Genomic DNA, 144,179 nt, shown 5'->3' on the forward strand with positions numbered 1-144,179 from the left:
CCAAACTGCACAGTTTTCACCCTGTTAACTGTCGTCATGTAAAGTTTCAGCTACCACAGCCTGGCCAAGTCCCCGTCTCAGGTAGTTCCCAGATGGCACGTCCAAGCTCCAATTTTTCTTCCATTAACGAACGACCACCACAAGCATCTCTACTACTGGACCAGCTCCTCCAGCATGGCAAAGCCCAGCCAGAGCAGCAGCTGTGGGTGCAGCAGAGGACATTGCTGCTCCTTCCTTGCCTGCTGCACATCACATACCTCCGAGCTCCCCCGTTCACCTCTTGGACTTAGAAGCCACTAGCCCCCTTGGGGCCATCAAGGTCTCCTTAATCCTTGGTTTCTCTGCAGAAGCAAGCCTCTCTGCCTTGCCCTTGTGTCTGAGACAAGGGATCAACTGGGACTTGTACATTGGGGGTTTCAGTTCTCTTTTGTAGTTATCACTCCAGAGCAGTAAAAAATCTCCTCAGGTCAGATGCAAACAATGTGTGGCTACAACTACCTATAAACCAAATTCTACTGAAAAGTCATGGGAAGCTCAAATATTCCTGGGTCTAGAAAGTCTAGAAAGAGAAAGCAGTTATTTATTCCTGCAGCTACACCAAGTGAGAGCTGAAAACGTGTTACATTGCTGCCAGCTTAGCTACACATTCAAAAATAAATCTGTTTTCTTGGTGGTGGTGAGAGAGTGCAAGTCACCAGGGAAAGCAAAATCAGAATGGAAAGTTGGCAAGGAAGAGATATTTATTCAGACTATGGCTGTCAGAAGGGTCTATTCCAATTAAAGGCTGCACTACTGCCCATGGGCCACCTGGGACACATGAGATGCCTTGCCTGCAACTCACAGGGGCACTTGAAAAAGGAGAGGTACTCCTCACTGTGGGTCAGGCGAAGTAGCCATGCAGTGACAGCTCATTTTTGGCACACATGGGATACCCAGGCATGAACCTCCATCACCACCTGTGCAACTCAGCAACACAGAGCAACACTTGCTAGCAGCCTCAGCAAAAGGCAAGGGCTGTGTCTGAGCTCCCGATGAGCAGTTTGCTGTGTAATTATGAGAGAACAAGCAGCAATTTCACTGGAGTCCTCTTGAGTTTAATCAATCGAGCCTTCAGTAGATAAATGAAGTGGTTTCAACCACCCTGCCACAGTGCCACTACTGTTGTATTGCTACTCTGGGGGAAAGCGCTACAGAGGGGACAGCTAATCACTTGGGGACACAAGAGGAGGATGTTTCCAGAGGGAAAGGATCAGGCCTCATTGCACTGCTCAGAAACTGAAGCCATCCCTAGCACAGGGATCAAGTTTAAGGCAAGGCAGAACAGTCAGATGAATTTACAGGCTGACTCAAATTGCCATCTCTGGAAACAGTAAAGAGGTATTTTAAACCAGTGTTTTAGTGTGACTAGTTGTATGGATAAGAATCATATCATTAGAATCAGGACACGAGTATATCCCATTCCCCTGCCCAAGGTTTGGTTTTGGAGTTTTTTTCCCCTTTTTGTTTTCTTTTTCTTAGCATTATTGCTAAGAAAATTAGAACCTGAACTTACCAAAATGGAGAGAAAACAGTAACCCATAAGAGACAGGAGGAAAGAAGGAGCTTAATTGTTCCTGGACAATGCAAAAAGCCAGAGCAAAGGCACAGAACAGACTACACTGTGCATTTCAGCTCACTGGGGCAGCATGCAGGAGATAAATATGCGGCCAATGAAGGCCAATGGAGCAGAAGTGTTTCTTTTCTGCAAGGCTGTAGCAGCCTTATAAAGGAAAAAAATTGATGTCATCTTTTCAAGCTCTGCTGCGCATTCAAGTCAAAAGGCAAATCTCAGGACAACAGGGGAGGAAGACGAGGATCAATCAATCTGCTGCTAGTAACTCCTGCAACATTGATGAAAGCTTTCCAGAGGACAGTGGGGTTGGGCTTCATTCTCTCCTCCTGCCCAGCTGGAAGCAGGAGTTTGAAAGATGCAGGGTGGGACCAGGCTGAAAGCAACTGCAGAAGTAGCGGGAGTTTAACAGAACCAAGCCACCACTGCCATAAGCTCTCACGCATTGCTTGTGCAAGCTGGAAGAGCTTTGGAAATAAGATGCATGCTCTGAGATGATGCCAGCTCAGTTGTACAGCTACCAAACACACTTGATTGGCATGTGGCAGAATGCAAGACGAAGCACGAGGCTTTGTATATGGTTCAGTAGAAAAGCTGCCATAAACAGGCTTCAGCGGAGTGCATGCCCTTCAGCAATTTTGGGGTAGCAACGTATAAGTTGCATTGCAGCTCACACTGGTGTAGTGCGGCCAAAACTGAGGCACCCTGGTTTTCTTCTCACAGCAATGAATGTACCAAAGAAGTGGTGTGTGCTGGATCTTGCCCCAGCATCATGGGTCCACAAGTTCACCCCCCAGTCTTGGCACATCCCAGACATCATTTGCCAAGAGAATGCCTTAAAACATTCCAGACACGCTCAAACTCCAGTTTTCTGTATGCGTGTCCTCTAAAGATGGAAGAAGATTTATGGGAACTATTCCTAGTGGCTCAAACCTGAAGAGATGTTACATTTTCAAAAGAATCTGATGTGAAGAGCTTTAACATAAAAGGGAAAAAGAGGAGCTAAAACTGAATGTTTTGTTTCTTATTTTTATGGCCACTTTCTCTTTAAAAGCTCTTTGAAGGGCTATTAATGAAAAGCAATCACTACTATACAAGTGGAATAGGATTTCTTTGTACCATTTACCACATCCCATATAGTTCATCCCACTGTTCCCTAGTGCAGACAGGCTTGGTGAATTGCTGTGCCTGCATTATAGTTGAGGAAGGGAAAGCAAGGACTAGAATGCATGACCACCACCTCCAAAATAAATAAAAGCCTTCCTACACAGTATTCTTAGTGAGAAGGAAATTATCTTGTTCCAGCACTATAGAGGCATCAGCTGCTGCCCTCTGACTCCACTGGAGATCAAGCAGAGACTGATTTTAATGCAGGAGTAGACCCTGAAACAGGCAATACTGGGCATAAGGTATCCATATGAGCTTTGACATTCTCTGTTTATAGAGATACCATTATAGACATGTGTTAAACCCTCTCTGTTTCTACAGCCAAAACTAGTTACACCAAAAAGCCAATGCATATTCACAAAGATCTCCTAGGCTAACTTGGACAGGCTAGAGACTTCTGTAGCCACACACAGTTTTGCAGGGCTGCATCTCCAGTAGAGTCCTGCAGATACACAACCAGCACATCTGAGGCCATGCAGAAACACAAGCATTGCAGCAACCCATGCAGGTACAACTCCATTTTCTCAACATGCCCACAGTCATCAAGGGCTGATGAGAAACCAGCTGCAGATGTCAGAGAAAGAAGAAAGGAGTTTGGAGGGGAGACAAGTGCAAATACTTAAACCAAAACAAACTACATTATTTCACACAAAAAATAGCTCCATTTGCCAACACAGGAATCCAGTTAAAAAAATCTCACTGGAGAAAATGTAAGACTAATTGCAGCCCAATATTTCAGTCTCTCCAACAGAGCCCTGAGGCTGGACCTCACCAGGGAAGCATCAGCAAAAGGTGATGCTTTAGCAGTGTCTACCATAGGAAAAAACCAAAACAAAACACCCCAAAAAACAACCACCCTTCAGATCTTCAGCAAGAAACAGAATATTAGATGGCAATAGAGCTCCCTCTTCTTCAGTCTCTGTATAAATCAGAATGAGACAGAGTATATCCAACCTCATCGTAACCCGCAAAGTGGGATGCTCATGAACATGAAGCCAAGATTTAGAGCAAACCCAAAAGCAGAACCTTTAATTCATCACAGTTTTAATTGGTTTCAGTCCCAAAAGAAATACTTCAGCAAACGTGAACTGAACCTGGCAGCCACACAGGGATAGAAGAATGGCACACAGTAATTCTGGAGAGAGATCTTTAAACCACAAAACTAAGCCTTGGACACTTGAATTGGTTTCTGTGGAAAAGCAGTAATGAAATTTTATGGCCCTTTTACAGCCACAATAGGACTGGTTGAATTTGAGGAACCTTCAGTGAAAAACATACATAAAACAACCCCTTTTTTTTCCTTTTTAAAGGAAAAAGCTTTCTACTTTAAAAATGAGTCAGGGAGGAGATGTTAAAGAGAAACTGGAAAAAATGCCCCCCCCCCCTTTTTTTTTTTTAAATCAAAGGGTTTTTTCCTCCCTTGAGGCACCAGAAAGTAAAGATAATCATGAAAAAGCTGAATGAAGCAAAAGTTTTGTGGAGGTTCACATGTGGATTTGACCTAGATACAGTTAACTTTCTTGTGATTAATTCATAGGTTATAATTTTATACTAGAGTACTCAAACTCTAAAACAAATTGGACAGTGTCATATTACTCTCATACCCCTTGATAGATCACTAAATACCTGCGTATTTTAATTACTTGAAACAGACCACAATTCATTATTTTCCCTTTGAATCCTGCTACGAAGCTGGGTTTTCTTTCATGCTCTGCAAACTGCATTAGACTATAAAGGGACAGGGATACTAAAGGAGTACTAAATCTTTTGCCAACATGTGAAAATCTGCGGGAGGCACCAGGTGCTTATGCCCACACCACACATTCCACTCCACCTGAAAGACTGTTTAAAGCTCTTAAAGCTAAAAAAGCAGGTGAACAGGGATTATTAAAAAAAAAAAAAAAAGGCAGGTGAATAAGGATATCACTTCTTGAGATCTTCAGACCCATGGGTTTTGCTTGTCCCAAACAGGATGTCAAAGTCTTAAAAAAAAACAAACCTCCAAAAGGTCACCAAGTCCTGAATCCATGTTACTTTTCCACTTCTGCTCCCATCCAGAGCTGGGTTTCTTATTTTCAGTGGGCAGCTTCTAGTCTGTCACCCCTTTCCTATGCCACCTCAGATGCCTCCAGGACCTTCCACCCATGAGAAGGCAGCTCCTGGGTGTCCCTGTCCTGGCCTGACCCCACCTCAGCTCACTGGTAAATGGATGTTACAGCATTTAAGTGATCACGTATGGCTTCATAGCATTGGTTGGCATGTGCACCCACACAGGACACATCCCAGCACCTGAATTTATTTGGCTCCTAACACAACTACACAAAATAGCATAGCCAGCTTCTCTTACCAACAGGACCGGCAGCAGGCCAAAGAGAAACATTTGCAGGAGATACAGTAGGGAAGAAGTAGTTTCTATTAGAAAAGTTGAGCCTCCTTAGACTTATATTAATTTCCTACAAGACATAGTCTCCAAGATCTGAAAGCAGGGAAAATGCTCTGCCCTCCCCAGTAGGTCCCTGGGTGATATGTCCTTGCCACACTTAAGGCAACCATCTCGCTCAATTAGATGAAAAATAAATTATAACATCTCTGCCAGGGCAGAGCTAATCTGAAAGCTGGTTTGAAGATTAAAACCCTGCTCTGACTTGACAGATGTGAGCACCTAATGACACCGTGGTTCTTAACTCTCCTCGAGCTGACTGCTGAGGTTTCCTTCGTTTTCACCAGTTAAACTTTCCCAGCTCACTTTTTCTCAGCTTCGATCATTTCATGAATATTCTCCTGGTTACCTGAGCAGCCAGAGCTAATATATAAAGTTTTGCATATTTCTGCTAGCAATTAATCCATTGATGCCAGCCTGAACAATCAAGACAGCCAAAGCCCGGACAGCCCTATGTGACAGACTCAGCCAGTTCCCTGCAGTAAATAACTGGCTCTACTGCTCAACCTCCAAACACACTCGCTCACACAGATCACTGAACCTGTCAGCAAGGAAAGAACCCTCTACCAAAGCGCTGTCTGCAAAGGGGTCTCCCTTGACACATCAGTTATTCTGGCAGCCTTAAGTTTGATAAAGCTCAAGGTTCTCCCTTGCTAGCCCAGCCATTTTAGTGGGCTGGGCCACCTGCACTAGTGCTAGCAGAAGCAGAAAAAAAACCAAACCAAAACCCCCAAAACAACAGACACTAGACTCACAAGCATCTCCCTCCTCTTCCCCCAGTGTCCCTATGACCCCTTTGTGAATGCAGACTCTTTTTCTCCCACTGGCAAAAATGACGCTGCTTCTGTACCGTGAGAAATATGGCAGGCGACTTCACCTTGCAGTTACCTCTTGACTGGTGAGGAGCAAGCAGCTGTAGACAGGGCTCAGCCCTAATCTTCTAGTGGAAGACAAGAGGGAGAAAAGCCCTAAAAAAATTAATTTTATGTTAATCACCTTATTGGCTCTGGTTCAGTTACTAGTCTCACCCTCCAAGTTTGCACATTGCTGCCCGATCTCAGTGCAATCTCACATGGTCTTATCTGCTCTGCCATCATACAGCCTAAGCCTTCTTTGTTGCCATTTCAAAGCCGAGAGATTATTTTACTTGTGCTATGAAGTGTGAGCCAAACAAGGGAAATCCAGACTTTTACAGGGTGAAGCAGTAACACAGAGCTCTCCATGGACTCATGAGCTTTGCACCAGTGTTTGAGTTTGCCTTTTCCAAGATGCTGCATGGGACTCTCCTCAGAAAACACAGTACAAGAAATTTAGCCAAGCTTCTGGCAAGCACCTGCTACCTCAGAGAGTGCCATTCCATGTTAAGCTGCCTGTAAAAAGACTCGAACACCAGAGTGTTCACAGATTCATTTCAAAATCCCTCTTTCTCAGCCCAAGAGTTTTCTCATGGCCATTTGTGGGGACAAAATAAGGTTGCTTTAGGGAGAAGGAGACAAGACAGCATCATAGCAACAGGCAAGGTACAAGAACACCTATACAAATATCTCTATCATCTCCCAAGTGCTTTGCAGGACCAGCTAGTACTGCTTAAAAGCAACACAACCACCACCTTTGGCCATTTCTTCAGCTGTTGTCACTGACAAAACAAGACAGGACTCATTGCTACCACTGTCTGAAGCTTGTCAGTTTTCCTGTATGACCTGATTATTTGGTCAACCTCAGATAGGAGAAGTTCCTCAGCAAGAAATGCCAAAGAAAGCCCATAAGGCCAGGGAAGACTTTGTTCTGCAGTTATCAGCTTCAATTACCAAGGCACTCATTGCAAGACACAGCAGAAAGAGGAGAGGTGATGTTCTCCGCTGCTGATTCCAGCACTGCTTGGCTTTCCTTCTTTAGGTCAACAGCCTGGTATTGCTGTGGCTATCTCCCCCAAGGCTCTAATGGTGAAGATTCTTCAAACCTACTCTCCCCTTTTCCATGTGGAGCTCAAAGCCTTTCTAATCCTCGTAGTCCACCACTTGCAGTGCTATCTGGCTGGGAAAGCGATGACTCCAGGCAAGCTACAGCAAAGGTCTGTAGATATTTCCTGCAGGAGAGAAGAAAGCAATGGGAGGGAGACACTGATCTCAAAGATGACAGCCAGCTCCAATAGGCACCGCCATCCATTGCATGCTTTAGGTATTCACCCAATATGAATTTGTCTTGCCCTACAGACAGCATTTTAGCTAGAATAGAGGAGAAAGTTTTTCTTCTTACTACTTTGTGCCCAGAAGGCCAAAACCAACATATCCCTGAAAACAGACTGGGACAGGTACTAAACAGCTGAAGAATGTACTTTCCCCTAGGCTATATATGTCTAAATGACATTTGATTCTACTAATGGCAGACCCATTAGTATTTAGAAGAGCAAGTGTGGCAAGCGAGCTTATTTTGAACAGAATCAGCATTGTGGTAGCCAAAGCTCATTAATTATGAATTTTATCAACTGCTCACTGTTCTGCTAGCACAGTGTAATTGCCTGCAAAAGTGATGCTATGGAATGAAGAAATACCGTGCTACAAAATAACCCACATCCTTCCTTTTCCAGTAGATATCCCATGTTTGTTCCAGAACCATTACAGCGCTGCAAGAATCCTTAAGGTTCTTTAACATCTTATCAGAGTAATCATTGCAACAAGTAGTACTGAAGGGCATAATTTGGTGAAACATGCACGCAAAGAACTGGAATGAGCTTTCCTGGTTGCACATTAGCGCTGCACAGATGTACCGCACACAGACACCGTGGAGAGCTGGGGTCCCGGCAGGCTGCTCCACATGTCCCACTCAAACAGAGCACTCCACCAAGAAAATTGTTACTAAGCCTTCCCAGATTTTAAGCAGGAATTATATTTTCTGCTATTCTGCCACAGCTGGGCTTTGCTATGAGGGCTATATGCAATACCACCCTATATTCCCCTGGGCTGTAGACAGTGAGTTAGCCACCCCTCAAACATGGTGTTACACTTGCTCTTAAGGCTCCTGTTTAAGTGCTGAATTAACAGAAAACATCAGCCAAAAACTCTGCAGGGCACAGGCAGCATTTAACATTAGAATTATTTATAGACACTGATTTTAATCAGCAAGTAAATCCTCTCTGCTTAATTTCACTTTACATGCACACACAGAGGCATATACATACACGCAGACCTACCTTTACAAAAGGAGATCAGCATTTTACTAGCTACAAAAAGGATCGTCCTCAACAGAACAGCACCTTTACACAAGGTACTTTGTCAACATGCAAGCATAGAGCTTACACATACGCTCTCTTTGGGTAGTTTTATTTGAACAAGTTACCAGCCAGTTTAACCAGCACCTAGAAATTCTGCACTAAAGCTGTTTCACTGAGAGCTTGTTCCCTACACAGAGGCTGCTAATACTAGCTTTTCAGCCCAATTACTCCCCACCTTTTCTCTCCACTCCTTACCACTCTCTAGTGTGTTTGCCTTTGTTTAAATACCATTTTCCCAGAGGTACCCCACCTGTGGCTGATGGACTGGGCTGTGCCCTGGGGTGGGTCCATTGGAGACAGCTGGGTCCTTCACAGAGACCCCCCTGCAGCCCCCCCTGCCAGCTCCTGGGCACCAGCACACCTGCACCCAGTAAAAATCACTTATCACAAAGGGACTAATAAAGGATTCATCTGTATTCAAAGAGCAGTTGTTGGGCTAAAACAAACTACTTCCATCTCGGAAGTAATAAAGGATATAAAATGTTATCCCAGCAGGTGCTAGGGAATTAAAACTAGCCTGGGTAATGATGTTGTGGGAGTCCTGGAGGAGTTGGCTGAAATCTTCATTGTCCACTTATGGTCTTAATACCAGGAAAGCTCTAAGTGTCTGGCTGATGGGATAGCACCATTCAAATTAGGCAACTGAGATGATGACCTTCACAGTTACATATTCCGTTAGACAGAGACACCAAAAATGTGCTGTGAGGTTTGACTTGCCTCCTTTGTTGCCCTGATGAAAGCAGTATGTCCTGGTTTCAGCTGGGATAGAGTTAACTGTCTTCCTAGTAGCTGGTACAGTGCTATGTTTTGAGTTCAGTATGCGAAGAATGTTGATAACACTGATGTTTTCAGTTGTTGTTCAGTAGTGTTTAGACTAATGTCAAGGATTTTTCAGCTTCTCATGCCCAGCCAGCGAGAAAGCTGGAGGGGCACAAGAAGTTGGCACAGGACACAGCCAGGGCACCTGACCCAAACTGGCCAACAGGGTATTCCATACCATGGGACGTCCCATCTAGTTTAGGAACGGGGAAGTGGGGGCGGGGGAATCGCCGCTCGGGGACTGGCTGGGTGTCGGTCGGTGGGTGGTGAGCAATTGCACTGCGCATCATTTGTACATTCCAATCCTTTCATTATTACTGTTGTCATTTTATTAGTGTCATCATTATCATTATTAGTTTCTTCTTTTTCTGTTCTATTAAACCGTTCTTATCTCAACCCACGGGTTTTGCTTCTTTTCCCGATTTTCTCCCCCATCCCACTGGGTGGGGGGGAGTGAGTGAGCGGCTGCGTGGTGCTTAGTTGCTGGCTGGGGTTAAACCACGACACAGTAACACAGCTGATTATTAGAGAGGTCTCAGTCAGGTATGTTAATGACCATGTAAAGCATTTCTGTTAATCAGTTGTCAATGAACAATGATATTTCTAGGATCATTTCCAGATGCAAAGCTGTTAAAGAATATTTTCATCGATGATCTGCATTACATTTCCTCCTAATCAAGTTCCCAGTGATATTTTGATTGGGATGAAAGGAGATAGAGAAGTATTACTTAAGCTGAAAGAGATCTATTTCTCTCGTTAAGTGGAGCCCCTTCAAATAAAAGACATTTAAATGGCATGAAATGCTGGCCACAAGGACACATATCCTGCCCCAAAATGGGAGAGAAGTGCAGTGGGGAATCAAATTTGAGCCGCCAGTTCCGTGTCACTATAGAGGACAACTATGGCGGTCCTCGCCTGGAGAGAGCATAAGACATAAAATGTGCTAAAACAAGATAGATTCACAAAATACCACCAAGCTACAAATAATGGCAAGTTCATACTTGAAGGAAGCGACTGCAGAATGGGCAGCCATCTGTGCTTGGCTTCAAATACCCAGCCTGCCAAAGACTGTGATTAACGCTGTCCAGACAGATCTTCTCCTGTCTGCTGTCAGCAGCGCTGTCTGTTCCAGAGCCTGCCCGTGGCACTAACAACAGATGTCCCTAGCAGTTCAAAAGATTGCACGAAGCTCTGAGTTTGCATTTCAATTTCTACGGTGCAAGCTGTATCACTGGAAGATATGGGAAAGGTGCATTGAAAAAAAAAATATAAATCCTCTTCCTAGCATTTTAATAAATAAGCTAAAAATGTCCAATTGGCATCTTCTCTACACTGGAGGAAACCTCAGCAGAGTTACCACCAGGTGGGACACTGAAGAAAGCAGCACAGAAAGGCAGGCATGGCTAGAGCTGAGCTGTCAACTTGAAGCAAGGATCTGACATGCATTGGATCCTCCCTCAGAGACAGCTCTCAGCAATGCTCCCTACTGCTATTTTGGAAAGATTACAAAGGTTGTGCCTCTTGTTTTCAATCTAGGATTTCTTGCAGTTATTCCTATAAGGTACCATACATCCCATTGGCATTGCTGTTAAAATATAGGAAAGATCCTGAAAAATCTCCCAGGATATATTTTACTAATTACAGTGCTTTCAATTAGTGCTTTTCAGTTTGTTGACACAGCACCGTATTTGTTGACACAGCACCGTATTTGTTGACACAGCTTCAAGCCCAGCCAGGTTAGATGACTTGTTCAAGCCCATATATCAAGCCAGTGATGAGCAGAATTAAGATTCAGCTGTGCTCTCCACTTGCACTTCTCCAGTGAGAATTTCACAACCCCCCAAATACATAAAAAAGAGAACAAAGAAAAAATCCACCACAAACCAGACAGTTGAGTAGGAAATAAATGGTCCAGAAGTACAGCAATAGTTTATGCATATTTGAAATACCCGACAGCTGCAGGGTCTAAGCCGTGTGAACAGATCTTGGTAAGACCTTCGGGGAACACTCTCAGTCGTATTAGCTCAGAGGAGCAATCATCGCAGAAGCGTGACAACAAACATTCATATGAAAAAGCCTCTACAAAGCCACTGATAGCTGTCAAGTTTGAAAGAAAGCAGCAGGAAAGCCAGGGGCAAGCTAGAGCTGATGTAAAAGTTGAGAGTTCCTGGAAAGTATTTTGTTATTGGGCAAAATAATTATCTTAGAGTGCAATTGGTTATTGCTGTTAATTTATAAGTAGTGTACTTAATACAAAGCTCTAATTTGAGTAGCAAGTCAGAGCATTAAACAATAATTTGGCAAGTGGAAAAGCATCCCTAGCTACATGCATTACAGAGAAGTCATTCTCCAGGTAAACAGGTAGGTGGCCAGGTTAGTCTCATCCCACCTAGGTCCTCAGGAGACAATATCATTTCGGTGCTAAATTAATTTGAAAGGACACAAAGAGCACCAGGGATGCTGAGTTTTGCTCCTTCCTTAGCGATGTCTCAGAAACCTGCTGCAAACCATATCAAAACCCTGGTTACTGTCTGCCAAAGCACCCACAGGACACACAAAACATCTTCCTACCATTTGCAAGACACCACATTAGAAGACAACTGTAGGAGGCAAAGGTCTCAATATTGAATTAAATGAAGGAAAGAGCAAGGATGTCCAAAAATCTTGCTAAAAACTGTGGGAAAGACTGGAGTTAGGCATGTCGTCCAGTGGCTTCTACTCAGCAAGTGCTTTTTCTAGATGGGAAAGTATTGTGGACCATGAGTTGACTTTGTTCAAAGCTCTTTGGGGATCTGTACCTTAAGCACACAATTCCCAGTGGCACTTTTTACAGCCTACACAAGGTGGCAAGGGCATCCAGCATCCTGCCTGCTTACCAAGCTCCTCTTGGAAAAACTGCTGATGTCTCAGGCAGATTTTACAACCTTTCATGTAGAAGGAGCCCTAGCATATCAAAGGTGATTTCAAGACATCTTGCAGGCTGCTCAGCATTCAGGTCCTGCAGAATCCAAGTTCCCACAATTATGGCTGCAAAGAAAGCTTTTGAAATTCAAGTGCATTTTATCACCTTGGCTGAAAAGTGACAGACAGCAAAGCTGACCTGGATTTTGGAACTACTAGTTGAGTTTGAAGCATAAAACTTTAGGTTGGCTTTTTTTCCACTTTTCTGTGACTTACTGGAAAATCAGCATGCAGCCACATAACCCAAAATAGAGAGTTTACGTGTGACACAAAGTGGTTTTCTTCCAGAAAGCTGAAGTGGAATTGGGACTGTAAGTGTAACAGGATATTTGACAGTCACTCCTCAGCGCCATTTCCAGATAAGAGTAATGATAGGTATTACAGCTTGTTAGAGCTTGGCTTGACTCATTCTTCACAGTCAGACATGAGCCAGAAATGTCAGCACAGGATGGTGTTGCGTTTGTCCATGGGAATCAGCATCTCTACCATCACAACAGCATTACTAACTTGCATTCAAAAGTCCTAGCATTTCTTGGTTTACATACAGGGAAACAAGTTTGGTTTTGCGAAGCTGAATTTTAACTGGTACATTACTGTGTAGTAAAAGCACTGCTGGAAACCGAGCTAATTAATGGGCCAAAGAGGAATTACCAGGAATTTGTGTATGCATGGTCACCCTCCATACGATCTCGACACTTTACAGAAAGGCTCTTGCCAGGAGGACAGCGAGCCCTGGCAAGGGGCACTTTCTCCTATTTCCCAACATAACTGAAGTGTATAGAGGGACCGGTTGATGCAAGTGATGTTTTGCCCCATTTGACAGCCACTCCTACTGGCCTTATTAGGAGATGACTGAAGGCAAAGAGCAATGACTCAGATTTTGTGGGTTTGCTTGCCTTTTTAAGGACACAACTGATTCATACTACAAGATAAAAATTTATCTTGGGGCAGAAAAATCCTGAAGGCTGCTGAAGACAGACAACCTGTATACTTGATAGCTCTAGTGGTATTTTTGCATTGAGCCCAACTCTGTCCCATTTATTTACTGAAGTCACCCTGTTTACAGCAGCCTCTATCATCCACCCCCAAAAGTCTGAGACATGACCACTATTTAAACGGACTGCTAATGCTATGAAGAATTTGGAGAAAATTAACTACTGCAGGAAAATTCTGGGGGCTGTACTAGGTCAGACCCAAGACCATCCATCGCTGCATGCATTGGGTGTGAAAAGGCTAGAAATAAGAGAAGCTGTTACTGTGCAGTTGGAGACCAGCAACTGATGCTTACTGCCATCTGCCCCTCATTCTCACCGAGATGGTGAGAGCATCTCCAAAGCCATATCCCACACCCATGTGCAAGCAAGGTCAGCCAGTCCTGCTGAAGGGTAAAGATGCCCTACGCATAGCCCAACTCCTCCTGCGAGCACAGCAAACCCTTTCTCATGTCACGGCCTGGTAAGAACTAAATATTGGAGAAAGTGACTCCTAGCAGCTCTGGTTGGCAATGCAGTAATAGATGCCAATGTTCACACTGTTACAATTATGGTCTGTCATTGATGGTTAAGGAAGGATGAGGGGAAGAGAGGTTCTTTTTCTCCACTTCTGACTCAAGCAATCAACAAAATTTCTGCTTTCACGTAGAGAATGTTCAGCTTTTAACACTAATGAATGCAGAGAAAGTTAAAAATATACATTTAGGCTCACCTACTTCTCAAGTTTCTGAGCCATGGGTCAAATTTTAGTGTCTGCTTAAGTCATTCTCAGGGTAAGGAAACAGGAACCTTTTCTGGGTGTGCAGGAGTGGCAACACAGCAGCAGTTGGTCCTGCTACAGACGGACATTGATTGCTCCAGGGGAGCAAATGGGGAAAGGCTGTGGCAAGGATGTGGACAGCCTTGGACTTTCACTTTTCCACCCCATGTCTTTGTATCAGGTTAGGATCAAAGCCATTTTAAGGAGCCACCACAGCTCCCCCAGCCCTCTCCCTCTACCTTCTTCCAAGCACAGGTCTCGCTCTTGTTTAATAAGCTGCTATTCCATTCAGCCTGAATAATTTAAAATCAGAGAACACAATTGGCAGCAAACACACACGTGAGACAGGATACACGCTTCAAGCCTCTCTAATTCAGCAAAGGCTTTGCAAGCGTGCTCACAAGATAAGGTGGGAGCTGTTTCTGAAACCATCACCTCACCTCAACCTTCACCTGCTTCCCATCCCCGCTCAGCGATCTGCTCTGGATCAGTGGCGTTCTTGCATGCCGCTTCAATTTCAGCATCTCATTAGCTTATTCGTTTCTGCTTTTTAGTTGGATGCCAGTGATACAGAGTGTTCACATTTACATTTGGCATGACTAAAGGGTATTCTTTGTTTTCATTCTCCACATTCCTCCAACTGCTGGCTTCACCTTCTCTTGTCTCACTCTGCCCTCACTGTCTGAACTCCAGGAGCCTCCAGGGCACTGCCAATTCACAGCAGCTGTTACCATCCTCTTAACTCATTAGCAGGGAGCATTTTCCTATAGAAATCCTAAGAAATCTCCTTCATCACAGCTGGTGCAAAGTGTAAGTGTCAAGTTTCCACATGGCAAAAAAAACCCCAAACGACCTTGAAGAGTATAAAATCTGATATTGGCTCAGTCAGATTATTTTAAGGTCAAGATTAAGCTAGTGTCTCCAAAAATAGAAGGACTGGTTTTAAAAGAGCTCTCCGAAAGATTTTTCAAAGGTGGGAAAATTGTCAGAAAAGAAGATTGCAAATGGTTTCTATCAGTGGTGTTTTTCTGACTGGGCACCTGCTGTTTCCTAGAAACAAGCTAGGAACAAGAAGAGTTTAAGGAATTTGCCTTACAGTAAGGAAAGTACCTATACATTCACATCGATAGACCAAATACAAGTGTTTACTGCAGATTTTAGAACAACCTAGATAAGGCTAGATACCTCAATAGCAATGCCGCGTAATAAAAGATAACAGGGACAAGGGGCAACAGAGGACCATATACTTCTAAAGCTCATGGCCAGGTAGTCAGGGATTTGGGGAAGAAGTTCTCTAAGATTTAGAAACTAGATTACAAAGGCAATCTCAGGACAATTACAGATGAGAAAATCTGCATAAACAGGAGCTCAACATCCATGCCATAACAAAGGTCCTTTTTCATCATCTTCTGGCAGGCAGAAAGTATCTCAAGCTCCATGAGACAGACCTGCATCACTGTTTCGATAAGAGCTTCTTTTGGACTCTGGCTATGAAAACTGCCAGTTCATTTTGTCTCCAGCATTTTCCTGGTCTTCTACTCTCCGTTATTTCAGCAGCACTACTGTCAAATGGAGCACTCTGCTGTGTCATCCAGACACCATCAAGAATTAATTACAAATTGTTTTTTCTGCTATCTAATACGCTTTTGAAGCCCTTGTGCAATATCAGATGCTTGGAGTGTGCATCTTGTATTGCACACATCTGGTTTTTGCTCTATGCATTTTCTGATTTTAAATCAGGGCACTGCGGTTACTCTAGATGTTTACAAATCTTTTGGAAAAGGAACCTCAGCCAGTTCTGACCGGCATAACCAAAAAACTCCTTCCAAACAAAAAGCTAGGTCTACATCCAAGATATTGCAGACTATGTTCTTAAAACACATTTTCCTGAGAAAACATGGCTGATGGCTCATCAGGGCAAACAAAACCAGGAGGAGGGTAAAAAGGTTCTTTACTCCATATACCCAGGTGATGTACTGGCAAGATCCAGAGACTTGGAGGTTTTGTTCAATAAGCCATCCAGCTCAACTTGGTATGATATGACTTGGGGGCCTTTAGCACAGATGATGAATTGGGCCCAGATTTTCTGTTCTGGAACAAGATCTCAGCTGCCTGGACTGAAGAAGCAGCTCTTACAGCTAAGGCCCACAAGCAGCTGTTACTGCTGTAGTAGCTGCCAGAAAAGAAGTGGGAGGACCACAGACTTTAGTTTGCTTCAGATATGCTAGTCTGGCTGAACAAGCAGCAGCCTATTTTTACCAGCATGGAGAACATTCCTGCCCACTCCACAGGAAAATCAACACTTGCAATCTACCCCCAATCCTGCTTTCGGTTGCTGGGTTAGCCAAGAAGCTAGAACTTCTGCGGTGGCTTCGGGTTAAGTGCCAAAATCATGAATGCAGTTATGCAAATGCTAAAATAACATAAACTTGAAGTGACAACCTATTAAACTGTCTTTAATTCTCGGTGTTGTAAAGGATTTATTAAACACTACATTGCAAGGCCAGAACGAACAGGGAAATAGGAATTTTAAATAACTTAGCAATGTCACCACACCCTCAATTAGGACAGTTATCAATTGAACCCCAAATATTTCACAAGAGAAGGTCAATGTTGTTTCCTGCGTTGGACTTAGAAAGTAAAACCCCAAGGACAAATTCATTTGCCCACAGTCCAGATTTCTGATGTCTCAAACCACGTTCTCCACTGTTATAGCTACTCTGTTGCCTCTGCCCAGTACGAAGGAGATGCTGGGTGCAGAGTGCAATTGTAAAAGCATGTTGCTTGCATCAACAAAGCAACAGAGGCTGATGAGCAAAAACATTTCTGTGAGGCTGAGAGGCCGCCACTGATGCAGGTGCAATGGGGAATCTTGCATTGAAGTGATTATTGAAGATATTGGGTTTAAATAGCAAGGCATTTCCCACCGCCGGACACAGCTGAGCCCATCGGCAAAGCTGGTGGTGCCTCGGGGATAACATATTTAAGAATGGGCAAAAAATGTCAGAGAGTAGTGAGGAGTGAGTTAAAAAAAGCATGTGAACACCAGGGCCAGAGGTGCAGCCCATGGAGAGACCACAAAAGAGCACGTATTTCCCTGCAGACCGTGGTGGAGAGGACCACGGTGGAGCAGATGTCCACACTGCAGCCCATGGAGGACCCCATGCCGGAGCAGTTGGATATTTCCTGAAGGAACTGAAGCCCATGGAGAGTCCATGCAGAGGCAATTTTATCCTGAAGGACAGTAGCCTGTGGGAAGGACCAATGCTGGAGCAGGGGAAAAGTGTGAGGAGGAAGGAGCGGCAGAGAGGAGCTGGTATGGGCTCACCACAACCATACCCAGTCCCTCAGGGGACAGGGGAGGTAGAGGAGTCAGGAATGAAGGAGTGACGTTGAGCTTGGGAAAAGGGGGATGGGGAGAAGGCGGTGTTTTCATTTTTGTCTTTGTTTCTCACTATTCAAATCTATTTTAATTGGCAATTGCAGTGGGTTGACCCTGGCTGGATGCTAGGTGCCCACCAAAGCCGTTCTATCACTCCCTCTCCCTCAGCTGGACAGGGGAGAGAAAATATAACAAAGGGCTTATGGGTCAAGATAAGGACAGAAGAGATCACTCACCAATTACCGTCACGGGCAAAACAGACTCAACTTGGGGAAAATTAACTCTATTTATTACCAGTCAACCAGAGTAGGGTAATGAGAAATAAAACCAAATCTCAAAACACCTTCCCTCCTCCCCTCCCTTCTTCCCGGGCACAACTTCACTCCCAGATTCTCTACCTACACCCCCCCAGTGGCACAGGGGGACGGGGAATGGGGTTTATGGTCAGTTCATCACACGTTATCTCTGCTGCTTCATCCTCTTCAGGGACAGGACTCGTCACACTCTTCCTCTGCTCCAGCGTGGGGTCCCTCCCACGGGAGACAGTCCTCCACAAACTTCTCCAACGTGGGTCCTTCCCACAGGCTGCAGTTCTTCATGAACTGCTCCAGCGTGGGTCCCTTCCACAGTGTGCGGTCCTTCAGGAGCACACTGCTCCAGCATGGGTCCCCCATGGGGTCACAAGTCCTGCCAGAAAACCTGCTCCGTGGGCTCCTCTCTCCACAGATCCTCAGGTCCTGCCAGGAGCCTGCTCCAGCGTGGGCTTCCCATGGGGTCACAGCCTACTTCGGGCACCCACCTGCTCCGGCGTGGGGTCCTCCACGGGCTGCAGGTGGATATCTGTTCCACCGTGGACCTCCATGGACTGCAGGGGGACAGCCTGCCTCACCATGGTCTTCACCACGGGCTGCAGGGGAATCTCTGCTCCGGCGCCTGGAGCATCTCCTCCCCCTCCTTCTTCACTGACCTTGGGGTCTGCAGGGTTGTCTCTCCTACATGTTCTCACTCCTCTCTCCGGCTGCTATTTCTGTGTGCCCCACAACTTTTTTTTCCATCTTAAATATGTTATCCCAGAGGTGCTACCACTATCGCTGATTGGCTCGGCCTGGGCCGGCGGCAGGTCCGTCTTAGAGCCGGCTGGTATTGGCTCTGTCGGACACAGGGGAAGCTTCCAGCAGCTTCTCACAGAAGCCACCTCTATAACCCTCCCACTACCAAAACCTTGCCACACAAACCCAATACAGCAATAAATTAAATTAATTTCCCCCAAGGCAAGTCTGTTTTGCCCATGACAGTAACTGGTAAACGATCTCCCTGTCTTTATCTTGATCCGTGAGCTTTTCCATCTTATTTTCTCCCTCTGTCCTGCCAACGAGGAGCATTGAGAGAGCATCCAGGAGGGTGTCTAGCAGCTGGCCAAGGTCAACCCACCACATGCAGAGAGAAAGGGCCCTCTTGATCAGATAACTGCTTTCAGAGGTAGACCTACTTTTGGCTTGGAGTTCAGTTCTTGCCTGTCCTATCCTCTCCCCACCCCTGGCATATTATTTCATGTTAAGGTGAAAGGAATGACAGCTGATTTTTCAAGTCTTGAGATACTCTTCTGACGTTTGCACAATGCCTTTTAGCTGGGAATCTGCAGGCAGCAGAACTGGCTTGTTCACTGCCACTTTCAGTGGAGCAGTCATCACTGCCTTTCACTTAAACCAAGAGAAGACAAGGTGCAGCATGCTGCACTGAAGATACCTTTCACTTGGAAAAGATTTTTTTTTTTTTTGATAAAAAAAATATATGCTTACTATGAGGGCAAGCAGCTGATCAAACCACCTTGCCAATCTCTTTCAGTATGCCATTTTATTTTGCTCTGCACCATTTTCTTCTTACAAACCATCTTTTTAAAAAAATGATTTTTTTTTCATCCTTCACTTCACTCAAAGAAATCTCAAATCATAAGTACAGTCTGGCTTCTGAAACTGGATTTAGCAACTGCCAGGATTTCCAGTGCCCTGAGATGTTTGTGTCATATCCAGCAGAGCGGAAGAAGGACAGGCAGGGAAAAGAGCATGAAGAGCAGCTGAGCATTACCCTCTGTATTCCCAGCATCCCAGTAAGCCTGCAAGATGTGCCCTTGCAGAAGCCAAGGAATGGTTGCAGAGGAGTCTGAGAGCAAGAAATCGGGCTACAGCATTTCTCCTAAGGCTTCTCAGCTCTCAAGACCTCACAGGAAAGCAGTCTTGTAGGAAAACAAGAAAGATGGCTTCCTTGTGCCACAAAACCTTTACCAGTACCATCCAAGAAGAGACCAGTCCACTTGGCTTCTGCACAGCTCTTCTTTCTCTCTTTGTCTCATGATGATGACACATCTTAGAGGTCTTTGGTCTCAAGGGCTTTCCAGCCTACGCAGCAGCAATCCAACATTAGATGGGTGGTCTTGATGACATGACACTTGGTAGCTTTCCATGCCCTGGAGTTTTCCATGGAAGGCAATTACCTAGTTATTTCAGCAAGGGACACCTTTGCAGCAAAGGAAAGGCTGCAAGGTCTGGCTTTTCTGAGGACCAAAGGAAGTCACACAACTCCTCTGCAGCATCAAGGACAGCACAGATTACATGGAGTGATCACATGGAGATCTCATTTCTGCCTCCTTGTTTTAATCCCTTCATTAAAAAAGATTTAGATTGTGTACATGGGAAAAAATTTGACATTTGGATGCATGCCTCTTGGTGTTCAGCCAGAAAAGAGGCATAGTTGCAGTGCCCCACTGGCATTTAACCATAACATAGCCCAAGCGCGTGGCAGGAGTCAGAGCAAGTTTCCTCAGAGGCAAACCATTATGGGTAATTGTTCACAAAAGTCCCACAAAGTTTTGTAAAGGAGCCACCCTAACAGCCTTGTTGTCAGCAGGAGCGAGAGGAGGGAACGGCTCTTGTGTAACACCTCAATGGTTTCAGAAGAGGTCCTTATCTCCTGATGTCAGTGCCTTGCAGAAGGTCAGCCAAATTCACTAGCTCATTACTTTGTGCTCAGGACTTTGTGCTCACCAAATTAACAAGTACCTGAAATCCACCTCAGCATTTAAACGGTGATGTCATCCAGCCCAAGAGTCCCATCCAAGCCTTCGAAAGAGCATGCACTCCCCAAAACGTGGTCTTGCTGTTAAGAAGAAGAAAAGAATGAGCAAAGGACAGACACACAGAAATATGGGGTTTTTTTCTTAACCCTTCTCCAAGACCAGAGCTTACATCTAGCGTAGCGAGTAACCAACACTACAAGCTCTCCACCCGCACAGTTACAAAAGACTGAGCATACCCCATTTCTATAGCACAGCTACCCAGGACTAAATTCAGGACTGCTTAAAAATCCAACTTTTAGTTCTTTGACAATCCATGCCATGTAAGTTTATTGCCCCTGGGGAAATACGCAACCTTCATACAGAGCTGGTTTTCCCTGTGCAGCTCTTAGAGGCAATACAGGGCTGCAAAGCTAGCTGCCTCTCTCTATTTACCAGCAAAAGCAGGAACAGAGCCCACATGGTGTTGCTCAGAATATCACCTCAGCTACCAGGCCACGCTGAAGAGGTCACTCATGTCAGAAAGGAAAAGGTGAAGAAATCTGCCATTTCTATACTGTATGGTTTCTATACAACAGTGTCCTCCTAATCAATGACAGCTGAAGAACTGCAGAGCAAAGGGGGAGAAGAAAATCTTCTAGATATTAAAGACAAACATATTTATATCTGTATTTACATACATGTGTCTGTGTGTAAATGCACATACATATTTAGCCTCCAGCCATCCCAGCATTAAATAACCAGAAGGTGCTCAATTTCTGGGAGAAACAGCATCTTCCTGGTGCGGCTTTTGCTATAAGATTGTACAGTAGGAGGTAGCCACTTGTTAGGACACGCTAGCCATGGAAAGCCAATGTGTGTGTCTGCAGTTCTGGAAATAAAGAAGTCATCTGATGGGCCCAAAGAGACTGGTTCTTCAAGCTAACTCCTAATGAACAAGAGTTTGATTGGCAGTATTTTGCACTGTAAACATTTGGACCTGAGCAACAGTGATGTATTTGTGTTTTTAATGGCAAAAAAAACCCCTTGAGGGCATAGTTATATCATTCCAAAGTCTGAATCTATTAATCTAACAGCAGATGCAACGAGTTCCCACAAGCCACTCTCCAAGTTCTGAAATCTTTCCTCTCCAAGAGTTGGCGGGGGGTGTAAACATAGATCGATCTCTTATTTAGACTGCACTGACACAACTATCAGCATGACAGATTAGCTGTTATCTGAACAACTCACACCAACATTCTGCTTTCCTGAAATAAGTATCTGCCAGGAAAAAGCAGAATGAGATCTGAACCCCCAAGGCTGCTACTGCCCCTATACAGAAAGCCAATGGAAGCCCAGGAGACCCAATATTCCTGATACACCAAAAAACCTGCTCTGCCCAGGTGTTCAGTGGATGGCAGCGAAGGTAAGAGCAAATACCAATGCGTGAAATGAAATGCCTTCTTTTTGAGCTGCCTAAACAGAGAAAGGGTAGCTGTGCAGATGGTAAATCCCGATACCAAATGATGAGTCAATCCTCTGAACAGCGTAGTAGTGAGGGGCATATTTTAGACCCGGTGGGGTGCAATAAAGCCAACATGAGGTTGACTTGAGGGATTTACTTGCCTTCTGGGAGATGCTGCTCTTGCACTCTTTCCTCTTCATCATTCACACCCACATGGCTCCTCTCAGTTTCTGTCTTTGGGATCCAAACAGTAATGCAATCCCATGATAGGCTAATCACACCATTTCATTAATCATTTATTTCATCAATCATTTCAAGCCATTTCCCTAGGGCCACACAGCCTTGCCTACAGCTGCCAAATTTCAGGCTCGTTTCATCTCTAACCTAGTTTCAGAGCTGCCTTGTCTCCCTGCCTTTCATGTTTTCAGCTCGCATTTTACTTGCACATTTGAACTGGCTGTCCCTGATCAGTGAAGAGCAGGATGAGGGGGTACAAAAGAGGGGAGCCAGACTTTTATTATTGTTTTTGCTAAACTCAGTGTCTTGGAACCAGATGGTGGCTGACTTGTTTAATTCTACTCTAAAAGTGGACTCAAAAGAGCAAGTAACTTCAAACTGGGCAGCACTCCACGCTAGCAAGTATGTACGAGTCTCTAATAATTGCGAAGCATTTGTTCACTGTATCTTCATGCAACAGCATGTCCTGTGGTTACGTTAATTGGGATGAGTGCAAGAGAAACTGGCCAAGAGTATTGGCCCACACTAGGCTCAGCCACTCAGAACATCATTTGCCAACTCTGTAACGAGCAGTTGCAATATTTTTTAACACATTAATGGCTGGAGAGGTGTATTTTCAGGACTCCAGCAGCACAGCAGTCACATCATACTCTGCACTCACAGGGACAGCAAGTAAGAGAGAAGACATTTGGAGAAGGACAAAAGAAAGTGCTTACAAGACTTTCAGCTGAGCCTTCACTGAACTCTGCCATCTATCATGGGCTGCTACAGGGTAAATTTCCCACTCTTGGCAAATCACACATATGGGCAAAGAAAACCTTCATGCCTCCCTTTAGTTGGGATCTGAAAAGCAGGTCTTCCATGCAAACACAGATCTTTTCTCTTTCTCCTTCTCTCTAGAAGGAAAGGGGAGGCACAAGCATGAGAAACCCCCTCTTTTGCCAAATCAGCCCTTGGCTCTGACAGCTCCTAGAAGAAACAAGCCCGCTTCCTTCCAGCACTGCACATAGTGGGGCTGTATAAACGGTGGCAGATCTAAGAGTGCTCAGGGTTGGAAGGAAAAACACTCACACACAGATGCCTCATCCTTAAATTAATAGCTCTAGCATCAAGTACCCTAGACAAAGAGATAGTTTTAAAACCCAGACCTGAGTCTTGCAGTTTCTCTGATTGCTCAGAGGTGCACATTGCAGAGATCACACTCCAATCCTACAAGGATTGGGCACATTGGCTTTTGAAGCCCCTGCAAGGCCAAGCCCAGAGCCCTGCAGTTATCATCAGAGCATGGGTACGAATACAAAACAGATAGAGTCTCCTGCACCACCAGCAGCATTCACATTCAAACCGTGGCAGACTCTAGCCTACCAGCATGTCCCTGTAGAACTCCAGCCCTCTGCTCCAAGTCGCTCTTCTCCAGGAGAGCCAACACTGCAAATGTCAATCGATGACAGGCATGAGCACCACGCTGAGTATCTGTGCTTTTGTTCACAGTGGGAGCATGCAACATTTTCAATTAATAGTAAGTTCTCCTAAAAATAGAATTTTTAGGGAAACTAGATTATTGGCAACTTTTTGCAGAGTTGCTTCAGCCAGAGAGAGGCGAGAAATTCAGAAGTGTCAGAACATAGCCTGTTGTGCAACAGCAGATAGCAATGAAATAGTAATTTCATCATGAAATAGTCATAATGAATAGTCATTTTAAAGAAGATTCAGTCATGTAATTGGGGCAGAAAGCCAAGGCCTAATATTTCAGCTTCAGGGTTTATTTCCATCTTCTTTCAGTGAAAGAACTAAATCTGTGACACTCTTTAAACCACAGGCAAACAGCAACAGCACCCAACCATTCACTTCTGGTCTTTCCCCAGACACCCCCACTTCAGTAGGTATATTTGCAGGCTTTGGCACGTAAGGTTTTTGGACAAAAGGCTGTGTTCTGGTTCACTGAACATATTGCAGATGCACAGATCCACTGCTCTGACCCTTTGAAAGAGGCAGGCTTCAAATGCTGCTCCTGTTCTTGTAACATTCTTTCTCGAAGCAATAACCTCATCTATTTTAATCATTTTCTTTCTACTGGGAAAGATGATGTGGGGTCTGGGTTATCTTTTGATACTGCCTGTTCCAGAAAACTCACCATCAGGACCCATGAATCCTTTAAAAGCATTTGGGAGCTCAAGAAGCTAAGAACAATTCCATGGACAAGTGTTTATTTCAGTTCCTTCCAAGATGTTAAAAAGTTTGAAATTAATAAAACAACAGTTTTTAACCAGCTTAGAAAACCAAACAAGTCAAAGGCTCTTGCAATCAGTTCTAGCATTTCCTATAGTCAGTGCTTCTTCCCCTCGAAATACTCTGCAAGACCATTCCACTAAGTAGGAAAGGTACAACAATATTCCTTAGTAGTACCTGCATCAGAGACTGTCCCAGGGGTTTCTGGGTTTTTTCCCCCTCTAGATCTCACAAAGAACCTGGCAAACCTGCTTAACGGAGATTTCTCACTATTGAACTTTCAAATACGAAAGAAAATTAAAGACCTTTAAAACATGCACAGAAGAAATTATCTGGCCCTCGCTGCCCCATCCCAGTAACCCACAGGTGTCATGTAGCCCTTTTCTAGAAGCATGATGCTCATAAGGACATCAACAAAACTATTGAGAGGTTGTCTGCAACAACCAGCTCTGCACCAGCTGCACGTGTCGAGTGCCGTCCACTCACTTTGTAATTTTGTCCATGCCAGTTTTTGAGCTGTGACACTTCTTCATCTTGTATCATGCCTATTTCACTTCTGTAACAGTCTCTTTAGGAAGGCCTGTCAGAAGGCTTTTGGGAAGTCTAGATCAGGCCTCTAGTTTCCTGATCCATCCCAAACACTTCTGAGCTTTCTTCTGCAGAACAGCACTGGCAAGATTTCACTACATTGCTATACTCCAGGTATACTTTCAAGATTATTTCAATTTATATACTCGGTGTGGACATGAGGCTTATTGCTTTAATTGCCAGGTTTAAATGTTTCTGGCCCCCATTCTTCTGCATAGTACCTCTTTTTGATGAGATTATGGGCTTCCTCCCCCCCCCCCATTTAAATCAACAGCCTTCAATTTGGGAGGCTGTTATTTTTTTTCTCCATTATTCATTCCAGATCAGGAGGCTTAGCCAGCAGCAGCACCTCCCCACTGCTCAGAAAAAGATTCAGTCTCCAAAAGCACATAAGATTCTTTTTAAATTCTCATTAATCATGGCCTGTAATCCCTGGGATCCTGCCAGGCTCTGCGGTTTTCCTGGTGGTCTCCTTCTTCAACTCCAAGTCTTAGAGATAGCCAGTGCCCAAAACCAGTTTGGTCTCTGGAGGCCAACAAGAAATCCCAATTTCCTTCTTGGGCTCCATTTCTTCCAGCTTAACCTCCCCCTGACTTAATCTGCAATGAACATCTAGATGAATTCCAGGAGCTTGACTTCCTTGAAAGAGTTAAGATCCATGTTTTAAGCTTCCCTTTCTAGCACCGGGCTAACACTGGCTTTCTAGCACAGACTCCCTGCTTGTCACAGAGAACAAGCAATGCTCATAGACATATTGTCACCACCTTTTCAGAAGCCTTCACCACATGGAGGATTGCCAAATGCATTATCAGCCATCTGACATTACCTGGATTGAAGCTGCAGGAGAAATCCGCTGCTGGTCTTTGCAACAAGTGCCACGCATGTTGACAATCAAGGCAGATATGCACAGACGGATCTGGCTTCAGTACCAGTCCAAAGAACAAACAGTGTTTGGAAGATGGGGAGGGGCACGTGCCTAGGTACTCCATGATCAATGAATCCGACAGGTTCCCCAAGTATTTTAGTGCTTGAGGTGTTAAACAGGATTAGAGCAACCAACTGAAAAAAAAAATATAAAAGCGTTCTCCTAATGCTATTAGCATCACAGCCTCTCGGTAAAGGATTGACTTCTGGTTTGCTTCTTCCTCATGCTAGGAAAAGAGTTTCGTTTGGCTACTGCTGCTAAAGATTCAGACTTACAGCTCAGTTGGGAAGTAGTAACAAAGTCAGGACTGGATTCTTATAAATCACTGCTGGTAATCAAGAATCATCAATCACCAAGAAAGTGACACAGAGACAGTATGAAAAAAAACCCAAAGTAGGTGGGAAAGGAACATCACATTCTGGGAAGAGAAGAACCAGCTAAGGCCAGGACAAGCACATTCAACAAGTCATTCAGTGCTTCCTTCCCTGAGAGATGTTTTGAGCCACCCTTGACTGAGACCATCAGCCAGCAAGGCACGTGAGAACATCATAAAGGAGAATTGAGCTTTCCCTGCCGATGCCACAGGAAGAAAACTACAAAAACACATCACCTTGGCCAATATCAGCTGGGAGACCTTCTAGGGACATTGCATGGCAGCTCTGACTGCTGAACCACCAAAGCCCACCAGCAACATGCGCTGACCCTCATTCAAGAAAACCAGTCTGAAGTTCCAGTGATCCGCTGGTGCTCTGTTTCCTGCAGAGAGTCCCCACTGCACTGTGAGACTGAAGCAACAATTTGTCCTGGGAAGGGGAAAAAAGGAGGATTTTAAAGGCAGCAGAAGGTCTAAAAGGAGAAAATACAATGGCAGCTGTGAAGTGTCAGACAGCAGCAAATTTCTTCCTGGTTGCACAAGCATTAATTAGTGCACCTAATCTTTAGAGCCATTACAATGCCCTTGCTAACATTAACCAGCTGCAGTGAATGAGCTGAGCTCTTGAATAAGAGAAGAGAGGGAGCTAGGAGCAGGGGTGAGGGGAACAGGTAGAAAACTTCAACCATAAAATTAAATCTCTGCAACCAGCTTTTCTCTAGCTTTCCTCTTACCAAAGGCACCTTACAGCCCGTAGTCCAAGGCAAGGGATGGCTGGGAAATCTGATTAAAAGCCATTTTATCAAAAAGGAGAAGTTTGTCATGCAGGAAAGAGAAAACTGTACTGTGCCTAGGAGTAAAAAGCAAAACCATCTTTGTGCCTGGAGCAGAATTTAAGCTCTGGGCTCCAACGTGCAAAACAAGCACTCTAACCTGGCCAGGTTTTTTTGTCTCAGTCATTTCTCCTGCTCCTCCCCTGTTCTCATCATCATTTAAACAATCCTCCTATCCCAAAAGTCATTTTATGGCACAGCAGGCCAGAAATCAGAAGGAAAACAAAAAATCAGAATTATTTGAAAACTGGGATCCTGTCTCCCCTGTGCCAGCCTTGCATTTATTCAATTCTGACACCTAGTGGGCATCACTACCCGTGGGAAGTAGGAGCAGAAGTGGCCAGCCACGCTTACACACAGCCTTAGCATTAATGCTGATGCTCAGCATTAGCTACGGACTCATTCTGTCATGAGGGAGGTGCTCCATCTATAGCACAGCTGTGTCTCCTTAAACCCTCCCAAGCCTCCCTGTTGAACTTGCACTTGCAGACATACTGACAACTGCACATTTTATGGTAGAGTCACGACTGGAAAATGTTCGGGTCCTGCTCCCAGCATCTCACCACTCTGAATCAGGACATGGGCTTGGCAATTAAGGCCTGTCCTTCATTTCAGAGAGATCATCCAGGGGGCAGTCCAGTTTGTCACCCACCTGAGAATAGGTTGCTGACAGCAGAGTGTATGCCAGGAAATCTCCACATTCCTTCAGGATGAGCAATAACCTTCTTTCTAGCATGGGCTAGGCTCCATCCAGCTTTCACTCGAGATGATCTCTGCCCTTTGAGATATTTCTTCAACTAGTTTCCCGTAGCACCGAACCCCTCTTAGTTGCTGGTAATTCTACCCATTCCCAGCTAGGCCAAGTGAACAGAATTGCTCTGGGGCTACCAATGCACCAGCACACTTCCCATGGTGGCACAAACCATACCAGCATCAAGCACTATATGCAGCAATTATCACCAAGCATCTATGCCATGACAGCAAAGAGAGGGTCGGGGATAAGAAATGCTGTGGCACCCTGGACCCCAACTATCGCCGTGTTTCCCCAGGTGTTGACTGAAGGGCAAGAAGGGAACTGAGGCCTGTTTTTCTGCAACACCACTGTATGGTAGTGTCCTTCATCCACACCACACCATGGGAATACCTGCTGAGACCCTGTCAGCATAAATCCTGTTGGGGTGTGCAAAAAAAAAAAAAGAGAAAATGCATATAAAAGGACTGATTCTGCCATAAATGCAGGTTTTACTACCTTTTCATAGAGAGTGAAAAGTCAGCAGTTTCCCTCCTTCCGCAGGGACAAACTGAGGTGCCAGAGGTCTGCATAGGACATGCTTGCTGTGTGCAGGGACAGATCTCCTGACACTGCCCCAGCTGCAGCAGGGAGCTGTGGTTGTTCCTACTCATCCCCCAAATTATTGCACAAGTCCAAATCAACATAACTCCTCACTTCTTTCCTCATCCTACAACTACTGCAGATGCTCTGCATTGAAAGGGTGGCTACATTTCTACTTTCTGCTGAGGCAACACTCAAATGAACTGCCACAAAGTCCCTGTATGGAGCAAGGCCCAGTCTAATACCCCAAGGTTTTCCTGTCTTCCCTTCAGACATAGCTCCCTTTTTTGCTGTCTCAGAGTTTCTGAACAACCTCAAAGTCTACAAGAGGAGAATTTCTACTCTGCACATTCCTACTACTGCAAGTACTGTCTCTAAGCAGTGCGGGGAAAGCTCCCTCCCTGTCCCTGCTGCTGCATAAATCTTCAGTCTCCAAGCAAAATCCAACGACAAAACCAGTGGTCCACTTGTATAGAGTCTGCCTCCTCCTTGGTGTACTTTGCCTCTTGCTATTTGCAACATTCCCCCTTTCTAATGCTGATGTCCCTTGTACAACGTAGAAGGAAGGTGGTATCTTACCTAAGGAACCCCTGGTTCTCACTTAGCCAAGCTACTGTAACTAATAGCTTGGGGAGGGTGGCCATGGAGAACATAACATGCAAATGGACGACGAGTCAAAATATTTCTTGGTGCAGGAGTGCAAAAAGGGCTTGATGATAACGTTTTCCATTTGAGCTTGCTCCCTCCGAGGGAGGCAGTTTTGGAGCCTGTCAGTGTACTTGGAGGCTGGGACTCCACAAATTGAGGACGTGGCTGAACACGAACAGAAGGAGGACCCCAGTGTGATTTCAGGCTTCAGTCACAGCGAGGAGAGATTTGCTCTTGGACATGGTTGTGGTATTTCAGACCAAACTCTCAGACATGGGAATTGGAAGGGAACATCCGTAGCAACTATCATTGGTATGTTGGAGCAACAAGTGCTCGAGTCAGCGATTTGAGGCCACGAAAGACTTGAGTAATGTGGACAAAGAAAATATTACTCCCTAGTGCCAGATAAACATCTGCACAACAGATGCCACATCAGCTTCTAGGTGTGAAGTTATTTGCATACATGCAGCAAGGAACTTAAAGTACCTGTAATCCATTTTGCTGGGGGGGGAGGGTGGGGGGGGTGGTTCTTTGCTTTTTTTTAGAGAAGTGCACATATGATTAGTATATAGGCATCTCATGTATACTGGAGAGGGCTGGCCTTTCACTGATTTCATTACATCTATCAAAAGGAGATGTTGCAGCCCATGCATGTGCTACAATGGTGCCTGCAGACAAGCTCCAGCCCTCGTTCCCAAGGGACATGACCACGAAGTCCTGCCTTCTGAGAAGTTTTTGCTTGTGGGACACCTGTGTTAGCAATGCCAAGAGATCAGAAGACCTTTTCTGTACAAGGGTCATATCTGGATGTCAGAGGCAACCTCAGTTTTCATTCTTTAACAGCAGTAAGATTTTTTTAGCTCAGACAATAACTGTGAATCTATAATCATCTAAATGTCCATGCCTTGCCAGTGAAAATGTACTGGCAGTGTATCCCATGAGTGATGGAAATCACTGTGGGGACAGATCCCTGCCGTTGAACTTCTGACCACAGAGGGCAGGTAAGGTAAATTAATGGTGCTGGAAGTAGGTTCCTGAAGGAAAGTGGTGCTCCACTCTTGTTCGCTCACAGATGGTTATTTCCTCGAACACACTGCACCTGAAAGAGCAAGGGACAGGCTCTGTTCATCACTCCAGCATCAGCTAGCCAGCCCTTAGCTCAAAGACAAGTTTTCTACGCCAGGTCTTGAAAGACCCACTATCAAACTCAGTAGTCTCTTCTGTCTCTTTTCCCTGACATACAGAGCCATGCTACAAGGACTTCGTAGCAAACATGCTCCCCTCCTATTCCACTGATACAGAGGTCTGCCACTACTCTCAATCAGCAAAATATGACTGCTTTTAGGCCAAGAGAAGTGTCTGTTGGGAACTGGGAAAAGCAAGAGTGCAACAGGGAAGAGTACAAGCACAGCTGAAGCTGGCTCATGTATCAATTCACCTCATCCCTTCCAGGAGACAGTCAGGTCTTAGAAGAACAGCCCAGGAAGTTCTGCTCACCCATGACTTTGCCTAGGACAGGAAGGCATACATGTCTACATGAGAAGGCAAAAGGCCACCATCACTTGAGCTCAGGAGTTTCAGAAAGCAGCTAAGGTGTTTCTTTGCACCAGCTTTTAAGTGAAGAGTCATGGTTCTACCTAAAATCAGCACAAAGGTGTGAAGTCACCCCTATTAGGAAAAAGATGCTCAGCAGAAATTACTTGACTGCAGCAGATAAATAGATTATGCAAGGACTCTGGAGCTGTACGTTCACAACGAACAAAGGGGTGATGTTCCCAGTCCTGTTGATGCAGGCAAAGCAAAACCACTATGAGAAAGGAAAACAGTCCTTCCTCTGCTGGAACTCTACACCTTATCAGCACCTTTTGTCCCCTTCTACTCCCTGCTGCTGCTACGGGTAACGATCGAGGGCTCCTCTGACTACACGTTTTCACCCTTATGAGATAGAAATCCCTACAAATCAGGTTACTTTGCTGCAATCAGTAAGGAAAATTAACTGAGAGTCAAACTGGATGGGAGAGTTGCTTTAGAGAGAAAAATCAGTTGATTTTGAAAGGAAGGACAGTTGCATAGCTGATAAGGAGCCAATGATCAATTCTGCAGCTCCCATGACCGTCACTTACAGAGAAAGCCAGCTGAGTACCAGGAACTGCAGCAGCAAAACTGCAAACCAAGCCAGTGTGCTGTGTGGTGGGAGTGAACAGGGATGGAAATAGATCTTAAAACCCAGCTGATACTTTTTCCTAAAGAAGACAGTTTTATTATGTCCACATGTTTTAAAGATTTCTTCGGCACTAAATGGCACTGTTGTATTCCACCAGCTATCCAACTAATCTCACTGTTTCTGTCTCAGAAGATTCACCTGTTATTTTGATCCAGTTTGGCACAAATCCATCATAAGCATGATAGAAAACACCTATCCGGATCTCCAGTGCTCAGGCAACGGGCACCTCCCTCAGAGGCCTCTTCCCCCCCTTACCAGAAAAATGGTGCTGAAAACAGGGAAGGAAAGACATAGAGAAAGACAGGGAGAAAAACACATTCAGTCCCAGAACTGCAAAGTCCTCAACTGGTTTCTTTCCATTGCAGCCAGGAGCAGTGGAAAGCCACACTTCACAGAGTGCTTAGTAAGAGGAAAGCTCCTTCATTGGGATCTCGCCATCAGGTAACATGCAGGGAATCACATCAGCCAAAGAGGTTGACCACAACAAGAGTCCATCCAGTGCACAGTTTGAATCAGGGTCTGCAGCTCAGTTAGGAGAGATTCCCTGCACCGCAGGGCTGCTCAGTCCTTATAATCCTGTTGATCCAGGCACCTGCATGACCAACCCAGCATATAGGTGAACCTTTGCTGTTATCCCAACCACGTGCAAAACACCTCTTCAGTACCTTCACTACATACATGACAGTTTCTGTAGGAACAGCTTCTGTTGCCTATTTGCAGATGCCTTGCGTGTGTCCAGCAGGGTCACATCTGCACTAGGTGAACTAGGTGTGCATAGAAGCACAGCCCTAATACCAGCCTGCACCATAACCAAAGAGCAAACTTGGTGGTAAAGCCTTAAAAAACAAACAAGAAAACCCCAAAACTGCACAGCAACCTTTCCCTTCCGAAAGGGCTGCAGGGTGGGCTCTGTTGTGAGGAGAGAAAGGGACAAGACTGAAAAGACCCGTTTCCCAGGAGAGGAACACATCAAAGGTCTGTGCTAACCTGACCTAGTTCCCAAAGCCGTTAGTGCCTGACAATCACTGTCATTAGCTTCCCTCAGCTCCCCACATTTGTGATCAAGTACCCATTAAAGCTAGATCGCTGGTGGGCTAGAACTCAAGCCTTTGGATCTGTAGCAAGACACCTTGTCCACAGCTGTTGCACCCCAGAGAAAAAGGAATTTAGCACCTTTATTAGTTTGAATGAATCAATAATTAGCTACAAGCATTGCAGAAAATTACAAGCAACCAGAGAGCAACCCAGAACAAACAGATGGAATAATGATCCTTTAATAGCATCATTATGGGATGGTACAACACATACTGGACACAGTTAGCCAGGCTTCTGAGACAGTCCTTCCAGTGAGCTCTAACACATCAGAAGGCGGCTATCGACTGACAAGCACGCACATTTAGCATCTCATGAGTTCATCCAATGGCCATTTGACATTATAGCAGGAAGTGAGTTTAGGGAAAGACTGTCACTTCATTACAGAATAGTTTTTCACGAAAAAGGAAAGGAAATGGCGTCAGGTTAGTTCTTCTTTCTGCTTAGTTGCTGGCTGGGGTTAAACCACTACTGGATCTTCCAATCTTGATTCTTCTCATTCTCCACTCTACTTCAAAAAAAGGGAGGGGGGAGAAATATCATAGCTCAAAATTTGTCTTGTACTTCATAGAACTAACCAAACATCCATGGCCTTGGAAAAAAATGTGTTCAGCTTCACTGAGTTGCTTATTAATTTGTTTAGCGTCAGAATCACACCATGAGGAATCTGTAAAAAGAAACCTGCGTATGCAAAACACTTCATGTGTGCACAAATGTCATGTCAATTGCTAATTAGTGTAAAAAAAAAAGAAAAGAAAAAAAAAAGAACCAGACTGCTAGAAAAATTAAGAACAGTGAAGTAAGTAACAAGGGACACAAATCAACACATATTGTAAAGTCTCAGAGATGGTTGAGGCTATCAGCTGATGTATGGTCTTCTGAGAAATGTGTCTGAATTAAGAGCTACAACATGCAGAAGAAATTTGAGATATGTTTTTCTAAGGAAACACGTGCCTGCTTCTACAGCAGTTTGTAGCCTACACTGTTATCTTCAGCAAGTTTGTCACCATGGCAACCTGAAATTTTTCTGTAAGGCAATTTTGTTAGTAAAATTTTAGGGATAGATTTGTGCCAGAAAGGAGTGTCCACACATGTGGTAGTGATAGATATAGCGACCCTCTGAGAGCAGCTCGTCCAGGAGCGCCTGGGTCCTGCCCAGCCCTGGAGATGGGGGATGCAGGCCAAAGAACCAGGACCAGCCACTACACTCATCAGTGGGGACCAACTGACAAGAGAGAAAACAGGAACAAGTGGGAACATGGGAAATTCCAGCTCAGTTTCAAGAAAAATCTTCCCCCAAGAGTGCTCCGGCACTGAACCTGGAGCCCAGAGAGGATGAGGGATCTATATTCAACCCTCAGCTACACAGCCTCACGAACCTGGCCCTGCTTTGAGCTGGGGTTGGGCTTCCAGAGGTCCTTCCCAACCTGCACGAGTCTTTGAGAAGGTCATTTCCAGTGCTTGCAAAATACAACAGTGAGCACTAGGCTGGAAGACAGCCGAGAGCCCTTTCTATTCCTTCAGTGAAGTCCTCTTGGCTTTTTCCAGGAATTAGATTAAGGGGCTTGCAATCAGGCCTTAAAGACACAGTAAAGACTAAGGAATCATCCAAACTCTGCATCGTCCAGAAGCAGGAACAATTTCCTCAGTGCAGCAGTGGGTTTAATCCTTCAAAACAGATCCAGAAGAGGTGGACAAAGGGCAAGGCAAAAATCACTGCCATTCAGAAGAGCAACAAGAGATTGTCACAGCGATTCTCCTCTCTGCTGTAACACCTCTGCTTCATCCCCGCACCACGATCTGACCTGAGCATCAGGAAAGGTCCTGCCTGGGTCTGCTTCAATTGCAGTTCTTCACCTCTGAACCGATGAAAGTATGCTGTCTTCTCTGCTACAGCATGTCACAGATGCCAGGTGACACCAAGGACTGAGCTATCACAGACAGACTCCAAGGCAGGAGGAATATAATGGTAGCCTGTCATTTCCTCCACGTTGCCTGAGCGGTAAATTGCTCTAGCTCTCACTCTCAAAGCTGATCCGCTACAGACCTCATGCACTGTGCAACAGATCCTATTCTGCAGGGATTTTCCTTCCCTCTGATGCTTCACTTTTTTCCCCAGAAAGCAATAAGCTGCTTTCTGGGAACTTTAGAAAGTGGGGTGGGTGAATGGAGAGGGAAAAACAAAGACAGAATATATGAAGTCATGAGAATACAAAACTGGAACTAAAATCAAGCAGCTTCTTAATGAGGACACTGGGGGTAAAAGCTCTTCTTTCCATGGCGCAGGAGCGTTATGCACCCTGCTCCATTATTATTTTTATAGAAGACAGACAAACAAGCATCCATTTCACTCTGAAGGTTGGATCCTGGATTTCTTCCATGTGAGAAAAGGCCCAATGTTGCCAGTTATTCTTCCATTGAAAAAAAACCCCTAATATTCAAGCCGGTCTATTCACTTCTGCTTCTGCAAGGCTGCTAATCAGCTTGTAACAACTGCCACCACCACATTCCCACCAGCAGTGAGCTATGCCAGGTGACAACTCAGCCAGAAAGTCATTTTAAGAAAAATGTAGAAAACTCGAAGAGGAAATCACAGCTCCTTGGCTTGATGCAGAAGGAATCTGATTGTCTGTTAAAGAACACTTTCCTTGTGTGATTAATGACAGTAAGAAAAGATCAGCATTCACAGTCTACATGTATATAGCAATCAAAGGCAGGAGCTTTCTTCTTAATTTTCCTGCTCAAGGAAATGAAGCATTGCTGGTGAGACTCCAGACATAAGTCATAGGTCAGACTCCACCCTGCACAAAAAAACCTGCCTTAGGCAGTTGATTTTGGAAGAACAGAGCATTGGGGCCCTTTTCTTTTGCTTTCTGGGGTCCAAGGTGTTAGGTGAGTTTGCGCCATTTTTTAGGCTCCTCTTTGCAATTTGCAGCCACAAACACCATTAAGCAGATTCCAGCTTGATGGAACCCATAATTCCTCACACGTGAGCACACTCTAAGAGCCTTTCATAATGTGTGTGTGCTAAACAGCATCCTTTCAGAGCAGGAGTCCCTCCTCCCCAAGAGTTTCAACAGGGGATTGACTGCAGCACTAACTTGTCTTTTGCTGACACTGTGGCAACTGACACAGCTCCAACAAGCTCTGCACATACCTGGCAGGCCAAGCTAACTAATGACCTTAACACTTGTTGCAGGCTAAGGCTGTTAACCAGTGATCAGCTGTTGTAGAGCAGCTGGCTCTCCTGCTGTCACTCGCTCATGTGCCTGAGCTATTTGTTGGAAAGACTGGTCCGCAGCATGACATGTGAATTTTACAGTCTCCCCAGTTCCGGAGATGCACTAGGAAATAAATCCAGAAAATCTGATTAGGACTTGTCACTGAAGTAAGCTCATTAATCATTGATGTCGTTCTTTCATATGCAGTTTGCTAACTCCTGCAGGCACCAGCAGACCGGTGGGTCTGAAAACTGCAGACTTGAAAAAGTTCTTCATTATATAACAATTGCACTGATTTTTTCCTCTTGAATATTTAGCACATTCTAATAAATAAAAAGAGCCACAAAGCACCAGTGAGATCATTTAGCCTAGCTTCTTGCATAGAGTCAGGCACAGGATTCCCCTGAAATAATTCCTGTAGCCAAAAAAGATAAGAAGATCTAGTTCAGAAAATGTAAAATCCAGCAAGAGAAACCCTGTCAGCCACTTGCCTTAGTAATTTCTGCAGCAGTCAGTTACCCATACTGTTGCATAAAAAAAAAAGAATCACATTTCATTTCTCACCTGAACTTGTCTAGCTTTGCCTGTCAACAACAGGTTCTTTGAGTAAGAGATGAAAGTCTTCTATTATTAAATTGCTGTTTCCCCAGCCTCCCCCAAAATACTCTCGGCTAAGCTAAGCCAGCTGAGCTACTGCCATCTTAAAACACAGCACATATTTCCCATGCCCCACCAAACACTGCCATCACAGTATGGCTTGTAATAATGCCAGCCATGATCACACAGGTGCCAAAACACAGGAAAAAAAGCTGTGAATAACTTTCCCTGGCCTCAAACACATGAAATAATTTGGATACCTGTGGTTCTAAATTAAACCCACAGATGAAACCTTCTAATTCTAGATACCAGTGAAATTGAGAAGTAAGACTTCTCTCCAGACTTTACAGCTAATAATAAGTCAAATTGACAAAAACAATAGAAACAAGGACTTTTGAGGGGTTTTGAAATTCTCCCTTAATCTCCTGATGTATCTGCATCTGAGATGTCCAAAATCTAGGAACTGGTATGAAACACAGCTCCATAAATGACACTTGCAACCTATCTTAAAGAACAAGCAGGAAGTATAAAAACTCCAACTGCACAGGATTTCAAGAACCATAAATTTCTCCCCATTCATTTCGTGTTCTCTTTCAAGATGATTTTACAGCTTACTTCTGGTTTAGAGATTTGTTAGACATTAGATAGAGGAACACAAAATATTTATGATTACTGCTTAATGGGGATAGCTCCTCTTGAGAGCCAAAGAACTAATTTAAGATACCTGATATTTTCCAAATGCAAACAAAATGATGTCTCCCCATTTTGAGCACAAAGATCTCCTTCCCCATAACTTTTCTGGAAGATCGGTTGAAGAAAGTTCAACCCCAATTCACCCAGCCAGACTGAGACAGTTTGGTTCTCAGAAGCCAACGATGGTCAGGCATTTACAAAATTTGTCCCTCTCTTCCCTGGAACAGAAAGTCAACCTTATGCTACTCTTCAGTAAGCCTCAGTCTTTCCACACCATCTCCTTGGATTAAAGGTACCCAGAAGGACTCAGAGGGCACACCAGAATGCCACTGCAATATGCTCAAGGAAGTTCAAAGACATTTAGAAAAGTTAGAGACTGCTGTAAGAGGAAAGGTAGTGATTAAAACAGTCTATCACCTTTACTGGCTCATGGATAAACTAAAATAGCACATGGATTTAATGAAATCCTTTTTACAAACACAGACCTGACCTAGCAGAATGACTGGGTTTTCCTTTCATATCTAGTTTCTAGGAGAGTAGGGGGTATGTCTCCTTCAGCACATATAGGTTTACCACAGATATGCTTATGAGTAACATGTGTTAGGTTTTGGTGAGTCATCGGTGCTAAATTACAACTAAAACTGTCTTGTTTCCAATGCAGCAGGCCTGAATTGAGCTCCACGCACATGGAGCATTCAGTTCTGGCACTCTCTACAAGGACAGAGACCTGCTAATGATACGTACCCAAATGAGCCTGCAAAACCTTTTTCATCACAAAGAGATAGTGCTAAGTAATTTCCTCTTCCTTTCCCAACTACTTTAAAAGTGTTTAGCATGCCAAAGAATGATGTCCATTCTGTGTTGCTAAAACTCTTTCAAAACCACTTCCCTTTAGATTAACTCCATCAGATGGCAGGTAAAATATCAACAGCTGCTGATTAGAGCTGCTCCCACATACAGCCTCAGAAGTAGGTCAGCAAAGGTGGTTTGTATAGGATAGGCCTTGCCAGCTCCAATGAATCATGAGTGCCTTTCATTATCATTCCCATTAATTGGGCTCCAAACATCTCCTTCACAGCTTCTCTGCAACAAACACTTGCCCTGGGTAAACTGCATCTTGGTTCTCCCAGATACCTTACTACCGCATTCATTTTTTGTTTGCTGAACTGTGCGGCCTTGGGGCCCTGTTGCATTAGATTCAGCACAAAGACATGGCGATTCCTCCAAGAGTTTGCAGTCTAAACAGACACAACAAGCAATGGCTGGGAGGAGAGCACCAACACAAAGATGGCAGGTGACTTGCTGAAGGACCGTGTCACCCAACAACTCACCTGTGTCTTTGCCAATACACATCCAGAGCATGTTCCGGATCCCACAGCCAAGTCATACACCCCTGCTAAGGGCAACCCGTTTGGATAAGATCCAAAGCATCCACAAAACATTAGACAGAAACATATCTCTGCCAGCCAAGACAGATGGAGGCAAAAAGGCAGAACTCTAGCTCAAGGCTTGGGCCCTATTCTAAACTCAGGCCAGCAGATTGATTTTCTTGCACACCGTTCACACTGCCTGCACACCAGGACACTGGTGTTTGTGTGAGTATATGGAATGGACTACTCAAGAGTGAGCAAAAGCTGTGAGCTCTGTAGTTGGGATGTCTTCCTAAGAGTGAAGCAACGAGAGGGAAATCAAAAACGTCTCTGCTGCCTTGACAACTGGTCAGACCCCTGTTCTGTGAGCCCTTCCATAGGCACCAGAGATTGCCACCCCATCAACATTTGTCGATGGTGCTGATAGTGCTGTTTGTGTCACTGAATTTCCCCATAAGCAAGTCCTACAAATGCCTGGAGTAAAATGGCTTTTAACATGCTAGCAGCCAAGAACCACATTCCCAAAGAGGTCCTTTATCTTGAGCAGTCACTTTCCCATCCTGCTGCAAAACCTGCAGACCTAGGGTGCATAAAAGCTACACTTTGAATTGTACTCACCCAAACCATATTATTCAATCTTGTCAGAGCCAAAATAGCTGGGTTTATGCCAGTCTCCATGGCTGCCGCCTCTTCCCCTTAAAGGGAAGGCTTCAGGAGCCAATACACCTTTTAAAAAAAGAACATGGAGACTTACATGAACATTATATGCTTTCAAACGTGTGTTCATTCAGCATTCTGCACAACGTCAAGACAACCTCAAGGATGCATGCAAGTACGGGTTATGTGAGCACAAATCTGGCAATTCAGAAAATTCACAGAATATACAAACCTCAGCATTGCCCTACTTTGCAGCCTAATGCCCTCACCATTTCCTCAATGAGACACCCCTCTGCAAAGGAAAAAGCAGCTGGCCATGACCTGAGCAAACTGCTGGTCTTCCATATTTTCTTCTCCCTCAGACAGATAACCTTCAGATGGTCCAAACAGATGATCCAAAAGGCAACCATCTGCCAGGATAGTCCAGCATGGCAGAAACGGCTTACCTTCTCTGCGACTGCTGCCCCGCCTGTTGGGGTTCATTATCGGCATATGCATCATCTGTAAATTAAAGATGTTTCTTTAAAAAGCTCATCTGTCGAGAAGTCTGCCTCTCCTTCATTCCCTCGGGTACTATGTGATCACTGAAGTAATTCCAAACTTCATTATTAATTTCTCTGAAAACAATATTACTGCTGATACTATTGCAAAGCAGTGCTGTTGCTAAGGAAGTCTGCAGTTACAGGTAGGCTCTCAGGTCAACATCTTTCGTACTTCATACTTTACCTGACCTTCCTGTAGTGCAGATACAGCCAGAAGAGCAGAGCCTAGAGAGCAGAGTTAGTCAGTTGCAGTCACACAGGGCACCTCTGACTCATTTATCCCGAATTACTCTTTTAAAAGCTCTCTATACTCTTCTTTTGTTGGTCTCTATCCAAGTAATATGATCCCAGCCTCAGCCAATCACAATTCCTTCTCATATTGAAATGCCACCAGCACTACAGGAGCTACACCAACACCATCCACCACAGCTACACCACAGCATCTCAGCCAGGCTGATGTCCCTTGAACTGAGTTACAGCTCTAGAGCAAGAGGTATGGTACACTTGCTACAGCCCTCTGCAGAAAGAAATAGTTTCCTTTTCATGTGCAATAATTCCCTTTGGCATTTATTCCTTATTAACATTGCAGGAAATACATCCCCCAGCAGGAATATTGGCAGCAGTACTGAATTTTAAGCGATGGTTAAAGACGACTGGCAGGAAGATATCTGCTTGTAAAAGCAAGTGTTTGTATTATACTGAGTGCCCTATTAAACAAGACTTATGCTTAACCCACAGAGGACAGACTGACTATCCAAGACTATGTTACATATTTCAGTACTTCACTTGCAGTCTTTCTACTCTGCAAATCAAGACGTCCTGTGGTGCATTCACTAGCTAGCTCTGAATAGAGATTCTGAACAAAAAAAAAAAAATTACAAGCTAATTTGGCAATTCAAACCAAGAGAAGGTGACACAGAAACCTATTTGCTTCAAGTTATTCATTTAGTAACTTGCACTTTCCAAAAATAAAAGCTGTCCATATCCTCTGGCACCTTGCTTGTGAAACTATCTTTGTTCCCTGCATATAATCCTCAAGCACAACACCCACTGTAGACCTGTGTTGTAAGTGCAGGCACCCAGGTTCAAGTGTCGTCAGTTCATGGAAAAAGTGGACACTGGCATGATTTGAAAACAGCTAGCAGGACTTCACAGGTTAGGTCGGCATTTAATCACACCTTAAAAACCAAATAAGAGCTCAAAAAGGGAATACAAATCTCAGTAGAGCAAGTGTTCTTCAACTATACTGTGATTACATACTCAGTTGAGCTGGGTTTGGTAACAGAGCCAGAGCCATCGGTATTTGTTTCTGTCTGTAAGATGTGCCAATCACTGTTCTCCAGGTACATACTCTATATGTCAACGAAGAAAGAGTGTCAGAGTTGGTGGATGTGCCAGACTGCCGCAGAGATTCACACTCTCCCCAGGCATCCATCAAGCAAGGTCAAACCTCTCAGCTGATGAAAAGTGAAGCATTACAGGAGACAGCTGGATTTCAAACCACATTTGGTTTTCTGATCAAAACCTCCAACTGCAACAGGAGTTGCAGTTCACACATATACACCTGACTTCTCCTTAAAAGAGGATGAGCAGAATTTTCGCTCCCCCAGGCAGCAAAAATTGTTTTTCCCCTTCCTTACCTCCTCGCTGCTCATCGATTCGGAGCTGGATGTGCCACGGTGGCACTGCACGATAATGTTTGAGATCAGCTCACCAGAGACTTCCACAACACTTCTGCAGAAAGCAGTTGACTGTAACAGATCAAAATAGAGCAAATCTCATAGAGCGAGCTACTGTGCAAACCCTCTCATGGGAGTTTCACAGGGAGGTGTTGTTGTGTGCAGTAACACAAGTTATTGCATATTAGGTGTATGAAGTCTTGACCCTGCTAGAGGCAGAAGAAAATCTCCAAGTCTTTTTCATGGCTCTAGCATCGCCAATCACAAACAGAAAAGCTGTGCAGGGCTATGCTGATGGCAGCTCCAGGTCTAGAAGTTAAGCTACCTTTAAAGAAGCTGTCTGTCGTGGTTTAACCCCAGCCAGCAACTAAACACCACGCAGCCGCTCACTCACTCCCCCCCACCCAGTGGGATGGGGGAGAAAATCAGGAAAAGAAGCAAAACCCGTGGGTTGAGATAAGAACGGTTTAATAGAACAGAAAAAGAAGAAACTAATAATGATAATGATAACACTAATAAAATGACAACAGAAATAATGAAAGGATTGGAATGTACAAATGATGCGCAGTGCAATTGCTCACCACCCGCCGACCGACACCCAGCCAGTCCCCCGAGCAGCGAAATCCCCGCCCCCACTTCCCAGTTCCTATACTAGATGGGACGTCCCATGGTATGGAATACCCTGTTGGCCAGTTTGGGTCAGGTGCCCTGGCTGTGTCCTGTGCCAACTTCTTGTGCCCCTCCAGCTTTCTCACTGGCTGGGCATGAGAAGCTGAAAAATCCTTGACATTAGTCTAAACACTACTGAGCAACAACTGAAAACATCAGTGTTATCAACATTCTTCACATACTGAACTCAAAACACAGCACTGTACCAGCTACTAGGAAGACAGTTAACTCTATCCCAGCTGAAACCAGGACACTGTCTCTACAATTTGACAGAAGCTCCAGCAAAACCTGCCACCCAAGTCTGGAAAACAGAAATCCTCACACTATCTTTCATACCGTATTGCCCCAAGAAGAAAAGAAGAGCGATGGTGTCTGTTTAGGATACAGTGATAACTTCCCAGCAGCCAACTCTTGTGTCTTTAAAGAAAACCTAGCAACAACCATCAATTCCATGTTGTCCCATCTACATGCACACACAAGCTGCTTAGCTCAAGAGTAGCGATACTTGAAGAGATGTTTATCCCCCTCTTCATGGGGTAAACTACCTCCTGAGGTAGTAGCATGACTCATAAGCTATGAGGAAAACCTTTGGGCCATATGTTCAGTGCCTTCCCAGAATCCCTCCTCTTCCCTAAAGACTGTGCCCAGGAAGGACAGCTAAGTTTGGCAGCCATTCACAGAGGAAAAAGAGGCGAGAAGAGCTCAGCTTGGAGCAGCACAAAGAAGCAGAGATAATCTCTGTGGAATTCTGACGCACAGTATGGCATCATTGTAGAGGGGGACTCAAGAGCTATTCCACATACTTTGTAAGATTTGTGCAAGCAGTTAGGACACAACCACTCAGAAGCTTGCAATGGGAGCCATGTTTTGACAAAAATAACTATGCATGGAGAAGTCCAGATTCAAAAATGATGTATTTACACCAAAGCTGGTCATCTTAGAATCAGAGTAGAGCAAGAGCTATATATATCAAGAGCCTGATCCGTGTTTATTTCAGGCTGAAAAGAGAGCTGAAAATCTGAAAAAGATTAGCACTGTCAGCAAAAGTAGGAATCTGCACTGCATAAGAAGATAAGCCTTTATGTGGTGCCTAGATGCATGATAGACAAAAGCAGGTCAAATGTCAGGTTTTCTACCCTCTTATCTTAGAAAAGAAGCCATACCTTCGTTCCAGGATTTGGCTCCAAAGCACACAGACATTTTTACTACATGCTGCTCCAAGACACGCATCCTCTTTTCAGCTCACAGCAGCTCCTCTATTCCCCACTGACCAGGCAGAAGAGTTTCCCAGCACTGACCCTTCCCACCTAACACCCACTCCATGCTGCAGGTTGTATTGGCTTGGGTTTGATTTTGTTTTCAGAAAGCCAGTCATTCTTCATACTTCAGCACTAATAGTGTTTCAACACGCCCATCCTGCACTGAGGAGGGGGGGGTTTACATTCACCCCAGAGGCACTCACCACGAAAGGCCCAATTTTGAAGTCGCATGTGAATGGGTCTCTCCCTGAGGCTTTTGTGCACACAGTTTCACGAATGCTGAACTGCAGGTCTAGTCTATAGGCATCGCTGTTCCACCAGTCGACCTGGTAAAAGGAAGGTCAACACAACATATAATTAGTGCCTGTCATTCTTCCATGCCCACTATGTGCCAACCTTGCTTCTTTGTCAAGCAGAAGCAAGACATAAGGGCATTTTGGGTCAGTGCCCGATTTAGAGCAGATTACTGTGTGTGAGAAAGGCTATTTTATTGTGCTCAGGAGTTATTCTCTTGGGCAGATTTGGTAACGGCAACACAGAACAGCTTTCCATAGGGGTTTCACTTAAAACCCCACGGCCACTGTGGGATCCTCCTACTGCTCAGAGTCAGTTTGGGGGGCTATAGCTGTCAAAGGTAGATAAGTATAGCATTACCCCTGCATGCTACCCCCTCTTCTGTGGGAACCAGGGAGCTAACAGCTCTGCTTTGGATATCTAGACTGCTGGGAAGTCTATTGCAAACACATGACTTGGAAAGTAAATCACACGACTGCAAGCAATTGAATTACTGCAGTTTATAGAGTTGCTCCTTGTCAAGTCCAACTCCCAAAACAACAACAAAAAAAACCAACAAAAAACAAATCCCCACTGCTTTCAAGTACTACTTTTTTTTTTTTTTTTCCCAAATGAGATCAACCCAAAAATCATCCTGTCATTCATTCCTGCAGAAGAATTGATACATGTCATCTATAGAAACAGAATGGTTCTGAGGATGTTCAGGAACATGGACATGCTAACTTTAAATTAGGAAGTTTTAACTCCTTGACTCTGGGAATCCAATATAATTCTTAGCAACACAAATTAAAACAGATATGGGTTTCCTGCCTGCATTTATACATTAGCAGATTTAAACCAGAATTAGTGTGTAGGGACAGATGACATAAATATATATTGGAGAAGGAATCCTGAATGTGTTTGTGGTGACATATAATTAGCAGTGTGGACATTCAGCTGAGACCTTCAGATGAACCAGATTACTTTAAGCCCAAAGCAAAGCAGCTAGCTGGAGGTATTTAAAAACACTGGTTTTGAACAAAATGTTACAAGACATCCCTCAAAGACTTCTATACTAGGGGTGGAAAATTTGAACTCCTAAAGTATTTTTAATTACAAACCAACATACGAACAATATTTAGGTTCCTAAATCCATCACTTCAGATAATGCCCCAAACCCACCCTCTTCCAAGCAGCATCAGAAAACTCCAACTAAGTCTAGGTTTCCAGGGTTGGGTGAAAAAGAGCTTTCCATCACAGCAAAGTGTATTTCAGGTAAAGGTTCCCCATTGTCTGCGCACTTACTCTTGTGACACGGCTCCTGACAACACCGTACAGGTTTGTCCCCCATGACTGAGAATTGATCCTTGCAATGGAAGCGTTGAGAGCCTCTTCTGTGACAGGGAGTTCATAGTCATACACTGGAAACCCTGAGACAGAGGCACAGTTCCATTAGAAGTTCATCGTGGTCCTGTACTTTTCCTCCCTAAACCACCATAAGAAAGAGGACATGGCTCCATTCTGAGCAACTTACCTGAACACGAGAAAACACCCAGTGTGAGGACAAAAATTAAGATCCTCATAGCGTGCCTTGCAAAATCAGCTGGTCTTTTTCCCTTTTTAAGCAAGGATTTCCAGTGCATATTCCTCTGTCTTTATATAAATGCAGCCTTGATCCTACACCTGACCTTCCTGTGTCCAAGCTCTGCTACAAACATTGCACTTTAAACAGAATTGATCTGAGAGTAAATATTTGCTGCCAGCTTTTCTCCATTTAGCAGTAGTTCTCTGATAAGAGATGGACTGCACTGCCTTTTTCCCAGGACTGCAACTAAAAGGGAGCACTGAATTCCTGGTATCTCCACAGCCAAAGGCAGAATCTAGTTATTTTGTTCACTTTTAGCCATTAGTTATCCATTTAAAGCTGGTGAGTCGACTATTTCCTTAGCACTGGACCCAGCACCTTTGTGTCTCAGCAGCAACTGAGAGCACTTACAAGCTGGAGGGGATGATTCCCCAGCACGGAATGGGAATCCACCTGTGTGGACCTGTCCGACACTACCACCCTGCAGGCCAAAGCATCCAACAGAAGCCTCCCAGGCTCACAGCAGACCCTTGGGACAGCCCAGGTCTGTTTGCCATGCAAGCTCCTGGGATCTCTGGCGTTTGGTATGCACCAGAAGAGCTCCCACGTTGCTTTGACTCATGCCAAGCCTGAGCCCAGCTAACCAAACAAGCAAGTGGCTGTGGACATTTGGTTTCCCCTGTCAGATCCCCCTGAAGCTGAGGCTTCATTTTCAGCACAGAAATTAATGGGCTTTTTGAAAAATTATGGCCTGATTTCAGTACTGAAAACACCATAAGGAATTGCAGGGAGGAGCTAGACATGACACCTCAGCACTCAGCTAACCAGAGCCACTTGCTAGTCTTGGTTTCCAGATACAGGCAACGTATCTTATCACTCTACAACTACCCCACAACAGACCCACTTCTAGTAAAGCTCAGAGATACACCTGGGTTTTAAGTGCTTAAAGGCTGTCCATGGGAGTTGGGAGGGAAACTTGCCTTCAAACAAGCTCACCCATTGCTGACTGTTCACAAGGCAGAGATGTGTCTACCCATATTCATTTTGAAGATCCCATGTGTGAAATTCCTCCATTAACCTTCAAATTGCAGTTCTACTTGAATTATGTGGCACAGGGTCATTTTGAGAACTTCCCAGATGACAAGCACTCAGGGAAAGATATGGGAGCGTGCAAAGCACCAGGGCTTAGATTTAATAAGGAAGAGGATAAAACTGGTTCTGGTTGTTAGGCTGTCAGATTGCAGGACAGCACCCGATCACAAGGTTGCACACTGGGGTTCACACTGACTCTTCAGGTGACAGATGGAGTCGGGTAAGCATCACTCACACTGCAAATACTTTAAGGCAAGGACCCATAAAGGCAATGCACTTCTAAGACACAACAGAAACAACTGCCCAGGTGTGGGCCTTGATGGTCACTGGATTCATTCCCTATTGTTGCTATGAGATACTAGAAAAAGAACCTGTTGAGCCCTGGTGCACCCCAGGAAAGAGTTTGCGTGCCAGTTAGAGCTGCACGCAAACACAGAGACTGTGCTAGGAACAAGCTGTGCCTTCGGGGGACAAGCAGACACGGCGCCAAACAGGAACCTCGCCAGGGCCACATTACGGGCTAGTGTCACACCATGTGTGCGCCATCCCACCCAAGCACTGCTTCGAGAGGGGTGGATGTGGGTGCGTATTCCAAAAAAGGGGTGGGCATTTTTGACCAGCCAACTTAGATTTCAGCATTGGGAACGTGATCAAAAACGCCGATTGAAACTTTGCCCAGTCAAAAGCCAGACCCTCTTCTGTACATCCATTCTGCTTGTTCACTGCAGCTGAAGACGCGCTCTCCCGGCTCTTGGACATGCTCATCCGTAGCAGGGTCTGCCCTTCCTGCTTCCCAGTTCTTAACTGCTGTCTGTGCCATGGGGAGGCCACTAATATTCTTCTGTGGCTACAGCCATGCCAGAGGACCACAATGCAGAGGATTTAAACTGAGCTGGAGATTCTCAGGAACAGAGTCTGTTGTGCTATGCCTAACTTTTCTGCAACCAGAGCCAAGACCATGCTGCCTCAGGTCGAGGAAACCTTCTGATACACTGTTTGACCTACTTCTACAGTGGTTTCTCTGCATTCAATGGTGCTGCTGCTGCTGTAATGAAACACAAGAAACGAGACCGTTCAAACCACTTGAATGGAAAGAACTTGGCATTTGGAGCCCCAAGGTCCTCATTGTTTTCCAGCATGCTTCACCACCAACTCGCTGCGGTAGTTTGGGTAACATCTAGCTTTCGACTTCATCTCTAGAAAAGGAACCATCTGCCTCTTGCATGCTGGGACCAGTTAATATTCCACCAGAACCCGAATATGTAAAACTGCTTCCTAACTGCTGAGCCACAGCATTGTAGCCAGTCCAACAGTAATTTTAATTATTGAAACAACTGCAGAGTTTAAAGATTTTCCTCTTAGACTAGCTACTAGGAAATGCTGCCAGCAGGATTGTAGTAATGTTGAGTGGGGCTTGAAAAGAAAATGGTTTAATGACATGAAAGTTCCTCTGCAGAGCTCTGGCTTTGCTTTGTGGCATCCAGAGAACAGAGATGTTTGCTATTCCACCTCTGAATCCTGGCTCATTAAGTCTGTAATGAAGTTGGTAAATATTTCTCCTATCTCTCCACAGATACATTATACACTCTAGCAGATTCACGTTACAGCAAAATTGGTTTCATCCACTGTCCGCATCAGAGGCGTGTTTGGGTTGAGGGTGCTCAACCCAAACAGAGACAGGAGCTAGGGAAGAGGTAGAAACTAGGGCTGGGCAGGACAGGACAGGAAAGAAGGGAGAATCTGTGGAAAGAACAGGCTCGGGCATGTGCTGGTGGGAGAAAAGGCAAGTCTGAGCAGGGTGCAGCATTGTCCCTACTCACAGGTAATGCATCTCCACAGGTACCACCTGCCTACTGTTAACGGGCCAGGTGCAACCAACAAGAAAAGGACAGTTTATTTCTCTTTGGGGCAGGAGGTTGAAAAAAGCATGCTTGGGAAACCTCTGCTTTCAGTAGATTTAAGCAGTGGAACCAATTCTACATTTTCAGACTCGAAGTGTCCCGAGTTCTAGGTTTCTGAGGAGGTCTGAGGTTTTCACCACATTCTTTGGACTGGAGACTGTAACTGAAGTGTCAGGTTAGGAAATGCCACTAAATTTTAAAGAGCGACTGGAATTCAACCTGAAATTCAATACTTTGCAGAAGGCCTCCAATTTCAAATTACCGAACCCAAGAGACTCTTCAGTTACTGGCATATTCAAAACAGAAAGTTGTTGTTTCATCTGTGCTAAGGAAACAACGGGCATGGCCACGCAGACCAAGGACAACATGCTCTTGAAAGAGCAAAGCATCCTTCCTTTCCTCTAGAGACCAGCTCCTGGCATTTGCTGATAAGGACCCTGCCATGAATTACTAGGTACTACAAGCCATGGTGGTGAGCGGTGCCGTGGCACATGGAGAGGTGACGAAAGGTGAAGCCTTTGCCTCAGACCAAAACCAGGGCAGAACAAAATGGAGAAGGTGTGAAAAATGAGACAGTAAGTGTTTCTGGCGTGTTGCCTGCTACCCTACTGCTGCTGCCTTCCACATCCCCGGGAATTATACAGGCTTTCACGGGAAGACGACCCAGACACCACACAGCACTGGGGAGAAGCCACAGATTTAGTCTGTAGCTCTATGAAAGCTTCTGGTTGCAGCAGCAGCAACGGAGCTCACAATGTCTCTGATCAGGAAAATGGTTTTTTTTCTCCTGATTAACCAGACTGAAGAAGTTTGAGAAGACTTTTAGAGAGGGCTTGCAGAGCAGATAGAAAAAGCATATGGACACATACATATACATCTTTTTAGAAAGGACAAATGTTACAGCTGAACCCCCAAGAATACCTCTTGAAACTTGAGGGGGGGCAAGATGGAGAAGGACTCTTCACAATATAAGGACTAAACTTTGACTTATACTACCAGAAAGTTCCAGATGCCGAGCACCTTGGGGCAGAGGGAGGGGGTTGTATCCAATTTAATCTGCACAGCAAACAGATATGTGCTATTTAAGAAAAGAGGAAATTAAAGAGCTTCTGTTAGATGACTATTTTCAGACCACTTTCACTCCCAGCAATCAAGTCAGTTCTGTTCCCAGACAACTGGGAGAACAACAATTTCTCTTTGAGTGAAATTTTGATAATTACAAGATGCATTTTCATTTAAAATGTAAATCGTCCAGCATCATCACATGCCTGTACGCTGAAAACAGTCTAAACAGCATCCCAGGCACCGAGGAACTATTCCTGATCCCTTGTTTCCTGGACATTCAGAAGACAGAAGAAAGTTAATGATATCCCTTCAGATAAAAGAAAACCGGACTAAATTCAAAGCAGCATGTTCTCCCCAATCCCCTCCCCGACCCAGCTCTCGCAGCATGGCATTGGCAAAACCAAAAGGCTCCCTGAAAGTTCTTCTCCATGGGTAACTTCTTCATCACATATGCAGAAAACTGTTGTATTGACATCAGCTGATAGAGGTAGGAGAAAGGCTTCTAGATTTTGCTCGGACTAACAGAGGCTTTGAGAGCTGATCCATAGCTCATAGACACCAACAGAGACTCAGCTTTGATTCCCTTCAGATCTTGCCTGCATGTCCCTTGAGAAACTAACAAACGATCGTACAGCCAGTGCAGACACTGCCTGTGGGCTGCTGAACGTTCTCCAGCCCTCGACCACCTGAGAAGGAAAGTAAGTCTTTGTTATTCCAATTTCTCTAATTGCTCTCACACTCTCATAAGACGGTACCCTCTGCCACACTAGCTGCATTTGTCAGCCCCACATAGAGCTTTTCACTGTAAAGCACTGGAAGATTTGGTGGTCAAAAGGAAAGTAAAGTGAAGACAAGTGAATATAGTGACACCTCAGCTTCCCATACCTACAGTATTAAGGTTGAAACCAGATGCATTTCATAAGTCTGGAGTTTATACCATGAAAGTTTCATACTCTGCAAGGTTTGCCATTGCTCTGGGAGAACTCACCGAGTTGTTCTATGTCCAGACTGAAAAGCACTGGAACTGATGTCTTAACAGTAATTTTACAAAGATTAAAGGAACCATTTCAGTAAGGGCATAGAGGCAGTACCTAGCCCCTTTAGCACTGCACTTCTGAGGTGCATCATACATGCTGGTTCCATGAACGCAACTGAAACCCACACAGTTTCTACTGCTGTTGCTGGAAGTGGACTTTGAGAGTGAAGCAACAGAAAGCACACATTACAGCAAACAAAACCTCAGTAACACACACACCAGATGACTGTTCTGAAACATCACAGGCTGCAGCAGAATCTCAGAAGTCTCACTTCATTACTTTAAGCCTTTGAAACTTTAAATATTTATATTTCCTCTGCCTGCCAGGTCAGCAGTAATAGCTCTTACGGGGTCACTAGCACAACTTGGTAGCTGGTGCAAGGCAAACATTACCTCCAGACCCAAAGGCTGTTGCCTGAAGAGCCAAAGAGCTATGTCTCTCTCTAATTTTTGTTTTTTCAAGTTTTGCTGACCGTACTGATAATTTTCAAGGTTTTCTCCCTATCCCTAGGGCACGTTCTCAGATAGTTCAGCTGTTACATTCTTTTGCATTCTTAGTGAAAGCTACTTGCAACCACTGGTCAAACCAAGCCCTGGTAAAACTTGAAATCCTAGGTGAAACCAGACAAAACATTCGCCTCCCACTTCTGAAGCCATCAACAGCCGAGTGCAGCCACCAGTGTCATACCCTGTCCCTTGTGAGCCTCATGCTGCCATTTCTTGAAAGTGGCTTGCACTGCTGAAGTAGGCTCAGCATTTCTGGTATTCAGTCACTTTACCAGCATTTCCTTTTAATGTTATTTCAACCTTAGCCCTCAGCATCGCTGTAAGTCAACACACAAAGGGTTGTTTCTGGCTGCAAGTCATGAGAAGGTATACGCACAGAGGAACATGATTTATGAATTTTTAGCATGAATTAATTAAAAAAAGAAGTTATTTCTTCAAGTTACAATCTTTCTCTCTATGAAAATATTTAGAATATTTTCATAATTTCCCACAGGCATTAAGATCCATAACCAGAAAAATCAGAAGTCCAAATTTCAGGGATTCTTAAATACCAAAGCTGTCATTTTCATCTCTGGTTTTTAGAGTCTCTGAGCAGTTACACAAGGTTTTAGACATTAGATAAAAAGCCACTGATGGTGAGCTCAAGCTTTAAATCAGCATATATTTTAGATAATTACTTTAGTTGTGAGCAGCAAACCCAAGAATTAGCCAAACAGGCTATTCCAGGCACTGTTTTGTCTCATGTCCTGCACAGCAGCAGCCGGGCATTTAGCAAGGGATTCAAAAGTCTCAGGGTACACATGAAACCACAAAGACTTTCAGATGCTGAAAGGGACCAATCTGGTGTCTGAGGTTGTACAGAGGTGAGCTCAATATAATGAAGCAAAGAAAAACCCAAGAAATCACTTCTGGTCCTGGTTCAACAGATGGTGCATAGCCACAGTTTCTGTAAAAAAACCACCACCAAAATCAGGGATGCAGGCAGCCCTTATGCTCATTAGAGACACTCCTAGAAACAGCTCACTTGTGATCGCACAAATGAGGCAGAGGCACTGACTGCAGAAAAGAACAAATAAGTGCAAATAGTAGAAGGAGGATTGGAAAAAAAGTACAAGGGCAGAGCATCATAGCACACCAGTCCCTTGGTAAGTGCACACCACATGACAGAGGCCATCTGCAAACCCACCTCTTGAGGGGAAGCCCTCAAACATAAAAATCAAGTACCCAACCCTCCTCCTCCATATATGCACATACCTCCAGGCAACCACTGAGCGCAAGGACAGTTAGGAGTGGACACAAAACTCAGGAACAGCTCGGTAGCTCCTTCTACACTATCTGACCTACTCTGGATCCCACCACCAAGCCTTGTCCTAATCAGCCCTTTCCCCCAACATTGAAAAAAAGACAGACCCTGCTCTCCCAGATTAGACGTGGCATGAGCACCTGTGTTCTCTCTGTGGAAAAGATACAGCACAGTGGTGTATTTTTTTTAAGTAAGACTCATTTAATTACTTGGAGCAATTAGTTTTATGAATTCATTCAAGGGCTGTGCTTGGGCACCTGACAAATGCTTAAATGAAACAGCCAAAAAGGGACTTGTCTTGCACATCTGCTGACACTTTTTTCCCCTATGAATTGCTGAGGGCCATGCAGGTGAATCAACTCTGATTCCAAGCACACTGCTCTCAGAAGAGGTATTATCAGCCCTACCTTATTATTCAAGCCAGGCTAGTTAAGCTCACATTTTACGACCAACAGAATTAAAGCCCAAAGCTAGGAGAAGACCTCTCCTCTCTCAGACACACCCCAAACCCAGACTCCTCAGGAGACAGTCCATGGCTGGTCATGTTCTCCTTACAAAGGTGAATCCCAAGCAGTCTAAAATTTACTTTTCATTTTTACATTACGTTTCCTTCACCAGAAGCACGCCTCAGCTCTGGGAAGTCTTGTTCATTAAGGGATTCCCTATTGCCATCACTACACTCCAGTCCCACCTGCCATCTTCTACCTGCACTACAGCCTCCTTCCTCCTGCCCGCCCATTACTGAGATAGTTAGCCACAGTGGGCAGCAAGTGCCCTGGCTGCTAGCCCGTTGGCAACCAGAGCATAGAGCGCTAATCCTGTGCACTACCTGTGCAAAAGTGACAAGATACAGAGCACTGTATGATGCAGACAGACCACAGTGCTGGCTAGCTGCTTCCCACATCTCATGTCCTCCTTTTTGATAGACTCCCTGGACCACCTGGCCCCAGTGGGCATTGGTCCTTTCTGCAACAAGGATAAGAGTGCTTCTTGGTTACAGCTACAGGAGGAGCTTCAGCTACTTAGCAAGTACAGCAAAGGAAAGCAAGACAAGATATTCTAGAGTCCAAACAACCAGCAGTGATTACCTGCACCCACAAAGAAGAAAGAAATGGTATGAAGAAGAGCTGCTGGACCTCTTCTGCATCTCTCATTGTAGATTTATAGAGCAAATCAGCTCCAGGACCACAGCAGAAAAGGCCTGAGCAGGAAAGCCATGGGGTGCCTACTGCAGCCCTCTATACTATCAGTCTGTCTGAATTCTGTCAGTATCACTCAAGCAAGAGCCATCTAAACTAGACATACGCTGATGTCCTGGGGAGGGGGCACAGATCAGGCTTTCTGTGAGCCCAGGCAGCAGATTCACAGCAACAGGGACCATTCCTCATAAACACCTGTATCCCATGGCCCATCTGGGGACCCAGAGTAGATCCTGGTTGATCATAGCCAGTAGGCACTTTGCTCTATCACTTCTCTTCTGAGGCAGAGACTTGGCAGCACTGTCTTAACTTCTTATAGTTCTACTGTTTTCATCACCCCCCCTTGTATGTGCATGTAAAACCCCACCTCCTGTGGCAGCACCACGGGAACAGAGGTTGAATCTGGGTTCCCTATTGTGCAATACAGCTTTTGTACCCAGTCTGCAAAAGCTAACTGATCCTCCCTGGTTCACAGAGTTACTGCAACACTTCTTCCTCCATTTATGCTTGGAGAAAACCCCTGAAATCCTTGGTTTGATTTCACAATACTCACAAAAGTTGATCTGCAAGCATCCATCAGCATCTTCGAGCATCATTCACCACCCTCTTCAACTCTGCTTCCAGCTGAACTGAGCAACCATTTCCAAGTGAATTCTCTGTTTCATCACTTGCAGTCTCTTCCTAGGTATATAATTATTTTGTCAAGTTTGTTTAAATGTGCAGCTTGCTGTTCCAAATCATAACTTGCTGTACTGGGTTTGGCTGGGATGGAGTTAGTCTTTTTCATAGCAGGCGGCATAGTGCTGCGTTTCAGATTACTGACCAAAAGAGTGTTGGTAACACATAGATGGTTCAGCTATTGCTGAGCAGTGCTTGCACAGTGTCAAGGACTTCTCTGCTTCTTATGCTGCACCCCCAGCAAGTGAGCTGGGGGTGGGCAAGAGACTGGGAAGGGACACAGCCAGGACAGCTGACTCAAACTGACCAAAGGGATGTTCCATGCCATATGATACCTTGCTCAGCAATAAAACTGGGGGCAGTTTTTCCAAAGTAGCCATTGCTCAGGGACTGGCCAGGCTGGTGTTGAGTGATTGCTTTTGCATCCCTGTTTTCCTTTCTTTCTTTTTTACCCCTCACTTATTAAACTGTCTTTATCTCATCCTGGAAGGGGGTTTTTTTGCTTGCTTTTTGCCCTTCCCATTCTCTCCCTCATCCCACTGGGGCAGGGTGAGCAAGTGACTGGGTGGGAGCTTAGCTGCCAGCTGGGGTCAACCTGCCACAGTCACGTTCATTGCAATCCATCACCAACTGTGGGATACTGCCTCTGTTCCTTGAGTGGCTGCATTTAGCAGACAAACCTGATTGCAATAGCCAGCTCGAAGAAAGAAAAAAAAAAAAAACAAAACCAAAAAACAATTACTTTTCCTGATGTACTGAGCACGTGAACAAATATCCTAAGGGCATTCACACTACCAAAATGCAATCACATGGTGCTGGCATGAAAGCACAAAGATATACACTAATGTGGATAAGCCAACTCGAACAGTGACGCAAGTGGTGCTCCTGAAGCATTTTCTGCAGCATTAAGTACTCCCTGATTCAACAGACTAGTAGTGTTGGCGTTTCTCTGCCTCTTGAGGGTTCAGTGCCTGGAACAGCATCAAAGTCATCACTGACACCAGTGATTCTTAGCATTCAAGTATTTGTGCATCAAACCCCAGAAAGCCAAAAGATCATAGAAAATTATAGAATGGGTAAAGACTGTTGTCTTCGGATTTGTGGATTTTATAGTTCACATTTATGTCTCGCTGACCATTTTAAAAGGGCTTACAGCAAGCTTTTGTGTTTTTTCTCGCTTTTGAGCAGAGATTCCCAAACCACAAGAGGCAAGGCCTTAAGGGAAATATCCTGTCACAGGTCTTAGAGCAAAAGCTATCCAAAGCAACTAATTCTATACAAGTACAGTTCCAGCAAGGTAGGAACGCTTCATGTGTTCAAGTTTCCCTGAAGATGACATTTGTGGGAGTCAGCTATGAAGTGTTCCCAATCTAAGCCCATCAGCAAGTATTTACAGAGACTAAGTCTTACAGTTACACTCCGGCATAAGCATCAAGACCCCATCAGCACACATATACAAGCCAAGTACAAAACACTGCACAAACATCCTGAATACTTCATAGCTCAAATTCTACACTAATAGCAGTCACAAAACAAAACAAAAAAACATTTCTAATATCCAAATGAAACCTCTTAGAAATAATGTCTATTTGCTCGCTATTTTGTGAGCAGAAAAGGAAAGATGAAGTTTGTGAATAAGTTATTACAAATTAGCCCTTTCTTTTAGCAACTGGGTGCACTCCAGCCAAAATGGGGCATGCTGTAGAAACCAAGAAACTCTTCACCTCTAGCAGTTCTGCTGCACTCAATAGAGCCACGTGGTTACAACCTCATTCTGCATTTTTGCTCCTACTGAAACCGTCCTGTATTTATGAATCCTAGATTTCACAGAAAGCAAATTTATTGCAATCAAGATTTAATTATGGCCCATGATTAATTTCTATATTACATAAATCCTTTTTCACAATACCTGTGTACCAGCTACCAGCCTAGGCAAGCAGAATGCTTTCAACCTTCACTTACCCATATATCCTTGCTTGAGCCAATATTTTTAACTGTATGTCATTTTAGTGTCTCCCAGACCAAGCCCACATTGCAGATAAAACAGTGTTTTTCAGCTATTTACCATGAAGAGCAAATCTACATCTTTTAAGCAAATACCTCTTTAAAAAAAAAGGCATTTTATATGATCTCGTTAATGTTCCTTTTCACAAGGAAGATTTCCTGATAGCAGAAAATTCATATCATAAATTAACAGGGAGATTATTAGATTTACATATTTCTTAGATGACAGTTTTACAATGTTGTTATTGGAAATACATTAACGTCCTACACAAAAAAAATAATACAAATGGCATAAAGCAAGAGGTACTACCCACTTATACTGGGGCTGCAGGAAAATAACACAAAGTTGCCTTGAGACAGTATCATATCAATGTTTTAAATCAAATTAATAATGGAAAAGCAGGAGACAGCCAGGGGCAAAAACATGTAAGCCACCTTCTCTGTGAGGAAACACAGACTGGCTTATTTACAACACCCAGGCACTGCTCTCATGCCGAGATTCCTACAGCAGGCTCCAGCAGCACATGCGTCCCTCCTGACCAAGGGGCACAGCCACAGGCATTGCCTGCTCCTCCAGCAGCCTCGAATATCAGCAGTGGGCCATGATGCATCCTCCCGTCCCTGCGGTTCTCCAGCCCCTGCCAGGGCCCCCACCCCTGGAGACAGATGTAGGACATTTCTGCAGGAAAACAACTTGTACCACAAGATGTGGAAGGCATCCATCAGGTTAGGGGAGACCCAGCAGGATGGGTATATCCTGAAGGATATCTGAAAGAACATCATTGTGCTTGGCATGTAGGTACCCATGCAAGCTTAAAATAGCTGCCTCAATTTCCAGGACAGCCCAGTCTTGACCAGCATCCACCTGTGGATAGAGGACTGCTAGGAGGTTTTGCTGGGACCCAGGGTGACAGGACTAGCTGTCTAAAGCACAATCTGCGTACACGTAGTACCCCCTCGCATATCCACAACAGTCTAGTGTCATCCTGAAACCAGACACACCCTCATATGTCAACAGAGAAGAGCAAACAACATTCAGGTCCTTTCAGGATGTCCAAGCTGTGCTTGTTTAAGAATGTGCCCCAATTTTAAGGTCTGCTAATGCCCAGCAGTAACAGCTGCCAAAAATGCCTACCTCATTCTCTTCAAGATGCACAGAAAGGGCCAATTAGCAGGAATCTTTGGGAGCCAAACCTTTCAACCCTTTCCTGAGGCCAGGGACACATCAAGATCAGCTGGTGCCATGCAGAGAAGGACTCTCCAAGGTGCATGGCCCATGCATCTCAGCTCTGTGCTGGCTCCAGGCCAGAGCAGCTTCCACCAAGAAAGAGGCTGTGACAAACCCTCCATCTGTCTGCAACCATCTCCATCTGCACAGAAGAGGTGGCACAGGCCTAGAGAGATCAGGCACTAGAATATCAAGACACTAAATTCATGTATCCCCAGTTTAGATTAGCGTGTAATGGAAGTAAAAAGCAGGACAGATCCATCACCTCCTGGGGCACAGCAGCAAAGCCAGGCAAATGCATATTGCCTAAAAAAAAGCCTAAATAGATGTGTGTAAGCATGTGGGTAAAGGCCTTTTAATTCACAGCTCTCACTACTGTACTGAACTGACCATGTCCCAGGAGCTAGACAGCCACCATGACAGTGTATTTAATGTTGAATAATTCACTGACAACAAAGCAGTCATTTCACCCAGCAGGAACCTTTTGGGAAGCAACCCCCATTCCTCCAAAGGGATTGACCCAATCAGGAGTTCACCCTCCCTAATACAGCATAGCCTGCTAATTTCCTTCTGCAGCTCCTCCACCCACTGCCTGAGTGACCCCACCAGAGCACACCTTGCACAGGTGGAGCTTCCACGCTCCTCCACCCACGAGGCCAGGTGCAGTGTCTGCAGTCCTCCACCTGGGCAGCAGCTTCCCAGACGGAAAGGTCTGTCAGGGTGGCCACCTCCACTCACCCCAGGCTATCCTGGCCAGGTAGCCGATTCCTGTCTGCTGCAGAGCACAGCCCTCACCTGGTCTCTACTGCAATGCTTCCAAAAACATTAAAGCACTGCCTAACAAGCCTTTCTAATTCCCTGGAGACCTTAAGCTTCTGGGTAGGCTTGTACAGCCACCAACTTGTGGACACATATTTAGCTAACGGTCGCAAGAGCATTTCAGACGCCTTTAGAAGACCTTGAACAGAATAAACAAGAAGACAAAAAAAGGGAGATGCCAATTAGAAGAACACAGGTGCGCGTTCCACAATAAAGGGAACTTGGCACAAAGAACCTCAATTCAGCAGTTTATCTTGACCAATTAGACTGAGACAAGTTTCGCATGTTTTAGTTGGTATAACCAATTATGTCCTATGTTTATGCGCATGTACAGAGTTAGTATAACCAATTATGTCTTATGTTTATGCGCATGTACAGAGTTGATATAACCAATCATATTTTATGCTTGTGCGCGTGTACAGTGACTTTGCAGAATATGTGATTATAAATATGTGTGTGTTTTAGCAATAAACGTCATCTGCTTTCAACTTTACAGGCGTCCGTTTATTTCTACCTCCTGCACCAACTAGCTGGGGAGCCCGTCGACACCTGCAGAAGAACCTGCTGCATAAGGAAAGATTGAAGGAGTTAGGTCTTTTCTCCTTGGAGAAGAGAAGGGTCGGGGGGACACGCATCATCACAGTACTTAAAGGGTAGCTGCAAAGAAGATACAGGCCCTCTCTTCACAAGGAGCCACATGGAGAAGACAAGGGGCAAAGGGTACAACTTGTATTGGGAGAGGTGGTCCTGCCCTGGGGAGCTGGGGTGGCCACTGCTCAGGGGGAGGTCCTGTCTCCTGAGAATTGTCCTTGGCTGGTGGAGGGGTGGGCAGGAGATGAAATAGTTATTCTCAGCAATGAACACCTAAGAAATATGCAGGGAATAGCAGGAATAAAACTCCACAACTTCCTTCTCCAGTGCCAGCATTCCCTTGCTCAGCACCCTAACCCATCTGCCCCTGTGTGGAGAAGGCCATTCTCCTAAAATCCACTGCCAGCTTTCTCCTCTGCAGTGTTGAGACCTGGGCCAGATGGAGAAAGATCCTCTTGCATCTGTGAAGATGACATGACATTCAGAACAGGGACTGACCCTACTGGAGGACCCTTCTGCTATGAATTGCCCTTGCTCCTCTCCATCTCTGCACATAGCACATGGGGCAAAAGAAAGGCAGGACCAGGGCCTGTGTGCCTCAGGGCCCAAGTTTTGCACCATTTCATTTCCAGAAAGAAAAGACACACAGATAAGGTGAAGAAGCCGGACTGTTTATTCGCAGAAGGCCAAGAGGAGGGATGAGCTGGGAGCAGATGAAGGGGACAGGCAGGGCCTTAGGGCTAGAGCTGTCCCATGGGCAGGGAGAGGCCATGAGCGACCCAGCCTTCCATGCACACTCAGCTGTGCCCAGGATCAGCTCTGCACAGAGCACTAGCAGCACAGAAAGCTGGTGCACGGGAAAGAAGGTCTTCTCATCCTCCATGTCCTCCAGAGCTGTTCTTGGAGCACTGCCAGTCTGAATCTGGAAGACAACTTTCTCTCTGCAGCTCTTAGCAGGAATAGGGTTTGAGACAGAGAGGCTGACGTCTTTTGTCGTGCTTTGAAGGGCTGGGGCAGAGAGGAAGAGAGACGAGGTCAGAACCCGGATCTGCGGGGACCCCAGGAGCGCCTCCTGCCAGGGCCGCCCCAGCCAGCTCTTCCCATGGCCAGGAGGGAGCAGGGGCCAACAGGATCAGCCGGAAGGTGCTGGCCACAAACGCCACGTGCCCCTGAAAGCTCTCTCTGCTCTGCCCACGCTGCCCCTCATCCGCGCAAGGAGCAGAGCTCTCCCCAGCTGGGGCAGGGATCACAGCTCCCGGCCCAGGGTCTTTCCCCCTCCCTGCCAGTCCCCACTGACACCCACCCTGCTGCCCTCACTCACCCTTGTAGATGACCTGGAGCTTCACCTGCTGATGCATCACGTGCCGCCCGGCGAGCCCTAGGAACGCACAGCCCGTCACAAATCCTGCTGGCCCCAGCAGCACTCCTCCCCTTGGCAGGGCTGAGCCCGGGGTCCTCCCAGAGCATGACGCCCGAGGGCAGGGGTGGGAGAGGGCGGCAGGGAGCCCCGTGGGTGCCCTGGCCCTGCATCGGGCAGTCGGGGCTCCACAGCCACAGGGCCAGTTCCTGCTGCCGGTGCAGCAGCCGGGGCTGGGGCCAAGCTGCAGTGGGGCAGGGAGGGACCCCGGGGGAGTTGTGGCTCACCAAGGAACCTGATGGCCGCTGCTCGCATGGATGCCTGTGGGCTCTCCAGGTACAGCAGGGACTGCTGCACGTACTCGTCCACTCTGCTGCTGTACTCTGCCAGCTGGAGAGAGCACAAGGGGATGGAGGGAAGGATTGGTGCAGACTCTGCCCCCAGGTCGGGCGCTCCCTGCACCCCGCCTTTCCTGCCAGGACACCCCTGATGCCCAGCCAGCAGCCGGCTGGTGCCGGGGTTTGGAGGGAGCAGGGGGCTGGGTGCTCCCTGGGGAGCCACGGTGCCACCCTGCTGCCAAAGCCCAGCTGGGCTGGGGCTCCGTCATCAGCACCCGGGGCTCAAGGAGGGAGACGAGCCTGGAGAAGAGTCCACAGGGCCGCATGCCTGAGGGAAGGGAGCGTGTGTGGGGGGCAGGCTGGCGGTGATGGGCTGCAGCAGTGGGCAGGGGCACACTCTGGGATTTTGAGTTTTCAGAACATGGTTCAAAGTTACATTCACTATTTTACAAGAGAACAGATCACTAGAGCTACTGGCAAGTACACTGCAGGTTTTATATATGAAAGGAATCAACTAAAAGCACAATTTTCACATTCAAAGCATACAAATGACATAAAAAATAATTTCTAGAAAGGAAACATCTCATTAATTTATGATGCAAGCTAACTGTCACAGAAGTCAATGAAAGCCTGAGTCCTTTATAAACTTTTTAACAGAGGAACGCAAGTATTTCCATATGTAAACAAGCAACGCTGCTATCGGTAGTGCTATATCCCCCAGATTCATGTAATGCATGGCATACAGTAAAGTTAGGTCATGTGAAGCAGGAAGAAAAAAGCGATAGCCTTTCTGATTTCACCTCATCACAGTTTTCCCTGTAAAACTATTCCATTTTCAGCTACAAAGACAAGCAGAGCAGCAGCTCCAGTAAACGATGCATGCATGTGCTGGCCTCCTCAGTCAGTAAGCTGCACCTCTACCAGCTGCATCCTAAAGTAGAAACATTCCCCATGTACAACAGCACTTCATATCCTTGTACTGAAGCAAACACCAAAACACACAAAAACAGTCTTGTCTTCCCCATATTGGACCAACATGTTTTCACAGCAGACATGGACTGGAACATGCTCTTGTGCACAGAGGCAGGCCTGCACACAGGCTTTGGTTTCTAGCCAGGCAACAGATGGCTGTATTTGCACTGGTCAAGGCGACTCACCTGGGGAGTGTTCTGCTTCAGCAGAAATTCCCTCTTCACCTACCTAACAACTCATCTGGAGACGTCATGTGGCACCCATGTAAGCACCCATATGTTCTGCCTGACAGCCCTCAGACTAACTGCAAGTCATTGTAAAGTGTATGGACTATGATAGCCATTGCCAGGCAAAAGGAAAATACCTAAACCTTCAAAATCAAACATCTTGGGAGATTGTTCCTAGACACAGGGGATGGAGACGGATACAATGCTTTGCAAGGTAAATAAATGCCATTTGTAGTGGTTTCCCTTCAGTTGGTAGTGCACCCAGTTATACCACACAAAATTCAGCTGCTATTTTGGACAGAACGCAGAAAAAGCAACCTCACCATAGCAAGCATCACAATATTTAAAGCTGGCCAACAATCTCTTCTCCATTTCAAAATGCAAACATCTGCAAACAGATGTTTGAAAAAGTTAAATGAATTGCAATGCTCCCAGTATACAAATTATCACTAAAGAAAGAAGCAACGATTGCACACAAGGCCTTTGGAAACACTTTTTAGATGAATTAAGTCTCCCATGCGGGGTTGTAATAGCTGAGCTTCAGCATTGCTGCACAGTTCCAGGTAGAGTGGAAAGAAGTCCACACTGTTCATGCAGGGTCTGAGATGTGGGTGCAGGGTTGGACCAAATGCTGTCTTTCCTCCAGGGGATGATGCTGAAATACATCTTATACTGGCATGCCAGCATTACAGACCTCAGCAGGTCTGACAGACATACCATGCAAGTAACAAGCTCGATCTGGCTACTACACGAAGGAAAGGGAAAGGAGATTGATTCATTAAGACAAGCAATTAGTGGCTAAAGGAAACCCATGAACAGGCCCCTTTGAGTGAAATTGAAAAGCAAAGTGATTTTGGCAGCAGCAGCAGAACTGTTGGAATTAGGAGTGCTTTTTAACAGCAGCTGACAAGGTCTAATTGCTGCCATTGAACATCAGGGGAGATGAGGAAAAAGAAGAGCTTGGGTAACACAGGAGTCCTGCCAGGAGATAAACAGTCATCTTAATGTTTTACCATCATCTTGCAACAAGCAGAAAGGGCTGTTTTATCGAAAAAATAAAAACCGAAAAGAATCCTAGTAACTCCTGCTGAGACATTGACACTCTGGTGGATCAGTTACCGTTTGCTTGGTGGTTACTGCCAGCTCAGAGAAATTACTCTTGATGAATCAGTACCTGTGTGAGCAAAAGAAAAAGGTTTAGTACAGAGCTCCTAGCCTGCCTCAACATTTTGCTTTCATCCTCATGACATTAGCTTGGAAAGTTGGATGTCTTGTGCAACACTTGGGATGAAGGAGTTCTTTGCAGCACCCAGCCAGAACATGGTGTCTTAGCGGAGTAGCAGAGATACTCGTCAGGAAGTGAAAGCAAAAGAGACACCTGCATGCAAAGTACCTGGAATGGCCAATCCGGCATCTCATGTTGAAGACGGTCAGCACAGATACAAGTACTCCCTTTCAGATGAGATAGCATAATGCACACATCTGCATCCTGTGAGACACTAACCTCTCTGTTCACACTATGATGTTAGTACTGTGGACTGCCAAGGCTCAGCCTTAGAGTCAGGACAGCTCACAGGCAAAACCGTTTGATCACAGCTGGGATGTCATCTAGATAGTTTACCAAGCATAAACTGGAAAGGGACTCCATCTTTTCAAGGCACTTATTATCTATAAGGAGAGGCTGTTTCCACAAGCTCCATCATATTTAGGTATCTTCTTTCCCAGGTAGGCTAACCATAATTCATTCACTCCTTTCTACAGATTATTTGTTAAGACTTCCAGTTCCTCGTCACTGTTCTGAACACTCTCCAGCCACTCCGTCATCTTCCTGGAAGGTTAATGCGAACACTGGATGCTGTACCCAACAGAGGATTCACCACACTATAAGCGGCAGGAGGATTATTTCATACGTCTCACAGACAACAAAACACGAGCTATTTAATATTCCATTTCAGACACTTTTCTGCAGAACTGCTGTCTCATCAGATTTTCTGCCATTTTGTGCCTGTGTAGCCAGTAATTCCCAGGTAACTATAAAATTTGCATTTGTTCTTACTGAATTGCAACCTATTTTTCAGCCAAACTGCAGCTACCTTTGATCTGAACCAGTGTTGGTTTGAGTGGGGTTGGCCTAGATGACCTTCAGAGTTCCATTATTCTACAGCCTATTTTCTAGGTGACTTGGAGTTTACTGCATCCAAGAAAATGCCCAGGAACTGGTGATCCTTGTAGATTTTATTAGGTGGTTGCAAGTCATTCATAACTAAACTGAACTTCAGGTCAAGTGAATATGAAGTTGTCCCTGAAAAATGGGGAGACAACTGATTCAGGAACATTTGGCACAAGTATAAGCTACCTTGCAGAAAAACCCTCTATGGGAAAAGAGGCCAGGCTCTAATGTTCAGGCTGATCAAGTTGTTCCAGATTATCCTTGTCAACAGCTACACTTCTTAACCTCCTGTCTTAAAGAATGCATCCATCAATATTCTGTCTGGCTTTCACATCCCACTGGAACCTGTGGCTCCAACCTAGTTCTTCACAGAAGTCGATGAAAATGGACACAAGGCTCATGACCAGATGCTGAACTGCAGCTCTGGAGACTTTGGGTTAACTCTTCACTCTGCAGTTTATCATATAGGACACAGGAAGGCTATAGTGATCTGCCATAATGCCCCACTTTGACAGTGGGAAAATAAACCATATTCCTACCCACAATTCTGTCTTTTCTATTTGGTTTTTATGTTCCTCAGAGTTAAAATGAACCAACTGTAAAGGATCCAGCACAGCAGCTCCTAATTTTCCAGGGGGCCTCCAGCACAAAGACAACTAAAATAACCTTGGGTTATTCACAGTTTTTCAAAGGTGAGGGAGCAAAACAAGATATTTTAAACCGTGCCAAAAATGGAAAATTGTATTTTTCAGAAAAAAACAAACAAGGAAGATAATTTAGCTGTTATTTCTTTTCTAATATTAGACAACATCAATACAAGCATCAATAATTAATACTAACTCTTCTTCCAGAGACATACAGATTTAACATCCCAAATGCTGATAACTTATTCAAGTCAAAGAATGGGTTTAAAGAAGGCTTACCCTGCTCAGGTAGCTGCTCTTGGATTTCAGATGTTCATTTGATTTTGCTGGAAATCTCTTTCAGAAGGCCTTTCAAATCAGAGAGCTTAAAAATTAAAAAAAAAAAAAAGAAAAAGAAAGAAAGAAAGAAAGAAAGAAAAATTGTTTATGTAAAGTCAGTCTAACTCATTCCAACAGATGATCACAGCTTGGGATGAAGGGAAAGGAAAAGAACAAAACAAGCAAGCAGTAGTAAGTACCTTGAAATACCCTAGAACATACATACCCTAGAAAATACCATACAACATCAGCAACAACAGGCATAAAACACATCTGGCCTCCTGCCTCCCTGGCTACCCTGTGGACACCAGCCACTACTTCAAAAGCAATAACTGACTGCTTTTTTCATTCAGTAGTCACACTGTGGTGACAAATGAAGCAGTGTTAATATTGCTTTTCACAGGAAAGCAATAGTAATAAGTAATATGAGTAACGAGTAATTGCCTCTCCAAATATTACACCAAATGCAACAGTGCTTGAAAGGACACTCCCAATTACAGTTTTCATCAATGTAATTAATGCAGTGAGCCCTAATGCCTATGTATTTCACCTAGTTAACAAGCAGGTATCATGACAGCTACAAGCTCCCAACTATAATGCACCTCCTTGTGCTCCTTTAAAGCAGAGACTGCAGATCGCTGGAGTTTTGTGGAGCATTCATTCTGGCACACAGAGCTACCTTCAAACCCTCCCTGTGCCATAACTGAAGGCCATTATTCCTCGGGACATCTGCATCAAGTTTAAAGAAAAGTTTACCCCATGATCAAGGCTCATGCCTAGGACTCAGTTACATCCTCAGACTTGTTTTTAGGACATCATCTGAAGCGAGAGCCAGTGAGATATCTCTGGAGTGCCTTGCTCTCAAGGGCACTACTCCTAAGCACTGGCCTCGGTACGTTTCTGTCACTAAAGCTGAAGGCACGAATAGAGAAAACAGCTTGCTGTGAGGTATTCCCTCACAGAATAAGAGGCACGATTTGGGTATTACTTTTCAGTATAGAATTAAGGTTATCGTATTTCCTTTCAGTTTCACAAGAAGCATCACTAGACACATACTTGGTCACTCACAATTTCCATTTCAGTCTTGAAAGCAAGCTATCATTTTACAATCTACATTATTTGACAGCAATCAAAAGTAGTATTTTGAAGTATATGTGGGCCTTTTCACCCTTGGACTTCTAAAAAGTCTGTTCTTCACATCAAAGCAATACCCCACTTCAGAGGCAAAATACATAATTCAATCAAGCCTCAAAAAATACCCATTGTGAAGGTCTTTTCAGTATCACAGTCATAAAAAGTATACTTGTATGACAATTCTAATAATGATGTGCTCTCTAGTAGGTTGGTAGCTTTGTATTGCTTCAACACAGGATGTTTCTGTGAATCAGATGAGAATTGGTTATTTTAATTGTAATTAAAGGTCTTCCTATCCTGCATTATGTATGGAGCATCCTTTGTTTACCTAGCAGGTGTTGCCTGTGCTATCTGAAGCACCACCAGGCTTGCCACAATGTATGTGAACTGCTACTTCATTTTATAAGCAGAGGTTCAACAACAACAACAACGAAGTAGGATTAATTACTCACGCCTTCAGCACTAGAAGCTAAACTTGACAGAACATGTGTTTGAGAATGGTATACTCTAAGCGTGTAATGCCCCTTCTTCCCATCAGTGTTTCATGGGCCTGTTACACAACACTTCTTCAGTGCTAAGCAAGTATCTTTCTACTTAATTTTCCAACAAAGTATGAAGCTACACATGGAATCAAAGATGCAAAGGAGCACATTAAAAAAGCCCAATTAAAATGGGGTCCCGGCAATAGTAACAAAGACTGCACATGACTCTCAGTGATGCTCATTTTCCTTGTGGACCACTACTTGCTTTACCAGATAGAAGCATATCCCTCAGAGCAGTCTGAAACACAAGTACCTTTGCATCCAGTTGTCTAAATCGATGCACCATCCTGAAAACAGAAAGAAGACACAGAAGAAAGGGCTGAGTCCAGGTATTAGAGAAGCCTTGGCTAACTGCCCTCCCCCCTTTGCAAAACTGGGCAGAACTGCTTTGCAGAAGTCTCTCTGGAGCTCAGAGATGTAGTTCTCATCTTTGGCCAAAGAGCAGAGCTAAGGCAATTAGAGTCTGAAATTGTCCGAAGACTGCCCTCTTTGCATGTAGTCAGAGGGCAGTTACAGATTGTCTGCAGATGCCCCTGCTTGGGAACACCAGTGTTTCATCCTTCCAAGAAGGCAGGGCTGCAGGTGCTTTGGCATTGTTTTTATTACAAGTATATTAACTAACATATGAATTACTGTTAGTGCCGTGCTACTCCATTTTCCCTGTCAACACTCCTGCTTCCAGCATAAAAGCTATTTTGTTTTTATTTGTTTGGCTTCTTATCCATGCTGAGTGCCTCTGGGTAGTCTTAACATAAACACTTACTTGTGGACAGCAATGTCCACAGCAGGGGCAGAGGGGCATGGAAGAGTCTGGTCTTTCCTATCCATTCTTATCAGCTCTTCCCTTACATTTGACTTAGGGAAATACTAAAGCTGCTGGAAGTTAGCTACAAAATTATGCCATCATACAAAGCAGGTTAGTGTTGCTGTTTTCTAGCTTTCTTTATATTTCATTTTCCTTGTATACTATTACTCTGAAAACACTGAGACAGATCCCAAAGATAAAGTGTCATGATCTGGCAGTCAAAGAAGAATAGTCCAAGTCATCAACCTTCAAATACAATAATTCCAAATAGCATCTTCCCCTCTCCAGAGGTCTTTCCTACTTATGCGATAAAGTACAGACCTCTGTATAGATTGATGCCATGGGAATGCTTGATATTCCAGGTCTAACACTAAATACTCTCTGCTAACTGCATAATGTTACAAAACTAGTCAGCTATACAACTGCTTTCCACAGTGAGACCTCAAAACACTATAGGAAGACAACATTTTCTCCTCTGGTGGTAAAATAGAAAGCCTCAAGTACAGAAAGGTGAAATAATTTGAGAAATACTGTGACAGACATTTGGAACAAGTGTGTTTAATACATCTACCCAGCTGTGTGCATAACATGCCATTATAACCCTTGCAATATTGCCATTAGTATTCTACCAGACCAATCAATTATTTCTGAAGACAGCCTGCAGCAGCTGACAAAACCCCCACCATTTTTCTTAGAAAGAAAATGCACATTTATGCTGAGTTTATTTATCTACTCATTAGTTTGTAAACATTTAGAGCTGCTGAAAACTTGCCTTCACTAAAAATATTCAACAGAAAGTTAAGAGAGTGAAGACAAAGAAGGGCAGACGTACTCTTCTGATGAATCATTTGCTTTGGTATTGATTTTGACAAGGTAATTCTCCTTCATGACAGCTTCCCATGCCAGAATTTCATTGTCCTCATTTTTTGAGCCTGGAAAATGTATGTGAAGAAAAACAACACTAGATTCAGTTAATTTGTCTTTCCAATGCTAAGATGCAAAAAGGCTGGGTTAGTGCTAGCATTCAGAGGCTAATGATTCCCTTCTCTGCATCCAGAGCATTCGCAGCCCCACTTTCCACCTGTGACACAGCTCTGATAAATGTGATATTAATGCATTTTACTGTATGCTCCTGGCAACCACAGTTGGTTAAAAAAAGAAAATATGAACAAAAAACCCCTAACAAGCTCCAAAACTCTTTCTGGAATTTTTTGAGCCTTGGTTAACACGAGTGCTTTGTGAAATGGCAGCCGCTTCAACAGGCATAGGACATTCCAGAAAGTTCCTATCTGGGTTTGCACTTTCTATTTGTTTCTACATTATCCCATATTGAATCACTAAGAGTAACACGTATTAAGAACCATGTTGTATGACTTATCATTGAACTAAAACTTTTCAAAATGATGAAGCATTGTCTTCTCTAAAAAACATCTCCTGTTGATGCTGTAAATTAGAAAGTGACACAGAGCAAACCACTTCGAGGCATCAAAGTCCTCCAGGATAATACTTCTGCATTTTATCCTGTTCCAACAGGACAGCACAAACCACATGAGTTCTAATTTTAAAAAGTTAGCTGAGGCAAAAGAAGCCCACAGCTGGCAAATGACTGAAGTCCCATTTCCTCCACCCAGTGCTCCTCTGACCTCACACAGCCTCAGTTGTTCTCCCACATACCAACAAGCATTTAAGCACCCAAATCCCAACCATTTCCATAAGAGTTAAGTGGAGAAGCCAGGATTTTGCAGTAGTCAATACATTAGTGTGCTTTCTCCATGCAGTTCTCAGTTCCTGTCAGCAGCAAAACCATGATGATATTCCAGCTCTAGTTAATCCTTCCATTTGCTTTTAGAACTGCAACATCAACTGTGCATTACTTGGGCAGAAATATCTGCCGTTAAACAACCTTCCCAGCAAGGAAACCAAACAGTGATTTGGACAGCCAAAACAATTTAGTCAACACTAAGGAATTTTATATGCCAAAGCAGGCATCTTTCTGCTGAACTAGTAACAAATCCAGCCTGTGCTGCAGGGCAACTGCAAGGTTGCTGATGGATGGGAGTAAGACTGTCAATTAACTCAACTTATCCTCTCTCGTCTGCTTCTCAATGGGACTTTAAAAAAGAGAAAACACTCCATTTGTTGGGGGGAAAAGCTTGTTAAAACAATTCATATCTGTGTCTTCTGACAGAGTAAATAAGGGGGAAATAGCTAGAGGACTGACTCGGCCACTGCTGCATTTTTGAGGCAATTTGCCCATTTGGCCATGCCCAGAGGGTCAGGAGACTCTCTATTCTCTTTCAGTCACTCACCAGCAGGCAGAAGAGCCTCTGAAGATGATTGTCCTCTACTAGGCTGCCATAGCAGCTACTAGCTGTATTAGCTGGGAAACTGTAACTGGAGGACAAAAAGAAATGCAACTCCAGAAGGTAGAGTGGCAAGCAGAGACTAAGACCACCTCTTGTACTAGTTACCTAAACACTCAGAGCATGCAACATCAGGGATCTCTGCCACTGGGTAACAGTGCAGGAAGGATGTGCTACAAGATGTTAATGACAAATGGGATGGTTTACATTTTTCATGCAGAGCATGAAGATGAATTTCAGCTGCTGCAGGCTCTGGATGAATTTATTCAGTGCTCTAACACAAAAAAAACCCCTTTTAAAGCTAGGAAGAAGCATAGGCAGCCCTAAACTGATAGGATTAATTTGAAGACTTAATTGATTTACATACATGAAGTAATTCTGCCTTGAAATGTCTTGGACAAGAAAGCACTGGATAACTCTGCACAGTACTCAAGTAGACCAGGTCTCAGTAGAACACAAAAGCTCTCTAACCAGACCAAAACGAAAGCTACTGAGGGGCAGGGATCACAATAATGCTCTATTAGAGTTTTAGCATAAGGAGTTAGGAGTATAATTCCCCGTATCCCAGAGAGAGCGCACCTTGAGTACTGAAGGAAGATTATGGCTGAGAAGCAGCGAGGGACTTTGATTCGAATCTTACTGAAGAGATTTCCAGCAATATAGTGGATTTGCATTTGATAGAGAACATGAATGAGCTGCTCCTCTTTTCCACTACAACCACCTCCTCCAAGGTCTACATTGCCCATGAAAATTTCCCACCAAAATACTAGCTGCCTGGTTTAAGCACACCATGCCATGGAAGAGTTGCAATGCACCTGCACCAGAGCTGACTTTTAGGCAGTAAGGAATAATCCAACTCACAACAAATAGATGGCTCTTTACTTTCTTTCTTACAGCAGCATTTGAAACATTTCCTCATCACCATGTATATGTAGGCAAAGATGACGAAAGGGAAGGGGATAGTCAAGCGACTGCAGTATTCCTGGACCAAGAAGTAACGCTGGAACTTCCACACCTGGTCGTTGTTCTCTTGCACTGATCCAACAGTGTAACTAACAGGTAAAGAAAGAGAAAATACATACAGCATTAGTTACTCACTCCATCAGAGCCAAGTAACACAGTGTTTCTCTTTATTATACTAGGGCATGTTTTTGTAAAGTCATCCTGGAGCTGTTACTTTTTACTGATTAGGAGGTTATTGAGTTTGTCCTTTTTAGAGAGAAGTTTGAAAATGAGAAGAACTAAGACAGTAGAAAAAAAACCACCCTGAAGTTACAAATAAACTGGAAAAATGAGGAACAGGGAGAAAATACTCCACATACTTTCACTACCTTAGCTCTAGGCAATTTTCTTCCAGCCTAGACACATGGGAACAGGATGCTTCTTTGCAAGATACTGTCTCATTAATTCATCAGCTAACTTCTTTCTAAGCAAAAAAAAAAAAAAACAAACCTAAAAATAGAACATTTACAAAAAATGAAAAGCTCCTGAGATTTTTAGTGGAGGCATTAAGAATGCTCCAGGCATGGATCAAACCTACTGTACGAACCCAGCAAAGCAACAACCACAAGGGCAAACAGCTCCCAGACTGCCTGACCTTTCATTGCTGACATTAAATGGCAGACAGATGCTTCCAAAATGTCCGTGTTGAGATCCTAACAGACCCTTACATGAGATAAGCTAAAACCTTCACCTGGTGGAAATTATCTATTGTTTTAGAAGATAATACAATCCTGAATATCAGAAGTATCTAAAATGTAATATTCACCCTTTTCAGCTAATGCATACCAGATGCAAAGAAATAGTTGGATTCTCTGTTGTTAAAATTAATATATAATTGTAATTACAACATATAGAGACACTGATTGGACTGGTGTCTAACAGACATCAGCATTTTTAAAGATTGACAGACACTATGTACACACTGGTCATAGGAGGAGTCATCCCAGATTTCACACATTTCCAACTGCATCAAGAAAATAAACATCTGGGATTGCTGTTTGCCCACTGGGCTTCCTGACTTCAGTACAATCCAGCGCTCCTCCTTAAATTGTGCAGTCTGTTGTTAAAATGAACTATGCAAAGCTCTGAGAGTGCCATTACAGAATTCATGTGGGTCCTTCCACAAAATAAGCTGAACTGGCAAAAGCTAGGTTTTTACTGGCATAACTGTATAAACCAGAGCATTTACCATTAGCTGCTGTTAAAATAAGTGTTCTAACAAATATCAAAGGCTTCTAGGGTAGAGTGGCTTACTGCTATACTTTCCTTGATTAATGTGAATTGCTTTCACCCTTTCTAGTGAGTATAAGCATTGTCTTCTGTCCCCTGGTCCTGTGCAGGTTAGGAAAACTAGGTACAATAAATAGATATGCTGCACTGGTCCTAGCTGCCTTGTCAAAAATCACATTACTGACTGCCTTTGGAGTCCAGCTCAGCATGGGAAGAAAGGTTCAGGGCAGAGGGGTGAGCAGATCCCAAAGCTGAGGCGTTCTCAACTCATCACACTAATACATCTCATCTCAGGACAGTAAACATTGGCATTGGCATTCGGAAGGGAGATCTTCTTGAGGCAAACCAAGAGTCCTTAGCAGTTCCTGTAAATACTCTTGTTGCCAAAGCAAATTCCCGCCTAGTCTGTCACTGCCAAAGTACCATCAAACAAACAAAAATAAACATCACAGACCTCAAGAATGATGCCTAGGCGTAAGTATTTTTGTTAGGCTGCAAGGGAGTGCAAAGCAGAGAAGAAGTAGGATTTCTGGAAGAAACTGAGGAAACTTTTCCCTGAGGACCAGTTATGGTTTGCTCTTGTTGGTCCCAATGCAGTCAATATATATTTGATAATGTGCACAACAGCAACCATTTTTATTTGGCAAATCAGTGCTGGCTATGTGATACAGTCAGCAGTTACCAGCACCAAATTTCTGGTGTCTCGTCCATCTGCATGGTGTAATACCTCACAAGATGTCAGAATAGGCCTCCTGACTGGTAGACCCACAGACAAATTACCATATAAAAACCAGAGGTGATGGCATTTTTCAAGACAAAGTCCTTTTATATGTCCCAAGGAGATGCGGCCCATTGCCTGTGCTATAAGTCAGAACGATAAATAGCAGGTTCACCAGAGCAGTAACACACCCATCATTACCACACAGCAGTTCTGGTTAATAAAACCTGAGTGTCACAGAAAGACTGCAATAATAACTTGTTTATTCTGTCTAGCACAGTCAGTTGTGCAGCAACTCACTCTTGGTAAAGCACTGACCCAGCAGCTATCACCCCCTCTGTGAACCACAGGCATTTGTACTAAACCCAGTGTGCAAAGGATGCCTAAAGAAGTAGTAAAAGGACAGGCAGCAAGCCATCCCCAGGACATTGTACCAGTTTTGATTAGGCTGCTGTGAGAAACACTGAATAACCTTGCCTTTGTTCACCTTCCCATGCCACACCCTTCACTTGAGAGGTCTGTTTCAAGTTGGGAACCCCATCCAGACTACTCCCAGCACAGGACACAGGCAGAGTCCAAGGCCTGGCTTCATGCCGTTTTCCAGGACTTCATTCCCTTTCTCCGAGCAATATCGATACAGAGATCACAAGCAAGTGATCGCTCCTTTATTACCTACCCAAACATGGCCACGAGCAGGTTCACAAGGAGGATGTTAGTCGAGAGCATGTAAATGCAGACAAGGGGAATGGTAATCCACTCTGGGAAGCGGGGTTGGTTGTTGGCATCCAGCTCCACGCACAAGGGCTTGGACTCATTGCCAGAAAAGGTGCAGCGGTCAAAGTTATAGGTGGTACCTCAGAGGGTGAGAGAGGAGAACAAATAGTGAGCCTTCTCCCCCTCTTTCTGTTGGGTCCAGCCCCAGGTACTGCCATTGACCCCAATATGTGTGGCCTCCTCCTTCCCCACCTCCCCATCAGACATAAAACCTTGCCTGGCTGCTGCTTGGAGGAAAGGGTTCAACACAGGACTGGACAACCACTGAAAGGACAGAGCCTTCCACCCACCCAGGAGAGCTTCCCACAGAAAACAGGTACCGTCAACATCATCAGGGTACTGGCCAAACATAGCCAGGTATGGCTCGTAGATGACAGATCGAAATATCCACTCCCAGCGGTGCTCATTCTTCCTCAGGATGCCTTGCCTGGCCACGCCAAAGGCCACCATCCACACAGCAAAGAGGAAGAGGAAGAAGAAGACATCTATCATCTAGAAAAGGACAACAAGCAAATGCATCAGTGACCCACCACATGCCTGTCGCAAGCCACACATGGCTTTTTTCTCCCCAGTTTTATATTTGGGAGGAGAACAAATATTAGAAAAGCTACACAGCACCATTTTAATGCAAGTTTTCACATCACTGCTTCCTAAATTTACAGTCACCAACACACACGCATGCAAATAATTAACCATTCCCGCTCAGGGAACTTCAAAAATGTTTACACAACCAGAAAAGCAAGGCATGTTTCAGAATGTAGGATATCCCCCCGGCATCAGGCAGGGTCCACCCACAAAAGCAAGATCCACATATAAAGACTACTTATGCAACAACTGTAGCTTGCAACGCTCCAGCCAAGTGTCAGGTGAAAGCAGCCACCAGTTCTGAAAATGCTACCCTGGATGGCTTCAAACCAGCATTTATAGTCCAGACACTCTGGCAAGCAGTTTCATGAATTTCTGTCTCTTAATAATATACAGATAACTGAAGACTGGCAGTATCCCAGTTGAGCTTTCCCATTTGTTGCAGATCCACCTCCACTAAGGCGTGCCCTTCCACTAGCCCCAAGCATCTTTATTATTACACTTACTCAAAAACTTATCCCTTTTGAAGAAGACTAAACAAGAGAAAGTTGTACAGGAAACAATCCTGTGTTGTTGCTTCCATATCATAAGGCACTCTAGGACTAGGTAATCTCTAGACTTCAGCTTTGCAGCAGTGGTACATGGCAAAATAAAGGCTTTCTGGGTAAGCTGCAGACCACACTGTTACTCCCATTGTCACCACACAGCTGTTTTTTAAATTCCATATACAAGATCGGCTCCAGGTGACATGCACAAATTCAGGCACACTCCAGCTCTCCAATGCTCCTCATTCCCACACCTGCAGTAAAGCCACATCCGTATTATATGGAACGCCACTTTCTTCCTATTACCTTTCCCAGTCTTCTAGCAAACATGCCCTCCAGCTACAAAGGACAGAATTAGCCTGGCCACTCCATAAGAGGCTCTTCACCACTAGCTTCTCCAATTATTTGTGTGATGGATGCAGTGGAAGACAGAAATCCTCCTCCTATACCATTCATCATCACTGTCTTGTTTGGTGAACGCTCATGTGAGCAACAAGAGTGATGGAATATACCACTGAAACATGAGACACGTAAGACAAATCTACCAGGAAACAAATTTCCTCTTCTGTTCTTCAGCCTGATCTTTATTCTCTCCTTGTGCAGAGGGAGAGAAAAAGGCCCTGCTCTTAATTAGGTCCTATTTGAATCTTAATTAATACTGTTTAGCAGATTTAAGAGAAGGAGAGAACTTGCTGCCATCATCAGAACAGTGGTGATTTTCACTCTTGAAGAAAAAAAAAAAAAAAAAGGTGTCACATCATTTATTTAGACTTCCTTGAACAGCTGCCAGAATCTTACCATCCTCTGCAGCATAATAATTTTGGGTCCTAGATTCCTGCTAACTGTGAAAATATGGATCAGCCTCAGAGTAAAAACTATGTAGTCCAAACAGAAAATGACTCTCCCAGCATACCAAGAGCTTTCATCAGATGAGTGAAGCCTGATGGAGACAGTAAAAGAAAATGAAGACAAGCATTGGGTAAAGCATGCAGAAATCAGGTGAAAATACACTGAAACACTGAAATGGGGAGTGGAAAGTGAGTAACTGGGAAACAGAGCACAGCTATCCAGGGCCCCATACCCTCTCCCACCCACCCATACCTGATGACAGGTGGTAGAACTGGTCAATGCACACCTTGTTTACCACCCTTCCTATCTTAGCTACATCATCACTGTGTCTCCTCTTAGCCTCTAAAACTATTAACAGCAAAGAAATCTTGTACTTTTAGCTACTCCCACAGCCCTCCAAAAAGATCACAGTGCAATGACCGCTCTGCTGCACTGAGGCAACAACAACTAAGTTACAGTTGACTGAACAATTACACTGTAAAATGTGTTTCCATCATTTCTTTGTCATGGTTGTTAACTCACCCATTCATGTAAAATAGCTTATGTGAGCTAATGACATTCGGTTAGACTATTGTAGGTACAATTACGGTCCCCTTAAATATAATACACTAAAGCTGAAAGAGTCCAGATTACCATATTAAATAGTCAATAATAGGAGCCAGGGAAAATCCCAAAGAACTTCTGACTCTCCGAAATATTAACCATCTTACCCTGCAACTTTGATATGCTCTATATAGCCAGTCTTGAAGGCGTTCTCATGAAACCTAAGCCTATTTCAATCATCATCTTCTAAACATGCTCATCCAAACCTAAGCATTAAGAAGGGCTGTCCTGGTGGCCCAGAAAGATCTGAGTTTAGGAAAGCCACTTCTGACTCCAAGGATAGACTCAACTTCCATTAAAAAAAAAAAGAGAAAATAATTGCATGCAGATGTTCCCTAATCACTATATTTTATTTCTTTATTTGCTTTTACAGATTTAGAGTCAAGACTTGGCAGTATTTGGGGCCTTCATAAAGAACAGGGAGTTTCATGAACACGTCATTTCCCAAAATCTCATTACAGGTTGTAGTCAAAACCTAGAAAGAAAGCAAAGCCATAACATGGCCACAAGAAAAGATACTACTCACCTGAACACAATCCCTGCTATGAAGTAGAAGATTGCTAGTGTATCCATAACATTCCACAGATCTGAGAAATACTTACTGCCATTCATGTACCACTGGGAAGGAAAAAGAGCAGAAAGTAACCACCACAGAGCACTGAACAGTGACATGGGGAGCTCATCCATCTTCCCCTTCTCTCTCCCCACTGGATGTCCTCATGGGTGAATATTCCACCCACTGCAATAGCGTAAGGATTGTTTCCTTGCCCAATTAATTTTTTGTCACACATAATGGGTATACCAGAGTTCAGATTGCTTTTAATTTCCCCCCAAAAAAGGGGTTTTAATATATCCACCAATGCCAAAAATAACTGGCAACATGTTTTTACTGTAACTTCTAATAGGACTACAGGTCAAGATTTTTTATGTTTAGAGCTCCTTAACACATCTTCTCCTGCAGTTCAGATGTCCTAACCTAATGCTCTTGCACTAGGACCAGTCAAGCACATCAGCAACACAAACACTGCACCACAGTGTGGGTTACTGCGCTCAGAGGACATAACCCAACCACACTGGTGCTTGTGCATGGGGAGAGGAGGGAACAGTCCTGACAAGAGCTGGGACTGATGGACTTAGCGCTCACATGTGTATACACATGCTGCCAGGGGACCTCAGGGTAGATCACGGTATGCTCCAGCAGAACTGCTGCCAAATGGGTCAATGGAGTCTTGGTGTGACACACTAAGAGCAGATGAAACACTGCAGGGAGGCAGGAGGGTCACTGTTTCGGGGCAGTTGAACTATTCCAGCTTCTCTTTCTTCACAGAGCCTTTCAGTAATCTGTCCCTGGCTACACACACATGCTTTTGATCAAATATGCAGGCTTAATTTATTCTTTTAATTACCTGGCGCTCTATTTCTGAATTGCAAGTCTAGTGAGAATCTGCCCATTTCCAGACTGACTGGTACTGCACCCTCGATCCAAAGTTTGTGCAAGAACCAACTTCTGGACCCAATTCAGAGGTGACTCATTAGGACAAGTAGCTTAGCCAGGAGAAACCTCTGCCAGGACTGAAGAAATAGACGAGTCCCTGATCATAATTCTTTTTAATTTTCTTGAAATAATCAAAGCTTAGTACAGTACTGATCAGTGAATCTCTCTATAACTGGCATACCCAAGGAAGGCAATTCTGCTCTCAGTACTTTTATGGGAAACAGAGATTGAAGGGAGTTTTCTTCTAAATGCAGAAGCAGCTATAAGTAGAGACCACCACTTTGCTATTCCAGTTGCACAACTGTTGCATTTTCTTCACATGATGGGACGCATTGCTAAAGATGGACAGTTGTGGCAGCTACCAGGGTATCAGGCTCAAAATATTATCAGACACTATTTCAGCATCTTGGGACCCAAACACACTTTTCTTACTACTTAAGGTACCAAAGGTTGGGCACTGAGTGGGGACAGCATGTCTGACACCTATGACATAGGGCTGCCTCTGTCTAGTAACTCCCTAAATCAAACATAAGTTGTCTTGCTACACATGACAGTGAAGCAGGGGTTTATGTGAATGGCTAGACACACATGGTCCAAATGTCTTTCACAAAGCAATAAGCATATCACTGCACTACAGCTGTATTAAATGCAGCAGGTTTAAGCCTGATGCCTCTTCTATTAAGGGCACAACTGTGGATGGAGGAAAGGAAACAGGTTTTTGTCTAAAGCAGAAACAGAGAGAAAACAGGCAGATGCTTGTAAACAAGTGAGAACAACCGAGACTGCAGTGCAGTTAAGTCCTTCAAATCTCAAGCAGTTCCCACTGCTAAGAGTTAACGTGCATGGAGATTCTGTCCAGATTCCTTCCCCATTTGAGAAAATGGGGCTTTCCTGCACACCCCACAAGTCTACCCACTCACCTGGCTGTAGGCTACATCCATGTGGCTAAGAAGATAGCAGGAAAAAGGCATCTCCGATTTCACTATTGCCATGACAGCTCTAAACAGGATATGAGAAAGTAGCTCTGGCTAGTTAAAAATCTCTAGGACCATCAGAAGTGAAAACAAGGCAGAGCCAGTGGCTTACGGTTCAGATAGAGTTCAGTTCTCCCGAACGGTGAAATAATCTCCTTTAAATTTGGAACAATGTCTAGTAGTTGTCACTGCCACAGACACACCACTCTCTAATCAGAGGGCTGATTTCTCCCCAAAACTAGTTATCTGACTGCAGCAGGTACAGTGGGACCCCAGGCAACATTACTCTTACTTTTCCTTTGATGCGAAAGCAAAATCTGAGACATCCCTCTTTTTTTAAATATTAAGGACACAGATACTATTTTGACTGCAGAGTTAGACCAATGCATGCATAATCTATCTTGGAGGAAGCCAGGGAGAAAGTTTCCTGAGAAGCTTAGAGGTTTGGGACACTGCTCTGCGTTCTGCTCTTTAGCAAAATAGGTTTGAAGCCAGAACACTGGCTTAAGATAACTCTAAATCTTCAATAAAGTCTCTGTTTTAGCTGCCTCCACTCCCACAATCAAATTGGTACAGTCCGGCCACCAGCTATCAATGGGATTACTGGGATATGAAGCTGTTCTACCTGCTCAGGGTAGTGAGAAATAGTGACATTGGTAGGAAAAAAGGTTTCTATCCCTAAGGCTTTCCCCAGGACTTTTGCTGGGTACACACGGGAAGTGCAAGGACAGGTCCAGAGACACCAGAACCTAAATCAGCAGAAACAAACACTCCATTAGTGTTCTCATTGCAACAGAGTCTTTTACTTTTCCCCCATTTTCCTTAGCAAGTAAAGTTGCCTTAAACAGGGTACCACCTTGACTATTAAAAAGGAAAAAAGACCACACAGCAAGTTAAGCACAGTGACATCAACACTCAGCCATGTCATTTGAGCTCATGTAAGAAATGTTATTGCAGGGTGGTCTGATCCAGCAGATCACCCACAAACACTCATGTGGAGACTAATGCCTTACAGGACAATCAAAAAGCAGCACCGCACAGAAACCACACACCCATTTCTCTTCCAATTTCCCCAGCATCTTCCCACTATTCTGAACACTGACTGATAGAAATCAGCTTGCCTGAAAACCAACATGTTTCATATGTGCCCTTACATATGAAGTGAGAAGAATATCAACTATGTGGCTGGCTGTAAAGGCAGTCCCACACACTCTTCCCACACCACACCAGCGCAAGCAGTGTAGGCAGTCCAAAGCTGGCCCTTGGGACTACATGAAACTAGCAAAACCTGTATTTATGATTAAAAGATAAACAGAAATACATAACAATAAGTTGCTCATTGGTCAAAAAAAAAAAAAAGCGGGGGGGGGGGGCAGGATGTGGAGAAGAGAGGCAGGAATCACTTGATCTAGAGATATGCACCCAGATAGATGTGTTAAATCTAACCTCCTGTTCTCAAATGCTTTGGCAATCCAAGCCAAGCATTCCTGAGAAATATCTCCACCAGCATCAGCTTATCCACACAGCCTCAAGGTCAATACGCATTCCTCTTGGTGCATGCTATTGGGGCACAAGTAGGAATTAAATATCAGGGGGGAAAAAAAAAAAAAAATATTCATTGTGCCTTGAGTTGCCTGAACATATCAAAGTGGTTCCCCTGTAACTTAGAAGCTGCCTGCACTATCTTATGCTACTAGCAGGGGAAAAACCACAAGGCTTTTAATCTAGCACTAAACATTTTTGGTTTGCAAGCGCTGCCTACTTGTCTCACTTCATCACAAAGCAGAATGAAGACCAGCACGTAAAGGATCATCTCCAGGATGGTAGGTTCCTTCTGGAAATCCATAAGCAACACGTAGGCGAAGAGCAACAGGAAAGCGATGTAGAAGATGACATTCCAGGAGAAGACCACAAAAGGGGAGGTGAAGAAAGACACATAATACAAGAAGAGTTTCTTACTCTTCTCCACAGGCTTTTTCCTGAGGAATTAAAAGAGGGAAAAGGTCTCAAAGCATAGCTTTTATGCCTGGAAACATTTGTGTTCTTCATCAAAGTGAAAATGAGAAAGGTGCAAAGCCTAGCACAGGACATTACTTTAAAGGTAATGCCATTCTGCATCCACTGACTTCAGGCATGCAAGTAAATTGGCACATCTTAACTCCAGATCAGAGTGAGGACACAATCTGTCAGCTCATTCAGCCATTAAATATCTTTATTTCAGAGTGATTGAGCACTGGAACAGGTTCCCCAGAGTGGCTGTGGAGTCTCCACCTTCGGAGATATTCAAAACCCAACTGGACACAGTCCTGGGCAGCCTGCTCCAGCTGACCCTGCTTTGAGAGGAGGTTGGACTGGATGATCTCCAGAGGTCCCTTCTGGCCTGAATTGTCCTATAATTGACTGACTTGCTTTGCTTTTGCTAATGAGAAGCCAGTTAATTACCTGAATGAGATGAAACCACAGCCTATTAAAGGAAAAAAGAACAGACACAGTATAATCTTCCAGTTCTTAGTATCTCTTGAAATCTCTCCATACCACTGCTTCGAAAGGAAATTCTGCAAGGAAGAAGAAAATATCCTCATTTGTTCTAATAGCAACAAAATAATCTAGGAATGCTATTAGAGGACATTTGATGTAGTAAAAAAAACCCAAAACTTTGAGATTTCAATCAAAATAAGTGGGATTCCTGTTTCAACAATACAGAAAGCTTTCTGCATCAGTAACAGCATGCTGGTTCCTTAGTCCAGCCATCCTCCAGTCTACATGACGAGGAGTTCAAGTCCTCGTCAGCCTCGTGTTGACCTGATTTATAAGGCACTTTACGCTGGGCAGTACATCCATACTGTGCATACACAGGAGCTGTGCCAAGGGAGAAGTCACTTCAGGCAGTCTTTATCATCCAGCTCATCATGATTTACAGCTCTAAATCAAGTCTTCCCCTCCTGACTTAACATTTCTGGGCAAATCAGCCAGTTCCTGTTTCAAGAAGAGGAGCCACACACCCTGTACTCCACCAGCCACAGTCAGTGCTCTCTGGGATGCATTTCACAGCACTGCAGACGCTGGTTCTGCAAGCACGTTGCAGGACATGGCTATGCTGCCGCCCTGCAAAGCTCAGTGTTCACAGGGCTAGGAAACCTTGCCTGGAGGCTCTCACTTCCATGAGGACAGTGTCTGAGCATTACCCTTTCACAGACTGTTCACGCGGATATAGCATTTTCACAGCAAGCATATTCACTTTTTTTTAAGCTACCCAGATCTCAAGAGTTACAGTAATCTGTGCACCTCCTTTTCACTGACATTACCTGCACCCCTGGCTGTGCAATGAACTGCTGGTCTCTAGCTTCCACTGCTAGTTCCAGACAATTGCTCCCTCCCCAGGCTTCACAGGAATAGGTCAGCAGCTGCTCAGCTAGATCCTCATCATTGCTGTAGCACTCGGTGAACAGCTCTGGAGGAAAGAAGCAGCCCCACACTGAGCTCCAACTTCAGACTCAATCTCCCACCAACTTGGGTGCAATTGTCTTCAGTGACTTCCAAAGTATAATATTTGTAATATTAAAGCATGCAGACACAAGAACTCTTTCCACATTTTCAGCATGGTAAAACAACACGTGCATTGCTTTACAACCCCACTTGCATGTATTAAGCTTTCATACAGAATTCACGTCTGAATGGAAAACTGTAATACTAAATCAGTTCACACAGAGATAGCATTAAGTCAAGTTCTGCACTAATTGAGTAAAAAATATGAACTTCTACTCAAATGACTCAGTATATCTGCTTGTTTCATCGTCATTCATTTAGCATTGATCTAATGACTTATAGTCAGTCTCAGTAGTCATATATTAAGAGTAGGGTCGAACAACAAGGGCAGAATCTGATGCTTTTTTACTGGGAACTGCATTGCAAACACAGTTGTTTTAGAAGAGCCATGAGCATCTTATTCTGCCTATAGATTTTTGCCACTAACAATGCACACAGAGTGAAAAATTATTTCTCTTTCCAGCTCTGGACATTTCCCACTCGAAGGCAGTTCTGTTGGTGTATCTGTGACAGAGCATAATTGCCCTGAAGAGCAATCCAGCCTCTTATAAAAAACACCAGCCTTCACTAGAAGCTCTTCTCTCCAAGAGTGCATTTTTCCAGGCATTTCACAAACAGCTGTTACCATAATTGTGAGGATGCACGCATACAGCAATACTTTTGGCTGGTGTTGCCACATACACCGCAACATGGAGAAAGATCTTGATAGACAGACTTCAATGGGACATGTTCACTTCTCAGTGTCCTGCTAAATAGTCAGGCCTGAGGGATGTAGAAACCTTTAAGAAAGCCTGTTTAAGCTGTCTTCACCTTGTGAAGTAGGAGATACTTTCTGGTAAGAAGCAAGGTATTTTCAGTGTGGCCTTGTGCCACTCCTTAGCAGCTAGTGAAATAGCTTTGGTGATATACACACAAATAAAATAAGGCTCAAGTTCAACAGGTCAATCAAGTCTCCATTAGCCTCAGAAAAGGAACAAACATGATCTGCTTTTAGGAGCAATAAAATAATATCCATCTGTGGAGATTTTTAAGATTTAGCTAGAAGAAGCCATGACTGAACTTATTTAGTCCTGGTGGTAACACCACCTCAACGAGAAGACTGGACTAGAGGCCTCCAGAAGCCCTTTCCAGCAACATTTCTATGGTTTCCTATTCAGCCTTCAGGGCTATTACACTTTACCTGTCACTTAATCTGACTTGGTGGTGACATAAAATTGCTGGGCAGCAATGCAGTTAGAGATCCACTGTTTTCTGCGCCAGGCAAGAGAACAAGGCCATAACCCATAATAAAGCCCCAGAGGCAACACTGTGCTGTATCTCCCTCCAAGTTTAGAAACCAAGGTCCTGCACCACAGAGCACACCACAGATAAGCTTGACTTTGTAAGTCGTGGGTGCTACAAATTAATCCCTGCTCTGGTATCTACCAACTGTGCCGGCTTTCATTTGCATGTTTCTCTGAATAATTTGCAGAATAACTAGACACTGAGGAAACATCAGCATTGCTGCTTCAGAAAGGGGAAGTCCTAAAAAAAAAAAGAACATCCCCCTGTTCTCCTGCCACCCATTACCCTCATTAAACAAGAAACTATTAGTCACTCCAGCCCATGAGAGGCAGAGCTCAATTCTGAACCATTCACAATCCCTGCAAATGGAGAAACTGAAGGTCATACAAAAGAAAAAAGAAAAAAAAACCAAGCTAGATTTGCATTCTTAACAAGCGACAGTATTGCTTGTCATCTTAGAATACGGAAGGTATATGATTTTGCAGTTCAGAATTTGGGAATTCAATCCACTTTTTAGTTACAATTTATTCTCACTCCCCAAAAGTACTCCTGCAAATTTGAAGGGTGGCTTTTCTCAACCTGAATATTACCAGCACTCATGCAGAAAGCTTCTCTTACTCTCCTTCCTATTTCTGGGCACCCTTCTTTTTCAGCCTTGCCATTAGAGCTAGGTAGCTTTTCTTCCCAACAAAAGGAATTATCTACCCCCCAAAAATCCCACAACACCCACTTTTGGAGGCAAGCTGTTCAGACAGGGGACACAGTTTCTACTGGGAACAGATGGTGTGGAAGAGATTTCTAAGCAGTAAAAACACATTTTGACATTAAAGGGAAGCATTTAATGTTGGATATCTAGTTTTCTAAATAAAGCTTTCTTTCTACTTCCTTTTGAGATGTCATTTCTCTTCTTTAAAATTCAGGCTGGATTTCTGGGCAGCATTTCAGGCAAATTGAATGAATTATCTTGCCTTGCATTTTGCTGAACAAAACCAGCAGGGTTATCAGTTTTGCTTTGCACAAAATAAAAACATCACTATGCAATCATTGGTGCACACTAGACCTGGAGACCATTAAAACAAGTAATGTTCCAAGAAAGGAAACAATTTACTGATCTCTCACCCCTCCCATTAAATTTCTAAAGGACTTAAAGAAGGCACTTACCTACTGCTCTTGTCTCATACTCATTAGCGAGTTCCTCAGACTCACCAGCAGCATTTATATCATTCTTCACCTTCGCCATGCTTTTCAGGAGCTTACTGGCCCCAAGGGCTGCCAAAGTGCAACCTCTTGTCTATGGAGAGAGAGGTAAGTCATGCAAAGCCCTCTGCGAAGGGAATGTGATACATCCTTTAAAAATTATCCCCCTTTTTTTGCAGCTGCTCAGTTCCCAGTCAGGACTGGCAAATGAAGATCCAGTTCCACAAAACAAACGGTAACCATCAGTGTACTGGTTTGATAACAACTTTGTGACCAGTCTGAAAAGTTCTTGTGTTTAATAGTTAAATATCAGCTTTGCATCTCTGGCTGAAGATTCACTAAAGATGGTCTGCTCTGCCATGAGCTACACTACCATTTTCACTGTCCACCAGTCTGGACCAGTTGGGTGTACCCAGAACTGCCCAGACTACGTTAGTCCATTCCATTCAAATGGAATCTATATGTACAGGGAAGAAGCACTCAGTTTCAGACATGAAGACCAACGTGAACAGGAGCATCCATTAGCTTTGTTTGCATTAGCCTCACATTTACAGCCTGCGAATTATGTATTTTATACAATCATCACTAAATGTACTGTCTAATTAAAATTAGAAATGGATTTCAATCAAATACCTGGGATCAGAACACATCCATATTGTGGAATGGGTGGGAACTCAGCATCCAAGCTTGAACACAGATGAGAACATACAACTATAGGAACATGTTAGTTTGGACTGGCTGACTCACACGTGACATTAGGAAAGGAAAGTATGAAATCCACACCCGAACACAAAATGGGTAATATTAAACCTACTTACTGAATCGCCTAGCAATTATCTCTTGTGGGTTTGTGCTTGAAGATGGATCCAGAGCCTTCAAAGGCCCACAAAACAAAGACAAGGAACACCAATGTACTGTTTGCAGAGAGGAATAAAGGAGAATTCGACTTACTTGCTCCCAAATGACTTTAGACAACTCTTTCTTGTTCTGTAGAACTGACCAAATAAACAGAGCTTGCAACGGGTGCCTTGTGATAGGACACTCATCCTGAACGAAAGAGCAACAACTTCTCAGACCTGAGCTCACCAAACTGTTTTCAACTGGAATAAATCCTAGCCTGCCACTCTCCTGTTTTCATATTTTTTTTTCTTTTACAGCCAACCCACCGATCCTCTCTGTCAGCTACCTGGCACTTGTCACGCACTACTGTAAGTTAGGTTATATTTTATATTTACATTAAAGCCTTATATTTTCCTATTTGATGTGGAAGAATCAGACTCCCTGTTTTTCCTGAAGTTGGCATTAAAGGACATTTGGGTCACAGTCACTTTCTGCCTTAACCCATGTAGTTCAGATAGCCTCATTCACAGCTTGACTTTGTGTTTAGAGAACACAGATTAACATCCTCTAAAAGGAATACTGACTTTATACCAATACGCCCTTTGTGTTTAAGCAAGACCCTGAACTTCACAAAAACTTAAACAAAGAGGAATTGCTATACCACCATCTTTGCATTAGAGTAATTAGCCCTGGCGATGGCAAAGCCATCACAAAATGTCTCCTGAGCAACAAAACTTTTAAGAACCACAAGCTTTGGTGGAAACTCTCAGAGCTAACCAGAATTTTTAAACCAAGCTTCCCCCAAATGTCTCATGTGTTGCATTGCATCTCTGAAGTCTACAACTGATTTCAGAGGTTTCCTATTTGATGCCCAAGCTCCAGTTTTGAAATTCAGATCTGGATCTGATGTTTGGACCTACTGTGCTGTGATAACTATGTCTGGTTCTACCTGACAGTGAAATAAAGTCCAGAAGATGCTTGACACCCTTGCAACAAGCAAGGTTTAAGATACAAGAGTCTGTACCAAAATATAAGAGTCCGAATTCCTCATGCCCAGCTGGCACCTCTGTACCAGACTCTGAATTTATATTGGTATAAATTACAAGCATAACTAGAGCATTGATTGCTCTAATAGAAAATATTTTAACTCACACCCAAACTCACCCATTTTTCTTGTAGTTAAATGACCGTTACATGCATTTGTAAAATGGGGCAATACGTTAATCGTAAAACAAGGCTGAGACTGTTAAAGCAAATCCTGCTATACCAGAAACAAAACTTAATTTTTGTTTTTTCCTTTCAGGGGACACACAGTGGAATCAAACTGTTCAATGCTTACCGAAAGAGGTATCTCCATCTCATCCTTGCTATTTTTGTCATCTCTTTTAAGACCTCTTCGGAAGTCTTCAACCATCTTCCACACAAATGTGAGGAGTGCATCGTTATAGGAGTTTTTTGCAATCTGCAGGTTCTTGAACACCAGGCTGCTGAAGTTGTTTGTGTACAGCTCTCTAAGAACCTCTGTGGTAAGGAACTTCCTCAGATTCAAGCCATTTTCCAGGAAGAGACGGACAAATTTGGGCCTATCTTTCACTAGGGCTGTGAACATGACATCCTGTAGGTCAGCAGACTAGGAAGAAAAGCAAATATTAGGGAGCACGAGACATGTAAAGCTTACCTAAGGGCCTGACACATGTGGCTAAGTGCCACATTTTCAACAGAATCAGTTTTTTCTGTATGCAGTTGCCTTTGTTGGATGGCCTAGAGTCCTACTGGCAGAGGCAGATAACCTTTGCAATCAGTGATGTCAGTGCAAGGAGGACTAGACACTCTTTCTGATCATCACAGGGGTTGGGATACAGAGCTAGTGGCTGCTGTTACAACGTCTCTCTTCCCACTGCTCCCCTGTCCCATGTCACTGTACTCAGACACAAGTGGTCTGTACCTCCCAGTTTCGGTCGTTGGTGAAGATCTCATCACTGGCCAGGTCCAGCTGGTTCCACTCCAGCAGCAGCTTCAGCTGCCCATTCCAGTTATCTCTGTCATGTTCATTGGTGCTGAAAGCTGCAGAGAAGGAACAATCCTCTAGGTAAAAGACCAGAGACAAAAGAGCTTCTTGGCATAGTTATTCATGTCTGCTTTTCACACTCTACCTGACAAGACCCCTATGGAGTGTCTTTCCCCAGACTCATGTGCATATTCCTGATTGAGTTTTAGAGGGTGCTGGAGGCTTAGAGACATATTTATGGTCCAACATAGGCACCAAACAAGATGCTAGGAGCATGTCATCAACCAAAATCAGCACATTTCCTTCAGGTTCCTCAGTGTCCTGCATCCTCTACACAAAACAAATTCTGCAGGATTCCCAATGGGGCCCTACACAAGAAGTGTCATGACAAGCTGTAATGTTCATAAGCTTTCTCTCTGCACAGACAGGAAAATGAGGTCAGCCCAGCAACTTTCACTGAGTACCAGTTCTGCTCTGCTGCAGTAGTAGAGAACCCAGGTTTGAGTTACTCACAGTAGCAAGTCACTGGGATTTGAAGGAGATAGGAAGCAGCCCTGCATATTGATTGTTAATTAACTGGATACTTCTCTCCCTGCTGAATGCCAGTCAAACCTCTTCAATCCACATATATAACAAAAGACACTTGATTTTACATTGCAGGATGCAGAGTAATCCACTTCTGCAGTATAACCAGAAAAGATCCTTTGCTTGGCTTCCTGACTCCCTGTTGTGTTGCATACTTGTGTGCTGCTACTCAGAGATGCTATCCCAGCATCCCCAAAGCTCTGCTAAATGTCTTCTCAATTATCTGGACTGGGTTTCGATCTCACCCACACTAACAGATCCCATAAAGCTGCTGTAGCCTGTCCACACCACTTCAGATGAAGACAAGCTCCACACTGTGGCAGGAGCTTAACTCTAGAGAGATGGCACTGCTCTAAGGAAGGCTGTTCTAGAAAATAAATAGCCATCTTTTCCCATCTATTAAAAAAAACAAAAAAAAACCCCCAACAACAAAAAACAACCAAACAACCAAAAAACCAAAAAACCACCAAAACAGAAAAACAATTACTTGCCTTTGTACAGAGCAAAAGAAATAGCATTGCTCACAATTTCATCTCCAGCTTCTTCTATTTTGATAACTGTCAGTAAATGAGGGTTCTCAAGGACTTCTTTGATCTACAAAAAGGAAAAGTTCCATTTCAAAGCAATCTAGGCTGTTTAGTAGTTGATCTCCTAGAGCACCTTTAAAAGAAATTTCCCATCACATCATAGCAAAACCGCTTCTCATCAGTCCTACTTCCACATACAGTTAAAATTTAATCAAGTCCAGATCGAAGTAGATAATGAGATTTATTTTAAAGCCACCAAGGTACAAGATTAATTATCCTCTGAGCATACAGCAACTAACTGTGATTCCCCTATGCAGAATATCACAACCAAAAAGATATAATCTCAGTAATCAGAAACTACTCAGAAAAAAACAGACTGTGACAGCGCAAGTTTCAACAAATGTCTAGCAGTTCATTAGAGAACAGTTTCTACCTCCCTGTGCTTTGTCAAAACCAGAGATCATTTCTCACATAACCAAGCCTTATAAAGTTACTTTCATTCTAGCACATACAAAACAAATAATCTTAGCCATTCTTGACTGCAGGAGGAGGTACACTCCGAGGCAGCTCAGCAGAAGCTGTGAGGAGTGTGGCCAGGTAACCAAACAGGGAAAACTGCCTTCAGCAGCTCCACACTCCCCAGTGCAGAGCTCCTTCTAGAAACCAGAGGGTCATGGTCTGCTCAGAGGGCAGTTCTTCCTCTTCAGGTTTGGATGTCACAGTCCCCAGGCTCAAAGTGCAAGTTCAGACATGGTTTCTGCAGGACTGTCTCTGCAAAAGACCATGCCCTATTCCTGCCCTTTTTACTGTAAGCTTCTTATTACAGAAGCAGAAAATTGTTGAGGTTGGAAGATAGGCCTGGAGATCCCGCTGCTCAAACAGGGTCAAGTGGAGCAGGTTGCCCAGTGGAACTTGCAGGTTGATCCATGGACTCACTCTGCCAAGCTCCAACCAAGAGATTTGAGTCAGGCCTTGGCAGAAACAATAGCTGCTTAAACTTCACAAGCTTTGCTTGGTTTATATCATAGAAAATACACACAAAAGTTTGAGTGTCTGAATTCCTCTCCGGGGCCTGCAAACAACTTGCAACGGTACATTCATTAAAAAAAATAAAAATAATAATAAAAAAAAAAGTTAAGGGCAGGGCATGGAAAGCTGAGAGAAGAGGCCTTAAGTGTACAGAAAGCAATATAACATTTTCCATCCCCCGTTATGAATTTTGACTGAAGTTTGAATATGCAATCACTCCCCACTCCCTGCTCCCCACTGTGAGCATGGGTAGGAGATAATTAACCAAGAGAGCAAAACAGAATCAGACTCCAGGATAAAGCATTGGGCAGTTAATTGAGAAAGTCAATTAGCTCAAGTTAATGGATTGTTCACTGAGCTGAAGCATTCTTGGAACTAAGACTTCTGAAAAATAACAGAACAGTAAGATTTTTCTGGAGCTCCATTTTTTTCTGTCCCAAATAAGGAGAGCAGAAGTATACCAAAAACAGGTCCACCCAAAGTCAAGTAACCAGAGAGTTACAACAGTTTCCCGAGACTGGCCCAAACAACCCAACCTAAACAATTCTATGATTCTATTGACAGTTGGACTCAATGATCTTAAAGGTCTTTTCCAACCTAAACGATTCTATGATTCTAAGACAGCAGATGCTCTCCTTACTTCTCCAGTTTTCCCAGTCTCCAAAAACCACTCTTGTAATAAACAGTTACATATGGGATCACAATGGTGGCTACATCCTGAAGACTCTACCTCTGGTCAAAGAGGCAAAGAAGACCAAAAGAAGAATTTGCTGGTGTATGTACAGTGTTGTACCTTCAACTGCATCCCATGTACACAGTACTAGTAAGTCAGCACTAACAGAGTCCCAATGGAGATGGTGTAGGGATGCTGCTCTGGCGAAATACTGACCAAGTAAGCCTCTAGTCCTAAATGTCCCCTTCCTAGTCTGTAAGGGAACTCTGTCCTGCCCAATATCTTAAGGGATGCAGGAAGACAGACAATAAGAGAATCCTGAAGTAGAATTGCTGCAGTTTGGAAGTCCGTGGTCGCTACAGCGATAACCCTTTGTCTCTGAGCAATTCAGCAGGATTTAGTAGTGTGAGGCTTGATTCAGCAAATACCCAATTTCTCCACCTTCACAAAGCACGTAAAGGAATTGCAACACCAATCAGCACATCAGCCAAGAGACACATCCAGCAGCCAGTGCTCCAGAGGAATTGCAAGCATCCAGGGAGCAGACAGTTACAAAACATTTGGTCTTAGCTCTCTTATGCCTAGACATGTGCTGCCTTTCCAAAAGATTGCAATCCCCCACTCCTTCTGTTCCAATTCCTCTAAGTTACAAGAGTTTGGAATTTTTCTTTTTTAAATCCCCCCAGATATATCATGGCAAGGAGCCACACACATCCTATAGGTATCACCAGATAGCAAGATCCCTGATTTGGAAGTCACTAGCTGCTCTTGACCTCCCTGCAGTAGCATGCACTTACCCATTTGATCCAGCTTTCAGTCTCCTCTTCTGAGAGCCTTGAAATGGTGCGAGGCAGATACCTGAGCAAGCTCTCCTTGACACATGAAGAAGCAAGAGTGCCTTCTGCCTCCATCAAGCTAGCAATAACATCAGCGATCCGGCCAGAGCCTTCCACCACAACACAGGGAATCTTACTCTTGATGGCCACATTGATAGACTAGGGAGCCAGAGAGGAAGACGTGATCACTTGAAGCATGACTGTGTTATTAGAGCCTACTATTCAGTAAGAAAGCCTAGCGCTTGTAGGTTTGACTTAGGCGAGAAAAACAGAAACCCATGGTCCAGAGCAGTATTTTTATTACTACCCACTGATACCCTTAAATGACAACTCTTTAAAACAGAGGGCTGTGAAGAACCCCATAAAAACTGAGGGACAGAAATCATCATCTGCCAAATTTTAGAGCTGATTAGCAGATCAGGAAAATTGCTGAGTGGAAATGGCATTCAGGACACATTACAACATTGCCTAGCTACAGTCACTGCTGTTTTATGGCGCAGCATTGCTCAAGTAACACCACAGCTGAGTACAAGGGCTCTGGCTTTATTTGCTGGAGATGCAAGCAGCAGTCTTACATAGAGATCACTTCCGTAGCATCATGAGAACACTGAACTCCAATGTTACTGAATGTCTCCAAGTAGCTGCTTATATGATTTCTCAAACAGCAATGTTGTACACAGCTCATCAGCAAGGGGAAAAAAAAAAGGTGTGAAATAATGATGGAAGGACCATTAGACCTCCTGTTGCAAAGACCACAACTGGAGACATTTATTTCATTTGCATCACTACCATTTAGAACACTGTCATCAAATATAAGCTGTCTGCCAGCAAATCGTACAAAAGGAGTCAGTGCAAGTTATCATCAACCACTGGAAAGACAGAACATCTATTAGCTATCTGAAGAGACAGTTTCATGAGAACAAAAAAATCAACTTGGAGTCATCAAAACTGTGAGCATGTTACTCCTGTCAATTGGATAGCAGGTCCATGATAAATGCAAGATGTTTTTTCTTACCAACTAGATCAAAGTGGTTTTCTTAAGAAGGGTCCAGCTAAAGTGTATGTTTTACATCACAGGGAGTTTAAAACAGAAGCTTGAAACAGTTTTACTTCTCCTCTGCTAAAGCTGATTCCTGTCATCATTGACCAGTCACAAGCTGAGAAAGAGGGAGTCTTTCCTGGCCAACACCGCTAAGACCAGGGTATGGCAAGGAGAGACATCCACAGCATGGAACCTGCTGTGTCACTTTGGGCTGATCAGAGACTCAATTTACTCCTTGAGAAAAGGGCTTCACCTACAAATGAGCAAGAAGGCAGACACAGATGTCTCCGTGTACTAGTAACACCGATAAATAGCCAGGAGACTGGCCTGAACCCTTAATTGGACTATCATCCAGTTACTTTTCAGAGGAAGCTCTTGCTAGGAATTATGCATTTGTTTTAACAAGGCTTTTATTCATTCTGATTAGATAGCTAGTAAGTCCGTGTTATGTATCATTTCTTAACAGTGGGTTTTGAGGTCTCTCCATAATATACATGTAACCACAAGGCTGCCCAACTAACTACACTGCATGGCATATAGAAATGGCTTCTTCAGTGATGGCCAAATCCTCTCTTAAATGTTGGCAGTTTGGAGCTAAAAGGAGATGGGCGTATTCAACATGTCCTTTTCAGCAAAGCTTTGTTCTAAAACCTGAATGGATGCTTCATTTCAACTTAAGACCACTGATTAACACATTGAACTCTGCATCTGTATTTTCCCACAATCTATCTGTGGAAAAGCTAAAATTAATCATGTGAATAGAACCAAAACATGCAGGAAACATACAGGGAGGCTGGGATAATGATCTGAAATTTCAGAGTGGTTCAGACTAATTGATTAATGTTAGCAATGAAGTGGTGACAGAGGCTGTGCTTTGAATTCACATTGTTTGTCATCCTGACAAGCAAAATAGTTTGATTAGCCTTAATATTAACAGCATAGCTCTGGTCAGAACAGGTAGTACTAAGATCACCTCTTCAAAAGAAATAATTAGAAATACCACCCTGCTTCAATTTTACTGACTCAAACACTGACACACTCTCTTCATTGCATCCTACCCTCTTGCAAAATCCAGCTCCTTTTCTAGCTCTTTCTCAAGGTCCTTCAGCCCAGGCTACATCAGCTCTTCAGTCAGAACCATCTCTCCTCACTGTTACTGTTCCCCTCCCACACAGCCTGATTGCACATCCCCTCACTTTAATTCCCGGGTGCCAGGTCCCTTTGCTCCCTCAGTCACACCCTCCTCACTCAGGCCTCTCATCTTCATTCTTGCAAGGTGGAGGGGGAAGTAACAACCCTGTTATTTAACACTAAGACAGATCTAGAAGTCATCTCTTTTTTCCCCTTCCCTAAGCGTCATTTAGACATCCTGTTTCAAGAAACTTCTTTCTGCCGCCTTTGTTCTGTTCATCCTCCTCCTACCTGTCATCTATCTGAAGGTGATGCCTGCTCCCTCCCCTTCTAGGCTTAGAAGGGGCAGAGTCAGCTGAGCCCTCCTGCCTTGCTCAGCTGCCTAGATTTAAACTAGGTGCAGCCCACAGTTCTCAGGAGCAGCAATCGCAAGTCAGTTCAAGCAAGCTCTGAGCTGTAGTATCTCCAGCACAGCTGATCTTCCCTGTATATTACAAGAAAGCACTAATCTCCACTGAGCGTGGGCAAGCCAAGTTTTCCCAAACCAAAGTTTAGGCAAATTTGTATAAAAAAGATCAAGAGCTCCATGGTTGACAAAGACTTTTCTGATTGCTGCTCAAATAAACACAAGAAACAAACATTTTTGTGCTGCATTTGTTATGGAGGAACTGAGACAACCGAACTGTCCCAGCCAACAGTTTTCCAGGATGTCAGCCTGAGGTAGAAACTTTGCACAGAAAATTTTAACTGAAATAAACTTCATAAGCTTAAATGCAAGTGCAAGCAACGTCTTTCTATACCAAGTGCTAGGCAAGCTTCAGTAAATAATAGGACTGTATATCAAGTTGTTTGTGGAGTAATCTGTCTTAAATATTAGAGCAATGTCCCTACTATCACTCCTGGAAATAAGCAAAAGAAATAAACTTACTTTCAAAGTCTCTTTCCCTCCACCTTGGGCAAAACACACAATTGGAATCTTCCCACCATAATTAGATTCTGTGAAACATGCCAAAAGAAAAAAAAAGAAAAAGATTCAACCCAATGCAGTTTGAACAACTTATTTTTCACAAGTACAATGAAAGAATTTCCAAGCAGTTCATGCAAACACTCTGATACTAGTTTACTGCTGGTTTTGCCAAATCTATTAACAGCTCTTCCTGTTTTTAATGAAAACTCAGTTTTGCCTAACATTCTGCATATCTGGCTTCAGACACCCTTCTCCAACAGATGCTTTTTTTCCTCCTAATAATCGTAATTTTTACTAGCTCCAAAGTCCCTAAAACCTGATTTTATTGTATTTACCTACTGCTTTGACCATTTTGAGTCTAGGTGCAAGGTTCTTATCACAAGCTGAAGATTCAGAACCTCTGACTTCACATTTTCAATTGTGAAGGAAAGCTAAGAATCCCATAACTCTAGAAGCTAGTGTTTAAGAGACATACCAAGTTTCATAATGACTCTGGGTGCTTCGTCATGACTAACAGCAAGTATGCTTCAGCTGAGATACACAGTAAAAAAAACAACAACAAAAATCCAAAAACTTCTTTAACTAAGAATTTCTTGTCAAGGCTTTTGATTTTTTTCCATTTTGGCAAAGAAGGGGCTGAAAGAAATTATTTAGGAGCAGGTTGCAAATGGATCCATCACCATCACAAAACAATATTTTGGGAAAAGCCTAATTTCAGCTCCTGCGTAGTTGTGCTTCAGCTACCTGGAAATCAGTGCCAGGTGGGAAGTATGTAGAAGGGTCAGCTTCCAACTGATAGCCCATCAGGAAGGGAGGGAAGGGCTGTATGGCTGAAAGGGATCATTTGCTGTGTCCCACAAAGGACTATTGTCACATAAAGAAAGGAAGATGAGAGGAGGGGAATTGCTCTGAAGAGGGCTGGTTGTTCCTGAAAGTGCTCAAGATGCAATGCAGTTAACTCATCCCTTCCAGCTCAGCATCCAAGGGATGCTACCACTAGTCTTTTGTTCCTAAAAAATCACTGTGCATCAGCCCCAAAGCATGCAAGAACTAAGTAAAAGGAGGTCTTCAACCTGGCACCCACACCTACCTGGGATAACCCGCTCCGAAATGTACTTTTCTAATTGAGTTCGTACTTTTGCTTCTATTGTTGGATGCCCATGGGTGCCATTATCAACCAGTAAGAGATGGGTGTGATTATTATCCAGGCAATAGAGGGGGTCTCTCTTGAGATCATCCATGATGTAGTGAGCCAAGTAGTACCCCTAGAAGCACAAGCACAGCGTTTATCAGAGATCCAAGGGCAGAGCATGCACAAGCCTCCAAGGACAAGCCAGTGACAGCTGAACCCCTAGGCACCAACTATTCCTCATTATTTAGGAGTCTGAATTTCCTGACTCAAGACACTGCTCACTGGCAGTCTCAATGGCAGCAGAAGACAGTGAAAGAAATGCCATACAAGAGCACAGCATAAATATTTGCAGATAAAGGGGTTTTTTTTTTACAAGAGCAGCCTGATTTGCAATGATCATCTCATAATTTCACTTCAGCCAATGGAACAGTGGAAGTTATTTGCAACAGTTTAGTTCTTTCAGAGATCCTGTTAAGCAATGCATGCTTCCTTCAGCCACCAGAAACATTAAATCTGTGGCAATCTTACTTTCAACACCTCATAGAATCACAGAATTTTTTAGGTTGGAAGGGACCTCTTGAGATCACCTAGTTCAATCCTCAAACCTTCTTAGAGCCCGCAGTAAACTAAACTGCTTTTATTTATCTAGCAGGATGGTTTTTAGACATGTTCTATAATGTCTAGTGGAAAAAAGACAAGGGGAACTATGCCGGTGTATCTGACAGACAGGACAATACTATCAATAAGCAAGATCCTCAACAGCAGCAGCAGGCACAATGTGTCTTAGTTCATGAGAATCCCCACTATGGGTGAGTGTGTAGGGATTTCACAGCAGCTAGAATAACCGTGAAAGAGATTGTTCCCTAATGCAATGCCTGACATGAAATTAGAGCAGCTGAACTTCCACATGGACACGCTAAGCACACAGCTGAAATTCTCCCCACCAGGCCTGATGTGCGCAACTATCTTGAACATGAGAACACTTTAGTTTCCTCCTGTTCCGGGAAGAGCACCTGATGTTTCATCTCACTGCTACGTACACTGAAGAAAAGCTGGCCCCAGGTTGAATTGTTTAGGACACAGTAGGTGAGGCTAAGTAGACAGATGTGCTTCTACACAAACATTGCACTAGAAAGCATTCTGCTGAGGTCTGCTTTGCCAGACGTACAAGCAGAGCTTGACTGACCACTCAACTCAGTCATCACATAGCTGAGAGCAGCAGCCTCCAACAGATACTGTTATTGCTGAGAGCAGCAGTCAGTCAGAGACATAATCTGTATAATTGACAGCCAAGCCTCCTCTTTGTTTCCCCACCAACCTGTACATGTTTCTTACATCATTATCACCACCGCGAATCAGACTTTCTCGGTTGGAAATCATGCCCCAGGCTGCTATGCCAATAGCCACCACATTCTCCTCTGAGCTCCGACTGATGGTGTTGTCTCTGACCACTTCCCCGATGTACTTCATCAGCCCATAATGCGTGCCTCCTGTGAAAATCCAGGCCCCTGGGGACAACATCCAATAAACTGGGGGAATGTAGCAGAATACCCACCCTGCCAATGCATTACGTTTAAGATACAACCACCCAATCCCCTCTCAAGACCTTACCTCAGAAGAGGCATTTATTCTTCAATTAAATACAAAAGATATGCTACACAACTTACCTTACATTATCATGGGCATCTGATGACTAGCTCTCAACCCCATTACTTCCAAACTGTGAGGCCACATTTGCCCCAAGTGCACCAGCCAAGCAGAAACAAACCAAATGCTCTGCTTCCCTGCTGACCCTTTGAGCTGCGACCTCTCCAACAGTATTATGCAGCAATAAAATAGTACAGACACATATGCAGGTCTTTACCTTTGGACTGCGCAATGTAGATCAACCTGCTGAATATCTTGCGCATCCGAGGCTTGAGCGCAAAGTTCTTTGCGCCCCCAGTGACAGAGATGACAAGGTTAGGGGTTTTCAGGTGCCAATGCTGGGTCATGAGATCATAGAGTGTTTCGGAGTCTGTGTCGCATGACAAACGGATGTACTTGGGTGAGAGAAAAGAAGAGAACAAATGTAGCAAGAGATAAATAGTGATAGCTGGCAACAGATTGGGAATTGCATTTTCCTTCTCTAATATACAGTCTTATTCCAACAGCCAGTAGACAAAAGGTGAAGTAATGATGAGGTCTTTGTTTCTTCCTCTAAAGCATCTTTGTCCTCCCCCTACAACCAGGCACCCAACCCATCTTCCACTAGAGGAAGGCAAGAGCACTGACCTTGGGATTCAGAGGAACATTGGAGGGATGAACACAACACCCAGGAAGTTTATGGTATAACAATTTTAACTGTAACAATGTTATTTATAGCTTAGATAAAGGATTAGTGATAGCATTGTTGTAAGTGAACTAATAATAATTAGAGTTGTATTTTGATTACACTATTAAAGCCTTAATGAACTATAAATTCCAGGCTCCACGTGCATGGTGTCCCTATCATAACACATACCCATAACAGCATTTTAAGTATAACACATAAGAACTTTATAAAATGTGTAGTAAAGCTTGAACACTGTATGAGGATGCCAAAAAGCACGCTAGATAGATAATCTGGCTTCAGATGGACCTATGTCTCCATTTATGTAAAAGGCGCTCTGGCTTTTTCTTGCTGTGCTATTCCAGAGCCCCTTTGCAATTTCCTCACTGTTAGTAATTTAGTATGATGGGCTTTTGGAAGACAGTCATGGCTATACAACCCATAGCAGGGGATGAAAAGGAGTAACTTGGACCTGGATCACAGGGGATTTTGTACAGATTGCCCAGTATTTGCAGGAGAGCAAAACCAAGGGATTAGTTTGAGGAAGAAATGTCCATATCTTGAGAGGCATTTAACTTGAACAAAAGAACACATTCATCTATTCCAGGACAGGTTCCCAGGAGTAGTTATTGCATCTGGCTCAGAACAGCACATCACAGAGGAAGTCTAGCAGGTTTCAGCAGCTACACAGGAGAGCTAAGGGACTCCCACAGCTTCTGCTCTAAGAAGCATCAGCCACATGAAGCCTTGGGTGTTTTTCAGGAGAGGGTCCCCCATAGGAGAGGGGGAGCCTGCCAGAAAAATTAACTGCTCCACAGAGCCAGTAAGCCATCCCCACAGCAAATCTTGTTAGCTCTGTAGTTAGAAGGCATTCCTCCTAAACCCTATGATACACAAAGTACCTTGTATCTGTATGACTACCTTTGTTCCACCAACAGTTAAGGTTTCCAGTTGAATGACTTGTTGTTTTCATCTATATAAAGCAAGTACCAAGTAAAGGATGCTGAAGCTGAATTGCCCGTAGAGCCGATCTCGTTCTCTCAGACACCAACACAGTATATAATTGCAAACACACTCCAGTTACACCTAAGTTTCATTCAATGTACCAGCAACTATACATCTGGCGCTTGACACCTCGAGCCCTTGGCAAGGCTTTACTCGAGCGGGTGAACCCCTCGGTTCAGCCACTTTTTTCTCCGAGGTACAACGGTGCCATCTCCTGGTACAGCCGGCTGGTGCACCCCAACCATGACTGATCCAACCCTCAAACACAGGCGATGCCAAGTGTTTCAGTAGCTGAACTCAGAAAGGTATTCAAGAGAAGCATTTTTCAGATTGATGGCTACCAGAACGTAAAATACAGCAACTGCAATGTTCTCGGATGTTACACGATCTGAGCAACACTGCAGAAAAAGAGTGCGCAAGCAGGACTTGTGAAGTGTAGAGATTTTATTGGTCTGTTCACATTTAATATTTCTGCTCAGAACTTTTTAGGACTCATCTGTCCTAAACAGCATGATGCAGGGTATAAAACTTCCCATCCTTCACTGATAATAATTAGAAATTCTTAGGTTACCTTGGGTTTGAAGTCCTCCCCGCTGCACATGAGATCAAGAGAAATTATTTTGCAATGTTTAAGATCAGCAGGTGCCTTGCAGTATAGGGAATGAGAATGTGGAATAGAGATGTAACTCCAGCCAACGTGCTGGTGGGGTGGATTAGGAGACTTACATGCAATATTTGAACAAAGTATGCTCTGAAACAGAGGCACAGTGGCCTTGAGAGTCCTCATGAAACAACTGTGGGCACGCAAACTGATTTCCAAGGTGGGAAAGGGGACACAACCTAAGGAAAAAACATTTAAGCTTTGAGAACTCAGAAATGTTGCAGTAAAGTGAACCGTTTCTTCTTTCAGTAAAGATACACAGCAGCTTACAACACAGTAGTATGAAGCTAAAATGTGCATATCAAGAAATATGTGAAGTACTTCGATCTGTTTAAGCGTGATTCAAAACCTTCAGTCTTATTTCCCACCAAAATGCCTCTTGTTTCTGCTACTTTGCATAAAACAAACCCAATTAATTTACATGGCATGCTCTGATTTTTCCTCATTTATTTTGATTGTCTCAAGCAAGCTGCACTGGTGGTAAGTATCAGTCATTTAGAAGAGGCAGATGAGCTCAGCCACATATGACTCCTCACACAGTATCAGTATAAATCATCAGAAACAGCAACACCAGCTATTTTCTTCTTTCCTCCCCTCCACTGTCTCCACGCCAAGGAAAAACACAGGAAAAAACCCACCAAGCAGAATGAAACCTCTGAAGTTCCACTGATACGTTACATCCCCCTTGAACCAACCATCATTGTAGGATCTCCACCCTGGGAAATACTCAATATTCAATTGGTTATGGGCCTGAACAAGCTCATCTATGTGGATATGCTTTGAGCAAGAGTTTTGGCTAGAAAACTCTGGAGAGCCCTTCCAAACAAAATTACTCTATGAGGGTGTGGGACACAAGCCCCATTCGAACATCCCACAACATCCTTCAGAGTGTCCACTCCAAGGCCTAAGATACGACTGCATGGAAAAGAGCACTGTACATCTGCACACTGCGATGATCTGCACATAGAACAGCTAGGGAGGAAGGGAATATAGGTCAGCAAGCTCTGTAGGCAGGAACTGGATGACATGGAACTTTAAAGCCATTACAAAGCATGAGTGATGATTTTATGGAGTAGCAAGCAGGTAAGTGCAGCTTCTGCACTGAAGAGTACAGGTCCGCTGAAGAAAGGTCTTACATCACTACAGATATGAAATCCCTATGGTTATCACCTCATGGATCCTGCTGCACCTGTTACACATGCTTCTGTCCCAAGAGTTGCACTGGTGCTCACCCTCGCACCATTTTCTTTCTAAAGCATAGGTTAGTCCACACTGGAGAGGTGCAATGTTCCAAAAACCAGCTGTGTCTTGGTGTTAAAGTCAGACAGCCAGGAACAAAGCATCTTTATCAGGAGCTTGATCATTCAGGCACTTGAGCTTATCAGGTTGGATTCACCACTAAAAATGGGTAAAAGGGTACTAAGTGGCTCCTCAACACCATGACATTTCCCTATAAACAGGCATCACAAAATGGCCACTGTAACTGCACACTAATATAGTCAGGGTACAGAGTCCCAGTGAGAGACATCACAGATCTAGTTTAAAATTATTTTCGCCCAGCCCAAGACCTTCAGAATTGTATCACAGGCCAATTACAATAAAACTAGCTACATTAAAAAAGGGAAAATAATAATTGAGCATCACCCTCATTCACCCATTCTTCTGCCATGCCTGGAAACAGATAGCCTCTTTTCACTCCCATCATCAGCCTATGAAACAAGTAACACAGAAGAAATTATTCTGTGTTACCTATTTTCAGGGCTTGAGAAACCAGCTTGTCTCCTTTGTAGCCTAACTCCTTCCACTCCCATTAGAATAAAATTAACTTTAGCTTCACCTTCCCTGCTTTCCAGGGGCTTCCACTGGCATTGGGTTCAGTACTCTGAATACAGTGAACCCAACAGGGGCCTGACGTATACCCTTAATACAATCACTTACCTTTCCTCTTTTTCCCATGTTTTCAAAGTGAATGTCCCCAAAGGCATCAGTAGGAAGTTCCTTAGTGTGCTTCTTGTAGTTCCATTTTTCATTGGTATTAATCTGAGTGCCCTCTATATGTTGATTTTCAGGGTATCCACATTTACATAAGTTACCCCTGAAAGGAGAATTAATAGACATGAAAACCCACGGTTATCATCCTGAGCACAGAAAAAAAAAAAAAAAGCTCTGATACATTTATGAACAAGAGAGAGAAATTTTTCACAGCTGACACTACCTTCAAAACTTCTGCTCAATCAGGACATTTCCAAGAAATGTTATTCTGCAACAAACCTGGAGCTTGTAGAATACAGGGTGCCTACAGCAGCAGTCACATCAAGTGCAAAGTCTGGTAGCAGGGTTGTACCAACACAACAAGACAAGCAGCAGGTGGAGCTACGGAACGAGTTGTGCATGGGACTCTACTTGGATTTGCTACGTGACAAATTTAACAGCTAAGAGGAACCAACTCTCAGCTGAGACCAGCACCTAATCATGCTTCCTCCCCCTATAATCTGCTTCTGTCTAGCACATCTCAGGAACCAGTCTGTGCTGAGAGATGAGCTGACACTTCTGGATGGGCCTTACCTATGTGACCTCTTTCATTATCACAGATGAAGTTAGGTCACCAGGAGCTTAATTTGAAACCCCACAACTGTGCACAGAAATGAAGAAAATGAACCAGAACTCCGCATCAGACACCACCAGCAGTGACCTCATCTGCTGCTAACCCGATGCGTAAAAATGGTTCCTCCCTTTTTTGTGTTCTCAACCAGATATGAAGAGTTCACTAAGATGCTTTCTAAGTGTAATCATTTTCCATGCAAACCCAGGGCCTGACTGGTGTCTAAGCAAGCCCAAGACATATTCACATCAAGCTGGAATGGATGTCTCATCTCTGAGCAGATTTTGCAAGCAGTTGCTGTGTTCCTAGCACATTTCCACCACCACCACCCCCCCTGTCTGCTGCATGGCATGGTGGGTAGTCCCTACCAATGCCCTCCTCACCAACACTGAAATTGCATAAAGGGGAGGAAGAATCTGCACTTCGGTTGTGCAGGACTAGTTGGGAAAGCTAGGAGAACTCTTTTCCTAGGAAAAGCTGCAGCACAATCCAAGAAGTCTTCTGCATAGACAATAGCCCTGCTTCCTTAGAGGGCATGGAGAAGGGGTCATTGCTTATGAAAGAGAGGATCGACTGACAACTGCAGTCAGCCAAGTGTGGTAAGCAATGTCAACAGCAATAGGAGGGAGAAAACATGGCCCCTACACTCTAAGTCAACAAGCAACATCAGGTAAACACTTGTCCAGTGTTAATTTTGCTAACAGCACAAAGAAGTAGATGGGGACACAAAGCAAGAAGAACAATGCTATTAACAGCACTGTGCAATTTGGCAATATACAGGATTAGAAAAATAATATCTATATATTAAAAAAAGCATCTGCCCAAAAGAATTAAGATAAGAACATTAATTTGTGTGGTTACAGTGACCTTTTTTAGCTAGCTTGCAGATTGCAAACATGAGAGTAATGCCCTCCTGTGAAGATTGCTGTAAAGGTAAGTCACAGCATGCCTCTCTGAAGGAGAGAAAACTTATATGGTTTCTTCTACTCCACTGTAACTTGCAAATGAAACCAGCTTACCTTAAAAATAGATAGACAAAAAAAGCCAGCAAGTATCAAGTATGACTTGCAAACCTTTCCCAGTGGGCTTGTAGGAGGAGAAGCTGCTAAGAACCAGCTGTGCCATCCTTTGCTGGTCCTTTGCCAGACATCCCATTTTAGATGGCAGAAGACGACCCTAAGTAAGACTTTCTGAAATGAGACTAATTTCCCTCCTTTTCTCTCTCTCTCTCCCCAAGGCATTTTTCCTCCCAGCTTCAGAGGAGAACAGAGTTACTGAGAGTCCTCAAAGCTCTATATGAGGACTTCTGCAGCTGCGTTAGTTTGATTGCGTTTCTCCCAAGATTACCGAAAAAACAAAGGCTTTTTATAGTCCTCAAACTTGCATTGCATAGGTACTTCCACCTGAAAATGGAGCAGGTATAATATCCTATCTTAAGAGAACATCAGCCTGAGCAAAACCTAGCGACTGTCTGTCTCTGCTGTAAAGGCTTGTGCATGGAATTTGTGATTTGGGTTTAAAAGGAAAACTTAAATTACGGAAACCTCCGATACATACATACACTGTTATACACCAATACCAGTGCTGGTGCTGCATCCCTAAAAGCACGTGTATATATTGCCACAATTGTGTTTCATATAGGGAATTTGATGTTAAAGCCCTTTAACAGAGCTGCTGGAAGGTATGCTGACAGAGTCAGCATGAAGGTCAGGCCCCTAGTTTTGCATCAAGTTACTTGTGGAATAACCCAAACTGATATATTTCCAGTTTTTACACTAAGTCCAGACAGTCTAGAGCAGTGGTCTCCAAAGTGAGGGATACATCAAATAAACTTTAAAAAAAATAAAAATATTGTTTATTTCATCTTCATCTCATCCTTTTTAAATTACTATTTTTGTGTATGTTTTATAAAGTACATAATATTATTACAGTAGTAGATGTATATAGTTTATAAATAAACATATATTGGGGGTGTATGCTCAAAAATTTCTTACTGATGGGGTATGGAATCAAAATAGTTTGGAGAACACTGGTCTAGAACTAGGAGAAGCACTGCAGGCTGCCTGTCAGACCACAAGACTTCCAGGTTTTTTGACCACAACTGCAGAGTACCCCAGGCATATGCAAACGAGCCAAACAAGCAGTGACAATGAAAGGAGTTGTACAAGCAAGACTGAGGTGAGGTTGCACTGCTAGATTCAGACTCTTAACAAAAAACCAAAAAGTGTGCTCCCTGCCCCATGGCTTAGCACACAGAAATACCCTTAGCTCCCAGCCCCCCATGCCTGTAAAACAAGAGAAAAACATCTGCTTACATTGACTTGGTGTCTTTTGTAAAAAAGACACATTCTCTCTTCTTAAAGTTTTCTTGGATGAAGTTGACCAAATCCTTGAAAATAATTTAAAAAAAAAAAGTTTACTTCTGATAACTCATAAAACAGAAGAAACCTCAGTACCAGCATAGTCAGTTTAAAACCAAAGAAAACTGGTGCAAATTCCTAATTCTCCTTTCTCAAAGTGGATGGTGGGGTGCAACTAGAAAGCACTGATGGGAGTTGACAGGACACGAAAGACTACCAAAAATCACAAATAGGCATTCCAAAAAACATGTGATATCAGTATTTTTATATCCATCAAGCACAATATATAATAAAGAGCCAAAAGGTATGGTTTCCCTGTCAAAAAAAAAAAAAAAATCTTGAACAGCAAAACCGATTTGATGCCCTAAGAGTTCTTGGAGAGCCTATTTTAATTTCAGTTTTCAATCGAAGTGACCCACATAGAAAACGTCTTACTTGAATTCAGTGGCACAATACAGGTAGCTGTAGACTACAGAGCATTTCCATTTGCACGCGTTGCCGTGTTTCCAAATAACTGACAGCACTGACAATATTTTTCGAACAGTGGTTAAGTGGTCTAGATACTGCTTAAAAGACTATAGCAAACACTGTTGCTTCCCAAGGGAAGAAGGAAAAAAAAAAATACATTAATGTCCTCTTGGGTAGGGCCTATTTTAATTCAACGCAAAAAGACCCCAGCAGGAGACCTGAATAACTTAAAGTCATGCTTTATGTGAGCTCAGTGGAATGCAAATTCTCTCCAGCTTGTTTAACCATTAACTCTCATATTAACCTTGGAACTCCACAAGCACAGGGGAAGCTTTCAAACTTGGGAAATGCAAATTCATTCCTAATCTGCTTCTGCAAGCTAGGAAAGCAAAAAAAATTTCTCACTTGCTGATAAAGGTTTGGAGGTTTGAGGGGTTTGTTTGTTTTTAAGCACAGCTTGGGTTTGCAAGCCAAGATTTAGCTTGGGATGAAAAGGGAACACATACAGCTATAGTTTAGTTTACGATTTTGACAGAACACTTATAGTTAACAGCAGTTAGAGGAAGTTATTCCAAGTAGAAAGGCATAAAAAGTATAATATGTAAAACAAAGAAAATGGAAGGGAACATAATTAGCTAGTAAAAGCCACAATGATGCAAGACCAAAAAAAATAAGACCAAAAAAATAAAAGGGAGGGGGAACCACTTGCTAAAGACCTAAAAGCTAGTCATTAGGCCTCTTGCAAGCCCATCAGAAGCAAGAAATCTGCCAGACAATCGCTGTCATCAGCAAATCATTGCAGCTTGAAAGAGATGTTTAACATAATTATATGTTGTCTGCCTTTGCCATCGAGTTGTGGGAAGAGGTTGGGATTCTTTACAGAGACAGAGAATTTGTCTCTGAATTGTGAAAAAGGATTTAAAAACAGAAGTGACTAAGAATATACAATAACGATTTACAGGCATCAAAAGGAATGTAATACATCCTTAGACTTTCACTATGTCAACAAAGCACCTTTACTTCTTCAAGGGTCACTGGCTCGGAAAACTTCTCCATAAAGGGAAAACTGACAAATCAGTCATCCTTCTGACATGACCTAGTTCATAACCACTGTGGCCCACCCCCAAGACAACAGCCAAGCTTATCAAGGATGTACCAGATACTCACAGCGTCACTGCAAGACACATCTATGCTGCGAGACATGCTGGAATAGAGGAGTCTGGAACTCTCAAAATTGCCATTTCTTCGGTGTCGCATGGTGCCCATAGAAACCTGAAAGAGCTTGGCAGAGGAAGAGATGAAGGAGCAATGGTCATTTCTTTCACTAGAAAAAAAACAGCAAGGACACTTAGTGCCTTAAGAAGACAAGGGAAAGGTTGTTCAAATCCAGCATAAAGAATTAGGAAGTGTCTTGATTCCTAAAATGTGAAACTAACATTCAGAGAAAATCTTCTCTCATTTCATATGAGAAAGAGACTTTCCTCTTTTTCTCCCCACTCCAAAAAGAACTCCAAGTCAACATGCTTTGAGAAAGGAACATACCTCATATGCCATCCCATTCAATTCACTGCCATATCTTAACTCTCTTTCCCTTCCCATCTCTGATGGGCATGCTCAGAACTTGTGCTATTCAGCTTTTATATACAATGAGCAGTCCCTAATCCAGTGTATTTACAAATTAAAGGGGATATTAAGAAGAAACATTTCAATCACAGAGAAAATGAACTGCAGTGTAAAAAGAAGTTGGTCTGGCAGTATGCCAGAAACTTAGAGTAGATGCAGCAATGTCCACTCCTGTAACAAGGGAAGTCAACATGTGTGATCCGAAGAGTAAGTGGATTTAAAGTTTATTGAATCCAAAAAGTTAACAAGTCACCCTTGGAAGCAAACACACTTCAGTTGCCCTCTAGAGCAGATACCTGTATTGACCTCTCTGTCTCTGAAGGAGCATCACTTCATTTGCACCAAAGCACAGAACAAAATTTTATTTATGCTAACAGCAAGTACTTCAATTCCCTTTATGTTACTTTGCAAAAAAATACTGGAAAAGGCAAAAAGCATCCCTCCCAGACATAGGAACACACATTCTCCAGCTCTGGTGAAACATCCCTGTGTAAATATATAATTTCTGAGATCCAAAAACTAGCAAGTGTGAAACAATTTACTTGGGCACTCGACAAAGTAGGAATGGCACAGGCAGCAGGAAGCTGCAGTCGTAAATAGAATGACGGAGCATGATGTGCACAAACCCCAAAGCAGGGAAACAAAAAAGGCAAGTTTCCACAAAAACATGTATATTTATGCTTCACAGTTATTTTAAAAATACTTTGAAAAACATTTCATGTCGAGGGGAAGCACAATTGACTCAGTGTTGTTTACTGTGCGTGGTAGAAGTCCATAGCTACTTCCCCCAAATTCTTCAGCATGCCTGGGATCTCAATCACTCTCTGTTTCACTGTTAAGTGACGGAAGAGCACAGAAACAGCCCTCTTCCTCCTTCCGACCTTCTGCATGCAATAAAAATGATTTAAACCCAAGAAAAGGCAAATGTCTGGACGCTGGGCCCAGAGAGTGATGGTGAATGGGGTTAAACCCAGCTGACAGCTGGTCACAAGTGGCATTCCTCAGGGCTCAGTATTGGGGCCAGTTCTGTTTAATATCTTTATCAATGATCTGGATGAGGGGATCAAGCGCACCCTCAGTAAATTTGCAGATGACACCAAGTTGGGAGGGAGGGTTGATCTGCTTGAGAGTGGGAAGGCTCTATAGAGGGATCTGGACAGGCTGGATCGATGGGCCTGAGGTCAACCACATGAGGTTTAACAAGGCTCAGTGCCAGGTCCTGCACCTGGGTCACAACAACCCCATGCAACGCCACAGGCTTAGCAAAGAGTGGCTGGAAAGCTGCCGGGCAGAAAAGGACCTGGGGGTGCTGGTCGACAGCCAGCTGAATATGAGCCGGCAGTGTGCCCAGGCGGCCAAGAAGGCCAACGGCATCCTGGCCTGTATCAGGAACAGTGTGGCCAGCAGGAGCAGGGAAGCGATTGTTCCCCTGTACTCAGCACTGGTGAGGCCGCACCTCGAGTACTGTGTTCAGTTTTGGGCCCCTCACTACAGGAAAGACACTGAGGTGCTGGAGCGTGTCCAGAGAAGGGCAACCAAGTTGGTGAGGGGCCTGGAGCACAAGACTTATGAGGAGCAGCTGAGGGAGCTGGGGCTGTTTAGTCTGGAGAAAAGGAGGCTGAGGGGAGACCTTATCACTCTCTACAACTACCTGAAAGGAGGTTGTAGGAAGGTGGGGGTCAGTCTCTTCTCTCAGGTGACAAGCAATAGGACGAGAGGAAACAGCCCCAAGTTGCACCAGGGGAGGTTTAGATTGGATATTAGGAAAAATTTCTTCACTGAAGGGGTTGTCAGGCATTGGAACAGGCTGCCCAGTGAAGCAGTTAAGTCACCATCCCTGGAGGTATTTAAAAGACGTGGTGCTTAGGGATGTGGTTTAGTGGGACTTGGCAGTGTTAACAGTGGGACTTGGTAGGGTTAACCGTGGGACTGGATGATCTTAAAGGTCTTTTCCAATATATGATCATATTGCAGCCTGAGTAATTGGCACAGTGCAGTTGTCCCCAACTTTTGATGTTTAAATCTCATTTATTCTGCACTGATTTAGTGTTGTATGAAAGTAGGATGCCTAAAAAGGTACCTGCACTCAATTCAGGCACAGGTTTTAATTTGACCACTTAGAACCAGCACCTATGGAAAGCCAGTGTTCACCAAAAGCTTGGAAGAACAAGTGGGTGTTACAAGGGAACCGCAACGCTGTCTCTCAAAGAATGGCCAAGAGCACGGTGTTTCAAACAGAGCTGGCATTATTGTTCCACAGAGAGAAAAGCCTATTCCAAATTCATGGCTCCCTGCAGAAAAAGAAGAAAGGAAGGCTATATACCCTCTGCAAAACACAAAACCAGAACAAACAGTTAAAACCTCATCTCACACCTCCCAAGACAACACTGAGCTAGCTTGTATGCCATGTGAGAATCATGTAATACTGTGACTCAGGCACAAACCTGAAAACCTGGTACATGGTCTGGCCATTTGGTTACATTTCATGTGGACTTCACAGGCACCTGAGCTTCTAAGCACCATACCACCTTCCACAGACCCCCACTACAGGTATTGGGGATTCTTAGCCCAGAGGAATAACAACAAAAAAACTCTTTCCTTTGAAACCCAATGGCATATAATCTCTTCACTTCTCTTCATCTCCCATCACCATCTCTCCTTCAAATTTCAACTTGGAAATACTGATCCAAAAGTGACTTCTCAAAACATGTGCCATTGAGAGCTACAGTTGTGCTGGCCTAAGCCCTCCACATGGGAACTCTTCTCAGCTGCAGGTAAGTGTCAGGCTATACACACTTGCTCAAGCTTTCAGACAGTGGATCTGCCTGAGACCAATTTATTTCCTCTTTCAGCACTGCAGAAAGGTGTTACGCTGTTTCTCAAGTAGAAGCTACAGAAGAAAATAGAGCATGCTCCTGCTTTGATGTTTGTAATCTCCTTTGCGTTAGTAACTCTAGCACTTCCCATCTTCAGAGACAGGATAAAAGTCTGGCAAGCTTTGCGCCAGAGTCGGCAAGAGACTTTGTAGCAAACTTATTGAAACAGCTGGTAACAACAAAACACTAGAACAAACTGGGCTCTGAAGAGGCCACCGGTCACATCATGCCCTGCTTCAGAAGGGTTTGTGGAAGGAGCATCTGTTCCTTTAAGGGTATCTGCTCAAGGGCCTTTTCAGTGCAAAAAGGGTTAAGAAAAGGCAGAACACATAAACAAGAACATGCAGAGAGGAAAACCTGACTGACAGACAATAAGGGAGGGAGTGATGAGACCCAAACCTGGTCAACCACACTAACTGATAAGGGTATGTGGAATGTGGCAATGTTTTTTCCAGTGAGGTTATCTGATGGGGTGGGCTTGCCAAATGGGATACTAAGGAAAAGAGCGAAGCCATACACAAAATATACAGAGGCTCAAACCTGGCAAGCAAGCATCATGGAGACAAAGACAAGAAAAAACACCTTGTCAGTCACAGTAATTGATGGGTTAGCAAGAAAATTCATGCAAACTGGGACTGATAAGGTCCAAGGATGCTGGAGGGGGGCCGGTAGAATCCTGCCAGCTGAGGAGGGGAAGACAGACAGGGAGGAACAAAGGCAGAATAGGCAGAAAGGGGTATAAAAGGGGCCCTTTGCATGTGAAATGGGGCCTGTGGGCTTCTCTGGCTGAGCCCTGCGCCTGATCACTGCAGTCTCTCCTATCTTCTTAATAAATTATTTCTTAACTATGTGGGGAGGGGTGCTGGGCAGACAGAGGGGCTGTGCCGGTGCTCGAGGGATCTGCAAATACGTGTGTGCTTGTGAACCCCAAGAGTGTGGTGTGTGTGCCTGCACTAGTGACCTCCCGTCTCCCTGCCGGCCCAATGGGAAGGGCTCCATTAAAGGAACATGAAGCACTAGAAGCTTGCCAAGAGCAGCCAAACTACCATTTCTGCTCATTACTTTCCTAAGACCATTTCAGGGCCAGTGGAGCCTCGTGCTGGGCACCAGTGAAGTGAGGTCCACAGAACCACCTATGAATCATTTAGGAACTTGGCTAGCATCACTTGTTCACTGACAGATGCAAGGCCAAACACAGTGGTTCTGGCTTTATAGTCTGGCTATACAGTCTGGTCAAATACAGTCTGGCTTTACCTTCCCTAAGTATGGGACCACCCATTGTCCATCTATAGGCCTGCCTGGCTTTTCACAAACCCTCCAAACACCAAATGAGTCCAGGGCCCTGCAGGTAATGGCCCCCTTCCCTGCATGACCCTGACTTCAGAGCAGATCAAAAAGGTCCTGTTAAACAAGAAGTCCTCCATCAAAAGACTGGTAGCTCTCATACTGCATTTCCAACCAGGGCAAGCTACAAGACAACAGCTGACCTTGCTGTTGGGGTTATGACAGGTTTCACCCAGCATCCCAAATATTTAGGATCCCTCCTTCCCTCCCCAGGCAGGACACAAGCTTTGCACATTTAACCTAGTGCAAGGATGGTTTCCAGGCATGAGCTAGAAGCCAAGAAGCAATTATCAAATCTCTAGCAGTTCCTCTTCTACAAAGACACGCTGCCAGAGGAATTTAGATGGCTACAGCCACAAAGCAATCATCCTGCCCTTGTGAAGTGCTAACTTTGGTAACAACCAAGATGATGGCTGAAAGAGTATTGTCCCTAAAACCACCAGATTGTTTTAAACAAAGCAAAAACACACACACACCCCACTCCACCATATCACTTATTTAACTGAATAAGATTGGCAACTGTGCACTGGGAGACATATTTCCTAATAACCCAAAAAGCAATTTTTATAATTTCCTACAATTGATGTTTGGTGTAAAGATGTTTTTAAAGCTGTAATTCAAGATAAAAGTTCCATGGGGGAAATACATTTTGGTCTGGATCTATGCAACTTATTTATTGACAGAGTTTTACTTCACTTGTTGATTTGTTTAATAAGTTAACACCAGAAAAGCGACTACGGACGTAACTGTACAGAGAGAAAATTAAAAGGAAACAAGGGCATTAAATTATTCATTCAAAACACAAAGGATTTCAAGTTTGCCTCACTGCTTTTGTAAATAATTGATAAGAATGAACGTGCTACAAACAAACCGAAAAAAAGTTAGCGAGAGTGCAAAGGAACCCTGAAAACCTTGGATTTATTTTTTAAATTTAAGTTCTGAACAGCTGCATTGATACCACAGTGTTTAGCTGATATTTGTGAGCAAAGCTCATTAACTCCATGAGTGTTAGAAATAACACAGCAATCATACATACTTTAAAAGATGTGACACAGCTGCAGTCTATGCAACAGGCAAATGCGGTTCATTTTCTATTGCATTTCCAACCCATTAAACATATAGGAAGACATTTTTAAAGCACAGTCTGGTGCATTAAAGCATAACTTTCTTAAACTAGCACATTTTGAGAGTAATAATTAGATAAACACCAGAATAATCCTGTGAAGTGTAAGACTAATACTATGACTTCCACAGCACTTGAAGGAGCATATTCCAAGGAAATCTTCAGCTTGGAGGTGACTAAAAAAAAAAGTGACAAAAAATAACTAGTTCTAAAGATACTTAAAAAAATAGGATTTTAAAAACTTGTCTGCAACTGAAAAAGCAATACCAGCTTCCATTCTCGGAAAGCTTTCAGATAAATCTAACCACTATTTGGATTAACATAATTCTAGCAACTGGCTTTATGCAAAAGCTCTCAAAAAGAAAATGATGTTGCCAAACTTCAGATGCACAGCTACCTCAATTTCAGCATATTAAAAGTATACACTTTTACATACAGAAAAATCAATGCCTAATCACGTACCACTGTGATTAGCACTTACCAAAGTCTCCAGAATATGCCCCAGCAATCCTACTGAAATCATTACTCAAAGAGGAAGGTTTTGATATACTTCAGCTTGCAAAGCCCCACCTTTTTTATCTGTGTCATGCTTTCCTTTTAAGGGAGGACATGGAGGAAGAGATAATACACAGGAGCAAGCAACGGCAGGATTACTCACCAATTAATAATGAAGGCAGGCATAATTGCAGCAGGGCACAGGAAATAACAGTTGCAGGTTATTTGTAAGAGAACAGGAATGCTTCTGTCCCACCTGCTGCCAACGTACTGCAGAAACTGATAACAATACTGCTGCTAATTTATGCAATCAACTGCACTATTAAAAAGCCAGAAGTATAAGAAAATGCTTGTGGGAATAAATTATACATTTTAATGTATCAGAAGATAATGAAACTGTTCTAAAACAAACACCTATTAATCTTATTTACTACAAGGTTGTTGAAACACTGGTGAATACAACAGAGGATTTTGCAACAACTAATATTTTGACCCAACAAAAATCTTACTCTCAGTTCCTTAATTTTTTGTTTGACACTCAGTGTAAAGTAATCTGGTTTTCTTCTACCTTTAACTTGAAGCTATTCACTTCAGTAAGAGTAACTTCTCTTGCTGTGATATTCACAGTGACTGCTTGGAGAGCCAGATTGTTCCCAGTCCACTCTCCTTGCAGAAAGCAGAGCTATCCAGTGTGTTGCTGGAGAACCTTCTACATCCTTTTAATCACCCACTTTGGACAGATGTCACCATCCCACCAGCTCAAGCACTCCCCCACAATCCTATTTTACTATGCACTGCAGTGGATGAGCATGCAGGGAGAAAATACATCCAGCTCTGGAGGGCAGAAGCTTCTAATCCATAAGCAATCCCAGAGCAGCAGAGGGGAAAGAACAAAGGCCATACTGTTCAAAAGGCCCAAGACAAAACAAGTATGTGTTGTAATTAAAGACCTGCTGTTGAAAACACAACCATTAAAAACAAGCTGAGGTGTTCTGAGTTTCTGTTGATGGTCAAAAGCTCACAGTGCTATTTCCTGGTAATCAGGGGTGTCTCTAAACTGTTGAAGTGCATTCTGAAGTGTGATCCCAGAGCATCCAGATTAAAGAACCTAGTGCCATGCACTGGGCTCCCTCTGCTCACTCAGCTCCCAGCTTTTCTGCCCTTGGAAACCAAATGGAGGGAATGATGCACATAGGAATCTGTTCCCAGCATGCAGTCAGTGGGCTAGGACGCATAAGCGGATAACCACCAATAAAGCTCAGCAAAAGTACTTCTGTAGCTTTTGCAAGAGCAGGAGTGAGACGTCTCAGATGCAATTTTCTCTCCAGTCACTGTGAGGCAGGTACTGCTACTCTGCAAGGACCTACAGCATGAAGAGGCTAATCCATTCGGACAAGTTATTCTGCCAAGAGGCACTGGCAGAAGAGGGAACAGAGCTGGATTTTTCCAGCCTGCAGCCTGGCCTCAGAGCAATCTTTCTTTCTATGATGGAGGTACCTTTATTTACCTTAAATCTCACATTACCTTGGTATATACACATCTGCATTTGCACGAGCTTTCACTTAGGGGCTTAACTTTACGCTGCAGCATCTAACAGCTCTGTGTCTGCCCTACAATACATACTGCACACTAGCAATTAATGACTTACGAACAGGCAGCTGCCGTGCACTTCATTCCTCCAATTTCTTTCCTTCTTGGCTTGGTTATCCGATTGGTTCAGCTATGAAATAAGTAGCAAATGGACTGGAGAAGCTTAGACATTAAATGTTACTAGGATCACAAAATGATAACCACAGAAAACTAAGTCTTAACTAAAGCTATAATGCCTGTATTTTCATACACGTCTCTCCGCTTCCCCTGTCATGTCAGAGCTATTATCACATGAAGCTTACCTTAAGCTGATAGTAAAAAGTGGTTAAGAGTTTAAACTATTGGAGGCTATTGCAGTTTGCATTTTATTTGCTGTGCACTGATGAACTGATGCAAAAAGTTTTATTTCATTTCCTCACTTAAGCCAGACCAAACAATGTAGGATGCAGGTTCACCATCCATGAGAGAATCTTTTCCTAGAACAGCATACACCAGGGACCTTTTATTTAAGTCAGGAGGGATCGTCATCCTGCCCGCCTCTACCACATGTGTGTTCAGCCCAAAGATGTAACTCATCCAAGTGATACTACTCCTAAGAAAGATACAGAAACATATCAAAGACTTGCAGCTAATCCTGAGAGGGAGCTAAATCACTTCTGTACACCTTCTGTCATCATATTGCACAAGAACAGAGTTTTCAGGGGCAGACAGTAGCAATATGGTCATGTATCGACATTGCTGAAGTACTGAACGTGAATCTTTACTGTGGTTTATACCTGCAGTAAGTCCCTTAGTCACTGCCCTGTGAAACCAGTCTGGCTGGTAACTCTCAAGCAGAGAAACTAATGAGTACGTAAATGGGGAGCTCAATCATTCCTTTAAAAAAGCAGCTTCAGAGTTGGGGAACCAACCTTTCCGCCTGGTCCTATTACACATAGGAAACCTGCAGAGCAGACAGATTTTTGGGCCCACTTTATGGTTCTCAAGAGTACCAAATCCCCCCATACCTCAAGTAAGAAATTGGACACCTCAAGCATAAGTCAGAGATGCTCTCTGAACATGTCAGGAAGTTTTTAGTCTACCTGGGCAATGATCAATATTTTCCAAAGACATGAGCTCTTCCACTGGCAATAATTCACACTTTCCAGCATTCCTGCATTCTTGGTCTGAGAATACACATGCAAGTATTCCAAACCTACAGTAATTATATCAAACGATAGCAAATACACTAATATTTACTGTATTCAAGCAAAATCAGCTCTGTCTCTACTGGAGAGATTTCAGTGAGAGATTGCCAAACTGCACAGAATTTGCTGTCTTCCCTAATTCACAGAAAGTATATAACTCCAGTTTTGGCCTAAATAGAGGCGAATATTTGTGAACAATAGAAAAGGTGTTACTATGGATCCTGGCCAAAGAGCTATGTTTCTATGATCAATGAAGTAAGAGCCCTCATCCTCAGGATTCAGACCATCAGTGTCATTATCTATGCAGGAATCAAAATACAGCAAGCACTTGTATTACTAAGAAATGAAAATTCACATAGAAATGAAAACATTTTTCATGGTAGAGAGCAGAGACCGTAAGGAAGAAAGATGCTTGTGCACACGAATAAACCTTATAATCCTTTAAAAAAAAAGTATAAAGCAAGAGAGCAGATTTAAGGCAAATGGTGCCTGAAGAGCAATAGGGATTTCTGAACCCTGCAGCCTCCACTGTGCAGAAAGCCAGGTACCATGGGATTCATTTCAGTGGTTGGCAGTAAATCACTTTCTAGCCCAGGACCTTTGAGAGCTTAAAAGGGGCTTTTTATTGGTGAAGGCAGAATTGACAGCGCACCCGTGAAGTTAGCCAATATATTAATTCTCTCATAAAGTTTGTTTTTTGTTTGGTTGGTTTTTTTTAACTAAGTTAGTCTCACTTCACCACACCAAGCAAAATTTTTAATGCCAAGGAGACTGTCATGGGCTGACAGCATTAAAATCACCACTACTGGCCATGAAATCCTTTTTTAGGAAGAAGGTTGTTTCTGCTAAGCTTTGAGCCACACATTATTAGCAGACTGTTCAAAGACAATGTCTTACTGGAGGTTTCTGTATGGGGTTTCACAGCATAGCCACCACAGAATTCAATGGCTGAAAGTATTCTTGGGTCACCTGTTCCTACCTGAAACTCACAGAAGAGCCCAAGCAAAAATACAGATGGGTTTTGCAGCACTACCGAAGCATGATGGATCAAATGGGCCAAAAGGTGAAATACGTGTTCTGTTGAGTGCTAATCACCATCCTTCCTAAATTCTCCCCATGGATCACCAGAGAGAACAAAATGCCAAATTCTGCCATAGAACAGCCAGGGTACTTAGTAATTACAGAAGCTAAAACAAAGTGTTACATGGAGACACAAAGAACACTTCTATCACAGAAATCCCTCTGGATTTATTTTGCTTTGGCCACAAGCTGTTAACACTGTTCCTGTTTCTGAGCAGGAAATAGTGATGCAGCTGCCCATAGAAGTTCATTTACTGTATATGACCTGCCTCCTGTACTCCTTTCAATTGCTTGCTATAACCAGCCACTTTTTCCCTTTTTATCCAAACTGTAGAAACTCACCTTGAGCAGGGGTAACAGCTTGTGTGGCTCTGTATCCTTTTCATGTTGTGATTTTGGATTCATAACCACTGGGGAGAACAAAACTGTTTAATCATGTTTCCAGCTTAGATACTGCATTTCTCAACAGCGTTAGAAGAGGAGGGGGAGAAAGCAAGGAAAATTATTAATGGGAATTTTGATGTAATACTTTAGCACTTCTCATCCTCAAAAGCACCTTGAGCATAATTAGCATGAACACAACAAACCTGGGGAGAAATAATTATCTGCCATTTCAACTCCATGCCCTTTGAACTCTACCTCACCTGGATCCTTAAATGCCCAGGTGTTCTCACCAAAAGTGAGAAGTTCCCTGTTTGTGTCTTTTACATTTCCAAGCTCTGGCTAAGGAAAACATCTGAAGCTGCTACATGGATGGCAGGTCAATACTCTAGCAACAGGCACCCCACAAAAGCACTGAGATAAAGCAGAGCAAACTCTTCAAATCAAGTAAAAGGACAAGGATAGACTCTCCACTCCCACCCCCTTTTTGGGGGGGGGGGGGGGGGCAAAGAAAAAGAGACATCCGACTCCTATTTCTCTGCGTGTGGACGCACCTACCACCCACTATAAGAAGTCTCTTTCAGATAATACAGGCAACTTGTTGGCTTAACTTCTGGGTTATATTAAAGCTCAGTAAAATGAGGAGCTGCAGAAGGTATTCTTTATTGCAAGAAAGGTCAACAAAACTATTCAAACTATACCAGAGTCCTACCTGAAGCATAGGTGTGATAAGTCCCGTTACAGAACAACTTTGGCAACAAAAACACAGATAGCAGAACTTCTTTGGGGCTTGGGTCTTTAAGAATCTTGGAAAAGCCTAAAGACCACTTCTCTGTGGAAACAACTGCTCAAGAGGCATGGTTCTGTGAACAGGCAACATTTTCTGTTTACTCATTTCTTCCTATATTCAGGAAGGCAGGTGCACTGCTGGAGATAAATGAAGTTTCATAAACGATATCCAGCTCCAGTGATTCTTACTCATTTTGAATAGTAAAGCCTTGTAGAATGGCATATTTCCGGCTGGCTGCTCAAGTCACAAGGATTTAATATTAATTACCGAAAGCAATTTTGTTATTTTTAGCCATTTGCCTTTCCAAGGTATGTAACAATATTCTATCAAGTCTGCAATGACACACTAAATGACACACTAAAGAGAACACAGCCTAGTGCAAAATGGCAGTATTTTGGCAATTACAGATGTTTGAACTGTTCAAAAAGGGATTACTGACAGGGTCCAAATCTATTAGACAACTCTCATTAGTCTGAGTGTTCAGCTAGTCTCACTTAAAGACGACAGTCTCCTAGACCAATGTAGGTGTGACCTCACAAAGATACAGCGACCTAGCCTTATGGGGCCTTGAAAGCTGGGTTACGACAGAGCAGAAAGCTGTGGTCCTACCCTCTCTTATCACCTATCCTGCTGTTTCACAAGCATTTTAAATCCTTTTTAACAATTTAGATTCCCAAATGCAGACTCTTATATTTACTTTAAGTGTGAGAGTGCATTGCATTTGGAGAACAATGGGTGAAATCATTCTGATATGCATGTTAGACCAGAAAGCTTTAAAAGTGCATTTTGGTGTGAAATATTAATAGGTATGAACAGAACATTGTCAAATTCTTTCTGTAAAAGCCTTAAAAATAAAAGAAATCCACCAAAAATAATTATGTAATTTTCAGCTTTTGAATGTTCAGAGTGAGTAGCAATTGTGCACCTCAGGCTTTTATGCACTTAATTTGATGGAAATGTTCTGAGAAAGTGTTCATCAAGCTTCAAAAATGAGGAGAGGAGAGAGCAGAAGAGAGGGAAAAGGAGATGAAAAGCTTAGGATACTTTAGATCAGCTAAAAAAAAGAAAAAAGAAACAAGCAAGCCCCTAGCCTCAAACACCCTAGTCAATTGAAGATTCACTCCCACCAGTTTCAGTGCAGTAGGCTTACAAGCTTAGCTTTGCTACAGCTACATGGATTTCTTTGAATTTGACTAGGACCAAACCAAAAACATGCATTAGCCCAGACTAATCCAGTTGATCACTGTCACAGGGAAGTCTACTGCATTTACCTGGCAGTTCTTTAAGATATGGACTCAGCAATGAAAGCTTTCAAAATGAAAAAAAAAAACCCAAAAATTGAAAGTAGTAATAAATTCTCTTCACATTTGCATCAAAACTAAACTTAATTAAAATCACCATCTTTATTATTGACGTACATGTGCTTCCTTTTAAAGTATATTTGAATAAACCCAGAAGGTTTAAGAAAAATAATCAAGTTAATTCATTTTTTAAGGCTCATTGTAACATTGTTGCAAGATTCAGAAAATTATCCTTAGTAATAACTGGTATCACTCACTATTGTAAAGTTCATAACCAAGACATGCTAAACAATATCATTTTCTACTTTGAGGGGGTTTTTTAATGCATAATATTCATATGCCTATTTTGCATGCACTGAGATCATAGACATAAATCAAAGCCATATGGCACAAAGACAAGTGGTAACACTGAAGAAAAAGCTTTCACAAATTTTAATTTAATCAAAAGAAACTGCTCCAGTGAAGAAGTACATCTGTTTTTACAGAGACAAATTACTAAAATATGCTGTCAAATTGATCTAATCATATTCAGTTGAAATGAACATATGCTTGTGACTATTTCAGTCTCCATTCTCTGGAAACTGGATGTAACATGCAAACCTTTTACATCTATTGAAATTTCACACCCCTATGTGGATAATAGTGTGTGTCAGCTGTAGGCATTTGATTATCCCCCCCTCTCCCTCCCCGCCAAGGTGCACTTAATCAAATATCCACACACAGTATCTTAGGTTAAATGCCTTTAATCCGTGGAAATCAGAATCAGAGTCATGTAAGTGGGAGGGCACCTCTACAGGTCCAGGTAAATCAGAACTGAACTACACATGGCTCAATATCTCAAAGAACATAAATCCCACAACCTCTCAAGACCCTTTTTCTAGTGTTTGACCACTCTCAGGTTGATTTTTTCTTCTTCCTCTACTATCTACTTGCAATATCCTTTGTTCCAACTTGTGTCCATTGCCCTATTACTGCACATCTCTGAGAAGTCTGGATCCACTTTCTCTACACCCTCCCATGTTAGACAGTTGCAGATACCATTAAGATCCCCCTGCACCTTCTCATCTGAACCTCTCCTCATGCATTATGTGCTCCAGCCCCAGCCACCTTGGTGGCCTCTGCTTTGACTCACTGCAGTACATCCAGGTCTTTGTTGGACTGATGAGACTCAAACTGGACACAGTGCTCCAGATGTGATCTCAGAAATGCTGAATAAAGAGGAAGGATCACTTTGCGGGACCTTCTGGCCATACTCTTGTCAATACAGCCCAGGATGTCGTCGGCCTCTTTTGCTGCCAGGGAACGCTGCCGACCCATATTCAACATATTGGCCCGCAGATCCTTTCACCTCCAGATACAGCTAAGGACATTTTTATTAACCTAGGACAGGATTTACCAGGGAGGGGACCAAAAGCATGTGGTCAGGCAATTACATACCCCCAGCTAACCTATGTACAAACTTGGCAGCTTTTAGGAACACGCTGCCTATTACCAATCCCTGACCAGGTGACAGGTGGACCAGAGGTAACTTGTCCAAGTCCTGTTGCTTTCTGTTTCTGTTTTCCTGCTGTCACAGAACAAAAAAGGACAGCAATCATCAATCCCATGGAGGTAATATGAAAAGAGTACCAGGAAAATTGTTCAGCTGGGAAGTGTGGTTGGAAACGCAGGTCATCCAGAGTGAGAAATTTAGGCTGCGCCAAATTTGTGAAAACTGCACTTCTGGCAGCAGATACTGTACTATTGCTCCAACAGCACAGAACAGATGTGGGCACAAGCTAAATTCACTTACCAGTCTGCAGTGCCTGTTGGAAGTACCCCAGGTGCAAATGCAGCTACTGTAAAAGGGTGGGACTGTCAAAGACACTGATATTTCTTATTCATTTTTCCTCAGTTCAGCCAGCCTGGAGGAACCCTAACTTGCATCCTTCTCAAGCCCTTCTGTATAACAACACAATTCCATGGTACATTTTGTGGGAAGCTGTAACCTGCCCTAAGCTGCTCTAGGATTCCAATAATCAGAGAGACAACATGAGTGAGAAGCTGGATTTATAGTTAACCTGAGGGTGATATGCATAGGAGAGAGAGAACAACGTTAGGCTCTCTGAGGCAGAGAAGCTGATTTCTTAGATGCTGGCAGACACCTGTCAAGGCTGTCCATGTAACCACAGACAGCAGCCACTTCTGCATTGAAACAGCCTGACCACAGCATCACACACTCTGCCTGTCCCATTTCCTTACAGACTCCCCATGAAACTTCCCAGTATGTAGTCCAAGTACACACAGTAAACGTGCATCTTTTAAGGTACTCTGTAGTAACAAGAGCACATTGCGTGTTGACAACTCACTTGCCAGTGGCTTTATTTACAACATGGTGACTCCTGAGCAGACCCAATGAATGAAAAAAATGAAAAATGAAAAAAAATCATATTAACTCCCTGCTCATCAGCCTGCCAAGTCCTGCATTTTTCACAAGGAAAACCACGGAAGGGATGACTTGACAAACCACCCTTCACACTTGCTTTGGGTTAGTGAGCTCCTGTTTTGGCAAGCACCATACCTTGTATCTACAGTGGCCTTTTGCTTAATGAATTGGACTTCAGAGCTACAAGCATCTCCAATCAGCTGTGTCATTCACCCCAGATCACTTTGAACAACTTGTTTTCTAAAAACAATGTAGTGATGAGAGGCCAAGGCCACCTTGCAATAGAAAAGCTGGATTCAATCAAACTTGCTGAAATAGGAAGAAGTGAAAAAGTAGGTTGCAGGGAATACAGAGAAGACTAACAGAATATAAGATCCCTTGCCACATCCACAGAAAAAAAAATAACAGCCACACTCCAAGCTTGAGGTGGGAGAACCTGAATTATCCAGTTTGAGTGGTCTTCACACAGAACACCCGACTCCTCGAAAACCCCTCTAAAACGCTTTGCATTACTTAGCATATTGTTCTCTGCACAGCTGCTGCTGGAAAGTCAGTTTGAGAAAAGTAGGAGGATGGGAGGAAACTGCTTCCAAGAAATTTAGCTCAGGTCAAAGTCAGCAAGAACTGCCCACCAAGACGGGAATGTTCAAAAAAGTTTTGAGCTAAAAAGAGTCTTAAAATAAGAAGCACTAAAGGCAACATTAATAGACAGAACTAGCAGCTCTGACAAGAATTTCAGCACACAGGGAGAGGCGAGGAGGAAGAGATACAGTCAATGGAAAAAAATCCCCTGGTGGCTGAGGTCAGACTGATTAAGACGCTGTTTCAGTCAATATCCGCTGAAAACCATAGTTGAAAGCAAACAAACACTAAATATACTTTCTGAGTCTTACAAGGAAAAGACTCTCATGGAAAATGTATGAAGAAGCTTCCAAGTAATTATGGATTAGCAAAGGTATATTTCTTTCATTGACCATTATTTTAATTATTAATCAGCTGCTGCTGTCAAGCCTATGTGCTTAAAAACACTAAAGCAGTCTGTTCTTTATAGATGTAGTTTATAAATTTGATTTTATGTCCATCATGCAGCACTATAATGAAAGATAAGCATTTTAGAGTAAACCATGAATTTGATCCACTCACTTATACATTTCATTGTTTTCCCAAGACCATAAGGAGCTTGGTGTCTGGGGAGGTGGGTGGCTTTGACAGACTTTAAGGGAAAGAACAGCCAAAGCCTAAGGTCAGGCACAAAGGTGAAGTGCACAACCTGTCTGTAGCTACACTTCTGGAGAGCTGCTTCTGAGACATCCCCTGGATTTCACATGCAGGAGTGGAGAAGAATACAACTTTCACCAAAACCAAAGTCTTTAGCTGCAGTCACAACCAGCAGCAAAAAGGGGCCCAGAAACACCCCCCCCTTAGTCTCCCTCGTCTGAACAGATACCATCGATTCTGACAATAAATGACTCTCTAGAACGCACTGGTATTGCATACAGAGGACACATTTCTGTTAGGGCTTGTAATTTCTCCAAGTCTGGTCACACTTGCTTTTCTTCCAGTATGTCTTTAGCAAGTTGGCAGTAGAAAGCATTCACTCATTTTCTCTATGCTATATGCACAAGCTTAAAGATGACTCAGAGTCCCAGGACTGGAAGCTTCCTATTAAGGACAGCAAGTAAGTTTAAGCATGCTATAGTCTGGTGCTATATTTATTCAGTGCTGTATCTATCCTGTTCCAACAGTAACCTGCCGTGAAGCTAGGAACAGCTCTCTGGCTTCTGTGCTCCCATCAACCTTGGTCCCAGCTGGAAGCGTTCCCTGAAGAAAGTTGTTTCACAATACAGCCACAATACTGAAGAAGGTATCATATTAGGATGATCAACAGGGCTGAAAAAAGGCAAATATCCCCACAGCTTAAATAAACCTGTTGCTTGTCAGCTATGTTCTCAGAGGCAATGCAGTTCCCTTCGATGCTCTCCTGATGTTTCTTATCATTATAATTACTTCTACAACTGGAACAGACTTTTAAGAGAAAAGGTTGACCACCCTCAAAGTTGAAGAGAAGCCAAATGTGCCTTCAAGCCAAGGATCTGGGCCACCTGACTGACTACAGAGCTCTGAGGGCAGCAGTCATGGGCATGGGGACCCAGGTGATGTTCTTCTCAGTCCTGCTGGTGAGGAGAAAAGGCATAAGGAGGGGGACACTGATATGCAGGTTGTGGAGATGGTGTTGGCTGGTGTTGGTTTTGGTTTCTATGACCACGGGACACTATCTGCATATCAGCATCCACATGGGAGAGATGGGATCCACCACTAAGTGGGGCAAATAGTATTTTTGCTGATAGGGTGGGGGAATTGGTAAAGAGGAATGACCAGGGAGGGAGAGATTTACCAGCAGCCCTGTGAGGCAGTGACAGACAGGGTTGATGAGCAAAGGCAAAAAAAAAAAAAAAAATCTAAAAATGAGCAAAGCTGGTCAGTCACACCAGTTGATGAGGGCATGTGAGAGTGTGAGAATATTTATGCCAGCAAGGTTACCTGATTGGGGACCATGTCAACTGAGAAATCAAGGGAAAAAGGGGGAAACCTGAAACAAAATATACAGGCACAGACCTGACAAAACCACCATGGAGTCAATGACAAGAAACAAACCTCATCAGTCTCACTAATTGATGGGCTGGCCAGAAACCACAGGTACCACTTCCAGCAAGATCAGCATGAGGCAGGAATAACGTGTGTCCCAAAAAACAGCTACTGGGGGATACCAGTGTGAGTGAGAAGAGTCAGAAAACTGGTGGAGAGGAACAGCCTATGAATAAAAACAAAACATGAAGGAAAGAATGCTGCTGGGATTAACCTCCCTGCTTGCAATACCAACCATTAAGACCTTTAGGCCTGTCCTTGGCCTGCCTGAGGGCAGACTTGGCCTATAGGCAAATAAGCCCTTTGATTTAGTTACCTTCCAGGCCATTAAACCCACAGTCAGTCTGTGAACTAAAAAATACTTTAAAATGTAGATAGGACAAGGCTGAAGTTCTCTGGGCTTTTTAAGCCAGAGAGGCATTTTAAGTGGATGTTTACCAAATTCTGCAGAAATTGCTGTGCTTCCTAATGCAGAGCAAATATCAAGAACTGTGAAATTACATAATATGGGTTCTCAACTAATGCAAGACAACTATTTCTGAGTAAGATTATTAAAATGGACCCTTTTTACAATTGCAAAACTTTCAAAGATTGCTAAATTTTCCAAGGTTCAATGGATTCCTGCCATTACATCCAGGTGTCTCACCCTCCCATCGCCCTGTGGACACTTAAGGCCCAATCTCTTCTTTGGCTGTTTCACTGCAGTTACCACCAAACACCCCAGCTTTGTGAATCTCACTGCCACTACACAAAGTTTGAATGTCCAGTTCTACATTGATTAAAGTCTGAGGACCTCAAAGTGGTTGTGGAGTCTTTGTCTGATTCATGCTGAGACCTGTGTGCTGCGAAGACTCTTTCAAGATAAAGCATATAGTTGGGCATTATAGATTATTTTGGAAAGCCTAGATCAGGCAGCCATTCCACACAGATCCTATGGCAAACAGAGCTTTATAGCAACCCTCCACAAAATGCTGAATTAAGGACAAAACATCCTGATATGTTGCACAGAAAAATAATCTGAGCACATAACACAGTAGGATGGCTCCATTTATGCAACCTCCAAAGGTAACAGAGTATCACGAAGTCTGCTAGCTGTATGAATGTCAGGAACCACCTAGTCTTTCATGCGAGTGTCCTGATCCAGCAAGCCTAGCAGACCCTAGTGACACTTATTTATCCCTGCTACAGGACAAAGGTGATCATAAAACAAGCAAAACCTTCTGTCCAGTCTCATAATAGAGAATCTCCAAGGGAGTGAAGAACCACCCAGCTGCAGCAATGAATGTCTATCACTTTTTTTTCCTTCCTCCCTCCATTTATCTCCTTGCTTGCCACTGATGCTGCGGGCTCCAAGAGGAAGGGAGTAATTGTGCTAGTTGCTCATTCCTCCCTGTTTGCAAAGTGGAAACTGCAGCAGAAGTTAAGATGGAGTCAAGTCAAACATACCACTGAATCAAACTCTTGCACATACGAACTCTTGTACTACTCTGAGTAGTGCCAGTCTTGGAGTGAGCAATAATAAGCAGTAATTTTTCAAAGATTTGCAAGTCTTCAAGCTATTGGCACCAATAGCATTTTTTGGCCTCAGACTCTCAGCAGAACATACCCACCCCAAAGACATGGCCCTGAATTTCATGAACAACTGCAATTATTGGTAATTAACAGGCCTTTAGGAATCATAGAAAAAGAAAGGCTGCAAGTACACTGACAGACAAGGATCATTGAGACATTCCACAAGGACCTGTGGAAGGAAATGAGAAGGGTAAGAAGTATTGTTAAATACAAAAAGGATATTAAAGACAACTTCAAATACCTAGATTATAAATGCATATACCATCTGCTAGCAATTTTTTGCATCTCAAAGAGTCTCAATCAAGTCAGCATCATTCAGCTTTTGACACTGCAAGTGGCAGTATTAGAAAGATCCGTTCTAAACTTTCACATCATCTTCAACTCTCCAGCTTCTCCAGTCTACCAGATGGCCGAAACCACAAAAATAAAGCATGTGTTTGGAGCTGCCACTCCCTAATTTGTGAGAGAATACATTCTTGATCAATTGAAGAAATAATGAAAACATTTATGATTTCCAGCTCCTCTGAAATGGCAGAGAAAGGTTTTCACTCTAACAACTTGTATTATCTAGCCTGGAATCTGCAACCAGCAACATTTAAAAAGTAATTTGAAACTGAAAGAGTACTTTTGGGGAAAGTGTCTCAAATATCAGACAGATCTATTAAAACAGCTCTTGACAGACTAATCTATAAGCCCTTCTTTTTTGGTGTGATATTTGTATCGATTTTTAAAATAGCATTCCCATTACTACACATTAACAGCATGGATAAGCATCTCTCTGAGAGTATTTAGTATTACAACAGGACAAAGAGAGAACATGAGGGCAGTAATTTTCCATCACATAGAAGGTGAGGTTAAATGGTGAAAGGACCAGCTTAACACTTGGTATCTGAAAATCAAGTCCACCTCGAAAACAAGTTTTCGGCACAGCTGCTGCTGTGCTGACCTTTTTTGTTACCTAAATCCACTCCATACATGCTACTCTGCTCCCTTCCCAGCAGTCAGCTCCAACGTCCCTCTTGCTGTACTGCCTCTCCCGCTGTCAGTCATGGAAATTCCCTTTCTAATGCATCCAATTGTCACAATTTTAGGGGTAATGGAGGAAAACCAGGAGCAAGTGTACATATACATGGGGCTGAATCAGCATGAATGCAGGAAAAGAGACATCCTGGCAGAAGAGAAATGGGAGAGGCAGGCATTTCTCTTCATAGGAGTTTGGATTACCAGGGCCAGAAAGACCAGTTCCTCCTCTCACAGAGCCCATAAGCTGCTCTACAGACTTGTCCCAGTCATCAGAACTGTAAGGCTGACCAAATTCCCAACAGCACCACTGTTGCAGCCAAAATAAATGCATGCTATTGCATTAAATCCTGCTGTTCTCTAGCCCAGAGATTTCTTGAGCTCAGCAGGCTTGTGTATGCATTAGCCTCACAGTAGATATACACTTGTCTCCACCAGTTACCAGAGTTGTGTAAGGATGAGTTACCTTACTTATCCTGGATTCCAGATATTTTTGTGTGATAGGGATAACTGGCAAAACCAGTCCAGTTAATATGACAAAATTGAAGAACTCAAGCTTTGGAGTGCTAGTTCAGAAACATTTGCCTAAGTTTTGCAACAAGATGAAACATACCAATAAAAACCATTTGCGTCAGCTCAGCTACCACTCTCACTCTAGGAAGTCACTTCAGTTATTAACTATTCCTCTGTAATCAAGTAACAAAACACCCACTGAGTCCACTGCAGCCTCTGTCTCAGTGCTTTCTCCTCTCTGTACCTTTACAGTCTCGTACAAACATGAGGTACAAGCAAGGGAGTTGCATAAGTGACAGTGACACATTAACAGCATTAGGAGAGTGCTTAAGGTTTCACGGGACTAGACTCCACTTTTGAAGAAGATTGAGTAGACGAAGCAAGAGCTGCAAGTCAGAGGGGCACTTCAAATACAACTTCTGTCTGAATGCTGTCAGATGGCAAGGAGGAGATGCTGCTAGCAGAAATGTGCGTGACTAGTATGGATAAGCTACTGAAATTTCAAGGTTCCCCTCTCAAAAACCAGTGTTCAAGTTATTATGTTGCTCGTACAGGCTTTCCCCAATACACATGCATCTAGAGCTCATTTTCAAACAAGGCTTCATAACTACAGCTTGGATGATCTTAACATACAACTCACAGACTTACAGATGTTCCTGGATATCAGCACATTAGACAACAGGAGGTTGTTCAGGGGGTTACAACACATCTCAAACTCATTCAAGTCTTTGGTCTTTCAACTACCAGAAATGTGCCACACCAGAATCACATGCAGAACCTGAACCTGCCATCCACTGTCACCATTTATTGTGCACCATCTTAATGGGGAGGTGCAGTCCTGGGCTATTATCCATTCAGACTGATAAACTATTGGATGGAAGGGATTACCTAAGCACAAAAAAAGAAAGAGCTGATGATGGTTTCTGCATGACATCTGTTTCCACACTCGGTCACCTTGAATGGTCATTGTCTTACAAGCAAATGGCAAACAACAACTGTGAGAAGGATCTGAAGGGCATCAAGAAGCAATTTAATGAAGCCTTTTGATGGATTTTTCAAAAACAAAGAACTGCCTTGGGAAAGTGTAAGGGGCAGACCTGAAAGAATAGGGGAAAAAAGTGCAATCTGCCAGACCGCAACAGATTTCCTCTATGGAAAGATGGCTACTGAAAGATGGACAACCTGGCAATTATGGAGATCTACAGGAGGCTTCTGGCAGACACTTCTGCAGAGAAGTCCATGGAGGTCTCTAGAGGAGGACTGCTGCTTTATACAGGCAATTATGTCACAAGATTGCCTCTCAAACATGAAAGCAGAAAACAACCCAACTGCTTCAGGTAGGCAAAAAGCTGTCTTTTTCCTAGTTTTGCTATGGATGACACAGAGGCAACACTCAACTACATGCTTATAAAGGGAAGAAATACTTTCTCCAAAGGGGTCTCCATGAAAAGCGTTCCCTCCTTTCGTCAGAAGATGCCACAGTGCCATACAGTTTACATCTGTATGTGCACAACCAGGTACCAGGTGAAGGGGTACAAGGAGGGTTACAAGGTGGAAAACATGGAGAAGAAGCTTGACTGGCTATAGGGAAGACTACTCAATACATCCAAACCAAGCATGTCTGTGAGCATGAGAAAGTGAAATTAAAGACTTGAACAACGCTTGAAGCTACTCTGCAGTAGTTTGCTGTTCATGCCATCAAATGTTAAGCTTCCCAGAGTGAGAAAGGACATTCATGGTGCTAATTATAAAACCTCATGTTCTAAGTGCCTCAAATTCCCTTACTTCAGAAAGGTGCCTGCTGACCATCATGCTGGTAACAGCAGCATTGCCATGAATCCCATAAGACTAGAGATTCATTTGAAGGGCCAAGAGTTTCTCCCATATGCTTACCTTCCCCCTTTGCTGGTAGTACAGGAGTAATCCTAAAGACTGGAGCCCAAGAAGCCTCAGCTGTGTAAAACCTGTGACAAGACAGCTGAACCTGTGACAGGTCAGGTGCCACAACTTTGGATGCAAAAGAACTGAGCTAGAGATCCATGGTGGGACTGCATAGATTATTCTTTGGTTTAAATATTGAATTAATCTAAAACATCCAAAGAGATTTCAAACTAGAAAAATCAGGTGTTATCAAAGCATGATCTGGAATTGCTGCCTGATCAACTAGATGAGGCAGGGTGAGATGGAATAGAAAGAGGGTTTGCAGAGAAGTCTCTCTCCTGACTCGCAGAGGGGGCTACCACCTCTCCAACCCCAGCGTTCTGAGTAATAACAAATTCCACAGCTTTCTGAGTGTCTCCAAAATGTCTTGTGGTGTTGGAGGCCTGCGTGGATGCCTTTGAAGCCCATGGCCTTCCCTCCTGAAGCCTTCCCACCCCAAGGGAAGAAAGCCCTGCGTCCACTCCCTCTGTGCTCTGGAAGCTCCTCTCCCTCACGTACTCCATGGATCCATCCTGGAGAGCCACACCACCTGTCCAGGGGGCTGGGACAGGAGAGCCTTCCTCTCTGGTGTCCAAACAAAACCAGTAAATGATACAACACAGAGCCACAAAACGTGCAAACAGACTTGATGTCTCCATCATGCAGACTGAGAGGTGGGAATACACCTTGGGGGCCTGTGTAAGTGCACCAGAAGATGGGCTAGGAAGAGAAACGCTAGCTCCCAGACACACGTAAGCGATATGCAGCAACTGCATCAAGGACAGAGTTGCCTGGCTCTTTTAGTGTACCACCTAAAATGCAGGATACCATGAAAGCCCAGAGCTGCTAAATCAGAAGATTCCTGTCAGTAGGAAAGATATCTTGGCTTGCTTTCACATGACAAATCTGAATTCAAGTCCAGCTGTCTGGTACAGGACCGTAAAGGTTCAGAACAACAATTCCCTGCTCCTTGGGCTCCCAAGTATGGTCTGTAGGACTTCACACCATCTGGAAAAACAGCAGATGATTCATAGGATGCACCACAGCCATGCAGTTTGGAGCAGCATCTTGCAACAGAGGGCACACAAGCTTGCCAGCCAGGCATGGAACAGAATAGCTGTGCTGCACCAGGTCTGGGCCACCCAGGGACAGCACGCTGCACACACGCCTTTCCACCACTGCTACCAACTACACCGACTGCAAGTCAACATTTTAGCACCAGGATGAAAAAAGCTGCCATTCCCTACGTACTTTCCCAGCTAAGCATGGAGCACCAACCTGTGCAAGTACCAGGAAAACACCTAAGGAGGTAGTATTGCCCACCCAGCCTTAGCCACTCCTGCTCCTACAAGCCTGTTGTCTCCCAGGCACACCTCTTTCGGACGTGCAGTTCCCTCCCTTTCCCCTCAGACAACATCTGCTCATGTCCTGCAATTGGTTTTTCAAAGTCCCCTCTTACAGAACTAGAAAAGAGTAACAAGAATGGACCTAATTGTTGCTCCAACTTCTCCTGGGTGGCAAATACCCTTGAATATCAAGCTGGAGACAGCCAGCCAGCTTCACACACAGACATCCTGCCTTGCACAGCTCCGGCACCTCCCACCTTGTTCCTGCACAGTTTAGCAACCAATAATACTAGCTCTGCTGAATGCAGCTGGAGTGGCTGGATCACCTCAGAGCCTGCACTGGGTCTGACAGGGACAGAGTTAATTTTCTTCATAGCAGTCCATATGCTGCTGTCTTTTGAATTGGTGACTGTAACAGTGTCGACAACACACCGGTCTTTTGGGTATTGCTGAGCAGTGCTGGCACAGCATCAAGGCTTTCTTCTTCTTCAACTCTGCCCCTCAATGAGTAGGCTGGACACGCACAAGAAACTGGGAGGAGACACAACCAGTACAACTGACCTGAACTAACCAAAGGGATAGTCCACACCACATAGCATCATGCTCAGCCAAGAAAAAGAAGGGAAATTTTTTGCTGTTCCTATTTTGTTCCCCATTCTGCGGGACAGCGGGGAAAGGGAAGGAGTGTGCATCTGCATGGTGCTTAGATGCCTACTGGGGTTAAGCCACAAGAGACCCTCATTGGGCTCCCAGGCCTTCCACCCTCTCTGAAGATGCTACCTAGCATCTAAGCGTACACCAGCCCAGGTTCAGTGGTGTTACGTGGCATGAGCTGGTTGCAAGGGGAAGAGCCATGACCTTCTTCAGAATTTGAAGTGCAGAGACCTCCTGATAGAGCTCAGAAATACTCAGAGATTTTTCAGCTAATCTTTCCATTAGGGCCGTTACATAAACCCCCAAAACTTAGGGTCAGAGGAATATCAATTTGCTTTCTAAATGGATTCTGTGCCCTTAAGGCTACAGAACATAATGGAAAAAAAGAAAAAACCCTCAAACAGGTCATATACTGGATAGGTGTTAAAACCCACACCATTAAAGCAGAGATTTAAAGGCAGTTACATTATTCTACAGATCTGATTCTGCTATGAAATATCCGAGGCTGTTACGGAAGTTCAGGTTAGTCCTTCCAACCCTATCAAAGAAGATGGTTTGTGTGGGCTTTGCCAAGAAGAGAAAAGAGTTTAAAAAAAAAAAAAATTAAAAAAGGAAGAACATTCCACTGTTTCAACAATTATTCTTACAGAGCCATAGGAAAGAAGTAGAGCAGCTGAACGATGCACACAGGAAACTTCTTGCTGTGCAAGCTCACTGCCATGCAGAACCCAAGGATGCTGTCTTTTGCAAGACACTTATATCCATTATTTGGACTGTGCTACACCTCTCCCAGGCCTAGAGAGAGGAAAACAGAACAGATAAGGGAGCTGTCCCATCCCATACCATACCCGTTAAAAGCCTGAGTTTCTTTCTGCAAAGTACTTCCAGCAGAGGCTATATAGCAATACATGGAATATCCTGCAGGTATAGCAAGACTTGTGAACAAAAGAGCTTTTCCTACCCCCTGCCTCGCTACTCAGCTGCATTCCCACAGTGCTTACAGCCATGTTGAAGTCTGCTCCACCAGCTGCTGAGGAGACCCACATCTGTCCTTAGAACCTTATGGCCAACAGTAGGATATACTGGAGAGAAAAACACCACCAATGTAAAATAAAAGGCATAAATGGCTTCTGGAAGGAGCAATCAGGTGTCATAAATGACAGAGCTACACTGGAACAAAGAGCGATCTTATTCAGGTAAAATTGTTTCAGCAAGTCTTGAAGCTATTTCTCAGTAGAGCAGCGCTAAAAAAAGGAAGTTGCAGTTTGTCCTTGCTGCTTCCACACAAACTGGTTTTGTGACTAAGAGACAAAACTGTTTTCGAATATCAATATTTAAAACCCACACAATTCTTTCAACCTTATAAACCAACATGCAGAGAAAAATAAGGTTTCAGTGCCCTTTCTTTAAACGGGAATCTCCTCTCTAAATACCATTTTGACTTCCAAGATCCAGTCTCCTTTCTGCCACTAGATGTCCCACAAGTAAGAGGAGAAGCCAGATGGGGAGCACTGCGAGCAAGGATACTTAGCAAACATTATCTACAGCAGTAATAACCATGCAGGGAAACATGCTGCTGTGTTTACATTACCTGAATAATTAGTGGCTCAGACACTGCACTAACGGTATAGATAGAGAATACATGATGTGAAATTCTTGCTGTGTAAATCCTCACGTACATACTGTTGGAGATTGTCAGATCTTCCCAAACATGTAGCAAACTCCAATGAGCCACACTGCTTAAAAACATAGCCTGTTGTGGGGTTTGGTTGGTTGTTTGTTATTTTTTTGTGCGTATGTGCTTGGTTTTTTGTTTGTGTTTTTTGGGGGTTGGTTTGTGGCTTTTTTAAAGCCTTGTATGTGTACTGAATGTAATACATATATACCTTTAAGGAGCTATTCTACAGGAACATCAGAATGGCTGAGTAGTAAGCTAATTGCAAGCTGGATTTTCGGTCCAGCTGTACTGTAAATTAAAAAAAAAAAAATGGGATGGAGGAGTGGGGACACAGTCTCTGGCACAGATGCCTACAAGTACCTTTGGTACAGCTGAGTTCTGGGCCCAGGCAGAGCTCCAGGGAAAGAGGACAATGCTGTCCAGGCCTAGGACTTGCAGACTACGCTGTCCTAATGGGGCAAGCTGGAAGCTTGTGACTTCTGGCAAGAGGTTCCCACCCTACCTGCAGATCTGCAGCTGTGGAGTAGACACAGTGCCCTGGGCACTGGTAAGGATCAACAAGACATGTCCCCACTGCTGCTGAGGAACTGCTGGTTTGCTCCAACAGCAAGAAACGGCCCCTCTGTTGGTAGCTTTATCCTTTTCCATTGCCAGCTCTATTGGTTGTATCTTAGTAAAGCCAACATCCAGGGTTAGTGGAAGGTTTGCAGAGAGGCTCAAATGGTCCACATAGTCCTTCATACTCATTTCGTTACCCCTCAGAGTCCCTGTTTTAGCCATCAGCCTTAGCCACAGTGACTGGTTACTTTCTCACATGCCCCAAGTCCCTCTGTAGCAATCCTTTTGCCCCTGAGCTCCCTCAGTGCCTCCCCAGTTTTGGTGTAAAGCATAGAGGTTTGGGGTTGCTCTAAGGGCTTTGCAGTCACAGGCAGGGGATGGAACCCCTGTTCTGTCCCGCCTGAGCCCTTTCCCTCACTTTTCAGGCTGGCAGCACCTGGAGCTCCAACATCAGCATTGCTTTCTTGTAGGCCAAGGGCAGCTCATGCTATCTGCCCTGCAACCCCTTGGAGCCCCACCATTCTGTCCTGCATGGCCTTGTTCCTCCCAGCTGAGCCCAGGGACAGTGCTCAGCAACAGTAGGAGCAGCCAGCCAGATCCTGCTTTCACTGCAGACCCCTAGAAGAGAAGGATCACCTTCCTTGACCTGCTGGCAACGCTCCTAATACAGCCCTGCAGGGCTGTTGACTTGCTTTGCTGCAAGGGCACACCGCTGGCTCCTCATCAGCTTGTTGTCCAACAGGACCCCTAGGTCCTCCTCTGCAAAGCTGCTCTCCAACCAGTCAGCCCCCAGTGAGTACTGCTGCACTGCATTATTCCTCCCCAGGGGCAGGACTTTGCATTTCCCTTTGTTGAACTTCAAGATTCCTCTCTGCCCAATTCTCCAGCCTGTCAAGCTCCCTCTGAATGGCAGCAAAACCATCTAGTGTACCAGACATTCTTCCCAGGTTTTTTATTGTCTGTAAACGTGCTGAGGAAATGCTGTGTCCCTTCATCTAGGTTATTAACGACTAACATAATACCCCCCGCCAATCACTTTCTTGTCCTTCATGTGCCTGGAAATGGTTTCTAGAATTAGTTCTACCACCTTCCCAGGGACTGAGGTGAAACAGATCAGCCTGTACTTTTCCAGATCCTTCTTCTTGAAGATGGGAGTGATGATTACTCTCTTCTAGTCCTCAGGAACCTCTCCCAGTCACTGTGACCTTCCAAAGGCAAGCAAGAGTGGCCTTGCAATGACATCAGCCAGCTCCCTCAGCACTCATAGGCACATCCCATCAAGGCCCATGAATTTATGTAAGTCCCATTTAAGTGCTCCCTAACCCAGTCTTCCTCCAGTAAGGGTGTTTTCCTTGGTGCGGAATGGCAGTGCCCCTGTCCAGGCAAGCAGCTTCTCACCCCTGCCTGGCTAGCATCCCAGGGGCCTCTGTGCATCTTTCAGTGGACCCCAGGGGCCACACACAAGAGAAAGGACAGAAAAGACAGCCCATGTGACAGCAGAAAGCTCAATCCCAACTCAATCCACAAAAGGCTAGAAACTGCTGAAGCTTGACTTGAACCAGTCAGCCTGTCATAAGGCAACAGCATTATGTCCCACCACTTGCACAGCCCTGCATGCAACGGGTATTTTCAGCTACAAGGGGTACATGATTTCAGTCCAGTGTAGACACCAAACATTTGACAGCCAGAGAAATAAAACCTATTTTTATTTCACAGAACAGTCTCCTGATTTTGCTTCAGTCACTATTCATGTCTCAACACACAAAATGCGTAAATAAAACAAGGAAGGAAATATTTTATTCATGAGCACAAAGCCCAGCTGACTTCTGAGAAAGCTTACTGTTGCTTTTAAGGTGTCTCATCTCAAGGCATCGAGCTGTGCAGTACATCTCATGGAAAGTGTGAGAAGTCCCCAGCCTAATAAACTAGGCAGAAGATACACAGTCAACCACCAGTGTTTGAGAAGAGGCTTCTGTGATCTATTATCAGGCTGGAATTTTGTCTCAGCTCTATTTTGTGTATTCTAGATGTTTGATCCAACTATAAGAGATGACCAGCTAAGGACTAGATGAGAAGGTGGCAAGCTTTGGGCCAAGACTCAGCTGACAGACACCAAATTACATAGTACAATTCACTTGGTAAACCTGGATTTATTTCTGCAACAATTACCTTCAGCTGAGAGTCCTAGCCATAGCAGATAAACAACTCAAAAGCATCTTCAGCTGAGGAGCTTTGCCCTCAGAAGACTATCTACTGTCAAAACACAGTTAAGCTCAGGGAAATCTTAGACTTCATTAAATTGGGGTGCTGACCTACACAAGCAACAGAAAAGGCTGCCTGTTATATTTTGTCCTTGCTTTTCCAAGTGACACTGAGAACGTTGCTTGAATATGGAAAGTCAGAAACTAGGACTTCATTGCCTAATCAATATTTATTTGTGAAAACATTTCCAATTCTTACAAGCTTGGGAAGCAGCAAGCTTTCCAGGTAGCATCAAGCATACAGAAAAATCAATGAAGATACCACTGGAAGTAAGAAGATGGCTGAGTGCAGAACCACAAGAATCAGCACACTAGACACTAGCAGGACCCAGATGGTACCAATAGACCTTAATTGCCCTGAGCAGCCTCACCAAAGGCCTCTACCTGCAGTCCTGCCCAGGGGCTCCCTTTCAGCTCAGTGCTGGACACCCAGTCTTAGCCTGAGGTATATTGTAGATGGGCCTGTCACCAGCCCTGCCTCTGGCCCCATCTCTCAGGTAACCCCTTGGACCTGTACTGAAACCTTGCCTACAGCCCCAACTCCTGCTGCTCCTGTCCGGACCCCTGGATGGATCCTGGCCCTGGTCCACTCCCTCACTTTGTCTGGGGCTTTCTGTAGACCCTTTTACCCGCACCCAGCTCTGCTGCCGCATCCCCATGGGCCTGTGCCAGTGTTCCTCCCAGCTCAGCCTGTAACACAGAAGAGCCTTGACACCAACCACCTACAGAGGACAGAAACGAATCCACTTGGAGAGGAAAAGGTTTCTAAATGCCAAAACCCCTAAAAAACACCATTTCCACTTTGTTCATAGCCAGTGCTAGCTATGGTCATGGTGTTAAGGCATTTAGTGGTTGTCCCAGTGGCTGGATTGCATGACACATTGGCTGCTGTATTTAACAGGCTAAGTCTGTCTTGACTGCCCAGGAGTTTCACAGACACAGTTCACTGGCACAACACCTGTGGAGACAGCCTTCAAAGCAAGTTAGGCTTCCACAGGAGAGGAAAGAGGTTTCACTTCCTAGCAGCACTAACATAAGCCCCCCAAGCATTAATTTCTTCTACATTCCCTCTAAAAGGTTTTGGTATCCCACTACCTCCTCTTCCTGATACTCCTGCTCTTTGGAGAGCCACAGCATTTCTCACTGGGACTCAAGCTAGATGCAGGATTTGGCTACATTTCACCCTCCCAGCTCCCATAACTCCGCTTGCTGCCGGCACCACCCAAGTGACTGCAGCAGCTTCCTGCTGGCTGACACACAAGCCTGTTCACTCACTGTTACCGAAATGTCCCTCCTGAGGGTCTGCACAGGCAACACCAACCACTGCCTTTTCAAACACCTTTGCTCGAGGTTCAGACAGGACTGTTTAATTTTGCATATACACGCTTTTTCTCGCCTGGTAGGCAGCCATTTATTACATCCAGAATCTACTGCATTTGCACAACCCGTGCCTGACGTGACTTCCAAGTGCAAGTGCACTTCTGTCACCTCTAACACTAAACCCCTCCACTCCTCCCCCCAAGCACACAGGAAGGGAAGAAAGCAGTTTGGTGTGGAGTGACTACATGAGCAGTACTTCATCAAGTGGGGTGGGGAAGCGTAGTGGGATGTGCCTGCTCACAGACTATCACAGCCCCAGCAGGACGGGGAAGGTCACTTTGCATTTGCTGTTCCAAAGCTAGTGCATCTATGACAGCCAGGCACAAACCCAACCCCGGCAGCCTGTTGATTCAAATTCCCCCTGTGCCCACAGGGGCAAGTAACAGGGGACTGGCCAACAGCTGGAGATCCAACACCACACTGCAGTACAGTTCCTTATTTGCTATGCAGAAACTGGCTAGGTTTGTTTGCAGAGCACATGGTAGCATATGTAAGGACTAGATCAATGCTTTACAGACAGAATAAACCTACTGTATTTGGTAATAAGAAGAGATTGAATACATATTTCTGTCTCTTGCCTAGATACATGCCACCTCTACAAGCTGAACGGAGAAGCAGGCAATGAATATTTTGATAAATATTCTAAAGGTTGTACCAACACGACCTGATGGAACACATTTAGAGTAGGAAAATAATATGTATTTTACATTGTTGCTTCCTTATGAATTAGGACAATAAGAGGACCACAGATTTGCTGGTTGAGCTCTTTTGAATAGTGTTATTTAAATCAAGTGCTTTAGTTACAGTTCCAAAAGCTTGATCGTTTTACATGCATTTAACTCTCCCCCCACATGCATACACTTTGTGTTTTAACAAATAACTAATTTCTTCAATGGATTATTTTCCCTCCAAAGATAGCACTGTGCGTCAGGGAAGGTCACTGGTTTGGCAGCCCTTAAGCTTAATTCAATTTAACCCGCAAGCCCCGACCAAACCTTATTTTTCTGATTTGTTCAACATCTGATTTGGCTGAAGGTGGAGCTATTTGGGTACATACGCTAACTCGCCTGTGAAGCAGATGGCATTTTTCTTCCCCAGCTAAGACAAAAGGCATTCCCTTTCCCGGAACAGTAAATGCAAACCCTTTCACGCTGCCACCCTCTGGCAAAAAATGCATTTGCAATATTAAGGATAGCTATTTTTGTCCTGTAGCAAGCACATTCAGTCCTAAAAGAATAGTGTCAATCTTTTCCTAGTTAGAGAAAATTTTCTCAAAAAAGTGCTGTAAGCCGAGGAGAAGATCCAGTAAGTTTGACCAAAATACAAAGAAGAGGGCTGTTCCCCTCCACCCAAGGTACATGTTTCTTGTATTACTTTTATAAAGCTCAACATATAGTTATCTATACAGAAGCAACATACATTTATAACAGGATATCTAAGGCCAACACTCTTAGAATGTATGTTTTGCAAGCTCAGAATTTGCAGAAAAAAATGGTCCAAGCAGAAAGTTCATACAGTGAGGGGTTTGCTTTGGGGATGTCTGACCAGAGCCAGATATAGCATGTATAGATATCACTGACCCTGTCTAGGGGGTCTCTGTCCTGCACAAGAATGAGAAGCAACTCAGTCAGGACCTCCTTGAATTTGCTATAAACTTTGGCATTTGCATGGTTTCCTAAAGTAACTGGACTAAAACGAGATCCTGTGGCTAGGTGGCATTGCTGGCTGAAGTTAGAGCTTTAATCTAGGTTGCCAGCAGAAATGCTAGCAGGTCTCGCCTGTGGTAAACAAGGAAAGCATTTCCTCAATCACAGACAACTAAGCAACAGGGTTTTCTGTAAAGCCAGCTACAGCAAACATACATTACACAATACTACACCATCCCTCTCTACTGCTCCACTTTCTTTTAAGAAACCAAACATGAGTTTAAATATATGAACCAGCAGTGGAGCTAGCAGCTGACAAGAATGACACTGCATAGACATTATGTCAGCAGAAAAACAGTCTTTTCCTCCCAGCTGAAGAGCCACTAGGGGAAAATAAGAACTTCCTATGAAACCAATTACAGTGAGTCCCTTCAGATGAGAGCTCCCATGTTCAGTCCCAGGCAATCACTAGCCCTACCATGCTGCATCATGTCTAGCACAGTGGCATGCCTGTATTTTAGAGCTGTATGCTCAGCTGCCCCACCTAGAAGCACTCCCCAGAAAGCTGTCAAGGCTAAGCAAAGCCGAAGAGAAGGAAACAAGCTAAACGCAGAGCAATTCATTTGCACTAAAATGAGGAAGTCCACAGCTTTGCCAAAGTAGCTCCACACAAACTGCAGGAGACATCAGTTCCGAAAGCTCCAGCTTCCATCTCAACATCACGTATCATTTTGTGAGGGGAGGTAGCCCACCGGATCTCCCCCAGCAGCCACAAAAACCTTACAGCCACTTCAGCCTCTTCCCTCCCAAGCCTGTTACCCACCAGGGAAAACACAAAGCTTGCAGCAACTGCTAGAAGTCCATCTCTTTCAGCTCAGAAGCTATTCCAGAGAGGTTTTGGGAAGCCTGCCCAGTGGGTCAGATAAGGAAAGCAGTTAGGTTTCACAACTTGCTTCACCTTCTAGATATTGGCAGCTCACACACTTGCAAGGGCCACAGAGATTTGTATTTCTTAACACTATGTGGGCTTCCTGAAGAGCTGCACAAAACCATTCATGCTGAACTAGGAGTGGCAATGAAAAACACACCCTCCGAGTGGGGAAACAAAGCAACATGAGAGACATACAGGTGCCAAAAAAGCATGGTTTTTTTTCCCTGTAGGAAACTCAGGCTGAAGCAAGGTTTAGCTTTGTCCCACAGGCAGTTGCGGCTTGAGCAATAAATGCTCCGTGTCCTTACAAAGCTATTATTCAGTCCCTTTAGTTCTCCCAGTTTACCCCGCAAGAAAGTGCTTCTTGAAATACCAGGCCTTACGGTCATATATAAGGCTTTGAAAACCCAACAAGGTCCTTTCTGAGCAAGTCTAACAAGCGCCCTGATAGAGATGTTTTTCCAAAGCACAAAAAGCTGGCAACTGCCTCCTATCTGCACTTCTTTAGTATGAGGGAATTTGCATGCATGTAGAGCAGTGATAGCAATAACTAAGCAGGGGAAAAAAAACATGGAAAGAAGCTTAATAATAATCATGTCTTTCTGTTTAGTGCTCCCCTTTGAATCTAAAGCTAGACACTTTCCAGTCCACTTCCACTTCTGAAGGGCAAAAGGGATTTCTGCAGAGCTTTCTTGTTCCATGTGGTAAGGTATTTTCAGCTTGTGAATTTTATTTCATCTGCCCAGAAGGAGGAAGAAAATTTAAGTATACACAGCTATATTATTTTCTTAGGTGTATTTTAAAAATCCAGCGGTAATATGATGTTATCAGAGGACAAAATAGAAACCAGATGCCAGTCGCACCTACTTCCTGTGAAACTGATGTTATGGCTACTCACATTAGGAGCCTAACAGTCTGAGATAAAAATGCAACCAGACCTCAGAGTCAGAAGCCCACACCCAACATTAGGGGCTGCTTCAGTCACGGAATAGGGTGAACATACCCTACATAATCAGAGGCAAAGCCACTTTCATCCACCCATCATGAGACACCATTGAACTGTGTGTCTCTGAATCACCATTTCCTGGCCAGCTTGGGAGGAATTAAGCCAGCATATAGTTACTTTCTGAGAGACTTCAGGCATCTCAATCTCAAAGATGGACCATACTCAAGCAATATAGTGTTTCTGATTCTAAAAATAAGGCTTTCTTTCCACAGGGAATCCTCTCACACATACCTGGGCACAGAGCTCCCCTCTGACAAAGGAATCCTTGCACAATCAGCACAAAATAATCCAGAGCCCCAATCAGCTGAACTAGTAACTGCATACAAAATGCATGCCATTCAAGACTGAAGCCAGCAACAAATTTCATCTCAATTATATGAACCTGCACACAGGTTCCCTGACAGTAGCGCAAGGTAAGCTTGCAAATATCTCCTGGAATTATAAGGACAAGACAGACACTAAAATTAGCTGTTATTGCTAGCCTGCTTTATTGCATTCTTTTCACTGCTTTTTTATTCTTTTTCCACAGATAACCCAGAAATATGTGGATGTATATTCTGACTTAAATGTAAACAAGCTATGTCTGCCTTTTCACTTGCATTCAAGACAAATCTCATTTTTCAGGATTTGAGCTACCATCTCATGCCAGCTTCCATTTACCTGGATTAGATCCACTGCATCCAAAGCCCACAGGGGTCTGTAATGATATATGTACCCTAGTACCTACAGAAAAGCAATCTGGGCATTCAGGATTATCAGAGTCAATATCTTCAAATCAGAAGAAGTTGCTTCATGTTTTCCCATGTCTTGGTGTCTGTGCCCAGCTCCATGCCAGAGACATATGCACTTCAATTCTAACACGTTCTCCCATTAGCTTGCTATGAGGCATTTCAGCGATTCAAGTCCTATTTCATTCATACTTTAAGTCTCATTACGGGTATGTAATGCAGAAAGTACATTCCACTGTGGAACCCTTGTGTTAAGAAATCTGGCAGGCACTGCTGTAACGAAAATAGATTTACTCTAGGACTGTGTCCAGGCAATACTCTCCACTATGGGCCTCAGCCACAAAATGAAAACAGAGCCTACGTCAGCAAATGAGAAAATTGACTAGTGCCATGATTGTACAGGGAGAATTGTAAGAGTGGCTACCCTAGTGCCATAAACCAAATAATCCTCAACAGACAACTGCAAGCACGCACTGAGACCTCATTAAAAGCTCCAACACCTGCTAGGCTTTAAGTAACATGTAGTAGGTAACCCAGGAGAACAGGAAGAACAAACATGCACAAATCTGAGATTATGTGGTCCAAATGGTTTATGCAACGGTATTGTGTAGTGACTGCTTTCTCATTAACTCTTGGGTCTCACACTGCCAAAATTCAGGAGCAGTCTGTTGGCACTCCCCTCCTGAACCTTGGTAAGCTGCATGAACAGGCTGACAAAGAGCAACTCCAGGAGCCTGGACCAATTTAAAGCCACAAGATGTATAATTTACAAAGCCAGAGTCACACTGACAGCAATGTGTGCATCCACTTCTGCACAGGTCTGGTGCAACAGAAGCAATTTGCATTCTCTTTGGGGGAGAACAGAAATCCAGAAGCATGCCACCAAATCTCAGTGCAGAGTCTAGTTATTCCCCTGGCTTCTAGGTCATGTATGAACCCACTTGCAAATACAGTTTTCATCCTATGACTGCATGCACTAGATAAAGCTAGGGGACTGTTCAGGGAAGCTGGACCCCTATGCTTACAGTGTACAGTATCAACTTGCAAATTTAGTTACATTCAAGAGCTGAGACCTTAATTTGGCATTTTAGTCTGCTGCATTTGCTTTGGTAGTTTTCCTATTATTGTTGTAAATACCGCCTGTGCTCCTACATAATTAAGAGCAGCATAATGCCTACTGAGTGTTTCTAATTTGCTAGGCTGCTTTTTCATGCACATGAAAAAAATGTAACCAGACATTAGCAAGCAAGAGGCAGAACACCACACATACTGCTGGTGCTAGCAATCATTAGTTTCCGCTATGAGCAAAGACCTGAAATGATTAGCAAAGTGCTTCACTGTTAAACTGTGAAGTACTTGCAGTAACCTCAACTCAAATTACACTTTGTGTCTTACACTTTTCCAGTGCAGTATCAAGAGGCAGCCAACCAGCTGGTTCAACATACAAAGTTTCAACACACACGCCCTCCTCTCCACCAAAATAGTCTGTGAAGCAAGAACCAACTGATACCAAGCTCAGAAAAACATGTACATGAAAGTATGTATTTTCTCCATATATTTTTGATGAAAATTGCTTAAATCATGGGATTTCTTTGCACTGAAAGATGAGTCCATCCTCCTATGCTAAGAGACCATGAGTGTGATCTAGCCTTCAGTTTTGAGATTGAGACACAGAGAGGTACCATTGATAACGAAGTGAGCTTCAGACAGATGTCCCATGGATGTCAGATGTCCCATCTGTCCCCTTCGGCCCCACACAAAGGTCTCCCTGGCACTGTCCAGTGTCTAATGCTGGTCCAGCCACTGTAGCAATTCCTGCTTCCCCAGATTAAAGAAAAAATGAACAGATTCAACCTCCCAGTCCTGGGGCTGCTCTTTCCTTTCTGGTGGCTATGCCAGTTCCACACCCCACCCCAAGTACTCCACTCATCCAAATTCTCCCAGGAAGCAATCTCTTCTTACTCTTCTTCCTGCTTGAACCTCTTTAGTAAGTCATTCCCTTTTATGAGAATCCTTTCTATCTTTCTTCACTTTTTTTGTCCACCTCTTCTCCCATCCCCCATTTTTTTACTGTCAGAAAGAAAAGTTTTCACCTAGAGTTAAGTCTTCACAAGTGCAGCTGCATTTAACTAAGGATTTTTAATTCTGCAAGATGCTCTGGGTTGCTGTGGACAGCATACTGAACCAAGCCTTAAAAAAGCTAGAAGCAGGATGCTGACAATACTATAAATTCACAACCACACACACAGACTGTATAGACACACTGCCTCAAATAATTCATATGTACTAGCTAATATAGCTGATGTTTTAATGCAGCAGTGAGGTTTTCTTTTAAGTCCAGGAATGGAAAGCAACTACTGCTGTGTGTTTATCTTTTGGCAAATGTTCATTCCCTTCAGTATCAAGCATGCCTCTTTTTAACTTCCCTGATAACAAGTACATTGTTTACAACAAACATTTGCACAGAAGAATTTAGCTTGCATCTGAGGTCAGACTCTGGTAGATGTTTATTAGCACAACTGAAAACAGCTGAAGGGATGTACAGCAGGTAATTCTGGCTCTATTTTTTTCTAGTGTGAAGCAATACAGAACTATATAGATTCTTAGATGCAAGGTTTCATGTTGTTCCCTATGAAAGTGAGTTTCATCTGTAAAATATTAAGCAAAATGACTGCTCAAATGCTTTCAGCTTCATTTGTTTTACCAAGGAAACAGATCTTCCAAGAAATGAAAGAAACCTGGCACCAGTCATCTAATTAGCACAGCTGTTTGGGGAAAACCTGGCTCTCATGGCCTTGCACAGCAGCCTGACAAGCAGCTCCTGTCCTGAGATGGAAACCCAGAGTTCACCAATAGAGGAACCCCAGGGGGTTGGACAAGATAACCTCCAGAGATCCCTTCCAACCTCAACAGGTCTGTGATAGCTCATGGATGGCAATAAAGACACTTTAATAGGTGAAGCAAACACCACATGCTCAAGGAAAGCAGAATAAGGAATTTATTCACTACTCCCTATCAGCAGGCAGATGTTTAGCCACTACCTGGGAAGCAAGGCCTCAGCACATGTACCTTGGTAAGGCAAATGCCATAACCATGAACACACACCACCCCCCTCCTCCTTTCCTTTAGCTTTTCTTGCTAAGCCCAACATCATACAGCATGGAATAACCCTTTGGTTGGTTCAGGTCAGATATCCCAGCTGTGTCCTCTCCCAGTTTCTCACCAAACCCCAGCCTACTTGCTGGCAGGAGCAGAGTGAGAAAAAGAAATCTTCGATACTGTGCAAGCACAGCTCAGCAATAACCAAAACACTACTGTCTTATCAACACTGCATTAGTCACAAATCCAAAACACAGCACCACACAGGCTGCTGTGGAGAAAATTAACTCCATCCCATCCAGACCCAGTACAGCAAGACAGGAATCATTACCTTCCTTTTATACCCTTTATGCTTTTTTTCTTTTAAAGAAAGACAGGCTAGTATCACCATTACTTTTATATTTAATCCCTGAGCTTTTCAAATGAGTATTGACACCACAGGCTCTGAAAAAATTCAAGCCCAGAAAAAAAAATTTCAAAAATCATTAAATAACTTTAGCACTAATTTTTCAAGATCACTGCAGTTGCAATAAGGATTCCCCTGCATGTCAGTGCTTTTGTGCTGCACCTTTGGCAATTAGCCTGTTCCTAAAGAATTAACACAGCAGTAAGTACCAGCAATAGCCACCTTCCTCACTTGGTGGAGGTCCATTAACATCAAAAGGATGAGCATTTAGTTCAGTCCTCAATTGCCCTGAGCAGCCCCACGTGGGACCTCTGCCCACAGGCCAGGATCTCCACTCAAATCAGGGCACATAGTTCTGGCCTGAGTTGCAGCAAAGGTATGTGCTT

At 43.8% G+C, this 144,179-nt stretch overlaps 2 protein-coding genes across 5 annotated transcripts; both read right to left on the reverse strand.

Annotated features, from left to right (window-relative positions):
* Positions 1–32,448: 32,448 nt before the first annotated feature.
* SPP2 (secreted phosphoprotein 2) lies at positions 32,449–45,102 on the reverse strand. Of its 3 annotated transcripts, none has more exons than XM_052792795.1 (7): positions 44,892–45,102; positions 44,663–44,787; positions 43,288–43,410; positions 41,118–41,228; positions 39,382–39,436; positions 38,897–39,004; positions 32,449–32,905 (listed from the first exon to the last, which is right to left on the reverse strand). In XM_052792795.1, the coding sequence occupies exons 1-6, from the start codon at positions 44,998–45,000 to the stop codon at positions 38,907–38,909; spliced, it is 621 nt and encodes a 206-aa protein (XP_052648755.1). In that variant the 5' UTR covers positions 45,001–45,102; the 3' UTR covers positions 32,449–32,905; positions 38,897–38,906. The 3 variants fall into 3 exon arrangements, with proteins under 3 accessions (XP_052648755.1, XP_052648756.1, XP_052648757.1); XM_052792796.1 differs by having other exon boundaries at positions 32,449–32,908; XM_052792797.1 differs by having other exon boundaries at positions 32,876–33,064.
* A 17,177-nt stretch (positions 45,103–62,279) lies between these two features.
* TRPM8 (transient receptor potential cation channel subfamily M member 8) lies at positions 62,280–111,706 on the reverse strand. Of its 2 annotated transcripts, XM_052793010.1 has the most exons (26): positions 111,662–111,706; positions 105,382–105,486; positions 103,702–103,775; positions 100,723–100,879; positions 96,672–96,849; positions 96,143–96,315; positions 94,766–94,940; positions 93,637–93,704; positions 90,497–90,694; positions 87,962–88,064; positions 86,823–86,941; positions 86,217–86,507; positions 84,989–85,084; positions 84,002–84,131; positions 81,316–81,461; positions 80,453–80,565; positions 79,773–79,989; positions 76,068–76,159; positions 74,888–75,029; positions 73,280–73,451; positions 72,862–73,039; positions 70,097–70,287; positions 67,705–67,804; positions 66,321–66,354; positions 64,353–64,437; positions 62,280–62,433 (listed from the first exon to the last, which is right to left on the reverse strand). In XM_052793010.1, exons 1-25 carry the CDS (start codon positions 111,701–111,703, stop codon positions 64,387–64,389), a joined length of 3,345 nt encoding a protein of 1,114 aa, XP_052648970.1. In that variant the 5' UTR covers positions 111,704–111,706; the 3' UTR covers positions 62,280–62,433; positions 64,353–64,386. The 2 variants fall into 2 exon arrangements, 1 of the variants encoding a protein (XP_052648970.1); XR_008236051.1 differs by lacking the exons at positions 62,280–62,433; positions 64,353–64,437; positions 66,321–66,354; ... (3 more) ...; positions 73,280–73,451; positions 79,773–79,989 and having other exon boundaries at positions 74,912–75,029.
* Positions 111,707–144,179: the final 32,473 nt, after the last annotated feature.

The sequence above is a fragment of the Harpia harpyja genome, chromosome 7, assembly GCF_026419915.1.
Source record: "Harpia harpyja isolate bHarHar1 chromosome 7, bHarHar1 primary haplotype, whole genome shotgun sequence".
Classification (NCBI taxonomy): Eukaryota; Metazoa; Chordata; class Aves; order Accipitriformes; family Accipitridae; genus Harpia; species Harpia harpyja.

Bases quoted from the DNA above. Each gene is read 5' to 3' on its own strand.
- SPP2 (XM_052792795.1), bottom strand. From the start codon at position 45,000: ATGCACTGGAAATCCTTGCTTAAAAAGGGAAAAAGACCAGCTGATTTT. The intron at 44,788-44,891 runs GTAAGTTGCTCA...CCTCTGTCTCAG, and splicing joins GGGTGTTTTCTCGTGTTCAG to GGTTTCCAGTGTATGACTAT. The intron at 43,411-44,662 runs GTAAGTGCGCAG...TCCTTTTACCAG, and splicing joins TCAGGAGCCGTGTCACAAGA to GTCGACTGGTGGAACAGCGA.
- TRPM8 (XM_052793010.1), bottom strand. From the start codon at position 111,703: ATGATTTCAGTAGGATTGCTGGGGCATATTCTGGAGACTTTG. The intron at 80,566-81,315 runs GTAATGTCAGTG...TCTTCCTTGCAG, and splicing joins TTGCACAGCCAGGGGTGCAG to AATTTCCTTTCGAAGCAGTG. The intron at 64,438-66,320 runs GTACTTGTGTTT...TTAATTTTTAAG, and splicing joins TTAGACAACTGGATGCAAAG to CTCTCTGATTTGAAAGGCCT.